This window comes from Pan paniscus, chromosome 10, assembly GCF_029289425.2.
Source record: "Pan paniscus chromosome 10, NHGRI_mPanPan1-v2.0_pri, whole genome shotgun sequence".
In the NCBI taxonomy this organism is placed as follows: Eukaryota; Metazoa; Chordata; class Mammalia; order Primates; family Hominidae; genus Pan; species Pan paniscus.
Genome location: NC_073259.2, coordinates 63,842,155 through 63,986,333, shown reverse-complemented (window position 1 = coordinate 63,986,333; position 144,179 = coordinate 63,842,155). Strand labels below are relative to the sequence as shown.

Genomic DNA, 144,179 nt, shown 5'->3' with positions numbered 1-144,179 from the left:
TTCATTTGAGGCAGGAGAGCCCCTGAATGCCAGCTGGAGGTCTCAGAGAACCACTGAAGGCTTGGCCAACAAGGATGGCTAGAATGACCAGAACCAATTAGAAATTAGAGATATTATTTCCTGGGGCACGTTGATCAAATTTTGGTAAAACCCTAGAAGCGGGAAGGAGGCTAATAATGATGGAGAAACAATTTCCTACCATTCTAGTGGGTTAAGGACATAGATGTTTGCTTATTCATTTAACAGATATTCATTAGAATTATTTGATCAGTCAGGCGCTGTTCTAATGGCTTAGGACATACTCATGGATGAAAGAAAGATTCCTTCCTCATGGAGATAATATTATTCTATGAAGTTATTTTTCTCTGAGCAGTTTGATTCTTCACTTCCTCTTTCTTCATTTCCTCTTTCTGATTGGGCTCCTTTTCCACGCCCAATTTTCGGAGCAGAGAGAGAGTGACTCCTAGGTAGCTGTTGAAGAACATGCAGATTAGGAAGGGACTGTGGGAGAGAAACATTTGTTGAGAATATGACCAAGGGAAAGACATCCCTTGTAGGAGGGTGGTGATTGAGGTGTAGAGTAGAATTCAAACAGCTTTTCCCCTTTCAATATGTAATTGTGTCTCCCTTCACTCCTGCTGCAGTGAAATTTTCTCCTCGCAGAATCCTTTCCCCAACATCCACCCCTTCTGCTCCGAGCTTGGTGATAGCCGCCGCAGTCCCCTACCAGCATGTTCTTTCCCAGGCCATGTTGTCAGGACTGTAATTCAGCCATGAGTGGCAAGCAACGAATCCGCCTGGCTGTTTGCTAATGTGATGAGAAAAGCAGGCTTCCCTCTTAGAAAGAGGATCTTGGAGACACTATTGTGATTGCATCTGAAAAGCTTAGATCAAATGGATAATGTCTTCAGTGAAGATCATTTTGGAATTTTCCAATTTATCAAGTTACATTAGTAATTTTCTGGTCTCTCTGACAGAGTACAAGTGAATCAATCAACTCATCATTGTCCCTCCATCAAGGCCAAGTGAATTTATATCTCCATTGGAGAAGAAACAAAACAATAAGCAATCATTCTATGTTTTGTAGAGCAATTCTATTTTGATTAAAACTATTTTTGTCTTTTTTTCTCAGTGTCTTCAATACGGACTTTATGTTTTTCTGTTATAAGCACTGACTGGTTAGTTACCAAAATGAGAAACAAGTCTGGAAACATCTCACTCATTAATGTTCTGTAACATCATAAGGGGAACAAATACCTTGTATTTACATAATGTTTGCAGAAAAGTCAAATATTGCTTCCTTCATCCTCACAACCATAACAAAATGTGCTTCTGAGTGGTGGTCCAAAGACCACGGGACTAGGAGTCACAGACATGAGTAGCTATCTCAGCTTAACCTTGACTACCTGTTCCTCCTTAGATAAGTCATTTAACACACTAGCCTTGGTGTCCTCATTTTAGAAGTAAATGGGCTGGGCTTGGCGCGGTGGCTCACGCCTGTAATCCCAGCATTTTGGGAGGCTGAAGCGGGCAAATCACGAGGTCTGGAGATCGAGACCATCCTGGCTAACACGGTGAAACCCTGTCTCTACTAACAATACAAAAAATTAGCCAGGCATGGTGGCCGGCACCTGTAGTCCCAGCTACTTGGGAGGCTGAGGCAGGAGAATCACTTGAACCTGGGAGGCAGAGATTGCAGCAAGCTGAGATCTCGCCACTGCACTCCAGCCTGAGCGACAGAGCAAGACTCCATTTCAGAAAAAAAAGAAAAGAAAAGAAAAAAAAAAGTAAATGGGCTGGATTAGATGAATTCTAAAATCTCATTCACCTCTACAATTCTGAAATGCCTGTTTGTTATCACAGTAGTCAAAAGTCCCATTTATTGTTTCTTAGCTTTAACTTCATTATTTAAGCCACCACACCAGGGAGGAGGTTAAAAATGTATTCATCGGCCAGGCACAGTGGCCCATGCCTGCAATCCCAGCACTTTGGGAGGCCAAGATGGGCGGATCACTTGAGGTCAGGAGTTTGAGACCAGCCTGGCCAACATGGTGAAACCCTATCTCTACTAAAATACAAAAAATAATTAGCCGGGCATGGTGATGGGCGCCTGTAATCTCAGCTACTTGAGAGGCTGAGGCAGGAGAATTGCTCGAACCTGGGAGGTGGACATTGCAGTGAGCAGAGATCATGCCTCTGCACTCCAGCCTGGGTGACAAAGTGAGACTCCCTCTCAAAGAAAAAAAAAAAGGCTGGGCGCAGTGGCTCATGCCTGTAATCCCAGCACTTTGGGAGGCCGAGGCAGGCAGATCACTTGAGGTTGGGAGTTCGAGACCGCCTGACCAACATGGTGAAACCCCATCTCTACTAAAAAATACAAAAAATTAGCTGGGCATGGTGGCACACACCTGTAGTCCCAGCTACTTGGGAGGCTGAAGCAGGAGAATTGCTTGAACCCAGGAGGCGGAGGTTGCAGTGAGCCGACATCACGCCACTGCACTCCAGCCTGGTGACGGAACAAGACTCTACTACAAAATAAATAAATAAATACATCTATTTTCTCCTCTACTGAGGTTTGCTTAAGCAGTAGAAGCCAGTTTAAGTCCATGCTTACATGGCTGTTATCAGAGGGAAACTGTATTATGACAAGTTTTGAAAAATTAAGATTGAAGATTTAGAAAGTGATAGTTGACCAATGAAACATATATCATATTTGCAGAAAGATCCAGTGAAAATCCAAGCAGCTTTGCTCAGATCCAAACAGTTTCAATTACCATTGATCTCATTCAAAGCTGCCCGTGGGTGGGAGACCGACCTGGAAGGGTGTCACTAACAGAGATAGCAAATGAAAACAACTCCTCTCTATTCTCATAGCTATTTTTTTCTAAAACCAAAGGAAATCTTAGACACCCATGCCCCTCTTCCCATTATATGTCTCACGTAACTCTTCTCCAAGCACAGTTTAAGGAGGTTCAGGGGAGTGGCAATCAGGGACACGATGGTGTCAGATGGTGACCAAATATCTAGCACATAGCACCAACTGAGACACCTTTCCAATGGACTTGTAACATTATGTCACACTATATATTTGAGAAAGCTTCCAGTAAGTAGGTGAACGTAGCCCTGGTTTATATGCCTCTTGTCTCAGCCTAATTATTTATATGACCCCTTTTATTCTCGAAAATGTCCTGTTTTGGGAATAAATTTTACAGGCATTCTATCTAACATTTCTACTCTGGAAAACAAGTTAATTTTAAAAATGGGTATTTTTGAAACAGGGTCTTGCAATGTCCAGGTTGGAGGGCTGTGGCATGATCACGGCTCACTGCAGCCTTGACCTCCCAGGCTCAAGTGCTCCTCCCACTTCGGCCTACTGAGTAGCTGAGAGCACAGGCATGTGCCATCATGCCTGGCTAATTTTTTTTTAATTTATTTTTTGTAGAGACAGGGCCTCACTACGTTACCCAGGCTGTTCTCAAACTCCTGACCTTAAATAATCTTCCCTCCTTGGCCTCCCAAAGTGCTGGGATTACAGGCACTGTGAGTGAGCCACTGTGCCTGGCCTAAAAAAAAATTTCGAGTTAAAGATTTTTAATGCTTTGTGTAAGATTCTTTTTTACGAATTTTACTTTATTTTAGATTCAAGGAGTACATGTGCATGTTTGTTACATGGGCATATTGTGTAATCGTGGGGATTGGGCTTCTAGTGTGCCTGTTACCCAAATAGTGAGCACTGTACCTGATAGGTAATTTTTCAACCATTGCCCGCTCCCATCCTTCCCGCTTTTGGCATCCCCAGTGTCCATTATTTCCCTCTTTATGTCCATGTGTACTCCTTATTTAGCTCCCATTTATAAGTGGAAACATGCAGTAATTTTATGTTTCTGAGTTAGTTTACTTAGGATAATGTTCCCCAGCTCCATCCATGTTGCTGCAAAGGACATGATTTCATTATTTCTTATGGCTGCATATTATTCCATGGTGCATATACACCACGTTTTAAAAATCCAGTCAAGCATTGATGGACACTTAGGTTGGTTCCATGACTTGGCTATTGTGAATAGTGCTGTAATGAACATACGAGTGCTGAGTCTTTCTTATGGAATGATTTCTTTTCCTTTGGGTAGATACTCAGTAAGGGGATTGCTAGGTCAAATGGTAGTTCTTTTTTTAGTTCTTTGAGAAATCTCCATGCTGTTTTTATAGAGATTGAACTAATTTACATTCCCTCTAACAGCGTATAAGCATTCCCTTTTCTTTTCTTTTTTTGAGATGGAGTTTCACTCTTGTTGCCCAGGCTGGAGTGCAATGGCACGATCTCAGCTCACTGCCACCTCTGCCTTCTGGGTTCAAGTGGTTCTCCTGCCTCAGCCTCCCAAGTAGCTGGGATTACAGGCATGCGCCATCACGCCTGGCTAATTTTGTATTTTTAGTAGAGACAGGGTTTCACTGCGTTGGTCAGGCTGGTCTCAAACTCCTGACCTCAAGTGATCCACTTGCCTTAACCTCCCAAAGTGTTGGGATTACAGGTGTGAGCCACCATGCCCAGCCAAGCGTTTCCTTTTCTTCACATGCACGCTAACATCTGTTGTTGTTTTTTTAAAATCTGTTGTTTTTGTTGTTGTTGTTGTTGTTTTAATAACAGCCGTTTTGACTAGTGTAAGATGATATCTCACTGTGGTTTTAATTTGGCTGCCTGCATTTGTCTGATGATTAGTGATGTTGAACATTTTTTTCATGTGTTTGTTGGCTGCCTGTATTTCTTCTTTTGAGAAATGTCTGTGTCCTTTGCCCAGTTTTTAATGTTTATTTTTTATTTTTAGTTTAGTTTTTTTTCTTGTTGAATTGTTCCTTGTAGATAGATTCTGGATATTAGTCAGCAGCATAATTTGTAAATATTTTCTCCCATTCTACACATTGTCTATTTACTCTGTTGATTATTTCTTTTGCTGTGTGAAGCCTTTTAGTTTAACGAAGTCCCATTTGTCTATTTTTGTTTTTGTTGCATTTGCTGTTGGGGTTTTCATCATAAATTTTTTGCCTAGGCCAATGTCCAGAAGATTTTTTCCTAGGTAAATGAATAAGCAAATCACACATACACACAAATCCCAATGGCCAATATAATACAGAAAATATTCAGGCTCATAAGTATTCAAAGAATTGTGGTTTAAAGGCACATTTTCCTCATGTAAAATGTTTTGGTGTTTGAAGTGACACCAAAGTTTGGTAACGACAACTAATAACAGCAACAAACACTAGTGAATTCTATGTGTGCTGAGCATTGCATTAAATGCTTTACATGCATTATTTTACTGAATTCTTACAAAAATTCAGAAAGCAATTATTTTTATCTAGCTCGCAGATGAAGAGACTTACTAACAGTTGAATCCAGATATTTCTGACAGCAAAGGACATCATCTTGGCCACTCTGCACAAGATCTTTATGTAGTTTTTCATTCAAGAGGTATTTATTATGTTTTGGACCTATATTAGGCTCTGTGAATTTCACTGATAAGAAGACATATGACTCTTGTCCTTGTAGAGCTTATAGCTTAGCAAGAGCTTACAGATGGTACTGGTATTGCTGCTCAGGTTTGCTGTGAGATGAGCACATCAGGCTGTCTTAGTCTGAGACTATTCATGCTAGTTAGATTGGATTGACATTTATTCCTAACTCCTTCTATGTGCTTTTCTGTGCTGCAGGTCCTAGAAAGCTGAAAGCTCCATTTCCTAGATCCCCTTGCAGGTAGGGTTCTAAACATGAATGGGTTCCTTGAATTAGATATAGTCTTGAGAAACTGGTGAGGCGGAGGTCATCCTTCTGACATTGTTTCTCCTGGGAAGCCAGTCATGGGAATGTATCAGGAAGTGAAAGAGGTAACTCAGTGTTCTTGCATCTAGTGTCCAGCTTCATGGGTTTTGAGAGGCAGTTATGGAAGTAGGAGAAGCAGCTACCACTTCCTATCCCAGCTTTATGATCTCCTAGTCACTGGGACACGGTAGGTCCAGTGGCAGCCCCTTGACTCCTGCTCCTTTGGTCCTTCCCATAATCATGATTCCTTCTTGATTGCTCCTTAAATACCTGGGGTTGTTTCTTCCTGTGCTGAATCTTGACTGATCTACCAATTCTCATTTGATTCATTTCACTCTCCTGGTTCTGATTCCATGTTCCCCAAATAGCCATCTGATTATGATTTGAAAGGCAATATCGTGTAACAGATAAGTATATAAGCTTTGGAATCAGATTTGGGATCAAATCCTCTACAATGATCATGGGCAAGTCAACTATGAATAGTGATTCTAATGCACTTTACAGGGTTGTCATGGAGATTAAATGCCACCTTATGTAATAAGTACCTGGTATACAATGAAATTGATAAATCACAGTTGTGTTATTCCTATTGTTATTACTAATGTGTGTCTGAATTTAACACGCTCTTTGGAGTTAAAGCAGAGGGCAGATCCCTATGACTTAATCAAAGACATCACCGCTACTATGTATTCATAAGATAATTTATTGTAATTAAAAATCATCTAAATTTTAGAACACCTTTTTCACAACACATATAATGACATTTACATGTATGACAAACACATGAACTAAGGGTATAACCCATGGTTTTATCTTCCATTCCAGAAAGCATGTGCCTTAGTCCCTTTCTGTTGGTTATAACAGAACACTTGAAACTCAGTAATTTATAAAGAAAAGAAGTTTATTTCTTACACTTGCAGAGACTGAGATGTGTAAGGGCAAGAGGCCACATATAGTGAAGGTCTTCTTGTTGGTGGGGACTCTCTACAGAGTCCCGAGGCAGCACAGGGCATTGCGTGGCCAGGGGACTGAGTATGCTAACGTGCTAGCTCAGATCTTTCTTCCTCTGCTTATAAAGCCACCAGTTCCCTTCCCAGGATAACCCATTAATCTATGACTAATCCATTCATGAAGGCTGAGCCCTCATGATCCAATCACCTGTTAAAGGCCACACCTCTCAATACTGCAACATTGGGGTTTAAATTGCAACATGAGTTTTGGAGGTGATGTTCAGGCCATAGCAGCATGTTAGAATCCACATGAGTAAGAATGAAATTGTTATTGCAATACATTCAGGTATGTATATGTATTTATGTATTTTTTGTTATTTATGCTGTTATTTGTTAAAGCAAATGATTCACACATTTTATATATGACCATTTTACAGGTGCCTCGACCAATGAGAACATTTTCTCAACCTTCCTGATTGCTGCTGTCTGTTATTTATGTTATTGCAACTGTTGTTCACTGATTGGATTCCCTTTACAGATGCTGCAGACTGGAAAGCTCAGATGATGAGCTAACCTTATTTTATTCTCTTCTCGCTGTGATCAAAGTCCTGAAAAGCCTGTTATTGAATGTCTAAAAACAGTTGTTTCATGTATCTTATTTTTTCAGTTGTTTATAGTGGAAAGACAAGTCTAGTAAACCAGTTACTCCATCCTGGTGGAAGTAAATGTGTCTCCATAAGTATTTTTGGTTGAATGAATGATAAAATGCCAAAGAACCCTTAGAACTTTATCCCTGTTTTCTGCCAAACTTCATTTGTGGTCTTTTAGAGATTAAAGATACTTTTCCTTTAGGGCTAAAATTTCAATTATAGCTCCTGTCCCTTTGATCTTTTCTCTGCAGTGCCTAAATCCCAAATCGCCACCAGGGTGGTATTCAGCTGCTTAGTGTAGAAAAAAAGCTACTGTTACATGGATTTTTTTAGGACATAAATATGTATAGTTTACTAAATTACAATAAAACCAGAGAATTTTATCTGGCTTAGAGTCTGTCCTGAGCTTCCTAAAATGTCTAGTGTCTTATTCTCATACAGTCCTCTTCCTTCATTCCACTAATCCTGGACACCAAAGAAACAAATGTCTTCCCATCTGTTTTCTCTAATTCTCAGCCTGGAGCACTGGTCCAGTGACCTCCAAACCTTTTTTCATCATGTACCCTTATCAATAAAGAAAGTTTGAAAAGCCAATATTTCAATGTGCACATGTATTAAACATATCCTACTGAAAGAATATGTATTATGTACATAATAAAACATCCGCAAAGTGAACCGAAAATATAAAATTAAAAATTCTAATTTTTCCATCTTGTATCCCAGTGGATAAATTTGCACCCTCTAAGGGATGCTCACACCCCATTTTAAGATGAATGCCTTGCAATGCAGAACAAAGTGCAAATGAGCCAACCCCCTGCAGTGCTAAATCTCCCTTGACTCCCCTCTTGGTAATATTTTAAAACTAGACTTTAATGGTTTTTTTAGTTTCTTAATGTCCACACATAATCCTTCTTACTTCAGATCCCAGCTAAATTAATCCTTGATTTTTCTTGTTCTCTTTGGATTTCCATCATATTTCTTTCCTTTTGCTCTCCCTTATTTTTGGTCTTGTTTTCTCCCGGGCAATCTATTTCCCATGATAGTTTAACATGTAAGAACAGATGCATTCATGCTGACTTTACAAGATAGTGTTCTTGGCAATATTGAAATGATACACAAAAAAACAAGGAGGGAGTGATTTCTTTCAGAGTCCACTTGGATTCTGCCCAAGATGGAAAGGACCTGGAAGCTATTCAAATTAAGTTGCTAATTGGGTGGAAAACTGGAAAGTAAATTGGGACTTTCCACATGCAAAAATACGTAAAAGAGATGTGAATAGAAATAAAACCTGTACTACTTTTTGTTATAAAAATGACTCTTTAATACATAGTAAGAGCTGTGATTTTAGCCATTTGACCATCATATCCTGGGATTAATATCAAAAGCCTATGAGACAAATATGAGGCATTTAAAGACAGGTCCAGTTTTCTTTCAGAAGACAACCACTGTTACCAGCTTCTTTTGCATCTTTTGAAATATATCATACATAAGACTAATAATAACATCCCACATAGACACTTCTGCATCTTTCTCTTTTCCATTTAACATATCTTGGCAAAGTTTCCAACCAGTACAGGAAGAACACCTGCATTCTTTTTAATAATCTCATAAAAAGCTGTAACTTTATTTATTTAACCAATACTATTGATAATCAATAGCACTAGTCTTTAGCTGTTACAAACAATGCTGTTTGAATACTCCTGCGTACGCCAGTGTGCATAGGTACTAATGCACCTGTAGTATTAATTCCTAAAAATTCCACTGCTGATCAAAGCATACGTGATTTTTTACTTTTAATAGGTAATAGCAATTATTGCCAGCAATAAATGAGACTGAACAATGTGTCCTTTACAATGCCAGGCATAATGCTTTATTGGTAGAGAGAGCTCACATATTCATATATTGACCCAATTAACTGTTGTAACAGTCAAATATAGGAAGAAAGGTGAAAGATATGGTTAGTATGTAATCTTTAACACAAAACATGACGATTATTCTCAATAATAAATTCAAAAGCAACTCATGTTAGATAAATGAGTTTTTGGGTTTATCACTTCCTTGTCCTAAGTTGGGCACAGAGAGATAACCCAGAGGTAAGCCCTGCTTCTAAACTCCACCCTAAGCCTATAAACTCCGCATCATACATCTGCAGTGGCTCTGACTTCAAAAAACGTTTGCTTTAAGAAACAAGGGTGGGTGGGCATGGTGGCTCATATCTGTAATCTCAACCCTTTGGGAGGCCAAGGCGGGAGGATCATTTGAGGTCCAGAGTTCAAGACCAGCCTGGCCAATATGGTGAAACCCCGTCTCTACTAAAAATACAAAAAATTAGCTGGGTGTGGTGGTACGGCCTGTGATCCCAGCTACTCAGGACGCTGAGGCAGGAGAATTGCCTGAACCTAGGAGGCTGAGGTTGCAGTGAGCCAAGATCACACCACTGCACTCCAGCCTGGGTGACAGAGTGAGGCTCCATCTGAAAAAAAAAAAAAAAAAAAAAAAAAAAAAAAGCCTAAAGAAAGAAGGGTAATTTTTTTGTTTTTTACTTTTTTTCATTTTGGGAGGTCGAGGCGGGCTGATCACTTGAGCCAAGGAGTTTGAGACCAGCCTAGAGAACATGGCAAGACTCCATTTCTATTAGGGGGGCGTGCTGGCATTGGTGGCTTATGCCTGTGTTCTCAGCTACTCTTGAGTCTGGGGCGGGAGGACTGCTTGAGCCCAGGAGGTTGAGGCTGCAGTGAACTATGGTTGTGTCACTGCACTCAAGCCTGGGTGATAGAGCAAGACCCTGTTAGAAAAAGGAAGGAAGGAATGAAGAAGGAAGGAAGGAAGGAGAGAGGAAGGGACGGAAGGAGGGAGGGAGGGAGGGGAAAGGGAAAGAGAAAGGAAAGAAACAGGAAGGAAAGGAAAGAAAGGAAGAAAGAAAGAGAGGGAGATAAAGGAATCAAGAGTAGTAATGTTATATTTTATAAACCAAAAAGCAAGAATAAATTATTTTCACAGAACTGTTTGTTCGGATGAGGAACAAAACTTGCTTTTTCAGCCTTGGAAGCCTGAGGCACGAGAATCGCTTGAACCCAGCAGGTAAAGTTTGCAGAAAACCAAACCAAACCAAACAAAACAAAACACCATCAACAACAAAAAAAACTTGCTTTGTTCTTCCAGGTGTGCTTCTTTGGATAAAAAGATACTATTGTTAATGCCTCAATTGAAGGTAGTCTACTGAGTAGAGGATATTGTTCAGCATTATCTCTGGTGGAAAGCATTTAGGGTATAAATGAAATCCTATTGGCAGGAAAAGATGATATCAAGAAGCCTAGAGTTTGAATTGAAAACATATAAAGGCTAAGGAATGGACAGTGGATGCAACTGTTGGTCAAGACCACTGGGGCCTGGAATTGGGATTTGCATAAATATACCCAAAAGCCAGCACACCAGTGGGGGAACCATTTGGGGAAAGGCACAGATCATTATTAATATCATCTCTCTTTATGGTTATATCAGTTCTGTTAGAACTTTGAAGTCTCTGCAGCGGGTCAACTCTTTGCCCTGTAACATGACACAGGGCCTTGCTTTGCTTTGAGAGCTAAACACGCTGCCTCGATGGTATTCATCCACATATCAAATGCAACTTAAAGCAAGAACAGAGGACAGCAATGCCCTGTCCTGAGATAATGAGCCAGTTCTGTGTTCCTGCTCTGTGGATACCCTTTTCGTTTAAAGATTCTGTGATGCTAATCCCAATCCAAACAGGTCTACACTCAGTTCTACTCTTGTTTTTCATAGTTGGTATAAGCCTTGAATCCAGCCTGGATCTTGTACTGCCTGATAATGCTTCCCCTCAGTTGAGGTCGTTGCATGCTGACCTCTTAGCCAAGATCTTGTTGCTAGGGGCTTTAATTCTTCACTTTGACTTTCTTACCCAGGGTTTGAATTTTGTGGAGATTCTCAGGTGACTGTTAGCTCAACACTTGCATTTTGATCTCTGCGCTGCTGGTGAAAGTCCTGCTAACCACATGTCTCCTTTCTCTGAGAGCTGGTCCATGCCAACCCTTGAAGCCCTTGTCCTGCTCTGCAGCTTGACTGGCCTGAGAGGGTTCGGATGAGAGTCCCTCTGAATCGGGGGAGCCGTATAGTGCGGGTAAGAAATGGGCTTCGGAGTAAAATAGAGGTGATCTTGAATCTCAGCTCCATTTTTCTCTGGCTGTGACTTTCAGCAAGTTATTTAGCCATTTTGAGTTTCAGCTTCATCATCTAAAATATGATGACAATAATGTCTACTTTATGAGGCTGTCAACAAGAAACATATCATGTGTAACATTTTTGGCAAAGGCGGACACACCTTCTGTCCTTTATTATTTATTGTAGCTCTGTCCTGAAACCACTTTTAACCTGAGCTGCTTTTCTTCTCTAATCAGTGAGGACTGTAGTGGTCTTGATGACTTGTATGTCCTCAAAGAGATGAAGGGGAATCATTCCTTTTTCTTCTCTTCCCATATGAGAGGTGTGTGGACTCTTCCTCTTCATGATGCTGAGTAAAAAGGTGGACACGTTTTTAAGCTCCTGGTTAGGGAATGGCCCAGTCAATCCTCTCAGTAGACAAGAGGGAAGGACTCCTATGGGATGTTCTGGTCTCAGCTCTCCTCCTAACGACGACCTTTAACTTAGGGCCCTGCTGGCTGTGAAAATGCAGACTTTCGGCAGACAGCCCAGCAAAAAGCTCACACACCCATATTTCTTATCATTCGCTTTGGATTTTATAGCAGTGTAAGAGGAAGCAGATTAGAAACTGCTCTTTCATAACGAATATACCTACATTTAAAAGGCAATAAATGTTAGTTAAAGACCAAGAAAACTAGATACAAGGAAATGAGGATATTTTGTGGAAACGGCCATAAGGAAAAGTAGTGAGTGCATTTGCAAGCAGTGTCAAGCAATCACAAAAGGAATTTTCTTGTTCTGCACCCAAGAGAGATTCAAAACTGTTTGTTATTATTCTTTTGCAAAAAGCTTTTAGGTCTGAAGACCATTATTAAGTTTGCCTTCTGCCACTTCTTCTTACTAAGCCTAATAATTCTAGCTTTTTTTTTTTTTTGAGATGGAGTTTTGTTCTTGTCACTCAGGCTGCAGTGCAGTGCCACAATCTTGGCTCACTGTAACCTCTGCCTCCTGGGCTCAAGTGATTCTCCTGCCTCAGCCTCCTGAATAGCTGGGACTACAGGCATGCGCCACCATGCCTAGCTAAGTTTCGTATTTTTATTTTTTTATTTTTTTTAATTTTTGAGACTGAGTAGTCTCGCTCTGTCACCCAGGCTGGAGTGCAGTGGCACGATCTTGGCTCACTGCAAGCTCCGCCTCCCAGGTTCACACCATTCTCCTGCCTCAGCCTCCCGAGTAGCTGTGACTGCAGGCACCTGCCACCACGCCCGGCTAATTTTTTATATTTTTCATAGAGACGGAGTTTCACCGTGTTAGCCAGGATGGCCTCGATCTTCTGACCTCATGATCCGCCCGCCTTGGCCTCCCAAAGTGCTGGGATTACAGGCGTGAGCCACCGCACCCAGCCTAAGTTTTGTATTTTTAGTAGAGATGGGGTTTCATCATGTTGGCCAGGCTGGTCTTGAACTCCTGACCTCAGGTAATCTGCCTGCCTTGGCCTCCCAAAGTGCTGAGATTACAGGCATGAGCCACTGCACCTGGCCGATCCTAGTTTTTAAAAAGTTTTTAGATGGGCCGGGCATGGTGGCTCACACCTGTAATCCCAGCACTTTGGGAGGCCGAGGTGGGTAGATCACGAGGTCAGGAGATTGAGACCATCTTGGCTAACACGGGGAAACCCCGTCTCTACTAAAATACAAAAAAACTAGCTGGGCGTGGTGGTGGACACCTGTAGTCCCAGCTACTTGGGAGGCTGAGGCAGGGGAATCGCTTGAACCCAGGAGGTGGAGGTTGCAGTGAGCCAAGATCACGCCACTGCACTCCTGCCTGGTGACAGAGCGAGACTCTGTCTAAAAAAAATAAATAAATAAAAGTTTTTAGATGGGTTTTCCCAACTGTTTGATTCTATTTTGAGTTCTCTTCAAAAATACCCACATTTTTAAGGAGAATAACCTAGAAGTAATCACAGTTTTCTTGTGGGGTTTAAACCATTGCTGAAGATAGTCACAATTCTCTTGTCTGATGCTTTATCACCTGGAAGACTAGAAACCAGTGTTTCTGAAATACTGAAAACAATATTCAACCTAATCTTTGATCTAGGAATACCCCTATCCAAAAGAAAGCAGTTTAGCAGCTTTGAGAGATGTTGTTGGGCTATCACTAGCACTCGTGTACGTGCCCATGGGAATTTAGAGTTTAGGGAAAGGGAACTGTGAATCAGTGGCAAAACTAAAAGACTGGTCATAAACAATGATAGTTAATTCCCTTTCTTTTATAAATCTAAGGAGGGAATGAAGAGAAGAAACAGAGGAACATGTACAGTAACAAAATCACAGGATAATTTAGAGCTGGAAGAAATGTGCTGATCTTCTGGCCAAAATGTTTCATTTAATAGGTGATGACCTGAGACCATGATGCTAGAAACTGGCAGGTATAATGTATTTATGACATAGGTATAATTTTAGTACCAATTTACAGATGATGAAGTCGAGGCAACTCAGATGTTACATGGGAGGGCTGGGATCTGAACCTAGATTTGGTTGGCTTCAAAGTCTAAGTTTTTAGCTTTTGCACTGTCTCATATACGTGTATCTATGAGGTCTTTTCTTGCATTGATTTAGCTGTGTTTGTTTATAATGAGTGACTGCATTTACCCCATTGCTTTGCCCATATTCCCTAAAGGATTTAGGTGGTTTTAGTGCAAGAGACATACACATATGTTTAAGAGACTTGGTTTAATGCTTGTGCTCTTCCCCTGTGTAGAATTTTACAATGTGCCATGGCACCCTGGCACAGGAGAAAGGTCCTGGGAGTCAGAGAAAGGCAGAGAAAGGCCAACCTGAGAGTCCTTATCGGAAAAAAAAAAAATGTGGGTAAGACATGGGGAACAAGGGCCAAAGGATACTTCTAGTAAATTAAGACATTAAAAATAACACTACCCCTGCTTTATGATGGGCAAAAGTACTAGTCACACTTTAAAGTGTGGAAACAATGAGAAATCATATTGGTAAAGGAGGTTAAGTTGAATGGAGCAGCCGACTCAAGGGATGCTACCAGGAAAGAGTAAAGGACTCATTGTTTTCCCAAGGCCTGGCTTGAGGTATTAAACATTCCATACATCTTTAAGTGATAACTAGGCAGGAAGAGAAGGAGGAAAGTAGAAGGCCGTGCACAGTATAGATTGCAGAGGAAATATTTATTTCAAAATACAAGGATTGTGTCTTCATTGATTCGCCTATTCAATGATTAACATTTATGGAGTGCCTATTCTGTGCCCAGCCTTGCTTGAGAAGCTGAGTGTCCACAGATGACCAAGACACCAATACTAACTTCAATCCACTTATTGCTCAGCAGGGGAAACAGACAGTGAACGGTTAAGTAGCTGGACCTTAGAACTTTAAAACAATTTGAACAACCAACTCTGCTTGGGGTATCCGAGACATCACAAAAATTTCTTTTGATTTACATCTTGAGGGATGAAAGGAAGTTTGCCAGGTGAAGAAATGGGGGAAAATATATTTCAGGTGAACAGCTCTGCATGAGCAAAGACATAGAATTATGAAAGGACTTGCATAAAAGTTCTGGAGAAATGTGACAAGTTCATGTGGCTCTAGTTAGCGGACTGAGGGTGGTGGCTAATTTTTGTATTTTTTGTAGAGACGGTGTTTCACCATGTTGGCCAGGCTAGTCTTGAACTCCTGGCCTCCAGGTGATCCACCTGCCTCGGCCTCCTAAAGTGCTAGGATTACAGGTGTTAGCCACCATGCCTGGCCCCTTACTGCCATTTTTAGAGAGGGAAAATTTCGCCAGATAAATTCCCGAGTCAATGGAGTTTCTAGAAATTCTGGGTGGGTAGGTTTCCAGAGTTCACGTCTGAATGAACATTGTTATTCATAAAGATTGAAGGAAGGAGACAAAACGATAGTGAGGGTTTACATTTCGAAACCCAGCAGCCTTCAGATAATTTCTGTACTCTTTTCCACTCTCAGCCAAAATAGAGGCTTTCCACCTCTCTCAAAATTCCCCGTTTGTTGCATAAATTAAGAGTCCCCCTCAGAGCTCATCTTGTTAAGCAGAACTGACCAAAGGGTGGTATCTTCTATTTAACACAGCTGGGAAGGTCCCACCTGATTTTCAAACAAGACTGAAAGATAAATGCTGGTATCACACTCCAGTTGTCCTTTCCCTTTGACTTTTTAATTCCTTGCCTCTAAATATCAGCCCTTAACCAGCAGCCTGGTCATAACAAACTGAGGTTGTATCATTTGCATTGGTAATATTTCTTTAAAAACTTAACTTTAGGCTTGTATATTTTATTTTGTTTTAATTCCATTTAGGAAAGAATGCCTCAAATCCTCATATACAAATAAAACTGAAAATTCCATCATGGAGTTTTGTATTCTAAAATGTTAAAACATATTTGTTACTGTAAGAGACCGCTGATGAAAAACATCTCAGCAAGAGGTTCTTGACAGTATGCACTTTTGAGAACATGCTGTGTAGAATGACATCTGTTTTCAGTGATATCTAGCTGGCATTTAGTCAGCCCTAAGTATTCTAATATTTTGCAAGTTTATGTCATCACATGTGTATCCTACTGGGGGTCAAGGGCTGAACCTTTATATTTTCACCAGTCTGTGTATATGGGCTTTCTCCAGGAAGAGGACATGCCCTTGGGCTGCGGCTTTGTTTTGTTTTGTTTTGTTTTTTTTTGAGATGGAGTCTCGCTCTCTCGCCCAGGCTGGAGCGCAGTGGTGCAATCTCAGCTTGATCCAACCTCCGCCTCCCAGGTTCAAGCAATTCTCCTGCCTCAGACTCCCAAGTAGCTGGGATTACAGGCGCCTGCCATCACACCTGGCTAATTTTGTATTTTTCGTAGAGATGGGGTTTCTCTATGTTGGTCAGGCTGGTCTCGAACTCCCCACCTCAGGTGATCCGTCCACCTTGGCCTCCCAAAGTGCTGGGATTGCAGGCATGAGCCACCACGCCCACCTTGGGCTGTGGCTCTTTTCAGCCAAAAGGTAGTCCCCGAGAGAGACTCAGCTGAGAGCTGGTGCTGCCAGCACTCCCAGGAGCTGGGCTGTGTGTTTCAGACCTCTGTTCTAGAGGATCTTTAGTGGCACACCATGGCCTCTACTAGAGACAGGAGGAGGGCAAGTGCAGGGGCTGGGCCTCAAGCTCTGCCCCTCCACTTTTGAATCATGGCGGCCCATCTTTAATTTTTAAATGAGTTTTAGGGCAGGAGGAGGAAGTGGGGAAATGCAGTCAGAGCTTACAAAGTAGCAGATGTATGGGATGAATAAGTCTAGAGAGCTACTGTCCCACATGAAGTCTATAGGGAACTAAACTGTGCTGTATTTGGGATTCCTGCTAAACGAGTAGACTCTAGCTGCTCTTGCCACAAAACAAAAAATTGGGAAACTATGTGAGATGATGGATATGTTAATTTGCTTCACTGTAGTAACCATTTTACTATTTGTATGTATCCCATAACATCAGGTTGTATAACTTAAATATACGTAATTTATTTAGAAGATAAAATTAGTTTCATACTTTTAAAACATAACATATATCACACTAGAGAACTTGTAATTTATGTGTAAGCAGTAGACCATTTTCAATACCTTGGAAGCCCCCACAAATCTCCCCAGTAGAGGTAACTGCTGACCTAGGTTTGGTGTTAATTTTTACTGGCAACTCTTTAGAGCTTTTTTATAAAAAATTTTCAATCCTGCTCCTTCTGTACCTTTATAGCTTTCCAAACCTACAAAAGTATGTATTATTAATTTTTGTAGTTTTGTTTTTGAACTTTAAATGGAATCACACTCACTTTATATTTTTGTCTTTTTTTGCTTAACATACTCCAATTTAGATTTATTTTCATTGATGCTTGTAGCCACAGCTCCTTCTTTTTCTTTACTGTATATTATTCTGTTGTATGATGATTTATTATGTTAATGCCATTGATTTGCTCTACATAGTCTTCTGATGCTGGGTAAACTTTTGGTGTAAGTTGTCTAAGAAAATTTGTATTTTAAAAGAGATTTTATTTACTCAAAGCCTCAATCTCCAATTGTTGAATTTCAGGTACTATGACAAACCAGATATAAACATCTCATTCAAGCAGGAATGTTTTTTAGGGGGATAGAATGTCTTCATTATATCACTTCCTTAGACTCCTTTTGTTACAGTAGGTAGCTAGTCGGGCATGAGCAGGGCAGGAGAGGGCTCCCCCGCCCCCCACACACCACGTACACATCAGGAATGTCAGGTGACCATCAGATGATGGTCAAGCGGTTGTTAACTGTCTCTCTAATAACTGGTCACAGCTGGCACTAGGGAACAGCAGTCTCCCAATAGATAGGAAACACCTGAAACTGGTGAGCAGCAGCTTCCCCATCTCAGGAGTTGGGTGTGTGGGGAGAAGTAACACAAAACCCCAGAAGCAAGCTAACTTATAAAATCCCAAGTCAAAATGTCAAACGGGACACTTGTCCTTCAAGTCGCCCAGGTGGCCCTCTTCCAAGTATACTTTCCTGTCTTTCGTTCCTGTTCCAAAGCTTTTCAATAAACTTTCACGCCTGCTGTAAAACTTGCCTTGGTCTCTCCTTCTGCCTTATGTCCGTCGGTCGAATTCTTTCTTCTGTGGAGGCAAGAATTGAGGTTGCTGCAGACCCAGATGCATACTTTCTGCTGCTAACACATTTATCCCCAAAGAATGGTTGTTTTTTGTCAGGACACAGTAACAATAAAAAATTCAAACACATTATAGTTGCTTGATAAACTCTATAGTTGAAAGACTGTATAAGGGAATGTTTTCTTAAAACTGCAAAGTCAAAAGGATAAGCCAGAATCAATAAAGAATTGTGGAATACAGAAATAAATTTTGCGTATGGTCACCACACAAATAACCTTGACCATCATTTTTGAATTTTAATGCTGTGATTATCAAAGGTGGGGTCTGAGCCCAAAACACAACTTTTCAAAATAATGAATCATGGGCAGTGAGTCAAGAAATGTTGAACTTCAGCCCACAACTCTAAGAATGAGGAGTTTTGGCTAACTGCTTGGGTTTTTGTATTGTACTAATGTTGTGAATAGTATTTCAAAAAAGATTAATTTGCTAAGCATAGCATTGCTAGAAATGACCTTTCTCTTACTGTTTTCCTGATACAGAAGAAATTCCTGCAAGAAATCTCAGCTTTCCGTAATAAGTTCCAGTAGCTAAAGACAGAACAAATCAACAGCTTTAAGTATCTGCTTGCCAAAATTTAACTAAAACTCTTGAAAGCAAAAACCCCAGTAGGGGCTTGTTCACAAATGATTTTAAAACATCTCAAACTGCTAAGTATTCCTGATCTAGGAAACATGTCTTTGAAGTAGGATGTAAATTCTAGACCTGGAAATGCCCTTCATTTCCCATGAGCTCAAAGCTATTACGCTCTCAGGGGCAATGATTTTTCCCTAGGAGGCAAAAAGGAAGTTTTTCTTTTCTTCTTAAAGGAGGATTGTTCTCTAAATTTTAATTTTCTTTAGGTTTTTTTGAATCAGGGCCAAAAGTCAGCAATGTCCATATAATGTTTTTAAAAAGATAATGGCTGATGAGATACGTAATAAAATAAAGCATAAAAAAGATTAATTACAACGTGTGTGTGTGTTTGCAGGATTCAATGAACTCTAATGAGGCAGGAAAGAGATTAGTTGCAACCTCAGTTTGGGGGGTGTGTGTGTGTGTGTGTGTGTAAGAAAGGTATGCACCCCATCTAAGATAATACAGTGGTGTAAGAGGTTGGGTAAGGGGACTAGGTAGCAAGAAAAAGCACATGCTTCAAAAGTCCTATCACTCTATGAAGAAAAATTTGTGGGAAAGGGGAGAGAGAGGTCTTCTGTGGCTTAGGGAGAATCAAATGGAACCAGCACCCAGACCCCTTGTCCAGGGCTAGAAGCTCTGACTGTACCTAGATCTGCGGCAGCTTTTTCATCCTTGATTTCACACCAACTGGACTCAGCTACCCTGAGACTATAAATCTGCTTTCCTTAGTTATAAGTAACGATATAATCCCACAAAGACTCAGAAACTATAACAGAAATTAGGACAGAAATAAAAATTGTAAATAATTGTAATACTTCTATGTACACTTAGTGTTCAGTTTTAAAATCATCATTATAATCTGCCTCTGTATGTTATTTAACACATCTAATCCATTTAAGATAATCTGACATTCTGTAGTTGGGATTTTAATTTGAAATGTTTAATATTTGTCTTGTGATTTTCATGAGAAAAGTATTTGGCTTATAAATAGTATTTGAATGTTTAAAGGCGTCAGATGTATTATATCTCTACGCTCAGGTTTCTCAGGTTGGTAAGCACCATTTAAGTGTTTAGGTGAGTTTGGTTTGTCAAATGTCTGGGTCTACCCTGTTAGGTGTGAAGGCCTTAAGATACACTGAAATTATGTTATTATAGTTTAACATGCTTAACTATTTACCAGTCTATTTATTACTAAATTTAATTAATTAAGGTGTTAATTATTTGGGGGTAAATTACTCTGTTAAACATATCCATTATTAAAATATTAATCTAAGATCAAGTAAAAGCCTTATAGAAAAAACTACTAGATTTATATGTGAAAATGACCAGCTATTTAAGTTAAGCTTAATGTTTAAAAAATAAAAATCTTTATGACATACCAAAGATCTCTTTATTTATTTTATTATTATTATTTTTTGAGACGGAGTCTTACTCTGTCCCCCAGGCTGCAGTGCAGTGGCACGATCTCGGCTCACTGCAACCTCCACCTCCCGGGTTCAAGTGATTCTCCTGCCTCAGCCTCCTGAGTAGCTGGGACTGCAGGCGCGCACCACCACGCCCAGCTAATTTTTTGTATTTTTAGTAGAGATGGGGTTTCACTGTATTAGCCAGGATGGTCTTGATCTCCTGACCTCATGATCTGCCCGCCTTGGCCTCCCAAAGTGCTGGGATTACGGGCGTAAGCCACCGCGCCCGGCCAAAGATCTCTTTATTTATTTATTTAGAGACAGAGTCTCACTCTGTCACTCAGGCTGGAGTGCAGTGGCGTGATCTCAGCTCACTGCAACCTCCGCCTCCTTGGTTCAAGCGATTCTCCTGCCTCAGCCTCCCTAGTAGCTGGGATTATAGCGCCCGCCACCACGCCCGGCTAATTTTTGTATTTTTAGTAGAGACGGGGTTTCGCCATGTTGGCCAGGCTGGTCTTGAACTCCTGGCCTCAAGTGATCCACCCGCCTTGGTCTCCCAAAGTGTTGGAATTACAGGTGTGAGCCACCGTGCCTGGCCCAAAGATCTCTGTTTTAATGTTATAAACATTAAAAAAACTCCATTAACAAACAAGATTAGGCTTTTCTGGTAAATTAATTATTCCAATTCCTAGAAAATAAAAATGGTTAGAATATGTACCAGGGTTTAGTGCAGAAAACACAATTCACTCTAGATATCTGCAGAAAGTATTTAATTTTTTTTTTATTTCCATAGGTTATTGGGGAACAGGTGGTGTTTGGTTACATGAGTAAGTTCTTTAGTGGTGATTTGAGAGTTTGGTGCACCCAACACCCAGAAAATATTTAGTACAGGAATTTGGGTGCTTATATAACTGTGGAAAGGGTTGGAGGAGCAGAAGTTGGGGCAGGCTGCTGCACTTAACTGCCACCACATCTGCCACTATCAAGGATGCCAGCACTCAGGAAGCTGGTGACTAGAGGCTGATGACTTACACTGGGACTTGCTCCCCAACCATAACACCTCCTGGAAAATGGCCTCCACCTTCTTACCCAACTGATCCTACTGGCAGAACCTAAGCTGCATCCAAAACCCAACTGTGAGGGGCTGAGAAATCTAGCCCCAACGATACAGTAGGAAATTCAGAAGTCAAACAGGGTGCTGAGTTCCCAAAGGCAAGATTCATGAAGCAAAAATCCCACAAATCCACATAGGACTGTTTATTGTGACTTGTCAATGTTTCCTAAACATAATATGCACATGCAAAACTGGATGCCTTTTGTCAAACATTGCCTCTGTCAGATACATTGTATTAGGCAACTATGGTTTTCCTGCAAGTCTTTAAAAAATGTGACCTAAGTTTGGCAGAAAACGATTTCCTCTTGACATCTGTCAGCAAATACACTGAAGAAAGCAGACTTTGTTTGCTACACGGTATTTCCCCCCACCCCTCATCTTTATTAAGGTGTAAGTGACAAATAAAAAACATATGTATTCAAGATGTATAATGTGATGTTTTCATATATGTATATACTGGGAAATGACAACCACAATCAAGCTAATTAACATATCTATTACCTTAGCTTTTTTTGGAGAGATTATTTAAGATCTACTTTCTTAGACAATTTCGAGTATACAGTACAGCATTAACTAGTTACCCTGCTGTACATTAGGTCTCCAGACCGTATTCACCTTAAAACTGCCAAGTTTGTTGGCCAACATTTCCCCATTTCCTTACCCCTGGCCTGCAATAACCATTCTTACAGTGATTCTATGACTTTTCTTTTCTTTTTTTTTTGAGACAGGGTCTTGTTCTATCACCCAGGCTGGTGCAGTGGCACGAACATGGCTCACTGCAGCCTTGACCTTCTGGGCTCAAGCAATTATCCTGCCTCAGCCCCCTGAGTAGCTGGGACTACAGGTGTGCACCACTACGTCCGTCTAGGTTTTTGATTTTTTGTAGAGAGGGGAGTCTCACTTTATTATCCAGGCTGGTCTCGAACTCCTGAGCTCAAGTGACCCTCCTGCCTTGGTCTCCCAAAAGTGCTGGGATTACAGGCATGAGCCACCAAGCCTGGCTGAGTATGACTTTTTAATTTTTATTTTTTGAAATGGAGTCTCACTCTGTTGCCTAGGCTGGAGTGCAGTGGTGTGATCGTGGCTCACTGCAGCCTTGACCTCCTGGGCTCACGCAATCCTCCCACCTCAGCCTCCTGAGTAGCTGGGACTAAGGGCATACATGCCACAATGTCCGACTAATTTTTTGTAGAGACGGGATCTTCCCGTGTTGCTCAGGCTAGTCTTGGACTTCTGCGATTGCAGGGAGTGCTGGGATTACAGGCATGAGCCAACATGCTCAGCCTATGACTTTTTAGATTCCACATGTAACTTAGATCATTCAGTATTTGTCTTTTTGTGACTGGCTTATTTTACTTAGCTCAATGTCCTCAAGGTTCAGCCATGTTGTAGTGTGTGATAGGACTTTATTCATCTTTAAGGCTGAATAGTATTATCTATTATCTATCTATCAATCATCTATCTATCTATCTATCTATCTATCTATCTATCTATCTATCTATCTAGTGTGTGTGTATACACACACATACATACCACATTTTCTTTATCCATTTATCTATGACAGACACTTAGTTTGCTTCCATATCTTGGCTATTGGTTAGTTATATAGTTTTACAAATTGTTTTAGGTACTACCTTTTTTTTTTTTTCCTTACAGGTATGGTTCCCAAGGGAAATTTGGCACCATTAGGTCAGTTCTGTTCCTTCCAGTTCTCTCTTGGACTTGTATTGTCTATATAGCAGAATTGCTTTCAGAGCATGGCTGAAGACTGCTTTGTAAAGAGCATTATCAATAGGATAAAGGGATCTAAAGTCCAAAATTTACTCACTGAATTCAATTATCTGTGTATTCTCACTAGCAGTTTAATCTTCTAGTTGGTGTTCTAACCTAGGACAGAGGCATTATATCTCCTGGGTTTGTAAATTTTAATTTTTTTTTTTTTGAGATGGCATCTCGCTCTGTTGCCTAGGCTGGAGTGCAGTGGCGTGATCTCAGCTCACTGCAAACTCTGCCCCATGAGTTCCAGCTATTCTCGTGTCTCAGCCACCCCACTAGCTGGGATTACAGGTGTGTGCCACCACGCCTAGCTAATTTTTGTACTTTTAGTAGAGACGGGGTTTCACCATGTTGGCCAGGCTGGTCTCGAATTCCTGACCTCAAGTGATCCACCTGTCTTGGCCTCCCAAAGTGCTGGGATTACAGGCATGAGCCACCATGCCTGGACTATTTTTTTAAAATTTGATTTTGCTCTAGATGTGGTGTCAAGAAGTAATAGTTACAACTAAGTTTGAGTGTGATTTATAAAAAACAAAATAGTAGCTTAAACCCAATGAAAGTTTATTTCTCTCTCATGTGTGCAGATGTCTGAAGGTAAGGGATCCAGAGCTGCTGTGACCCAGCTCCTCTCAGGTCACTGTACTGCCATACAAGAGTGGCCTCCATCCTTGTGGTTCAGGAAGGCAGCATCAGCTTCCAGCCAGGATGAACAAAGGGGGAAAAAGGAGGGCAAGGGCACACACGTGCCCACCATCTCTGAAGGAAGCCTTTGAGGAGCTGCTGGGTTGTCCTTCACTCACATCCCCCCGGCCAGCTCTCAGTCCCATGCCCTCATTCGGTAGTGAGGAGGGGGAATGCAGTCTTTCCTTTTTCTTTCTTTCTTTTTTTTTTTTTGGGCAGCAGCAAGATTTATTGTGAAGAGCGAAAGAACAAAGCTTCCACAGTGTGGAAGGGGACCCAAGCGAGTTGCCCGGGGAATGCAGTCTTTATTCTGAGTACCATGTGCTCTGTTAGACTTTCTATTGTGTTGGAAAAGGGAGAAAAAGGATATGGTGGAGGCAATGAGAGTCTTTGCCACATCTGACTTTCATATGAACAGAAAACATGTGTTGGCTCCAAGTTATCTTCCAAAAAAAATTTTTTTTTTTTCCAGAAAAGTAAATCAATTATTACTATTGGGCTGACCTAATCCATTATTTACCCTGGGTAGTACAGATGCTGTTTTAAAACTAGGAAAACATATTATTTCCACCTGGGTTAGCGAGACCACATTGTCTTCTGCTGCAACCCTAGCAGCAAGAAGGGGAGTCCTCTCACTTTGTGTCCCTGGAAGGCTCCCCTGATTTGAGTTCTCCAGAAGGATGGGGTTTGGTGTGGAAATGGGGAGGTCAAGGAACTGTGCCGTTGTGAATAACAGATCAGCAAGAGAAGTGATTGAAACCTGGAGCCGTGAGGAGAGGCTGCTGGGAATGAGGAGATTCTGCAGGTACATTTCCCCCACCCCCTCATCATTTCCTGTTTTGCCACTGTGGAATTTGCTTTCTGCTCGAAGATGATCCCTAGGACCCGGTGGAAAGCATGGGAATAAAACGGGTGGTGGTAGTGGTAGGGTCAGGGGTGGGGGGAAGAGGCAGGAGGCAGATGTTGAAGCCTGGGGGTCCCTGGGTGGCAGCCAGATCTACAAGAGGAAGTAATGGTTACCTTTTCTTGAGTGCCCAGGTGGCAGACATTTTGACAACATCATCTCATTTTATTCCCTTAACAATCCTACGAAGAACTGAGGTAAAATGGACACCCAGAAAATTAAAGTTACCTGCAGAGTCACACAGCCAGAGACAAAGTCAGAATTCAAATTCACGTTCTCTCCACTGGGCTACACTGCCAGGGCTGATGTCTCAGTGGGGAAACTAGACTATCCAACAACCTCAGGCGCAGGCCAACTTTCTTTCAGAATGATTCTGTCAATGAAAGTACAACTTTGGGTCCATAATTACAACTTAAAGGTGAGAAATGGTGGATGTCAAGCAAAGGAGAGAATGAAAAAGAGGCACCATAGCTTCTGAAATGACTTTTCCACTCCCTGTTGTAAAACTGAGCATCACTTTTATTACTCTCCCTGAAATCACTGGGCTAACTGCAGTTCCTAGCTTGCCCATCATTCTTTACCCACAGATTTTCATGGACTGGGTCCTAAATGCAACACAACAATCATAGTAGAAAAACTTACAGTAGACACACCTGCAGGGTTTGAAAAACCAAGGTTCTCTTATAGGCCAGGTGAAATCAATTTGCTAAAAAAAAAGTTGAATTATTCCTTCACTGAGTATCTCTCTGAACTACATCCAGTTATCAATGTTGGCTGACTAGTCTACAGCCATTTTTCCCCCCTTGCTCAGTAAAACCCTCCATGAGCCTCAGGGAAGGTAGGTCCAGCCTTCGGTGAAATGTAATTGGCTTAAAGGCATAGTAGTTGCACTTTTCTCACCAGAAACTGGCTTAGGAATGATGTGCAATGCAATTCTGGGCAATAAGAAATAAAAGATGTTTGATGGAGATTTCTAGAAAAATTTACTTATAAAAAAGGGCTCAAGAAAGATTTATTTTTCTGGCCTTTGGACATGGCTCTGTGAAGGTGGAATGTTTGGAGCTTGATGAACTGTACTGAGAGCCAGATAAACACCCCTTGCCCTCTTGCGTATGGCACAGGTGGATGTTGGTCAGAGTTTACAGCAGCGGCATAGCTTCAAGAGTTGTCTAAGAAAAAAAGGGCTTATAGCTTCAAAGAACAGGTCTCTGACATGCAGCATAAGCCGTCCCTCCTTGGAGATTTTACAATTACAGTGCACTCATGGCATTCTGAGAAGTCATGCCATGGTCAAGAATCTTTTGATCTTTGTATAACTATGCTTTTTTCATAAAGAACATACTTATTTTTTCATGTAACACTTAACTACCCACAAAGGACTCACTTTCTGAAGAACGGACATTCAGAGTCACTTGCCTGGGCCATATTTGTTTTCCTCATTTCTACCTGGCCTTCTATTGGGGCTTTTAACTGAACCAGCCATATCCACAAAGAGAAATTCACAAGAGATGAACTTAAAATGAAAAGCAAAGACCTCCAAACCAGGAAATTGCAAGTAATTATTTAGCATTTGTATTAGTTTGTTTTCACACCGCTATCAAGAAATACCTGAGACTGGGAAATTTTTAAAGGAAAGAGGTTTGATTGACTCACAGTTCCACATGGCTGGGGGAGCCTCAGGAAACTTACAATCATGGTGGAAGGGGAAGAGGCATGTCTTACATGGTGGCAGGCGAGAGAGAGCAAGTAAGAGCAGGGAAAACTGCCTTATAAAACCATCAGATCTCATGAGAACTCACTATCAGCAGAACAGGATGAGGGAAACCACCCTTATGATCCAATATGATCCAATCACCTCCCACCTGGTCCCTCCCTCAACATGTGGGGATTATAATTTGAGATGAGATTTGGGTGGGGACACACAGCCAAACCGTATCAGCATTTATTGAGTAGATACTATTAGGCACTGTTTCAAATGCTTTGTATTTATTAACACAGTTAACCCTCAAAACAACCCAATGAGGTAAATCCTACTGTCACTCACACATTACAGATAAGGAAAGCTGAGGCTCAGTGAGAATAAGAGATGTGCCTCAGCTAATAAGTGGAGAAACCAAAATTTGAGCGCAGGCTGGCTGTTCTAGAATGAGCCCTCTTAACCATGATGTCATACTGAACTCTTTACTCTCTAAAGATAGCAAAGCCAAAGAGACCTCCACTGTTCACCAGCACGGAGACATGGATTGTTCATTCTTGGTTCACAGGGGACTCCCAGAGAGGAGCCAAACCATCTAGGTTCACAAAGCCCCTCTGTACTTTCCAGCTATGACTTAACCTCTGTCTGCTTCGAGGTTTTCTTTCTCATGCTTTTTAAAATGTTAAAAAGTAGGCCGGGTGTGGTTGGCACACACCTGTAATCCCAGCACTTTGGGAGCCTGAGTGGGGTGGATCACGAGATCAGGAGATCAAGATGAGGTGAAACCTTGTCTCTACTAAAAATAGAAAAAATTCCCCAGGCGTGGTAGCATGCGCCTGTAGTCCCAGCTACTTGGGAGGCCGAGGCAGGAGAATTGCTTGAACCTGGGGGGCGGAGCTTGCAGTGAGCCGAGATGGCACCACTACACTCAAGCCTGGGCCACAGAGCGAGACTCTGTCCCAAAAAAAAAAAAGAAAAAAAAGAAAAAGAAAAAGAAAAGGATGATTTCATGAGGCTGTGAGAAGTACTCAATATATGTCCACTATTACCCTATCAAAGCTAGTCTCATAACAGCCTCCCCCTATTGATCCTGGTTTCATCCTCTGTGTTATGCCAGAACAAGCCTATCATCTTCTCTACAGTGGGCTTTCAAATATGTACAGAGAGGTGACACAACACCCTTCTCAGGCTAAGGACTGCTGGATCCTTTCACTGAGTCTCCCAGACTAGGGCCTTCAGGGCACTTTCCCTTCTGCTCATATTTTCAACAATTCTTATGCAAATGCTTGGGATTTTTGAGCTCTTTCCTGAACATCATATCACAAAGAGTTTTTCTTATAGTCCTTCAAAGGTTAACATTTACTTCATAAGTGATGAAACTGTCAGTATCACTATAAACTAAAACATGAAACTTAAAGCAGAATTTTATTTTGAAAAGTTTGCTCCCTTATCTATTTTCCCTCCCACAAGAAATACTTTAATCCAACAGTGAGTCTTGAAAAGAGCCAGTTATATGGTCATGTTGAGCATTAATTGAGTGTATGACTGTATGTTTTTCTTTTCTGTCACATTAATAAGAACTGAATCTTTTTCATGCAAGATGATACTTTGAGGAGGATTTGACCAAATGCCTTCTAAACTCCCTCTTAATCCTGAGATTCTGTGATTTGAGGCTTCTTCTGCAATTTTGTTCAATGTACACACATACTGAAGTCCTCCTTATTCCAAAGCAGTAAGTTCATTAGACATTTTATTTAGGGGAAATCTCATTTTATAACTAGTATATAGGCACACATACACATACACACACACATATATATATGTAGGTGTCTATATATAAACGTATGTGTGTGTATATATATATATATCTCCCATCTCCTGTTTTCTTCTAAGAAATTGCTTCTTCAGAAGGTGATTAAATTGGTTTTACAGTGGTTTATCTAGTCCTGCTGCTTATTCTCCCACTTGACATGTTAATCCCCTCTCTATTTTATCAGATAACCCTTTGGTTATTGCCATCAGATCTACACAAACGTTTCCAGTGATGGAAATCTAGGGCAGCAACCCCCTTCATTCCAGAAGACCATTAAGAATTCTTGACAGAGAGCAGCCCTTTGGAACAAATAAACAAAAAGGCCCAGCTTTGCCCATTAGTTTCTCTGAAGGCATGGGCCCTGTCTGGGACACATAGGAAAACAAACACATTTATGTATAGACCTGTGATCAAAACTGTTCATTCACAGAAGAACCTCTCTGAGAGGTGTTCACAAATTGTAAAGTAGTGAGGTGTTTGCAAACAGAGTGGACAAAGCAGCACATGGAAATCAAACGTAGTCTGTCTTTTCACAGTCACAGAATCACCCAATAATATACTAAAATCTAACCACAGCTAACACGTCTGCATGTGTCTTCATTTTTATGGTCACCATCTAGTCCCACCATTCTTACAGGAAATGTCTCTTGGTAAAAATTTAGGATTTTAATTAGGGGGAAAATATAACTAATTACAAAGTATCAAACCCTTAGTAATTGAAGTTTACAAGGTTAAATCCTCAAATTTTATGTCAATCATACCATATATTCCAAGATACACAAATAAACCAGATATACACAGACACCAATGCAAGCAACACTACTTTGGTCTCATTTTGTATTTAATATTATCGAAGGCTTTATTAATGCCTTAAAAAACACAAAAAGTTCTGAACACACATTTATTATCTGGAGGAATAAATGCACTCCAAATGCTTATCATCAGAACTCTGGAAAAAGACATATCAATTCTCTCCAGTATTTTAAAAATTGGTATCTAAATAATTTCATTTTGAACTAGGTTAGTAACCTAAGTTGTCTTCATTCAGCTTTTAAAATTGAAAAAAAATTGTTTCAAATATAATAAAGACTTAAGTACACATTCAAAATTTATTTTCTGTTACAGTTTTCTTGCCAAAAGGAGTTGAAGAGTTTTTTTGCTTATCTTACTTAGGACAAATGTTGTCAGATTAAAAAAAAAAAATAACAGAATAGTAGTTGTAAAGACTAAGTCTATATGAATGGTTTTAATCATAGCACAGTTAAAACAACATGTAATGTAGATTCATTTCGCTGGATGATGTCACCATTTAAAATATCAGTATTTCTCATATCATTTCTGGATGGTCTTGACACATTCTTACATCTTCTTCAACATGACTTCTTCACTTTTCTTCTCTAGAGTTTTCTTGAGTTAAAATAATGGCTTGAAGAAGATCATATGAGATCTAGTGGCTCTGTGATATTTCTTAAATGGTGGGCAAGGCTGGGCTGGCTGATAATGTAACTCATTAACATGAGCCGTATTTTCAGTGCCCCAGGCTGGCCAGGCAGTCTGATAGAAGGCCTTAGTTCCTCTTGCAGATAAAGATAGAGTCCATTCTTTCACTAGTCCAGGGCAGTGGCCAAAAAAGTCCAGGAAAGGCATTACATAGAATGCCATCGTTTAGAAGAGATTTGGATTTAACGGTGTTGTTATAGGTAAAGTATCTCCTGAGAAAAATCTCATTGACTCAGTGTTTGGGGGAACGTTAAATTTTATCATCACAGTTGCCTTTCTCTGTGGAAAAGATTTTATTTATTTATTTATTTTTTATTTTACTTTAAGTTCTGGGAGGAAAAGACTTCTTTAATTTGCTATGATCACTTCCTCTCAATTTCTTTTTCTTACAGTCATGCATACTCTGTAATCTAAATTTCCTAAGTTTATTTAAAAATCAGAGAAAAAAAACCCAAGGGGATTAAAAACAAGCACAAAGTAAAGAAAGAAACCAATAATTTTGCCATTATACTTTCTCCTGGATAACTGCAGATATTTCTTGTCATTTCCATTCTGTTTCAACACTGCAGAACAATACACTGGAGGCCCAATGGCGAAGCAATGTGCACATGAGTGACAAAACATGGGAACCGGAAAAGGAATATAAATGTAAATCAAACTTTTAAAATCCCAGTAATGCAACAGCTTCTTTCCTTATTTATTGGATTAATGTCCCTTCCACATGAATTCACATTTTGATTCCAGGAAGCCATGTACCATAAGCCCTAATAACAAAGACCACTATTTGTCGAGCCTGTGGCCGGTATCTACTGGTGGCAAACTTGCAAAGGTCTTCTGGAAGACTCATAAAATTATGTTCTATTTGTTTTCTGGATTCAGGGGACCACGGAAATAGAAAAGGATAGAAACAAGGCATGCTTTTGAGGTTTCTTGGGCTGGGTAGTAGAAAAATAGGTGTTTTCCTTTGGGGATTTTTGCAGCCGAGAATACTTTGTCATTTTCCTCAGTCTTTAAGGGAGTGGTAGGCTTTGGCAGTCCGGCTGTTGACAAAATCTGTCTTCTTAAACTGAGCCTTTGGAATAAGCAAACAGAAACGTGAAAGGTAACAAAAGTGGCACACAAGAAAATGCAGTTTTTTAGTGATTTCTTCCCAGGGTCAAGTCAAGTGGGCCAATATTACCTGGCTCTGTTAACTATGACACATTCCTTGTTCATGTTCTTACCTTCTTGTAGGCATGATGCAGTTCCGTGTGTGCCCACAGAGAATACAGAAGGACGGAAGCAGCTTTACTTGCTTTGTTGGAGGCATAGCTGAAAAGAAAAGGACATTCTGAGATCAGGGAGAATGAGTGAGGCTTCTGGATGCTGCCTGTGGGTGTTCTGTAAGACCTCTTCGCTCCTCAACTGCTACTCCCCAGCAGCCATCCATGAAGTCAGGCCACTCGGTGACCAGACAATTAGGCAGCAAGCTCTGCAAGGCGGGGACCATATCTGTTTTTGTTTTCTTTTTAAACCACTAGCACAGTGCTAATAAATAAATAGTTTACAGGCCAGGTGGGGTGGCTCACGCCTGTAATCCCAGCACTTTTGGGAGGCTGAGGTGGGTGATCACGAGGTCAGACCATCCTGGCCAACATGGTGAAACCCTGTCTGTACTAAAAATACAAAATCTAGCTGGGCGTGGCGGTGTGTGCCTGTAATCCCAGCTACTCGGGAGGCTGAGGCAGGAGAATCACTTGAACCCGGGAGGCGGAGGTTGCAGTGAGCCGAGATCACGCCACTGCACTCCAGCCTGGTGACAAAGCTAGACTCCATCTCAAAATAATAATAATAATAATAAACAAACAAGTAATTTATACAGAAAAATCCCTGATATTTATAAGGAATGTATCTTTAGATATGTTATAAATCCTTGAATTATTTATAGAATATAATCTATATTTGTATACTTATAATGTATGTTTATAGAATAAAAATGCATGAAACCATGACTGAAAAATACATACGATTTTGTGACATCATGAATGTAGGAGTAAAGTAATTTTTCAAGTCAATAAAAGAAATTCTTGTGGCAGCCCTTGTTAAAGCAGTTTCAAAATCTCTTTACGTTTCCATATAGAGCAAATGGAAAACTTGTTCTTGCTATAAATCAAAGTCACCACTGCATTTGAACTGTACTTAGTATTTCATATTCTGCTTTTTTTTTTTTTTTTTTTTTGAGGCTGGAGTGCAGTGGCGCGATCTCGGCTCACTGCAACCTCCGTCTCCCAGGTTCAAGCGATTCTCCTGCCTCAGCCTCTGAAGTAGCTGGGACTACAGGCGCACGCCACCATGCCAGGCTAATTTTTTGTATTTTTAGTAGAGATGGGGTTTCACTGTGTTAGCCAGGGTGGTCTCGATCTCCTGACTTCATGATCCGCCTGCCTCGGCCTCTCATAGTGCTGGGATTACAGATGTGAGCCACTGTGCCCAGCCCATGTTCTGCTTTTAACTTTATCCTAAATGTCCCACCTCTGGCTTAGATCAGTGCCGCCTTAGATCTCTTTCTCTTCTATCACCTGATTAGCACATGGCTGATTTTTTTTCTTAAACAAAGATTCTTTTTCCCCCCAAATCATAGGCATTTGTAAACATAAAACCAAAACCAGAGAGTGCAAAGATGTACGGAGAAGAGCATGGTGTGTTCCTTCAAGAGTGAAAAGTCTTTCTCCTCCATACTAGCCTGGCAGGGAGGAGCAGTCAAATCAGCACTTGTTAGTAACCCCTGGACTTTTCAGAATCACTTGGTAATAACTGAAGGGCAAATAAATCCATCAAAGTGATGGGTCTCTAATATTCAAAACTGTAAAAAGTTATTAAATTGCAAGGCTGTTATATTCATAATATTTGTTTATAAGTTGGTTGTTTGATACTTGGTACTCTTTTATTCAAAGATGTAATGTTATAAATGATAATTAGTTCCCAGGCTAGTCCACAAACGGTAGGTCAGATATATAACACTCTAGTAAGGAAAGAGCAGCAGACACCACTGGCAAGAAGCTCCTTGTTAACTTTTGTTTTTGAGACAGGGCATGTGAGGACTCACAAGTGGACACTCGGAAATAAACAAGTAACAGAGTAGCTCACCCCTTATCTTGCTAAGCTACCAGAAGTTTCCAAAAGTAATTGCATATTGCCATGTGCAACAATTGTTATGTCTGAATACTCGAATAATGAGCATCATACTATCTTACGGTGATTTGCTTGGAAGTTTGGATGACTATTTGGAAGAAAAGTCATTTCTGTTTTGCAGCAGTAATTCACTCTTTCCACAAAGACTGAGCAACTCTAATACTATCTGCCAGCCTCTGGGGATGGGTGAATATTCTTGGGGAACTGACACTCCAGCCAGTGCTCAGGGCTTGTTTTAATCTGACTCTAAATGCAGTCTTCCTTCCTTGTGTGCACTGCAGAGTGGGGCTGCAGAGCAGAAGGGGCCTAAATTGGGTGGGGCTGTAGTAGAGGTAACATGTACATCCCTGTACAGCCAAGCACACATTTCTTCAGTACAGGTGAAGTCATCTGCTTTGTAACTCATTAAAACTAGGCTATCATAGCCATTTCTTTTCTTGTTTGGTTATTTACAAAAGTAACATATCTATTTGTAATAAGTCAAACAATTCAGAATTGTATAAAGAGAAAAAGATAATCTTCATGCCCCTTTCCAATCTCATCACTCTAAATTAACTAATAGTAAATAATTTGGTTATACAAGGTTTTTCATTCTCCTCCTTTTTTTTTTTAATAGGGAAAAGTTGAAAACAGGAACACGGATGTGGAATGACGTGCATTGGACCTTCTATTATCAAAAGGGAGTAAGATGCAGAAGAGATAAGACAGAGAAAAAACTGTGAAAGCAAGACTTTCTCATCAGGCTACCCCCTGACTGCTTCTCCTGTGTCATCACTGCTGCTGCTGCTTTTTTTTTTTTCTTTTTTGAGACAGAATCTCACTCTGTCAACCAGGCTGGAGTGCAGTGGCACGATCACGGCTCACTGCAACCTCTGCCTCCTGGGCTCAAGTGATTCTCAAACCTCAGTCTTCCAAGTAGCTAGAATTACAGACACGCAACACCACACCCAGCTAATTTTTGTATTTTTACTAGAGACAGGGTTTTGCCATGTCGGCCAGGCTGGTCTCGAACTTCTGACCTCAAGTGATCCATCTGCTTGGGCCTCCCAAAGTGCTGGGATTACAGGCATGAGCCACTGTGCCCAGCCCATCACTGCTTCTTCTAAGCCACCTGGTGTGACGTCCCCTCCTAAGATGGAAGTGAGGAAAAGGGCACTTGCCTATTCAGAGGACTCCTGCTTTGCCTACATTCTGCTGTTATTAAATCACAGCTGTGGCTTTGGGAAACTAATTCATTAGGCCAATACAATGCTGGAATGCACAACCAAGAGAAGTTCTGGAGTCTGACCCTCTCTTGATACTTTAGAAGAGAAGGGACAAGCATGTGGTGTGGTGGATTCAGTTCTTTCCTTGGCTGATCACTGAGAGCTGACCAGATGATCTGGCCTGGCTTTACATCCTGTTTGCCGCCATGTTGCACATGATGGTCATGACCGCACATTCACAACCGGATTATTTACACACAGGCTGGTGAGGGGAAAGGGAGGCAGCTGATGGGCAGAAGCTGAAGGACTTACGCATCGCCTGCACTAATGGCCATAATTTTCTGGATGCCCCCGGTGTTTAGAAGGTCACGTGCATTCTGGTAACTGTTTTGGATTATGTTGTTCAATGTGTAACAGGCAGAGGCTGTAGTTTCAATGAGAAGGTCAGTACTCGGGACTGTGTCAGGAATGATGGAAACCAAATCAGGGAGAGTTTCTTTGGCTACAAAATGAAAAAAAAAAAAAAAACACTTAATTAAAAAGATTGTTTCTTAATCCCAAGATCCCAATATATTTTGGGTGAAGAACATTCTTTTTTTTTTTTTTGAGACGGAATCTTGCTCTGTTGCCCAGGCTGGAGTGCAGTGGCGCCATCTTGGCTCACTGCAAGCTCTGCCTCCTGGGTTCACGCCATTCTCCTGCCTCAGCCTCCCGAGTAGTTGGGACTACAGGCACCCGCCACCACGCCTGGCTAATTTTTTAATTTTTTAATTTTTTTTTATTTTCAGTAGAGACGGAGTTTCACCGTGTTAGCCAGGATGGTCTCGATCTCCTGACCTCGTGATCTGCCAGCCTCGGCCTCCCAAAGTGCTGGGATTACAGGCGTGAGACACTGCGCCCGGCCAAGAACTTTCTTAAAAAGAAACACAGCTGGTTAACAACACATGGAAAGATGTAATTTCCCTAATAACAAATTTTTAAAAATATTTGAAAAGAGGATACTCTGTGCTCAGTATATTGAAAATCTTTTCAGAGTGTAATTTGGCAGAAATGTCAAGAACTTAAAACATTTTCATCTTCTTCAATTCGGTAATTCCATGTCTAGGAATACATCTTAAAAATATCACTTTGAAAATGAAAAAAGCTTTCTACAGAGATCTTTATGACAGTACTACATGTAACTGAAAAACTAAAAAGCCTGAATATCCTTATAATAGGACTATGATTAACTAAAACACACCTGCAGACTATTCATCACAAAACCTATCTATGAAGCATGTATAATAAAAAGAAAATAATTATGTTAATAGTGTATGTGAAAAATCAGTATATTTATATAAATAATACATAATATTATTGGCCAGGTTCGGTGGCTCACACCTGTAATCCCAGCACTTTGGGAGGCTGAGGTGGGTGGATCACTTAAGGTCAGGAGTTCAAGACCAGCCTGGCCAACATGGTGAAACCCTGTCTCTATTAAAAATACAAAAATTAGCTGGGCGTAGTGGCACATGCCTGTGCCTGTAGTCCCTGCTACTCAGGAGGCTGAGGCACAAGAATTGCTTGAGCTTGGGAGGCAGAAGTTGCAGTGGGCAGAGATCACGCCACTATTCTCCAGCCTGGGCAACAGAGAGAGACCCTGTCTCAAAAAAAAAAAAAACAAAAAAAAAAGAATACATACTATTACCAAAAAACCCACGTAAGAAACCTGAGGAAAAATGTTAATAGGAGCTGTTTTTCTACAACAATATTAATAGTGAACTAAAATCTTTTTTTTTTTTGAAACAGAGTCTTGCTCTGTCACCCAGGCTGGAGTGCAGTGGCGCGATCTCGGCTCTCTGCAAGCTCCGCCTCCCGGGTTCATGCCATTCTCCTGCCTCAGCCTCCTGAGTAGCTGGGATTACAGGTGCCCCCCACCACGCTGGGCTAATTTTTTTGTATTTTTAGTAGAGACGGGGTTTCACCTTGTTAGCCAGGATGGTCTTGATCTCCTGACCTTGTGATCCGCCCGCCTGGGCCTCCCAAAGTGCTGGGATTAGAAGCGTGAGCTACCGTGCCTGGCCAAGCTAAAATCATTTTTAAGGCCAGGCAAGGTAGCTCATGTCTGTAATCCCAGCACTTTAGAAGGCCGAGACAGGAGGATCACTTGAGCCCAGGAGTTTGAGACCAGTCTGGAAAATATAATGAGACCCCGTCTCTATTTTAAAAAGTAAAATTAAATAGTAAATAAATAATAAACAAATAATCTTTGCTTCCCAAGGTTTTTCCAATACATAAGTAATACTACTCTTGGTTTTTTTTTTTTTTTTGGAGATGGAGTTTCGCTCTTGTTGCCCAGGCTGGAGTGCAATGGCGTGATCTCATCTCACTGCAACCTCCGCCTCCCAGGTTCAAGCAATTCTCCTGCCTCGGCCTCCCGAGTAGCTAGGATTACAGGTACGCACCACCATGCCCGGCTAATTTTTTGTATTTTTTTTTTTTTCAGTAGAGATGGGGTTTCTCCATGTTGAGGCTGGTCTCGAACTCCTGACCTCAGGTGATCTGCCCGCCTCAGCCTCCCAAAGTGCTGGGATTACAGGCGTGAGCCACTGCGCCTGGCCTACTGTTTTAAAAAGAGAAATAAACTATTTTAAATGTACTTTTCTACTATGTATATAACTTCTTGGTTATAAGTTTCGAGTTTGGCTTTTTTTTTTGTACTAACAAGAAAGGTATTAAAAAAATAGACATGCCACTTTCACAATTAGGCTATAGAAAATAAAAAAGATACATAGACCAATGGAATAGAATAGAAAACCCAGAAATAAAGCAAAATACTTACAGCCAACTGATCTTTGACAAAGCAAACAAAAACATTAAGTGGGGAAAGGCCACCCTATTCAACATATTCAACAAATGATGCTGGGATAATTGGCAAGCCACATGTAAAAGAATAAAGCTGGATCCTCATCTCTCACTTTATACAAAAATCAACTCAAGATGGATCAAAGATTAAATCTGAGACCTGAAACCATAAAAATTCTAGAAGATAACACTGGAAAAACTCTTCTAGACATTGGCTTAGGCAAAGAGTTCATGACCAAGAACCCAAAAGCAAATGCAACAAAACCAAAAATAAGTAAATGGGATCCAATTAAACTAAAAAGCTTCTGCACAGCAAAATAAATAATCAGCAGAGTAAACAGACACCCCACAGAGTGGGAGAAAATATTCACAAACTGCATTCGACAAAGGACTAATATCCAGAATCTACAAGGAACTCAAAAAAGCAAGAAAAAAGCCAAATAATTCCATCAAAAAGTGGGTTAAGGACATGAATAGACAATTCTCAAAAGAAGATATACAAATGGCATATGAAAAATTTTTTGATATGCCTCATACATATGAAAAAATGCTCAACATCACTAATTATCATGGAAATGCAAATTAAAAGCACAATGAGATACCACCTTACTCCTGCAAGAATGACCATAATTTAAAAATCAAAATTTAATAGATGTTGGCATGGATATGGTGAAAAGGGAACACTTCTACACTGCTGGTGGGAATGTAAACTAGTACAACCACTATGGAAAACAGTATAGAGATTCCTTAAAGAACTAAAAGTAGAACTACCATTTGATCCAGCAATACCACTACTGGGTATCTACCCAAAGGAAAAGAAGTCATTATATGAAAAAGACACTTGTACATGCATGTTTATAGCAGCACAATTCACAATTGCAAAATATGGAGCCAACCTAAATGCCCATCAACCAACGAGTGGATACAGGAAATGTGGTATATACACACCATGGAATACTACTCAGCCATTAAAAAGAAAGACATAATGGCCTTTGCGGCAAATTGGATGGAATTAGAGACCACTATTCTAAGTGAAATAACTCAGGAATGGAAAACCAAATATTGGATGTTCTCACTTATAAGTGAGAGCTAAGCTATGAGGATGCAAAGGAATAAGAGTTATATAATGGATTTTGGGGACTTGGGGGAAAGGTAGGAAGGGGTGAGGGATAAAAGACTACACATTGGGTACAGTGTACACTGCTCAGGTGACATGTGCACCAACATTTCAGAAATAATCACTAAATAACTTTTGCATGTAACTGAACACCACCTGTACCCAAAAATCTATTGAAAATTTTTAAAAGGTGTTAATATTTGATAAATCCACTGGAACTTGTCCTATGGTACATATTTTGGTCAATGTGAACTTGTGCTTAAACTTTTTGTAATAGTTATTTTCATGTATGTTTTCCTCTTTTTCCTCTAACCACTTTAGACTCTTCTTAAAAGATAGAGAGCATGCATCTTTTGCTTTTGCTGATCCCCACAGCTTCCGAATACGTGTTGTGTTTATCAGGAATTAACAAATACTGCCTAATTTTATTGTGTGCCTTCATCTGCGTTCATGTGGCATCTTGAAGCACATTTCTCTCTCTATGATACTGATAGTAATGAATTGTGTGACTGTCTCAACTTCAGATGAGGCTGTGGGTTCCTTGAAGCCAATTATCTTACTTATTTCTGTGTTTACAGCGTTGATCATTATTCCTGAAATGGACAAGTACTCAATAAAAGGCACTGAATGATATGTCATCATAATACCTGGACCTGATTGACAGGTAAGACATACCTTTTGCTCACAGGCCTGAACACTTTCCTTTTGACTGTGGTTCAAGCACACAGCATACTGTGGAGAGCTCAGCGTTCATCTAAAGCCAGAGTGCTGTAGTTTCAGTCCTGGTTCTGCTACTTTACAGCTCTATAGCCTGAGCAAGCTACTTAATGTCTCTATTTGTTTTTCCCTAAGTTGCAATGTCGGATAATAATGTCTATGTCACAGGGTTGTTCTGAGGGAACGAGTCAATGCATGTTAATTGTATTGCAGTACTGCGCATGTGGTAAGCTCTCAGTGGATGCTATTATCAGAAGTCTCCCTCCTTTTAGTAAGTTAAACTACAGAATGAAAGGCCTTGACTGGCAAAATAGCACTGTGAGATACAAACCCATGTTTTCTGTGTGAAATCTGTTATTCTGTTACCATGCTCCATTGCCTGTCTTTAAGTTTTTGAGAAAATGTAAGTTTCAAGTTTATTTCTCTAGATGTAAGTAAAACATAACAACTTTATTGCAGGTGAGAACAGGGAAAGTTACCTGGCTTAGAAAGCTCTCATGAGAAACACAAAGCATGTGTTCAAGCTGACTTTCACTTATTTCTTGCTATTAAAATTCTGAATTAAGAGAAGTCCTTTTACTTATATATTTGACATGAAGCCAATCTGGAATTTTAAAATAGCATTTATCTTGCTGAAGCCTCTTTTCTCTGTTATCCTTAAAGTAAAGTTTATCAACAGAATCCTCTAATATAAACCATGTGGCTACAGCTATACCTTCCCGACATTTAGGGGACTGCAGAACCTGAGGCCAACAGCATTTCTGCCCTGAAGGTACATGCTTAATGTGTATAGTGCTGTTATTTACCTTGGTGGTGTTTTAAAGATGGAGTCAATTTTTCATTTGGGAAAAGAACAAAAAAGGGAAAGGATAATACACCGCTATTGAAGTTCAGCACAAAAGACCATGGGGAGAGGATTTTAATAATTCTGAGAGTGCCTATGGCGAGGTCTCTTTCAGATTCACTGAGAATGTTCCAGGCTATCTCTACTTAGAATGAGCATGAAGCCATTGCATAAAACCTCCTGTCAAATGTGCTGCTGGCTGGCTTTGAAAAGGACATTACTAAAACAGCCTTTAATATCTCTGGGGCTATATATGTGCATATTTAAAAATCTAATCCATTAAAACAGGCAAAATATTGTTTATAATTTTTGTGAAACGTGAAAAACTGAATTTGAGTTGTTAGAAACGACCGATTACAGAGCATTATGAAGCATGTTTAATTTTAGCATTATCTTTCTATCATCTCATTTTGTAATTTTCTACTAGATACAACAAACATTTATCACATACTTCTTGGTATAAGCAAACAAATAAAAAATTATGTTATTTGATAATGTAATACCATTATCATCTCTGTCAATAATACAGTCAAAGGCAAAATATGTCTCATCACAGTTACTCAAAAAAAATCCATGCCAAATTTGCTATATTCAGTGACTCCTTGTCTTTTTATTGTGATTATCTGTTTATCCATTTTTTTAATAGTCCAACACACTGCCAAACTACTAAAGTAAACCACCACTATATGTGTTTTTCACATGTTCTAGAATTGTGGTGCTTAAGAGAGCCACAGAGAGAACATTCTGAAAGACAACTATATGGATTAGAAAGACTTCATTGGATGGTGTGACTGAGGGTGCCACCCAGTGAAAAATATCAACAATATTACTTATCTTGTTAATTATTAGTATGCTCTAAAATTTCTCTTTTGTAGTAATTTTTTTTTAAATGTTGGATATTTAAAAAAAATCTCTGGTGAGATCCACTGAGAAAGCCTGTTTGTGATATCTGGTGGCACAAAAGGCAGGCCGGTTTATCACCTACTCCTTACTCCCATTTCCAGTGCATCTTTGTGAACGGGAGGTGATACAGACAACATTTCATTGCATTGTATCTTCAGCATGTACATATTACACATAGATACTTATACCGACTCACCAATTTCATTCTGCAGAGAAAGATTCCGGGACAGATTCCTCAGCAGCGAGATGGCTGTCTTTTTCACACTTGGGTCACCAACATGCAGCATCTTTCGGGTGTGCTGCAGGCCACTTTCCTTCTGGACAACTGTCTGAGCCACTGATGTCGGCATCTGTTTTGAGAGACATATCCTATAAGTGCTATTGTATTTGATTTCACGATAACATTAAGTTTTCTGTAGATTACCAGAGGTTGATGAAGATGTTTTATTTTTATCTTATTTATTTATTTTGAGACAAAGTCTCTCTCTGTCATTCAGGCTGGAGTGCAGTGGTGTGATCTCAGCTCACCACAACCTCCACCTCCCAGGTTCAAGTGATTCTCCTGCCTCAGCCTCCAGACTAGCTGGGATTACAGGTGTGTGCCACCACGCCCAGCTAATTTTTTGGAATTTTAGTAGAGATGGTGTTTCACCATGTTGGCCAGGCTGGTCTCGAACTCCTGACTCAGGTGATCCACCTGCCTCAGCCTCCTAAAGTGTTGGGATTACAGGTGTGAACCACCATGCCCAGCCGAAGATGTTTTAAAAATTAGAACTGTGATGGAACTAGTCTAAAGGTATTTTCTTTAAACTCTTATTAAGTTTTCAAGTCAATTACTAGATAAAAACCTGTTTATTCAGTACTTTTAAATGCAATCTTGGGGCCGGGTGTGGTGGCTCACACCTGTAATCCCAGCACTTTGGGAGGCCAAAGCTGGCTGATCACCTGAGGCCAGGAGTTCAAGACCAGCCTGGCCAACATGGTGAAACCCTGTCTTTACTAAAAAATACAAAAATATTAGCCAGGCGTGGTGGCATGTGCCTGTAGTCCCAGCTACTCAAGAGGCTGGGGCAGGAGAATCGCTTGAACCTGGGAGACAGAGGTTGCAGAGAGCCAAGATCATGCCACTGTGCTCAGCCTGGGTGACAGAGTGACAGTGTCTAAACAAACAAACAAACAAACAAACAAACAAACAAATGCAATGCAATGTTGGATTTAATTAGGTTATTAACATTTTTTCCATCTGTGTTTATAAATAAAATGGATTTCCCTCTTCCTTTTCTTGTACTACCCTTTTCACTTTTAGAATCAAGGTTATACTAACATCATTAAGTTAGTTGGGTAGTATTTAATCTTTTTCTATCTCCTTTAGCTATTTGTGTAATACAAGTAATCTCTTCTTTTGGTAGAATTTAGCCATACACATTGAATATCCCTTCACTGAAATGCTTGAGACCAGAAGTGTTTTGGTTTTTTTCAGATTTTGGAATATTTGCAAATATATAATGAAATATCTTGGGGATGAGAACCAAGTCTAAATATGAAATTCATTTATCTTTCATATGCACCTTATGCTCATAGCCTAGAGGTCATTTTATCCAATATTTGTAATAATTCTGTGCATGAAATAGTTTATATACGAGGAGCCACTGGAAAGCAAAGGTGTCACTAACTCAGCCACCCATGTGGACAATCTGTGGTTGTCTGGCATCACCATTATTCCTGACTCTGAATTCATGTACTACTGATAAGCAATCATTTTCTTACACTTACACATGTACTTAACAGTTAAAAATATGATATGCCATTAATACAGTTAAAAAAATAATGTGTTCAGGTAACTAAGAAGCACAGTAGCATCACCAGAATACCTGTCTCAGCTGTTAGACAGCAACAGACAACGGCAGGCTTTCCGTCTCTACCATGCTGTGTTTTGATGGAAAGGTTACTGTCCACTGTATTTTTTGTTTTCAGGTGAGAAGAAACATGAAAAGCAATTGAGGGACCAGGAACTGGGTCCTTTAGGGATGAGGAGGCATTCTGTTGGATGGTTTTGCAAAATGTTGCCTCTAGAGTCATCTGCCTCATTAACAATGGCTTTTTTTCCTTCAACTTTTAAGCTCAGGGGTACATGTGTAGGATGTGTAGGTTTGTTAGACAAGTTAATGTGTACCATGGTGGTTTGCTGCACAGATCATCCCATCACCTAGGTATTAAGCCCAGCGCCCATTAGCTATTCTTCCGGTGATGCTCTCCCTCATCCCCCAACAGGCCCCAGTGTGTGTAGTTCCCCACCAAGTATCCATGTGTTCCCATTGTTCAGCTCCCACTTATAAGTGAGGCCACGTGGTACTTGGCTTTCTGTTCCTACATTAGTTTGCCAAGGATAACAGCTTCCAGCTCCATCCATGTCCCTGCAAAGGACATGATCTCGTTCCTTTTTATGGCTGCACAGTATTCCATGGTGTGTATGTATGACATTTTCTTTATTCAATCTATCACTGGTGGGCATTTGGGTTGATTCCATGTCTTTGCTATTGTGAATAGTGCTGCAATGAACATACACATGCATGTATCTTTATAAGAGAACGATTTATATTCCTTTGGGTATATACCCAATAATGGGATTGCTGGGTCAAATGGTATTTCTGCCTCTAGATCTTTGAGAAAGCACCACACTGTTCTCCACAGTGGTTGAACTAATTTGCACTCCCACCAATGGTGGAAAAGCATTCTTTTTTCTCTGCAACCTTGCCAGCATCTGTTGTTTTTTTGACTTTTTAATAATCACCATTCTGACTGGCATGAGATGGTATCTCACTGTGGTTTTGATTTGCATTTTTCTAATGATCAGTGATGTTGAGCTTTTTTTCACGTTTGTTAACCACATGTACGTCTTCTTTTGAGAAGAGTCTGTTCATGTCCTTTGTCCACTTTTTAATGGGGTTGTTTTTTTTTTTGTCTTGTAAATTTGTTTAGGTTCCTTATAGACTCTGGATATTAGACCTTTGTCAGGAAGATAGATTGTAAACATTTTCTCCCATTTTGTAGGTTGTCTGTTCACTCTGATGATAGTTTCTTTTGCTGTGCAGAAGCTCTTTAGTTTGATTGCATCCCATTTGTCAATTTTTGCTTTCATTGCTATTGCTTTTGGTGTTTTTGTCATGAAATCTTTGCCAGTGCCTATGTCCTGAATGGTATTGCCTAGATTTTCTTCTAGGGTTTTTATAGTTTTGGGTTTTACATTTAAGTCTTTAATCCATCTTGAGTTAATTTTTGTATAAGGTACAAAGAAGGGGTCCAGTTTCAATTTTCTGCATATGACTAGCCAGTTCTCCCAGCACCGTTTATTAAATAGGGAATCCTTTCCCCATTGCTTGCTTTTGTCAGGTTTGTTGAAGATCAGATTGTTGTAGGTGTGCAGTCTTAATTTCTGAGTTCTCTATTCAATTCCATTGGTCTATGTGTCTGCTTTTTGTACCAGTGCCATGCTGTTTTGGTTATGGTAGCCCTGTAATACAGTTTGAAGTCAGGTAGCATGATGCCTCTAGCTTTGATCTTTTTGCTTAGGACTGTCTTGGCTATTCGGCTCTTTTTCAATTCCATATGAATTTTAAAATAGTTTTTTCCAATTCTGTGAAGAATGTCAATGGTAGTCTAATGGGGATAGCATTGAATCTATAAATTACTTTGGGCAGTAGTTTATTGAGAGCTTTTACCATGAAGCGATGTCGAATTTTATCAAAGGCCTTTTCTGCATCTATTGAGATCATGTGGTTTTTGTCTGTAGTTCTGTTTATGTGATGAATCACGTTTATTGATTTGCGAATGTTGAACCAACCTTGCATCCTGGGGATGAAACCCACTTGATGGTGGTGGATAAGCTTTTTGATATGCTGCTAGATTCAGTCTGCCAGTATTTTACTAAGGATTTTTGTATCTATGTTCACCATGGATATTGGTCTGAAGTTTTCTTTTTTTGTTGTATCTCTGCCAGGTTTTGGTATCAGGATGATGCTGGTCTCATACAATCAGTTAGGGAGGAGTCCCTCTTTTTCAATTTTTTGGAACAGTTTCAGTAGAAATGGTACCCGCTCTTTGTACCTCTGGCAGAATTCAGCTGTAAATCTGTCTGGTCCTGGGTTTTTTGTGGTTGGTAGGCTATTTGCTACTACCTCAATTTTAGAACTCATTATTGGTCTACTAAGGGATTCGATTTCTTCTTGGTTCAGTCTTGGGAAGGTGTATGCGTCCAGGAGTTTATCCATGTTTTTCTAGATTTTCTAGTTTATGTGCATAGAGGTATTCATAGTATTCTCTGATGGTTGTATGTATTTCTGTGGGGTCAGTGGTGATATCCCACTTATCATTTCTGATTGTGTTATTTGATTCTTCTCTCTTTTCTATTAGTCTAGCTAGTAGATCATCTTATTAATTTTTTTCAAAAAAACAGCTCCTGAATTTGTTGATTTTTTGAAGGGTGCGTGTGTGTGTGTGTGTGTGTGTGTGTGTCTGTATCTCCTTCAGTTCCACTCCGATCTTGGCTATTTCTTGCCTTGGGGTTTGTTTGCTCTGGTTTTCTAGTTCTTTTAGTTGTGATGTTAGGTTGATACCTTGAGATCTTTCTAGCTTATTGATCTGGGCATTTAGTGTTACAAATTTCCCTCTTAACACTGCTTTAGCTGTGTCCCAGAGATTCTGGTACACTGTCTCTTTGTTCTCATTAATTTCAAACAACTTCTTGACTTCTGCCTTAATTTCGTTATTTATCCACAAGTAATTCAGGAGCAGGCTGTTCAATTTCTATGTACTTGTGTGGTTTTGAGTGAATTTCTTAATCTTGAGTTCTAATTTGGTTGCACCGTTGTCTGAGAGATGGTTTCTTATGATTTCGGTTCTTTTGCATTTGCTAAGGAGTGTTTTACTTCTGATTATGTGAACAAGTTTTGAGTAAGTGCTGTAGGGTGAGAAGAAGAATGAATATTCTGTTGTTTTTTGGTGGAGAGTTCTGTAGATATCTATCAGGTCTGCTTGATCCAGAGCTGAGTTAACTCTTCTTGTTGAATTGAACCCTTTACCATTATATAATGCCCTTCTTTGTCTTTTTTTGATCTTTGTTGGTGTAAAGTCTGTTTTGTCAGAACTAGGATTGCAACCCTTGCTTTTTTCTGTTTTCCATTTGCTTGGTAAATTTTCCTCCATCTCTTTATTTTGAGCCTAAGTGTGTCTTTGCATGTGAGATGGGTCTCTTGAAGACAGCACCCCAATGGGGGTTGGCTCTTTATCCAGTTTGCCATTTTGTGTCTTTCAATTGGTGCATTTAGCCCGTTTACATTTAAGGCTAGTATTGTTATGTGTGAATTTGATTCTGTCATCATGATGCTAACTGGTTATTTTGCAGACTTGTTTATGTGGTTGCTTCATACTGTCACTGGTCTGTGTACTTCAGTGTGTTTTCATAGTGGCTGGTAATGGTTTTTCCTTTCCACGTTTAGTGCTTCCTTCAGGAGCTTTTGCATGGTAGGCCTGGTATTGACGAATTCCCTCAACATTTGCTTGTCTGAAAAGGATCTTATTTCTCTTTTGTTTATGAAGGTTAGTTTGGCTGAAAATGAAATTCTGGGTTGGAAATTCTTTTCTTTAAGAATTTTAAATATTGGCCCCCAGTCTCTTCTGGCTTGTAGGGTTTCTGCTGAGAAGTCTGCTGTTAGTCTGATGGGCTTACCTTTGTAGGTGACCTGGCCTTTCTCTCTGGCTGCCCTTAACACTTTTTCTTTCATTTTGACCTAGAATCTGATAAGTATGTGTCTTGGATAATCTTCTCATGGAGTATCCTACTGGGGTTCTCTCCATTTCCTGAATTTGAATGTTGGCCTGTCTTGATAGGTTGGGGAAATTCTACTGGATGATATACTGAAGTATGTTTTCCAACTTGGTTCTGTTCTCCCTGTCTCTTTCAGGTACCCCAGTCAGTTGTAGGTTCCATCTCTTTACATAATCCCACATTTCTTGGAGGTTTTGTTCATTCCTTTTCATTCTTTTTTCTCTATTCTTGTCTGCCTGTCTTATTTCAGAAAGATAGTCTGCAAGCTCTGAGATCCTTTCCTCCACTTGGTCTCTTCTGCTGTTGATACTTGTGATTGCACTGTGAAGTTCTCATGTTATATTTTTCAGCTCCATCAAGTCAGTTATGTTCCTCTCTAAACTGGCTATTCTGGTTATCAGCTCCTGTATTGTTTTATCATGATTCTTAGCTTCTTTGCATTGGGTTACGACATGCTCCTTTATCTCAGCGAAGTTTGTTATTTCCCACCTTCTGAAGCCTACTTCTGTCAATTCAGCCATCTCAGCCTCATCGCAGTTCCGAGGCCTTGCTGGAGAGGTGTTGCATTCACCTGGAGAAGAGGCACTCTGTCTTTTTGAGTTTCAGCGTTTTTGCACTGATTCTTTCTCATCTTTGTGGGCTTATCTACCTTCGACCTTTGAGGCTGCTGACTTCTGAAAAGGTTTTCTGTGGGGTCTTTTTTGTTGATGTTGTTGTTGTTTTTTTCTTTTCATGGTCAGGCTACTGAATGTTAGCAACCACAGGGCTGCTGTGGTTTGTTGGGGGTCTGCTCCAGACCTTAGTTGCCTCTGCTTTTCCTGTACTTGGAGGTATCAACAGTGAAGGCTGTGAAGCAGCAAAGATGGCAGCCTGCTCCTTCCTCTGGACACTCCATCCCAGGGTGGGTACTGACCTGCTGCTGGCCCAAGTGCTCCTTTCAGAGGTTTCTGGAGACCCTTATTGAAAGGTCTCACCCAGTCAGGAGGAACAGAATTAGGGACCCGCTTAAAGAAGCAGTCTGGCTGTAGAGCAGGTGTGCTCTGTTGGGGAGGACCCTTCCTCATCTGGACTGCCCAGACTCTCTAGAGTGGGCAAGCTGGAACAGCTCAGTTGACTGAACCACAGAGAAGGCAGCCTCCCCTCCTTCTGGGAGCTGCATCCCAGGGAGAGATCAGAGCTCTCTGTCCATATAAGCCCGGCTGGAGTGATTGAAGGCCCCCCACAGGGAGGCCCTGCCCAGTGAGGAGGAATGGATCAGGGTCCCACTTTAAAGCAGTTTGGGCACAATCTGGCACAGCAGCTGTGCTGTGTTGGGGGTATCCCTTCCTCATCTGGACCACCCAGACTCTCTGGAGCTGGCAGGCTGGAATGTGCAGTTGACCAAACCACAGAAATGGTAGCCACCCCTCCCACAGGGAACTCCATCCTGTTTCAGGCAGACTCATTGTGTTGCCATTGGCTGGCTGGAATTCCAAGACAGTGGGACTTAACTTGTGAGGTGCTGTGGAAGTGGGGCCTGCAGAACAATGCTGCTTGGCTCCCTGGATTCAGCCCCCTTCCTAGGGGAATGTACAAAGGGATCTGTCACCTTGCTGGAAATTCCGGGGCCGGAGTATGTAAAACTCTTGTCTCGGTGTGTACCTGTGCTGAGACTCCGCACAGCTCTGTTTATTGGACCCAAGGCCCTGGTAGCGTGGGCTCATGAGGGGATCTCCTGATCCACAAGTTGCAAAGATCTGTGGGAGAAGCATGGTCCTGGGTGGGTCGCACAATCAGTCTCCACTTCCCTTTGCTGGGGTGGGGGTTCCTTTGGCTCCGTGAGGCTCCTGGGTGGGCCACTGACCCACTCTGCTTTTCTTTATTCTCTCTGGATCAGGGTGATTGTTTAGTCAGTCCCAATGCGAGAACCTGGATATTTCAGTTGAAGGTGCTGAATTCACTTGATGCTTTCATTCCTCTCTGTGCTGTGGACTGCAGCTGCTTCTAATGGGCCCTCTTGGCCCCCATCTCAACAATAGCTCTTATTTTAGCAGTCTCTCTTTGATTTTATAAATAGACATGAGTTGTTCTGTTATGAATGCCTGCTGCTCTAGTTCTTCAATAAGCCCATCACACAATTTTACCCTGTCATCTACAGGCACTTTTTCTGCAGTGTTAACAATATCACTATTACCACAATTACCTTATTCAGAATCATTTTGGCCATTTCACCATTGGTCAATGAATGAACAAGCAGAGCCTTGTTATCAATGTTAGAAACTTCTTTAGTATTCACTTCTTCCAGCTAACTGACAGATTGTGAAGGTCTATTTTTTTGCAAAGGTAAGGAGTTCAGCCATCATTTTTTTTCTCACTTGACATATATAATCCTTCAAAGTCACCATCTGGTGACTTCATTACCAGTCAACATAGTTGTAGGCCAGAGTTGTGCCAGTCATGCACACCTGTTTCAAGCAATGGCAACAGCATATAGAGCATCCTCATGCTAAACTCCTTTTGAACACTTTCTCACACCCACACCTCTGCACACTGCTGGTAGCTAGCATGCTATTTAAGAAAAGTGTTTTTTTAATCTACTCTTTATTGATCTAAGGATACTCTGGTCACATGGCTAAATTGATGAAGTCACATTTAGGGGAAAGTACATAGAATAAACATTTTTTAAATGAGAATTTCAGCTGGGAGATGAGCAGAACAGTTGTCATGTAATAACAAAATCTTTGCAGTCATCATCCATTTGAGTCTCCCTGCAGCAAGCATGAGCCACTTGGTACCAAATGTTTGTGAAACCAATCAAAAAAGATGTCCCTGGTGCTCCAGGTCTTTTTGTTAGCATAATAACAGACTGGTAAGAAATTCACTCCTTGAAAACAGTGAGGACACAAGTTTTTATCTATCACCCCACTTATGTATGCCTGATGCATTAGCACATCCCAGCATATTCTGTTCTTGGCAGCCTTAATTCTAGTAGGTGCTGTCTCATCAGCTGTAGTCAGTGTCTTTCTGAGGCAATGATGCCAAAACAGTGATGTTTCATCAGCATTATAGACTTGTTTTGGCTTCAGATTTTCATTAGCCATGACTCTGGCAAACTCAATGAATTTCTTCACTGCTTTGTGATCAGCAGATGCTTTATGATCACAAATCTTTAAAAATGTAATGCTGTATCTTTTCTTAAATTTCTGCAACCAGACTATTGATTATTCACAGTTCCTTTTAATTTTCAGTTCATCATTGACCTTTGTTTCATGGTCAGCATACCACTATGTGCCATGTGTTCACTGTGACGTGGACAGATCCGCACTTTCAATACATGATCAAAATCTTCATGTTTGGCTTTATGCAGTTTTCTAATCTTCACTAACTTCTGTGAATCAGTTTCAGCACAGAACTTCAGCGGTGTATCCTTCTGTTTCTTCAGGTCATATATGGATGTTTCATATACTCCTGTCCAGTTTCTCCAACAGCTTGGCTTTCTGTGCTAGAGGTAAACATAAATGCTTCCTCTTTTTATCAGTTACCCTGAGGGGTATCTGCAGGCCATTTTGTCATTTTCAACAATATCTTTACACCACACAGCAAAGAGAGTAAGCAACCAAACACAGTTGAGTCATGCATGCAGGTCTTGGCTACATGTGGGGCATTGTGGGAAACCTGCCATCAGCATGCCTGGCCTGCACATATGCCATTTTACTATCCTTTGTGTGTGTGCTTGCTTGCGTGGGGGAAACTAGGTGTATGTGGAAAAGATGTATGGCAGCTGAAGGGAGCTGGGAGGGTTTTTTTTTTTTTTTTCTGCTTGAGGATGCTGAGTAAACTGTGTGTTGTGTGCCTGCGTTTTGACTGTGACTCGTCACATAAGGTCAAGTATAACATTTTCAACGCATGGTGTCATGCTGGTGCTAAAAAGGTTTTGGATTTTGGAGCATTTCAGATTTTGAAAATTTGGATTAGGGATGCTCAACCTACATTGCTGTATATCTGCCACTCACTTCCACGGTGACATGGAATCTGTGTTCACCCAGAAAGCTAACTGAGCTGAGAAAAAATCTTAAAGGGAGATGTCTTTCATTATTTCAGTTTATTTACTGGTTGATGATTAGTCATCTTTTCTGTTTCTTCTTGTTCAAGTTTTGGCAATTTACACACACTAATTAATTTACTCATTTCTTTTTTTCTTTTTTGAGACAGAGTCTCGCTCTGTCACCCAGGCTGGAGTGCAGTGGCATGATCTTGGTTCACTGCAACCTCTGCCTCCTGGGTTCAAGCAATTCTCCTGCCTCAGTCTCCTGAGTAGCTGGGACTACAGGCGCCCACCACCATGCCTGGCTAATTTTTTGTATTTTTAGTAGAGACGGGGTTTCACCATGTTAGCCAGGCTGGTCTTGAACTCCTGACCTCAAGTGATCCACCTGCCTCGGCCTCCCAAAGTGCTGGGATTACAGGCGTGAGCCACCATGCCTGGCCATTATTAACTTTTAAATGGGAAAACTCATCACTATTTCCATACAAATGACTTGCCAATTGACCTTCTGTAACCCACTTATAAGTTTGGATGTATATTCAGTCAAATCCATGTTAACTTGATCGCAGTCCTTGCATTTGTTATTCCTGGTTGTAGCTGTAAACTATCGTGGGCACAGTCAGTCTGAAGGAGAGAATTTTATTTTTGAAAATATAAAATATCTTGACTTCCAGGAGCTTACTAGAGAAATAAAAAATTGTAGCCTGCAGTTTTCAAAACCAATTCATCACAAGATTGAAGGTTATAAATCTAAATAATGGTCAGTATTAGCCCAATAGTGACCAAACAAACAAACATAAAACAAAAATGTAAACAAAACCAAAGCAAAAAACTAAACAAAACAAAACCCCCAAACAACCAAACAAATGGACTAAGCCATAAGGACCTCTTGTGAACTCTCATATGGATGTCTGGATTTTAGGAACAGGATTATCAGATCAGTGGGAGAAAATGTATAAACATTGGGAAGTAGAATCATTTCAAGTTCATTTTGGGCCTTCAGATATGACTTTAATGCTAATCAACTTACTTTAAACTGAGCCTGCTTAATATATAATGAAACAAATAACTGTCATGTCTTATTGTTTTTATAATTTAGTCAGTATCTTTTTTTCAATATTAAAAATAGTAGGAAGAAGCTGGGCCTGGTGGCTCATGCCTGTAATTCCAGCACTTTGGGAGGCTGAGGCAGGAGGATTGCTTGAGGCCAGGAGTTTGAGACCAGCTGGGCAACATAGTGAGACCCTGTCTCTACAAATGATAAAAAAATTTAGCTGGGTGTTGTGGTATGTGCCTGTGGTTCTAGCTTTTTGGGAGGCTGAGGTGGGAGAGAATCACTTGAACCCTGGTGGTCAAGGCTGCAGTGAGCCATGATTATACCACTGCACTCCAGCCTGGGTGACAAAGCAAGACCTCATCTTGGGGAAAAAAAAAATAAGGAGGAAGAAAACATGTAATTGTTAGATACAATTGCAATACTCTGTTTATTAGTTATTAAAACATAACTTTTATTAGACTCTCAAAGTGTCCATGACTCAAAGGAATTTAATTACTATTTTATAATGTTTGTTCTATTGTAAACAAATTAAAATTTGTCTTTCATTAATTTGCAGAACATTCTGTTAGACTATTTGCTCTCCTCTAAGAAGAATCCTTCCCCTGTAGCCATCCAAGGAGGAGACTACTGGACACCACTCCCGTATCCTGGGCCAGGAGGGACGTTTGGCACTCTCTGTCTTCCCAGTTGTGCTTCTACACTATTCAGTTTTCCCTCAAATGCATAAGTCCTGCTCTTCTGAGTCACCACCGTCCAGCTCTATCACCCCCCACAGCATTTTCTTTGCTATCACAAGGCCTATTATTCTTTCCTCAACATTTGCTGGAGGCTTTGGAGCCCAGTTCACAGCCTTCTCCACCTCCTATTCATATACCTCATCAAAATGATTACCTCACAGTTCCTAGACTTCCCCACAGTTCCTGACTTTCATCTCTTCCATACATCAGCCACTCACTTCCATGGTCACACAGAGCCTGTGTTCACTCAGAGACATGTTGCCTCTGAAAACATAAACTCAGCAATGTCAGGCTCTGAACATAGTTTCCCGTTCTCCCTGCTCTCCCTCCCTCCCTCCTACCATGTTTCTCTTCAGCCTCATCAAGAACTTTAGTTCCTTTACCTAACCTTCATTCCTTACACCTCAAGTTATCAATTCTCTCCTGTCTTAAATTTCTTATTTAGACTATGGTGCATGAACCATCACATTAAATATTATCTTTCCAGGCTGGGCACTATGGCTGAAGCCTGTAATCCCAGCACTTTGGGAGGCAGAGGAAGGCAGATCACCTGAGGTCAGGAGTTCGAGACCAGCCTGGCCAACATGGTGAAACTCCGTCTCTACTAAAAATACAAAAAATTAGCTGAGCATGGTGGTGGGCGCCTGTAATCTCAGCTACTTGGGAGGCTGAGGTAGGAGAATCACTTGAACCCAGGAGGCGGAGGTTGCAGTGAGCTGAGATCGTGCCACTGGACTCCACCCTAGGCGACAGAGTGAGACTCTGTCTTAAAAAAAAAAAAAATTCCAATAATCTCAACAATCTTGTCAGTCTGGTTTATTTTTCTCTCACCCATCAAAACTGCAATATACGGTTCATTTAACTTTTTTCTTTTCTGATTTTATACTTGTCTACCAAATATTGCTAGGGCGAACAATGCATTTGCAGAAGAACCAATCTGCAAATTATGGCCTCCAATCTCTACAAGGAACTCAATGTTGCTAGTAAACTTGTTGTCTCTTAAACACCAGTGGGGGTTTCAAAGCCTTACACCAGAATCACCCTTGTAAAATTTAATCTGATTACGTTCCACACCTCAGATTTAAACCCTTTCATGACTCTCCATCGCCTTCCGAATGATGTTCAAACATCTTAGTATGGCTCATACAGTCCTCTGTAGCCTGACATTTTCTTTCATTTCCTTCCTTACCACTACTCCCTAATTCTCTATTTTACAACTCTCCTAAACTGCCTATCTCTCCTACTAGACCATTCATTAGCCTCTTGAAAGAACGTATCTTATCCATCTTTTCTCCACCTCAGTGCCTTGTATGGTACCTTGCACATGATAGGTCCTATACAAATGTTTACTGACCTGAATTGTATAAATAATATGCTATCAAGTTTCCCTGAAGATTTATCATCTCAGAAGGTACTTGAAAACAAGATGGGGAATCAAATAAAGTCACAGAATATTTCTTAAAATTTTTGTTTTCTTTTAAAACATGAGAATTTCTTGAGAATTAAAATCTCGCTTTATAGATACATCATACTATACTATTTAATGATATATGCTGAGATATAATAAAGAGCATTAACGTTTTCATGTTAATTTGTAAGAACAATCATTGAAAACATGTGACTCTAGATGAGGTCTGATTCCTTAAATGCTGTTTGCTCAGCTTGGCGACAGCATGGCAAAATTTCACTAATTCCGATTTGCTGAGGGAAATGAGAATGCCTGAAGTAGGATGACCTTTAGAATTTGCTCCATAAGGAAAATAAGCAATGAGTGCTACCAAATAGAGAGTCTGTATTCTAGCTTTTGTAAGTATGTGAGAATGACTGTTAATTCGCTGGTCAACTGTTTGCAAATAACACATCTAATTCATATTGCCTTGATCATTAATGAGGTTGAAAAATGTTTTCAAATGTTTATTGGCCTTTAAAAAAAATTTCAACTTTTAGATTCAGAGGGTAGATGTGCAGGTTTGTGACATGGGTATACTGTGTGATGCTAAGGTTTGTGATATGAATAATCCCGTCACCCAGGTAGTAAGCATAGTACACAAGAGTTAGTTTTTCATCCCTTTCCCCCTCCTTCTCTCCCTCTTCTTGTAGTCCCCAGTGTCTATTGTTGCCATCTTTATGTCCATGAGTAACCATAGTTTAACTCCCACGTATAAGTGGGAGAATATGTGGTATTTGTTTTTCTGTACCTGCATTAATTCACTTAGGATAATGGCTTCCAGATGCATCCATGTTGCTGCAAAGGACATGATTTTACTCTTTTTTATGGCTGCATATCATTGCAGGGTGCATATGTACCACATTTTCTTTATCCAATCCACTACGGATGGGCACCCTGGTGGATTCCATGACTTTGCTACTGTGAATAGCATGGTGATGAACATATGAGTGCACGTGTCTTCTTGGTAGAATAATTTATTTTCCTTTGGATATCTACTCAGTAATGGGATTGCTGGGTGGAATGGTAGCTCTGTTTTAAGTTCTCTGAGAAACCTCCCAACTGCCTTCCACAGTGGCTGAACTAATTTATATTCCCACCAATAGTATGTAAGTGTTCCCTTCTCTCCAAAGCCTCACCAGCATCTGTTGTTTTTTGACTTTTTAATAATAGCCATTCTAAGTGGTATGAGATGGCATCTCACTGTAGTTTTGATTTGATAATTAATGATGATTAGTGATGATGAGCGTTTTTTCATGTTTGTTGGCCACTGGTAATGTCTTTTTTTTGAGAAATGTCTGTTCATGTCTTTGGCTCCCTTTTTAAATGGGGTTATTTAGTTTTTGCTTGCTGAATTTTTTAAGTTCCTTACAGATTCTGGATTTAAACCTTTACCAGATACATACTTTGTGAACATTTTCTCCCATTCTGTAGGTTGTCTGTTTACTCTGTTGATAGTTTATTTTGCTGTGCAGAAGCTCTTTAGCTTAATTAGGTCCCAGAATAGACAACCCAGCAATGAAGCTCCACACCTACAGCCATCTGGTCTTTGACAAAGTTGACAAAAATAAGCAATGGGGAAAGGACTCCCTATTCAATAAATGGTGCTGGGATAACTGGCTAGTCATATGCAGAAGAACAAAACTGAACCTCTACCTTTCACTATATATAAAAATTAATTCAAGATGGATTTAAGATTTAAACGTTAAGACCTCAAAATGTAAGACTCCTAGAAGAAAACCTGCGAAACACCATTCTGGACATTGGCCATGGGAAAGAATTTATAACTGTTGGCTATTTCAATGTTATCTTTTGTCTATTAAGTCTCTTGTCCATTTATTTTTCTATTGGGCTGTCCATGTCTTGTTTATGTATTGTTACCTCAACTCTTCTATATTTTCTGGATACCCACGTTTGTTACTTATACATGTTGCAAAAATCTTTTCCCATTCTGTGGTTTGCCTTTTTAATGTCTTAACATGTCTTTTGATAGCATAAGTTATTAATTTAGTCAATTTATCAAATATTTACTTTAAGGCTAGTCCTTTTTGTGTCCATTTTAATGAAGTCTTTCCCTGTTCCAGGTCATGAAGATATTCTTCCATGTAATTGTTTAGCATCTTTATTGTTTTACCTTTCATATTTAGGTTTCATTCCTGTTGGTATTTATTTTTGGGTAAGGTATGCGGTAGTGGGGAAGATCCCAACCCCCGGGTCACAGTACCAGTCCGTGGACTGTTAGGAACCCGCCGCACAGCAGAAAGTGAGCAGTGAGCGAGTATTATTAGTGCTTGAGCTCCACTTCCTGTCAGATCCGCAGTGACATTAGATTCTCATGGGGGCGCGAACCCTATTGTGAACCGCACATGAGGGATCTAGGCTGTGTGCTCCTTATAAGAATCTAATTGATCTAAGGTGGAACAGTTTCATACTGAAACTATCTCTCCCCAGCCTAGTCTGTGAAAAAACTGTCTTCCATGAAACCAGTCCCTGGTGCCAAAAAGGTTGGGGGCCGCTGAGGGAATATGTTTCATTTTTTTCTGATCGATATTAAATAAAGGGCTTTTAAGACTGTTTATTTCAGGCTGGGTGCAGTGGCTCACGCCTGTCCCCAGCACTTTGGGAGACTGAAGTGGGCAGATCACTTGAAGTCAGGAGTTCGAGACCAGCCTGGCTGACATGGTGAAACCCGTCTCTACTATAAATACAGAAATTAGTTGGGAGTGGTGGCACATGCCTGTAATCCCAACTACTCGAGAGGCTGAGGCACGAGAATTACTTGAACCCAGGAGACAGAGGTTGCAGTGAGCCGAGACTGCGCCACTGCACTCCAGCCTGGGCAACAGAATGAGACTCTGTCTCAAAAACAAAAAAACCCCAAAAAAACCCAAAACTTTATTTCAATGACTTTTAACTTTTACTATACAATGTTTAATCTTTTAATTTATATTATATTTAAAAGCTTGCTAAATAAGTAAATTTTATTATTCCATCCTTTTGCTACTAGAGTGACCATTATAACTGAACTAATAAAGCTTAAACTAACATACTTTTACTAACTAGAAATTCTGTCATAATTCTGTATGTAAATTATATAATCTGTCTTTTAGGAACCTATTTATTTCAGCTTGGGTTCTTTGCCACGTAAGGTATACGGTCATTAATTGCTCAGTGCTATCTCAGTTACGATCACATGGCCAATGGACTTGATATTTTCTGGTACTATGTGTATGACCTAATTTTCATGTTTTCCTATTCAATGATTCCTTGTTTGAAATTAAAAAGCCAGAGATCTTTATCACAGCATCTAAGCATACAAAAGTAGGAAAAGTATTATTAAAAAAACACATATGTCAAAATTTTAAAAAGCATCCCGTAACTTAAAAGAATAAAGGGAGGCTGAGTGCGGTGGCTCACACCTATAATCCCAGCACTCTGGGAGGCTGAGGCTGGTGGATCACCTGAGGTCCGGAGTTTGAGACCAGCCTGGCCAACATGGTGAAACCTCATCTCTACTAAAAATACAAAGATTAGCTGGGCGTGGTGGCGGGCACCTGTAATCCCAGCTACTTGGGAGGCTGAGGCAGGAGAATTGCTTGAACCTGGGAGGCAGAAGTTGCAGTGAGCCAAGATTGTGCCACTGGACTCCAGCCTGGGCAACAGAGTGAGATTCCGCCTCAAAATAAATAAAATAAAATAAAATAAAATAAAATAAAATAAAATAAAATAAAGGGGCTTCATATTTGTCCCATGCTGCTAATGATTTTCTCTTATAAATCTCCAATCAAGTCCAATTCTAACAACCTTGGGTATGAATCAGTATCAGTTTAGTGTAAGCTTCCCTTTAGGGATGGCCTATTAGGCCCCTTAGGTATGACTTGGGCCCTTTATGGACCTGGTACCTTAAATTTTTCCTAGTACTTTAAATTTCTGTTTTTCATCCCAGTAAGACTATTACCCAACACAGGGATTTGTCTTATTTACTGCTGTGTAACCTACACCATAACTGCTAGTGTCTGTTATGTAATATGCTCAAAAGAATGTTTGTTCAGCAAATGAATGTAGGAACTACGTAATACACTAATATTGAGAGATTAAGTGGCATAAATATCCCTGTATCCTCAGAAAAATGAAAGCACCCCTGGTCTGGATTCTGTGGGAGGCTCTTGGAATGGAAGAGGCTAAAATCCAAGCTTAAAGGGTTAGCTTATATTGAACTAGACTCAGACCACAGCAAGCTTACACACACACACACGCACACACACACACACCCCCCCCCCCATTTAATTTTCTTTTATATTAGCTGGGAATTAATAAGAGGGCTTCTATAGTTTAGCAAAGTAAGAGAAATGGTTTTGGGAAACCTAGCATAGGAAAATGGGGAATAACGTGATTCATTAGTGTCCCTGTGTCATTAAGGGCTCCCTGGTAGTTCCCAGTTTCTTTCTCAATGTACATTTTGCAGAAAGCCAAACAGATGAAAGTTTGGTTGCATTCTTAACCACAATGCTAAGGTAAGAGAAATATTGGTTTTAGCATTTCACAATTTTATTCAGAGAACAAGCTTCTGTGTAAACACACATATTAAAGAATAAATATGGTTTCTCAAGTAAAACATAAATATTTTTTGCTACTTACAATAGTACTTTTCTCTATAGAGATAACTGGAGACTAGACAGACAATGAGCTATTTGGGGGGAGTTTATTCTAATCGTTTCATGACCAAGGCAAAGAATACAAGCTTAGTTTAAATCATTAAATACTTACAGAATACCTTAATATATAGGAAGGGTATAAAATACATGGGGAAGGGAATAACCTTTTACTATTTTAATTATTTTAACTTTGCTGCTATAAAGTAAGCGCATCTGGAAAGAGGATCAGCTCTTTATTTTGTAGTTGAATTTCTGGGACACAAAAGCACAGATGGCCTTTCCAACTCCACACTGCAGTAGACATCTGCTGTTGTTTTTGCCTTCCCAGCATTTATTCCTCCTTCCTTTGGTAGTAACAGTCTCATTTTCCATTAGGGAGCACTCCTTTACCATTTCAGCCCATGTGGTACAAGTGGCAGTGGCCCTCATCCAATCAAACCCATGCCCTGGAAGTGCACATCTGGGCATATGATCCAGACTTGGCCAATTAGAACATCATAGCCTTATAGACACAGGTATTGGTTCGGAAATGGGCAACAGGCCCAAGCCAGCCCGTGAGACATATTCTCCAACTTCTTAACAACACTATTGGGAAAATGGTAGTTTGTTTCTTGTGGGGGACACATTGGGCTGATAAAACGTGAGCCTGAAATAATTCATGGCTGTCTTTGTTACCCTATGGAGAGAGCCTTTGAGAACAAACCCAGCAGAGGAAAATCAAGCCCGGAGATGAAGAAAGTCAACTGTAATCACTGGTGCACCTAAGTCCAGTCATGACAGAAAGAAGGCCCACCCCGGAGTTTTCAGTGCCATAAGCCAAAAATTTCCTCTTTTTTGCTTAAACCAGCTTGAGGCAGGATTCTGAGATCTGTAACTGAAAGAGTACTGACTTGACTTGTCAGTCAAGCAGCCTGACTTGACTTTGCATAAGCTGAGACCGAAGCCCTCTGTAATTTCTGAGAATTGTCTTTACTAAAATAAGAAACCTTTTTCTCTTCCCTCACTGTTTCATCTCTGAATTGAATGTAGGTATGTCTACAATATCATTATTTTAAAAAGTAGGAAATCAGGCCCAATACTCACTGGTCCACTTCCGGCCGTGAGGTTCTGCAGAGCTCCTAAGGATGCTTCTTGTGTGTAGTTGCGGACACTTTTGGCGATCAAGGACAGATACATCCTTATCACAATGGAGTGCCACAGCCACTCCACGCCCTTGGGGTTGCTCTTTTCCTCCGGCATCGGCACGTCCTGGTATTGCTGACCACACACAAAAGGAATCCAGAATTAATGCATGTCAGGTGATGGCTATAATTTCACACTCAAACCAGGAGACCAGAAATACTGTCTAGAAAGGCTCATAATTTGCATAAGAAGCCCTTGAAATGGAAATTTTAAAAGCAAATATATATAATTTCTAATCACTTAACTTTTAGCCCATAATGATTATTTCTTCCTAATAACACTCCACACCCCTAACTTGATATTTCTCCCAGTGAGAGAAAATTCAGAGAATTAAGCATAGGTCATTCTAGAATGGTTTTCAGGCTGCTGTTGAGCTAAAAGCTAAATTAGTCACAACCACCCTGTAGATAAGAAAAACAGGCCTGTTCCCTCAGAGTCTTGTGAAAGTGTCCAGGATAGCACCAGGGTTCTAAATTTACCAGCTGGTCTCCACAAATACCACGATACTCAGAGAAGGAGGGGAGGTTACATTCTTTTAGTTTTCATATCAGTATGGAAATAAATATGTATTCCTTCCTATGAGGTTTGCTTTTAGTATGTCCAAAGTTTGTTTTTAGAATACCCAAGGCCAAATATCAGGGCCGACTTCAATAAAAACAATTTATATACAATTAGCTATGCTGCATTAAGCTTATTTCCTAATCTATAAGGCATAAAGCAGTATGGTTCATGGGTAGCAATGAAAATCTGGAGCCAGACTGCCTGGGATTGTATTCAATCTCTTCCACTTATTTGCTGAATTATTCCAGGAAAATTAATCTTACTGTGTCTCTGTTTCCTCACTGGCAAATGAGGGTATTAATAACACACACTTCAAAACGTTGATGTAAGAATTAAAATAACTTAAAATAGTGCCGATATATACCAAGTACTTAGACATACACATATACACAAACACACACTCTCTCTCATTCTCTCCCTTTCTCATTCTTTCAAAAACTTCCCAATATACCTCTTTTACTTTCCTGCTTCGACTGCCAAAACATCCAATACTTTTGTTGTTGTCAGTCTGGATATTCCGGTTTTGAATATAGATATTCTGGGAATATTTCTCCGGGAGCTCTGCCTCCAGCTGGTAGGAGAGGTTATGAAGAATGCACACACAATTCTCCGTGGCCTGAGAAAACAGGACAAGAATATTGATCGTATACATATAGATATCCTTGCAGGTGTGATATCACAGGACACAGGCTTTAGCTCTTACAAGGTTTACCAGATGCAACTGGGTGTGCTTAAACTGCGGGTTGCCTGGGGGAAATGCAATGAGTATGGCTAGAAAAGCTAAGGTTTTCATGAACAGTCAGGAGTACAATGCTAAGAAGTAGAGGCTGAATTTCTTAAACAATGCAGAGTCTTTTTAGTTTACTTTCTAAAGAGTGTGTCCAGAACAACTGTATAGCTTAGATACGTAACTTACTAGCCATGTTGAGCTGGAGAAGAGGAGGAGATACTGTTTATAGGGACCAACTAGGAGGCTATTGCAATAATCGGCATGAAAGATGCACAATGTAGGAAAACATTAGAAGCATTAGAGGGAAGTGTAAGAACTGAAAGCCTTTTCAGAGGTAGACAGCACACAATTACTCAGATTTCCATCTTCTTTTGGTGGATGGTGATGATTATTAAGAAGGATTATAGGCCAGGTGCTGTGGCTCACGCCTGTAATCCCAGCACTTTGGGAGGCTGAGGTGATGGATCACCTGAGGTCAGGAGTTCAAGACCAGGCTGGCCAACATGGCAAAACCCTGTCTCTACTAAAAATACAAAAAAAATTAGCTGGGCATGGTGGCGCACACCTGTAATCCCAGTTACTTGGGAAGCTGAGGCGGAGAATTGCTTGAACCCAGGAGGCAGTGGTTGCAGTGAGCTGAGATCGCACCACTGCACTCCAGCCTGGGCTGGGTGATGAAGCTAGACTCTGCCTCCAAAAAAAAAAAAAAGAAGGATTATAAAAAGAAGGAACAAGTTTGGGAATGAAAAAAGAGATACATTAAAATTCATTGCTGAACATGTAGCATTTGGGCTCCTTTCAAATATCCACATAGTGCGGTTAGACAGACAGACATTGGAGCCTGGAAAATAGAAAAATTAGGCAATAGGTTTTAATATTTCTTTTTTTTTGAGACAGAGTCTTGCTCTGTCGCCCACGCTGGAGTGCAGTGGCGCAATCTCTGCTCACTGCAAGCTCTGGGGTTCATGCCATTCTCCTGCCTCAGCCTCCTGAGTAGCTGGAACTACAGGTGCCTGCCACCACGCCCGGCTATATTTTTTGTATTTTTAGTAGAGACGGGGTTTCACCATGTTATCCAGGATGGTCTCAATCTCCTGACCTCGTGATCTGCCTGCCTCAGCCTCCCAAAGTGCTGGGATTACAGGCGTGAGCCACCACGCCTGGCCTAGGTTTTAATATTTCTAAGGATGAATGGAAGATCTTAGGCTCAGTAAATGAATCAGTGAATAAACCTAAAACCAAGCGGCTATCTTAAGAATATTCTGAAGCATCTTAGTAAGATAAAACAGGATATTTATCTCTTGAATTACCTTGTCATCTGGCTGGTAATCTGCAATGGTTCCTCTGACATAATGGACCAGTGAGTCAATGAGTCCGTCACATCTTCTCATTGCTTTTCTCCCATCAGGGCCAGCAGAACTCATGTTTCTATCAGAAAAAACAAAAAACAAAAAAGTAAGTCTAGGCTGTGTATCCAACAGGTCTTTGTTTTGAAGTTTTACTTGATGCTTCTTCCAGGTGTTTGGAAACTGGAAAATTTGTAAAAGTGTGGCAGATTTGCCCAGTCAACAAATCACTGACTGCTTAATAGATCAACTATGAACACACTTTCTAAATATTTCCAAACAACACGTAATCGTGTCATAAGTCTTCTACTTCACTCCAAGTACCATGATCAAAACATTATTTACTTAATCTTCACTCCATTTTGAGTGTGGATATGAGGCAAATGTTTTTGCAACTAGAACAAGAGCAAACGGCACATTAGACATTATAATATACTGGATGCCAAGTCCCAATTTGCCCCATGTTTTAACTTTAAGTAACTTAAAGTTGCTCTGGGCCTCAGTTTCCTCACTTGTAAAGACAGTGTGTTGGACTACATTCTTTGTGGTTTTCTAAATTTCAGTATAAACTGTTATTGACAAATATTAAATCAGATGCTCTAAAATGCGATTATTTTATCATTAAAATGGCAGAGAGATGTTACAGAAAACATGAGAGTTTGCAGTGTGTAAGGCTTCAGTCAAAAGTATGACCTATAAATATCTTTACACTTAGTCTATTTCTAATATTGCTAAGTCATGACACCTTTCTATAAACAGTAACTAAACCTATAATTGGAAGTTGTTTACTGATAGAGAAATGAAACTTATCAAATACAGGAAAGTAATGCATTTGGGGATTACAGCACAGAATCAGATCATGTGTATAGTCTGGTATTATTGTTACTACCTTCCTTTAGATTAAGTTTTTCTTACTAGCATTAACTACTTAAAAAAATATTTTTTTTCCAAAAATGTCAATACCTCAGTCAACAAGAATGACAAAAAATAGGGCCTTCAGGTTTTAAGAACTTGAGAATCACCTCTATTCCCAACTTTAATTGCTAAGAACTGTCCCTATAAAATGTATCAGATCAGTTTCTTTTTTTTTTTTTTGAGACGGAGTCTCACTCTGTCACCAGGGCTGGAGTGCAGTGGCGCGATCTCGGCTCACTGTAACCTCCACCTCCCGGGTTCAAGCGATTCTCCTGCCTCAGCCTCCTGAGTAGCTGGGACTACAGGCGTGCGTCACTACGCCCAGCTAATTTTTGTATTTTTAGTAGAGACAGGGTTTCACCATGTTGGTTGGCCAGGATGGTCTCTATCTCTTGACCTTGTGAACCGCCCGCCTTGGCCTCCCAAAGTGCTGGGATTACAGGCGTGAACTACCACGCCTGGCCCAGATCAGTTTCTTTTACTGGTAGGTAGAATATCCAAAATATGTTCAGGACTTTTTCTTTATAATGTGTTAGTGTCGTTCTGAACATCAAAAAGAACTGCAACTTTGAGACATTTTTGAGCCTTACTTTCTTCATCTTTAAAATAATATAGGCCAGAAGCTGTGGCTCATGCCTGTAATCCCAGCATTCTGGGAGGCTAAGGCAGGAGGACTGCTTGAGCCCAGGAGTTTAAGACCAGCCTGGGCAACATGGCTAAACCCTGTCTCTATGAAAAAATACAAAAAATTAGCTAGGCATGGTGGCATGTGCCTGTAGTCCCAGCTATCTGGGAGACTGAGGAAGAAGATTGCTTGAGCCTGGAGGTTGAGGCTGCAGTGAGCATTACTACACTCCAGCCTGGGTGACACAGCAAGACCCTGTCTAAAAAATTAACGAAATAAAGTAATATAATATAAGTGATTTCCAAAAGGCCTTCTGCCTCAAAATACTGCCTTCAGTGCATATTTGTCAAAGAAACAAAGGTGCCAAAGCATTACATCAAGAACTAAAGGTGGCTGGGTGTGGTGGCTTACACCTGTAATTCCAGCACTTTGGGAGGCCGAGGCGGGCGGATCATGAGGTCAGGAGATCAAGACCATCTGGCTAACATGGTGAAAACCCGTCTCTACTAAAAGTACCAAACAAAATTAGCCAGGCGTGGTGGTGGGCGCCTGTATTCCCAGCCACTCGGGAAGCTGAGGCAGGAGAATGGTGTGAACTCGGAAGGTGGAGCTTGCAGTGAGCCGAGATCGTGCCACTGCACTCACTCCAGCCCGGGTGACAAAGCTAGACACTGTCTCAGAAAAAAAAAAAAAAAAAAAAAAAAAAAGAACTAAAGGGAATGAGAGGAAGATGCACAATATTATACCTTGCTTTCACGGAGATCACATCTATAGGTTGAACTCTGGAAACTGACAAAACCCGACTGTTTTAACCCTCAAAAATGGCAATTTCATGATTCAACGTGACAGTTGAGGAGATAACATACCTAAAACTAAGAATATACTAACAATTTAATGGTTGCTGAATTGATACAATGAATTTTTTAACAAAATCTCTTCTGTGACTGATTCTCATTTGACCCTTCTACTTCCTTATTAATTTTTACTGTACCTGAAAAACTCGGACAGTTTGTTCATTTAAAAAAAAAATGAACGGGTTCATAAGCTGGAAATAAAACAATTTTTTACTTAGCTTTTTTCAAAGAATGATCATTTCAACCAAGATCCTCTATCTACTTTGTGAGCCCTTTAAGAATCATGGGGATTCAGAAGCTTGACAGAAACTGAAAAAGCATCTTTTCCAGTCTCCTTATTTTATACATGAAAAACTAGAAGCCAAAAGTTTCCGTTACTTTTCCTGGTGACAGCAAATTAGTGGTAAAGTCAGGAAAAGAGGCCTGTTCTTTATTCTGCACCCAGGGTGGCCCAGAACAGAGCAAATCCCATCTAGCATTCATTCAGTCTGCAAATACCATATGTCCCCAACTACATGATGTTATCATATGTTTAAAAGCTTCCCTTTGGCCTTTTCAACCTCTGGCCAGGATAAACGGCAGTAGTTTAAAATTGCTTTGACAAATCAAAAGGTCTTTCTTCCTGGCTAAGCCCACTACATACCTTGCAGATGGATGACTTAGCTTTGTTTAACTCCAGGGTGTTTATTTCGGGTTAGAATGGTAAGTCAAGTTGGCAGTACTGCCAGTTCACAAGTACTAACTGTTGTCTTGCTGTTTGGTATTATCCAGACTCTACTTGCTTGAAATGGGACTTATCAGGGGTTTCTGGCAGTTGATACTTTTGCTGACAGAAAGTGCATGGAACCCCATTGCTTTAGTATTTGCTCCTGCATATCAAAAATAGTTCCCACCTTACTCAACTACACAGAAATATGAATGATAAGGGCAGATTATTTTATACCACTGCATCCATGAATAGAAGTCATTAGACAGAAAGTAATTTGTTATTGCACCACTCCGAAAATAACCAATAACTATAGAAAATGATACATCCATCTTAAAATTTTTTTTTTAACAGCTAGTACTTAAGCTTGTGGGAATCAGAAAATTAACATGGCTACCTTTAGGCAGAATTGATCTTTTTTACAACGTATCTCTTGAATCATAAGAACTATGTATTGATTGGTTTCCCATACATTACCCAATGGTGGCTCAATAGAAAAATATCTCAAAACTGTAAGTGAAATATACTGAAACAATTACCTTATTGAAAATTAAAAGAGAATGAGCATACAAACATGGTAGTTACTCAATAAATAGTGCTTATTAAAGTTACCAATAGAATATATTAAAAACATGTAATTTAGTGCCTGTCGTTTGCATTTGATTAAACGATGGGTTTATTTCCTCTGGTATAATCAAGCCTAAGTCTGAGTAAATATCTGTAGACCTTTAAGAAAACTAAAACTGTATACTGTTATATACTGAAATTTAAAAACAGGTCCTTGGGGGTTGAAGGCAAGGGGCCAGGGCCTTAGGAGAAGTAGAGTGAGGAAGGAGACAAACTACTCTTCACATAAAGGCAGGAATTATTTGGAGTTCTTCACCTCCACTGGTCCCAAATGGGAAGACACCAGTTTGACTTGTGGCCAGTGCTTGATATCGGGAAGAATCTCTCTAGCAGTGTGACTTGTAATGGGGGAAGAAATAGAATCTGAACCTCTGTGTGTCTCTGAAATGGTCACGGAGCTTCACATATTTAGGAGGATTCAGGTGTTTTATCAGAAAGCAAATCTGTGACTTTTCACTCCCTCTAGGACCTCTTATCTCACACATTCCTGAGTGTCACAATGAAAAAGAGAAAAGAAAACACAACACCCTGGACCTTGATAGAATTAAAAGAAAGAATGGTATGTTAATGGTTGAGATTAATGAGTGTGACTAAATCTTAGATTCATATGGTAAACCAAAGAATGGACAGTGACAAATGGAAAAAAACAGCTGCAATTTAGTGTTTGCACTAGACATTATGGTAGGCAACTTATAAATAGCATGATCTGTAATTTTCACAAAATTCCTGAAATTAGGGTACCCTAGAATTTCATTCTGGGAAATTCTGACCTGTGATTCTCATTTAAAATCAGAATTAACTGCTCTAACAGGATTGTTACAGGCTCTTCCATATAAGGTAGGATATAAAGTAGTTTGTCTGTGGCTATGTGCAGGGGTGCTGTCAAATATGCTTAATTGACCAGTGCTGAAAGGAAGTTTGTTACAACACAGAACATCCAAGCTTAGTGTACAGTGTGTGGTCAGCTGGCCTGGGGAAACAATGAGCTGAAGGAGATGGTTAAAATAAAAGGCTACAGTTAGTTTCCAGGACATGAGAATGGCCGGGAACAATAACGTCTGAGTGCATCTTTTCAAGACACTTCGCCACCATACAAAATAAATAACTTTAGGAGGCAGAAATTTTTTTTGTTTTGTTTTGTTTTTTTGAGATAGTCTCACTCTATCGTCCAGGCTGTAGTGCAGTGGCATGATCATGCCTCACTGCAGCCTCAACCTTCCAGGCTCAAGCAGTGCACCTATCTCAGCCATCTGAGTAGGTGCGACTATAGGCATGCACTGCCGAGCCCAGCTAATTTATTTTTTGTACAGACAGAGTCTATGTTGCCCAGGTTGGTCTTGAACTCTTCGCCTCATGTGATCCTCCAGCCTGGCCCCCAAAGTGCTGGGATTACAGGTGTAAGCCCCTGTGCCTGGCCCAGAAATTTCTTTATTTTTTATTTATTTTTTCTTTTTTTTTTTTTTTGAGATAGAGTCTCACTCTGTTGCCCAGGCTGGAGTGTGGTGGCACAATCACAGCTCACTGCAGCCTTAACCTCCTAGGCTCAAGGGATCTTCCCACCTCAGCCTCCTGAGTAGCTGGGACTACAGGCGCATGTCACCACGCTCAGTGGATTTATTTTTTGTAGAGACAGGGTCTCATAGCATTGCCCAGGCTGGTTTCAAACTCCTGGTTTCTAGCAATCCTTCTGCAAAGTGCTGGGATTACAGATGTGAGCCACCGTGACCAGCCAAAATTTTGTTTTTTAAATGGGACTATTGCTACTTGATAATGGGTATGGTTTTTTAACTAACACACAGTTTATGTGCATGTATTGTATACAAGGCCTGGTGGCTGTGGGACCAGTCTTTTATTTTATTTTATTTTTTTTGAGATGGAGTCTCACTGTGTTGCCCAGGCTGGAGTGCAGTGGCGAAATCTTGGCTCACTGCAACCTCCGCTGCCCAAGTTCAACGGGTTCTCCTTCCTCAGCCTCCTGAGTAGCTGGGATCACAAGTGTGTGCCACTGCGCCCAGCTAATTTTTGTATTTTTAGTAGAGACAGGGTTTCACCATGTTGGCCAGGCTACTCTCGAACTCCTGACCTCAGGTGATCCGCCTGCCTCAGCCTCCCAAAGTGCTGGGATTACAGGCGTAAACCACTGTACCTGGCCTGGGACCAGTCCTGAAGTTCTAATCAGCACTCTGAGATAATGATCACCTCAATGGTTTTAAAAAATTATGCACGCATCACCAACAAGTATAGACTTCCTAATACTGTGTAATGTAAATTGTATGGTAAGACCCTAAGTGGTACCAGTCAGATAAACACTTGGTAGGCAAAGTTAGAGTCTATTCCAAGACTAAGTAGGTACTTGATGAGACATCGGCTGACATGGAAGCATCCTTCTTCCTCTTGTTATTTGAGATTTAGGCTTGGGCTTTTGTTTAACTCCCACCTGATACATATCAAACAGTTGGGCCTTGTCTGTGATTAACTAAGAGAAGCAGTACAGTCAGCTTGTGGTTGCACACAACAAAAGGGGAGCCTCATTTGAACTGGCAGAGGAAGAAAAACTCGATGCCAAAAGAAGGCTTGTCTGTTATTCTGAAGTCAACATTATTTCCCGAAGGTATCAGCAAACATCAGCCAAAGTCAGCTGTTCATTCTGCAAATAGAGAACATTGGGAGGTAGAACAAGGCCCTACAACCTACACATCTTGGTCCTACGGGGACAAGAAAAATTAATGGAACAAAGCTATGTTGTCATCTGTTCCACACCAAGAAACTAGAAGGTGGTAGAGGAGAAAATCTATCCTTAAAAATCCTTTAGCTCTGGCCAGGCATGGTGGCTCACGCCTGTAATCCCAGCACTTTGGGAGACCGAGGTGGGCAGATCACCTGAGGTCAGGAGTTCAAGACCAGCCTGGCCAACATGGTGAAACCCTGTCTCTATTAAAAATAAAAAAATTAGCTGGGTGTAGTAGCGCATGCCTGTAATCCCAGCTACTTGGGAGGCTGAGGCAGGAGAATCACTTGAACCTGGGAGGCAGAGGTTGCAGTGAGCCGAGATAGTGCCACTGCACTCCAGCCTGGGCAACAGAGTGAGACTGCATCTAAAAAAAAAAAAAAAAAAAAAAAAAATCCTTTAGCTCTAGCTCTGCTTTCCTGCATTTTCAGGTTTTCCAAAAGCATTCTGAATAGTTACTTCAGCCAGTAATCATCTGGCTGGTAGGCTACATTAATTTCCTCTCAATTAGCTAGAATATGTTAGGTAGGACAGAATCCCAAATTCCATTTAAAATTAATTATAAACAGCAAACTGTAATTTTAAAAATATACCTAAGAGCTATTGCAACTTGAATAAGCATTCTTGACACGTAAAGGAGATGTTTGGAATGTCAGACCAGGAATAAGAAAGATGTTTAAGACCTAGAGTAGAATAATATGATGCTCAATCCATACCTCCAAGATAGGCACAGATTTTAACCACATAATAGTGACAAAATCATCAGTTGCTTTATCCTGATGTATCAGCCCACTCACTTTTTATAATAATGAATAAAAAAAATTTTAGCAGTCATTTTGATTATGATGATAGTCTTAAATTTTTTGGAATAAGACCTTGTGTCACAAAATACAGTTCATAAAACACCAATTTGAGCTATACACAGATATTTTTCTTTAAACATAAAGATGGTATTAAAAGTATCTGAGAAAGACATTCTTGTGAATTCTTTTTTCTGCCCAAGACTCAACTCATAAGCTAACCGATTAAGAAAGCCCAGCAAAAAGAGTCCACTTGATATGAGTAAAAATTAATCTTTTGTTTCCTTTCCTGATTTTTATTCCTCTGTATTGTTCCTATTCATGTATTTTCAGGCAGTCAATATTTATGCACTGATTGATAAGAATAAAGAGTCTCTTTAGCAAAGAGAAGTGTTACATAATTTCTGTAAAGTACAACTTTTAATCTGGACCAATCTGGTAAAGATATGAATAGGACAGTGGAAAATGATAGTCTGAAGAATAGGGACCTTTGTAAGGTGGTCAACTGGTTGTAGATGTGCTGCTTCAGCGTCTCAGTGAGACATGTACTCTTAAAAATACTGGGTTCAGGAAGACCATGGGTGACCAGGCAAGCATAGCCATATTTGTTTTGATTTTATTTGTTTGCTTTAACAACTTAAGAACTGTTGAGAGATTTCAAAATAATGGCCTAAAACCCTGAAGCTTAGTTCATAAAACAATCATTTTTAAAAATCAGGATCTTATTTACCCATTTAAATACCACTTCCACCTTTTAAATTTACTTAAAGAAAAAGCTGGCCAGGCGGGGTGGCTCCTGTAATCCCAGCACCTTGGGAGGCCAAGGCAGGTGGATCACGAGATCAGAAGATGGAGACTATCCTGGCCAACATGGTGAAACCCCGTCTCTACTAAAAATACAAAAAATTAGCTGGGCGTGGTGGTGCGCACCTGTAGTCCCAGCTACTCAGGAGGCTGAGGCAGGAGAATTGCTTGAACCCAGGAGGCGGAGGTTGCAGTGAGCCAAGATTGTGCCACTGCACTCCAGCCTGGTGACAGAATGAGAGTCTGTCTCAAAAAAAAAAAAAAAAAAAAAAAAAGAAAAAAAAGAAAAATTTACAAAGTAACTTAATTAATTAAACCATGTACTTGTCTGTATATCTAAAGTAACCAACAGAAAATATGGTTATGACTGGTTATGATAGTATAACATTAGAAATATTGCCAATTCCATTATTTATTAACTTCATATTGCTTATATTTACACATGAAACATAAAGAGTTTAAATAATTAGCCAAATAACTGAGGCTGAAGTTGATGATTCAGTTGTCTTTCTATTTTTGGGAAAGCCAATCTCTGGGCTGAACTATCTAGATACTTTCATCAAGTTTCCATTTTGTTTGTACTATCTCATCTAGCATTACTCTTCTAGTTTTATGGTAAATTCTTCTCCACAAGTAAATGCATTTAGATTCTGATTTTCAATAGTAAGTTCTGGCCTCTTTTGGGGTCTACATCTTACAAAAAAGAAAAATAGCTATTTGATAGTCAAGAAAATTAGACCCTGATTTAATTATCTTCTTAATTATCTGGGACTACGCACAAGGCTAGATCAAATAAGTCATGAGTATTCAGAATAAGATATGGATGAGCAAAGGTAACTAGAATGAAAATGCATACAAGCCAGGCGCGCTGGCTCACACCTGTAGTCCCAGCACTTTGGGAGGCCAGGCAGGCGGATCATGAGGTCAGGAGTTTGAGACCAGCCTGGCCAATATGGTGAAACCCCATCTCTACTAAAAATATGAAAACCAGCTGGGCGAGGTGCCGTGCACCTGTAGTCCCAGCTACTCGGGAGGCTGAGACAGGAGAATTGCTTGAACCTGGGAGGCAGAGGTTGCAGTGACCTGAGATCATGCCACTGCACTCCAGCCTGGGTGACAGAGCAAGACTCTGTCTCAAAAAATAAATAAATAAATAATACAAAAAGAAAGAAAAGAAAATGCATAATCATGAAAATGTAGATGCAGTAAATTTCTAAAGTTTGGTACCAAGATATGCATTAAAAATTATATTTGGTATGTGGTTTTTTTGGTGTGTATGTGCTGGAGAAGACAGTTGTAACTGAATGCATTAAAAATGTACATGGAGACATTCATTTTCCAGAGAGTAGCTCATATTGATATTCCAAAACAACTTGCCCCTAACTCTGTGACTAATTAGAAACAAGACTGATAGTTATAGCCTTTCTTTCTAAAGGTACGGTTTGCTTCCTCTGACAACTCCCCACTCCAGCTAGATTTCCAGTGTAAGAGACAATGAAAATTTCTTTTAAGAATTTAAATAATTTTAAGTAATAAAATTTAATATATAAAAGGATATTATACATTCAAAACACATTTACTATACGATGACAGGTGGGAAAAAGTGAAGTTTATGCCATTTGTAGGAGAAATGCATTACAAATTGCTTTTCTTCTTTAACCAGCATACACAGGCATAAAATGCATTGAGAAAAAAGAATATGTTTTAAAATATGTAATGACAAATTCCGGGGAGGCCTTCACAAAGCAGACTGCACCTTTATCTTAAGGTGGCAATTTTATAAGCCTATCTCATAAGTGGACGGTCAAGAAACTATAGTAACTCAGGAAAGTGACTTTTTAGGGCTTTATGAATTCACATTTTTAATATGACTACAGTATTTAAGAATGTTGGTGATGACCTAATGATAGAATGATGAACTAAAGACTGAGAGGGACATTTAAACACCTACTCATCCTTTAACAGCTCTTTAAGTTTGACTTTCTCCAGAAAAAATTCCTAACTCCCAAGGCAAAGTTAGTGAAGCAACTTTCATCCCTCTCTTAAATCTCTTACCAAATGCATTGTCATGATCTCTTCAGGTGCCAGTTTCCTCCACAAAACCCAGAGTTCCTCCAGGGCAAAAATAGGTCCCATTCCCTTTTGAAATCTCAGAAATTTAAATAGTGGTTTGGATAGAGCAGGCCTTCAACAAGTACTCAAGGAATAACAATAGGGTTGGATAAGAGGGAGAATAAAGGCAGACCAGTGGCAGAATACCAAGAAGGCTGGACTAGCTAGCTGTCATTCTCAAATTTCTGATAGCTGGTTCTACAATTGCGGAAGAGTCTTGGGGACTTAATTTCTTCACCTGAAGAATGAGGCCACTAACAGAAGCTCCCTAGATGTGTTTGTTTTTGACCTAAATGTTTTCCAAAACTTGACTCTCACTGCTCTTGGGGCAAGTGTTTTTTCCCTTCTCTAGTCTGATGAAGCCCCTACCATTCCTCATGGTCTTACACCTGCCCACTTAAGTGCCTACCTGAACTCTGAGGCATTTTAATTTATTACCTCTAAATTGCTTCCAGTTCTTGTCCTTTAAGAGAAGAAAGAAGACTAGGGGGGGAGGAGGGAAGAAAGAAGAAAAGAAAGAGGAGGAAAGAAGCTATAAGAATAATATGCAGAAATGATGATAAAACTTTGGCAGCAATTTCAGACTTCTCCCGAATAATAATCATTGGTTTTATTGATGCTACATCCAGGGGTTTTCCAATCAGTGATGTAGAAAACAGAGTTAATAGTCAGGTCACACCAATTCCCTAGGAACTGATACTATGAGCCACCGTATAAATTCACACTAAATTAAAAAAAAAAAAGGGACTCACAATAGGTGTGTGTGTGTGTGTGTGTGTGTGTGTGTGTGTGTCTAGGAGGGTATGGAATCAAAGAAGACAGCCATTTCTTTTTTTTTTCTTTTTTTTTGAAGTAGAGTCTTGCTCTGTTGCCCGGACTGGAGTGCAGTGGCGTGACTTTGGCTCACTGCAAGCTCTGCCTCCTGGGTTCAAGCGATTCTCCTACCTCAGCCTCCCGAGTGGCCAGGATTACAGGTGCCCGCCACTACACCCAGCTAATTTTTTGTATTTTTAGTAGAGATGAGGTTTCACCACGTTGGGCAGGCTGCTCTTGAACTCCTGACTTCGTGATCCGCCTGCCTTGGCCTCCCAAAGTGCTGGGATTACAGGCATGAGCCACCGTGCCCGGCCTACTTTTGGGTAATTTAAAATTCTAAGCCTATTATATAAATATTTTGGAATTTGAAATATTTGGAAGAGCAATCTGATAACTGCAATACATATTTTAACTAAGTTATACTTCTTACTCCAAGTAAATAAAGGATGCTGTGAAAAAAAAAAAGAGATATTTTAGCAGCTTTTCTCCACTGAAGAAGAAAAAGAGGAAAAAAAGAAAAAGAGGAAAAAAAGCAAGAAAAAAAAGCAAGAAGAAAACATGCTGAAGTTTCCTTATACTGTCCAAGAAAACAAAGGAATTGTTTCTTCTTTGAAAAGGAATGTTTTAGAGAAATATGCCTGCACCTTAGTTATCTAGATTGTGATGTTAAAGTAGTCAACTAATGGAAATTCAATGCTAGCAGCGTGCTGATAAATGTTTAACAACCAGCTTTCTGGGGCTGGGAGAGGGGGACATGTCTGACTTATAGTGTTTACCAATTTCTTTCTTTCTTTGTTTTTAGAGATGGGTCCATTTAGCCCAGGCTGGACCTCTGGGCTCAAGCAATCCTCCTGCCTCAGCCTCCCAAGTTGTTGAGACTACTGGCACACACCACCATGCCTGGCTTGTGTTTGCCAGTTTCTTAGTAAAATACTCCCATCATGGCTAGTTTCAAGCTACCAACATGATGTCACTGAACATGGAATTATGCTGAAATGCCAAGAATCACTCTCACTTGCTGGCTCCAACACACTGGAGTGTACAATTTATTTTCCTCTCCTATCTTGGATTTTCCCACTCATTAAGCTAGTGTAGTATTACTTAAGAAAAAATTGGAAACTTACATGGGCACATGGTTATCCCTATTGCAAAATTTGCATCACCTTTAAGTGAGTGACTTCAATTGTGAAAAGTATGTAATTCCAAAGGGACCTGAAGACAGCACCGATGCCTGTGGTAAATGCTGTTGTGGGCACATGCTCATCCTAAAGACAAATGATCCGATACATCCTCAAGGTGGTGGACCTGACAGTGCTAGTCTTTTTTGAAGGATAAGTTATGCATGTTCTCTTAGATGAGTGATCTCACCATAGAAGCTTCAGATGGGCAGAACTGAAGTCACTAACACAAGTTCATTAGTTAAGCAAACATTTTATATGCAGAGCAGATTTACTCAGCACCATTGCCACATGCAGACCAGAAATGATCTCAATGTCAAGTCTAGTAAACGGAGAAAGTTCACTGTTGTATGCACAAGTTTTTCTCCAAAATGGACGGAAATAATTTACTATAGTAATCTAAATCAAACACAATGCCTGAAATACTACTCAATTTAGTTCACTGTCGGCTCTGAATACACTCTCGGCTCTGAAAATAACACCAATGAATTTGTGGCAATTAAGATATTCGGTAACGTTCATGATTTTTAAAAATATAGTTAAGATTAACTCTTACTAGAACCAGTCAACATCTGTCTTAAAATTTTTAAGAGTGAGCTGTAGACATAAATGAGCAACTACTCAGCAGATACCTCTATGTCCTGGAAATCAATGCTACGTGACTGCAGGTTCCATGGAGTTCTTTTCTTACATACTGACTCATATCCTGAATATTCTCCTAGTGGCCTTTCTATTCATTGTGACAACATTTACCCTGAAGTCGTCTACAATGCCATCTCCTACCTTGGAAAGGTGTCCCATTTCATATGCTTCATCTTTGTATCTTCTTTGATTATATGAAATGCAGGGCAGAGTTCTACATGCACAGAACTTCAAAAAGAACAACACCGAAATGCTGATACAGTGCCCATAATGACAACTGAATATGTCTGTAAATTGGCAATATCTGACCCTGTGATGTCTTGAGACTATGAGGGGCAGGGGCTTTATCCACAAAATCACAATCTGTGGACATGTGACAAATACTAATGTATCTAGCATACTGACTAAGACCTTTGGCTTTGAAGACAAGCTTCCGGCATTTGAGTTTCAACTCTGTCTACTACTAGCCATATGACTTTAGGAAAATTACTCAACCTCTCTGAGGCTGTTTCCTCATCTATAAAATGAGGAAAACCTATCTTGTAGGGGGTGCTACTGAGAGTAAACTGAGAAAAGCCTCATAAAGCATTTAGAGCAGTTTCTAGAACATAACAACAATAAATGTTAGCTATTATTGTTATAAATGAGATATACAGATGAAATCGGAATGGACAGTTTAGTAAGCATATACATTATGGCACTCACTTCCCAGATTTTGGCTATATTCTGCTTTTGGAAGGTGAAATTCAAACGAGTGGTCTGGACTGTTTTGCAAACACTGTTTAAAACGGTGCTATTCTGACTGGAGTGTATTCAGCTACTATCTGTTCTGAAAAATGTGTGCCAACCAGGGCATTGCTACAACCAACCAATGTATAGCTTCTACTCATCAATCATAAGGGGAGACTACAGGAAGAGATTTGTAACTAACATCATTGCCTTTAGATTTTTACCTTCACAATACACCTTTCCTGTTAATACTATTATTCTTCTTCTTCCCACAAAAATTATCATATCTCTGTCCTCCATACTAGCTAATTTTGCTTACAGAAGAAAAAAATTAACTCCTGTTTCTCAAATAACTGAAAATAGAATTACCATTCAATCCAGCAATCCTATTACTGGGTGTATATACAAAGGAAAATAAACTGTTCTATCAAAAAGGCACATGCGCGCGCATGTTCATCACAGCACTGTTCACAATAACAAAGACATGGCTAGGTTCCCATCAATAGGGGACTGGATAAGGAAAATGTGGTACACATACACCATGGAATACTACACAGCCAAGAAAAAGAATGAAATCATGTCCTTGGCAGCAACATGGATGCAGCTGGAGGCCATTATTCTAAGCAAATTAATGCAGCAACAGAAAACCAAATATCACATGTTCTCACTTAAAAATGGGAGCTAAACACTGGGTACAAATAGACACAAAGATGGGAACAATAAACACTGGGGATTTCAAAAGCAGGGAGGGACAGAGCAGGAAAAAGGGTTGAAAATCCATCTATTGGGTACTAAGTTCACTATTTGAGTGATGGGCACATTAGAAGGCCAAACCTCGGAATCACGCAATGTACCTGTGTGACAAACCTGTACATGTACTTCCTGAATTGAAAATTAAAAAAAAAAAAAATTAACTCCTTGATGTGATCCTCAAGATCGCCACTATCTGGCTTTAGCCTATGTTTCCAATTTCTGTTTGATTACTTTCTATCACAAACTCCATACTCTTATCAGACTTGATTATTCACCAAATTCACCATCAATTTTCATTTGTTCACTCATTCATTTATTCATTTTATTCAAATACCTTGCTTACTTACTATATGCTGAAAACTTTGCGAAGTGTTAGGCATTAAAAATGTTTTTTAAATGCATAGGCTTAGCTTTTATGGCACAATCTATTAATAGTAGCAAAGGTATGTAAACAACTATCATATAACAGCAATGTGACAAAATCAGTAACAGTGGTGACTTGCCTATGAATTCCCGTTTGAACCCTCAGGAACAAGGACTAGCTTTTGCTGGGGAAGCTGGAAAATGTTTCATAGAACATTTATGAACATTATGAACTTTATTTTTGGTTTTAAATCGTTAGGAGATTAAGTATTCAACAGGCAGATAATAGAAAATGTTTACCAGGCAAATAAAATTAAATAAAGTATTGATATGAAAGTACTATGACATCTAAGGAAAAGCAAGCACTTTGGTGGGTGTGAAGTATATTTGTGGGAAAAAAGGTGGTAATGAAGGTTGTGGATAGACTGAAAAAGGCTGTGGATGCTGTGATGGACCAAGATGTCTTCCATTTTTGTTTGGTTCACTCAGTAAGTTCTTCCACCCCTTTTCTTATGGTAACAGATTTTGCTGTCCTTGCTATAAAAGGAGGTATCTGATCCAGGCTTGGACAATCCAGGCCAACAGTTGCTCAAATGATGTGCCCCTTTCTGAATCAAGGCCAGGAAAAAACTTTCCCTGTGATTGGCACAATCATTTTAAGAAAGATGTGCACTTTTTTTTTTTTTTGTGGCTAAGCAAGGGCTGCCTACGATTAAGTTATCTGCTCAGTAGAGAAGGCTTCTTTGCATTTGCAGGAAATGAGCCCACTATGAAAAAAGAAGAGCAAGCAGAGATGACATACAAACAGAAAAAGAGTGAGTCCTAGGAATGCTGAATTCTGTCCCAAAAAGGGAATACGGTCATGGTTCCTGGTATACTTCCTTCACTTCCTCAAGTGACCTGCAATATCTCAGCCACATGGGCCAATGAATTCCGACTTGTTTCAGTGAGTTTAAGTTCAGTTCCCACCATTTTCAATGGAAAGAGTCCTAATACATCTGCCATACTAAGAACTCTGTTTTATGTGGTAAGGCAATGGGAGCTGGAGAGAAACTTTAAGACGTGAAATATGTTTAAGCAGGTGAGCGATGGATCAAAGTGCACTAGAAAAGCAGATTCAATGGGCAGTACAGAAGATGGATTTGAGGAAGGCCACTTAGGCACTTCTTATGCCTTTCAAGAATGTGGTCCTTTATCTTTAGAGAATTTCTGACTACCAAAATAGTCCAGCAAGGCCCAGCTCACTTGACACCTCTTTTCTAGTGCCCTTCTGATCTCACCGGATGCCATGAATGGTCCTTTGTTCTGCATTCCCGCAGCACTTCACTTGCACCTTTGACATCCTAGTTCGCAAACTTCAGTGACTGTCAGAATCACCTAGAGGCTTGTTAAAACTAGATTGCCGGGCCCAACCTTGAGTGTTTCTGATTCAGAAGGTCTGGGGTGGGACCTGAGAATTCTAACAACTTCCAGGTGGTGCTGGACCTGTGGCCAGCTTTGAGAACTGCTGCTCTAACACATTTCATTGTAGCTGTCTTCTAGTTCACTTGCTTATCTGTGTCCCCTGCTCCACTAAACATTTCTTACAGATATTCTTGTTTTATATTTTTTGAGACAGGGTCTTGCTCTGTCACTCAGGCTAGAGTGCAGTGGTGCAATCATGGCTCACTGGAACCTCAACCTCCTGTGCTCAAGAGATTCTCTGTCCCAGCCTCCCGAATAGGTGGGACTACATGTGCACACCACCATGTCCAGCTAATTTTTTCATTTTTTTGTGGAGACAGGGTCTTGCTATGTTGCCTAGGCTGGTCTCGAACTCCTGACCTCAACTGATCCTTCTGCCTCAGCCTCCCAAAGTGCTGGTATTACAAGTGTGAGCCACCGCACCCAGCCAAGGGTTTTCTTATTCATCTTTGTATAGCCTTCAGTAGCTAACATAATGCTTTACACAAAATTGGTATTTGATATGTATTACTGTGTGATTAACTATGGAGATAAAATAAACATCTTATCATAATAAATTCTTTTAGTTACCATCCAAATAAAGTCTCTCAAAAAATAAACTGTGTAGGCCGGGCACGGTGGCTCACGCCTATAATCCCAGCACTTCGGGAGGCCAAGGCAGGTAGATCACTGTACTCCAGCCTGGGCAACAGAGCGAGACTCTGTTTTAAAAAAGATAAATAAATAAATAAAATAAACAAACCATCAAACAAACTGTGTAACTAGAAAAGAACCAAAGGCAGAATATATCCTGACTTCCTTGGGGCTACCTAATTTTTTATTGCATCTTCTATCAGGGCAGGGTACAGGTAGCGTTACCTTAGGCATCCAGTGACGTTGTAGAATATGTCAAAATCGAGCAAACCATTTGCTTTTGGGTAGTCTCCTTCAGGCCACCCAGAAAAGGGGATGATGATATTCTCCGTCAGCGTAAGCAATGCTTCTGTTATCATGAGATTCTTGAGTTTGTCATTAGATGACAAATTCCACAGCAAACCTAGAAAAGCACAGAGTTACCATGAAAACAGTGCAGGGTGGGACCAAAATGACCGCTGAAAAGTTCAGTCAAGGCCATCAACTCCAGGGCTATGACTAGTCATAAAAAAATTTGGGGGGTGGGGGGGCCAGCCCCTTTCTCAACTGGAAGAACCCAATTAGAACTCATTAGATGGTGATGGAGGCTGACCCACATGAGCAATAAATACATGGCTTAGGCTACAAACTGTGCAGGTTTAAACTAATCAGATATACAAATAAAGGCCAGACATACTTAAGCATTTATTGCTGTTTCTCCTAAAGGGCCCTACCACAAAGCTGACCTGACCGGGATAATAAAGTCTGGGCTCACCAATAGGCAGGCTTAAAATGGTCCTATTGTAACTAAAACTTCAACATTTTTAAAGAGTCATATTTTTTTCTCCCTTAGATATACATGGGAAAATATCTTCCCTGCCTCCTTCCCCACTAACTGTAACTTTCACCTGACATTGTGCCTCCCAGTAAGAGCAGGGAAGGTCTGCAGAAAGCCTTTCTCCATGCCTGTCAACAGGAAGCTGATCAACATCACCAGTTAATGTTATTGACTGCTACCCAATGACAGAATCATGTCCTCCAGCAATTTATTCTGGCTACCTCATGTATCCTTATTTTATAGTTTGGCAGTGAAGGAGAGACAACAGCATCTTCCCTATTGGCCAACTTGCATGGCCTAAGTACTGCTCAAAGATTAGTACCCTATTTACTCATTAAATTTTCTCTTTCCTCTTGAATCCCCCATATTAAAGAGAAACACCATATAGGCCAATCCAGAAGAAACTGAGATAATAGCATGTTGTACTTTATAAGGTATATACTGTGACATACAGACTGAGGCTGAGTACTGAGAGAAAACAGAAAGTGGCATATACATTTAGGATTTTTTTTGTTTTTGAAATTTGGAGCTCGAATCCTTCTGATTCAGTGGAAGGAAGACTGTACACTGATTGCTTGCTATTCCAGGGACTCCCAGCAGGTGTAAAGTTGCCTCGTCATCTTTCTTTCTTTTTTTTTGAGACTGCGTCTCACTCTATTGCCCATGCTGGAGTGCAGTGGTGGCTTGATCTCGGTTCATTGCAATCTCCACCTCTCAGGTTCAAGCGATGCTCCTGCCTCAGCCTCCCAAGTAGCTGGAATTACAGGTGCCCGCCACCATGCCTGACTAATTTTTGTATTTTCGGTAGAGACGGGTTTCACCATGTTGGCCAGGCTGGTCTCAAACTCCTGACCTCAAATGATCTGCTGCCTCGATCTCCCAAAGTGCTTGGATTACAGGCATGAGCCATTGCCTGGCCCGCCTCATCATCTTTCATACCGTAATGGGTTACACTAACTCACTAATGCCCAGGAAAAGGAGAAGAGGGGCAGAAAGAGAAGGGATGACTCTTCCCTTTCTACCCTATCCTTCTCACTGCCCAGGCAACAATTCCTACTTCTTTTTTTTCCCCCGAGATGGAGTACTGCTTTGTTGCCAAGGCTGAAGTGCGGTGGCGCAATCTCGGCTACCTGCAACCTCTGCCTCCCAGGTTCAAGCAATTCTCCTGCCTCAGCTTCCCGAGTAGCTGGGATTACAGGCACACACCACCATGCCTGGCTAATTTTTGTATTCTCAGTAGAGACGTGGTTTCACCATGTTGGCCAGGCTGGTCTCGAACCCTTGACCTGGTGATCCGCCCACCTCGGCCTCCCAAAGTGCTGAGATTACAGGCGTGAGCCACTGTGCCTGGCCCAGCAATTCCTACTTTTTTTTTTTTGAGACAGAGTCTCACTCGGTCACCTAGGCTGGAGTGTAGTGGTGCAATCTTGGCTCACTGCAACCTCTGCCTCCCGGGTTCAAGTGATTCTCCTGCCTCAGTCTCCTGAGTAGCTGGGATTACAGGCGCAGACCATGACACCCGGCTAATTTTTTTGTATTTTGAGTAGAGACAGGGGTCTCACCATGTTGGTCAGGCTGGTCTCAAACTCCTGACCTCGTGATCCGCCCGCCTTGGCCTCCCAAAGTGCTGGGATTACAGGCGTGAGCCACCGCGCCCGGCCAGCCATTCCTACTTCTTAAATTGACTGTATGGTCTGTACAAAGAAAAGAGGAAGCATAGGTACTCAGGGCAGGCTCCTTTATGAACACAGCAAATGTGGCAGACTTGGCTGAACTATGTGGCAAACATCACCTCCCCTGAAATAAGAGCCTGTATAGTTAAAGCTTGGTAATTACTCAGCATACTTATATTTGGTCCAACCAATTAGAACACATTAGGCTTCATGCAGTCTTTTGGGCTTAAACAGTTTGCTTCTGCTGTGCACAGGTAGCTACTTTTTGAAACTGTAACCAGATTTCCACTGGAGCCTACACAGAGCTTCCATTAGATACAGTGACACTGTGTCTGGTGTCTTGTGAGGACTAGATTTCTGGCTTATGAGGAGGTATTTTCCTGATCAAACTAGCATTTGGGGTTAAGGAGCAGTGTCCCTCAGCCACAGGTTTTGCAATACAATGACTTCATTCCTCCTGCTTCTCCTTAAGAGGCCCTGGAAGAGGGACAGATAAAACTCAGAAGGTGGTTGAAAACAATTTAAAGACAAGTCTGAGGTTGAGTTTTGGTTACTAAGCTACAAAAGCAAGTTAGAAAGAAGAGAGAAATGAAGAAAAAAAAAAAAGCTTCTTTAGTCCTAAATAAGCAAACAAATTAATAGTCTCTGCCTGCCAGAAGCTTAAGAATGTGAAGCATAATGACATTTCCTCCTTTTAAAAAGGACCACACAGGGCACTCAAAGAAAAAGTACACCTTACAATAAAAACCAGAGAGGATTAATTGGAACAAAGGGAGTGGAATTTTCCTTCGACAGTCAATATCCTTTAGAGCTTGCCATGCTCCATTATTTCTACAAAAGTATATGATTTTGGAAGTTTCAGCATAATTTTAGAATTTCTAATATAGGATTTTGCATAGAAATGTCATGCCTGTCAAATTTCTGGGTGGCATGAAAGCTGTGAAAGAACTAAGATGTTCAATAGAGATTCAGAATTACATATGCTCATACACACACACCCTCACACAAAATCAGTGAGTAACCAACTACAAACTGGGAAAATATGTACAATATGAGATAAAAGGTTAATACTCTAAATATATAGAATTTTTATAAATCACTAAAAAGCGAAACACCAGTAGAAAAATTGGGAAGGTACATAACACAAAACCAACTGATATTAGGAGCTAATGTACACAGGAATCCATGTTCTCTAGTAACTAAAGAAATACAAACTTAAACAACTAGATATCATTTTCCATGACTAGAGGATGCAAAACCAGAACCAATGAGTGGAAATTCTAAAGAAGGAGATTTTGGCTCACTGAAAGTATAAACTTCTAAGAGAGCTTTGAAGAAAACAGAAGGAACTACTTGTAAGACCCAGCTCTATCACTGGAGGGAATAAAAATTAGCTTATCTCTTATCAGAAAGTAGATGAGGGCTTTTACCCTGAAATTAAAGTGTTAGACTAGATGAGCAGTTTCCAAATGAGCCCAGTGACAAAACAGACTCACAGTCTTGGGCCATGCCCCAAATTTGCTGAGCCAGAGTCTCAGGATGGAGTTCAGGAACTTATATTTTAAAAAAAGATTCCAGTTTTGGGCATGAGGAAACCAATAGACTAGATGAGTCTGAATAGATGTCCCTTCAATGATCAGATTCTGGATTACCTAATATAATATTTACGGTTTGGGTTTTCATGTGTCCCATCTTTAACTTCTGGTCAATTTTTTCATAGTGTCTTAATGTCTGCTAGTATAGTTCTTTGTTGCAGATGGTCTGTCTGCCTGTAATTTTCTACCATGAGGCTCTCATTCTAGCCAAAAAGAAAGGGATCTGGACTCTGTTAAGGGATACAATTAGAATAATTACCAATTATAAGAGACAATAACTCCATTAGCCAGAAATTTACTGCCAACCGTGATGTTTGTAAAAAATAGCTAACCAGTAAAGAGAGCTTAGATATTACAACTCATGTTAAATAATAATGACCTCGGCTGGGCGCGGTGGCTCATGCCTGTAATCCCAGCACTCTGGGAGGCCAAGGCGGGCGGATCACGAGGTCAGGAGATTGAGACCATCCTGGCTAACATGGTAAAACCCGTCTCTACTAAAAAGACAAAAAAAATTAGCCGGGCGTGGTGGCGGGCGCCTGTAGTCCCATCTACTTGGGAGGCTGAGGCAGGAGAATGGCGTGAACCCGGGAGGCGGAGCTTGCAGTGAGCCGAGATCATGCCACTGTACTCCAGCCTTGGCAACAGAGCGAGACTCCGTCTCAAAAAAATAAATAAAAATAATAATAAAAAAAATAATGACCTCTAGGACAGAAAATACAGTAATTTAACAAATCTGCCTTAACACATAGACAGCAAAACTTACAAATTTTATGATTAAATAAATCCCTATCTTCAGTGAAAAAGAATGAGGAGGAAAAGATGAGGACTATGACTGCTCGGACAAGGACAAGAAAGAAAACTGGTTCTTTTTAACCGTGTTTTTCAAAGTGGTCAAAGAGTGGGAGGAATTTTTTTTTTATTTACAATTTCCCTTGCATAGATATACCCCTCCTTTCATCTAAATTTTGCAAATCTTAACTGGAATATCAGATTATTGAAACGGCCACGTATTCCAAGTTATATATAAACCCAGGGTACCTTGTTACACATTACGAATGCGGAATAAAATAATATACAATTACTTAAAGAAAGTGCATAATAAATATTTTATAGCAAAACATTCTGAGTATTTTATTAAATACAGCAATCCAATTAAGTACTTCTATAAAATATGCAGGGATTAATATGCAGTTTGAACACATTTCACTGACAATCACCCCGACTCTTTCATATGTAATGAAAGAGGGATAAGAACCCCTGCTACACTCTTATCATGACTTGTCTGTTTTAATCCAAGGCATATCCCTGCTCACTCCAGCCAATGCTCACTACTCAGTGACCTTGAAGATGAACTTCTGAGACTAAGATGTACCGTTCTCATTTCAATTACGGGAACACTACCATGCTCACTTAGTAAGGGAGAAAGAACAATCGCACCGGGGTGGGGGGAGTGGGGGTGTCTTTGATCCTGAAGTTCTTTCATTAGAAGAGAAGATCCTAGGCTACTACTGCAGAAGTAGAGCGAGAGATGAAGACAGCTTGAACCAAGGCAGAGACAAGAAGACAGAGGGGCTGGCGCAGTGGCTCACGCCTGTAATCCCAACACTTTGGGAGGCTGAGGCTGGCAGATCACCTGAGGTCGGGAGTTCGAGACCAGCCTGACCAACATGGAGAAACCCCCATCTCTACTAAAAACACAAAATTAGCCAGGCATGGTGGCGCATGCCTGTAATCCCAGCTACTCGGGAGGCTGAGGCAGGAGAATCGCTTGAATCTGGGAGGCAGAGGTTGCAGTGAGCCAAGATCGCGTCATTGCACTCCAGCCTGGGTAACAAGAATGAAACTCCTTCTCAAAAAAAAAAAAAAAAAAAAAAGAAGAGAGAGGAAGGGTGTCAGAGGAGTGAGGAAGAGCTCTCTGATCAGAGGAGTCTCAAAGACAAGCCCCTTCTCAAAGACTATACAAATGAGTCATCACGTGCCTCAAAAGTAGGTGGGGTGACAGCAAAACACTCAGACACAACTAGGTTCAAACCTGGGCTTTGTTCTTTACCATTTAGGCAACCTTGGGCAATTTACTTAACCCCTCTGAGTCTCACACTGATCATACGTAAGTCACCAATTATGCTTCCACCTCTTACGGAGTTGTCAGGGGAAACAGGGATAAAAAAACAGAAAGCCCTAGCTTAGTGATCAACACATAATAGGGGTTCAGAAAAAAAAAAAAGGTCGTAGAAATAGACCAGTAAGATTCACATATATACTTACTTTCTTTGTGTTTCTAAACAAAGATATAAACATGTCTATATTAGGTTAACAATTTATTTCTGAGGCCCAGAAAGCCCTTATTTAGCTCTTCTATTAGTAGAGCCAAAGGGAGTAATTTAGAAGGATTTGTATCAGATGTTCAAACGTCTGTTTGGTTCAATTAGCATGTAATGAACACCCTCCAGTAGGGATGTTTGGCTTATACTAGAAATCCTGGGTGCTGCACAATCAACTTCCATTTATCAACTCTATAGATGATCTAATGATGCCTGAATGGTTTCATATGGCATCAACATCACAGAATGTTCTCTGATGTTAGTCTCCTATTGCCTATGCAGGAGAAGAGGAAGCGTGATTCAATGGCTTGTTCCCTTGACACACACACACACGCAAGCACACACACACTTCCCAAGCTTTCTAACTACCAGGCACCCTAACTCCAAATCACGCTATTTTCCATGTCTCCTCTAAATGACCGGCAGCTAGTTTCTTTCTGCCTCTTTGCCTTGCTAGTGATGCTCACTTTGCCAGGAATAACTTTCATCCTCTTTCAAAACACCAATCCAAAGCCTATTCCTTTTTTAAGGTCCACAATGAAACATAACCCCTTCAGGAAGTATTTCCTGACTATAAAACTAGTAGATGGAGAAACAAAATCCAACGCGGGTGCAGTGGCATGTCCCTGTAGTCCCAGCTACTGAGGAGGCTGAGGCAGGAGGATCTCATGAGCCCAGAAGACCAGCCCAGGCAGCACAGCGAGATCCCCATCCTTTAAAAAAAACAAAAACAAAAAAACCCCAAATCCACACCGTCCCTAGGCTGTGATTCTCAGTACCTGACCCCTGAAAGCTGCTCTGTAAATGTTGGTTAAATGAATGGAATCACTTTTAATTTCTACAGGCATTTTAATACAAATCATGGATATGAAAATAAATCCCTCATGGGACCTGACAGAATGCTGGCAAGAGGGTAGCATGGTACTGGTCGGGCGCGGTGGCTCACGCTTGTAATCCTAGCACTTTGAGACGCGGAGGCAGGCGGATCGCCTGAGGTCAGGAGCTCAAGACCAGCCTGACCAACGTGGGGAAACCCCGTCTCTACTAAAAATACAAAAAATTAGCTGGGCGTGGTGGTGGGCACCTGTAATCCCAGCTACTTGGGAGACTGAGGCAGGGAGAATTGCTTGAACCCTGGAACCAGAGGTTGCAGTGAGCTGAGATCATGCCACTGCACTCCAGCCTGGGCAACAGAGCAAGACTCTGTCTGAAAAAGAAAAAGAGAATAGAGAGAGTAGCATGGTACCTCACATAGTTTTATAACATTAAAATATATCAGAATTTAAAATGTGATATTTAGCAACATGTATACAGCTGGAGGTCATTATCCTAAGCAAATTAATGCAAAAACAAAAAATCAAATACCACATATTCTCACTTACAAATGGGAGCTAAACATTGGGTATACATGGACATAAAGATGAATAAAAGAGGGAGGAAAGGACGGGGGCAAGGGTTGAAAAACTATCTGTAGGGTACTATGCTGAGTACCTGGGTGACAGGACCATTCGTATCCCAAACCTCAGCATCACACAATATATCCATGTGACACACTTGAACATGTAACCCCCAATCTAAAATGAATGTTGAATTTTTTAAAATGTGATATTTTAAGATATAAAGCGAGTAGAGATAACATAATGACAAAATCTTTATAGAAAAATTAAACCTATTATATAACAAAATGAAGCAGGTAGAAGAGCAAAATATATTCAATTTACTTTAAAACAATATTTGTGGAGTATTTCCTTTAAAAGTATTTACCAGAACACTGTCAACTATTACACAGTTAAAAAAAAAAAAACACCTCTTCTATGATGTATATTCTTTGAGCATTGGTTTCCTCATCTGTAAAATTGAGATATAGCACCTGATAATACCTAGAAACCCAAGGTTTTTGTGATAATTAAATTAGAAAATGTACGTATATCGCTGAGACATTGAAGGTATTTAACAAAAATTTACTGATGATTGCACTCAGTTATGCCTCCTGCAATCTTTGTTAATTTTTTTGAGATAAGGTCTCACTCTGTTGCCCAGGCTGGAGTACAGTGGTGCAATCATGGCTCACTGCACCAGCCTCAGCCTCCTAGGCTCAAGCAATCCTCCCACCTCAGCCTCCTGAATAGCTGAGACTACAGGCACACACCACTAACACACCTGGCTAATTCTTTATTTTTCGTAGAGACAGGGTCCCACTATGTTGGCCAGGCTGGTCTCGAACTCCTGGGCTCAAGCAATCCTCCTGCCTGGGCCTCCCAAAGTGCTGGGATTACAGGCATGAGCTACTGCACCCAGCCCCTCCTGTACTCTTTGTACTGTGTGCAGGGAACACAAGCAGAGAGCTGATGGTGATGGCAGGGAGAGTGCTTATTCTGGAACATCAACAAATCATCTTCTCTTTTATCATACGACTGTTCATTTAAATGAAACTAGCCCCTTCTCTTCATGCTTAGAGGACATATTACTAACACTGCTGTTTTAATTCTATCTGATTAGTCCATCTCTCCAATTCATTGCATAAAAAGGAGACATTTGCTCAAATCAGTATTTGAACAAAAATGTGAAGTAGAGAATTAAAAAAACAAACATATCCAGTTACTCTTTTCTTCTTTAAGGTTTCAGTGAGCTAAGGAGGTGGTACTGAGAGGAGTCCAGATAATGGAAAGATTGGAAAAAACAGTTTCTAATATTTGATTAAATTGATCCTCCACATTGGAAAACTATGTGACACTCCATTTCATTTTCTATAGATCCAGCAAGCTGGTTGTTGAGTAAATAATACAAACAACTGGGTGTGGTTCTTGTCAGTTTTCTTTAGAAAGAAAGAAACCAAAATTTAGTTTGGGACACCTAGGATAACAGTGAAATCCTACATGTTCTTAAACTACAAAGTGGGCTGTTAGTGAATTTAAGCAGAATTTTCATTGCAGTGAGTCTTGTCAAATTGTTTTAAAGACATTTAGTCAAAGATGCATAGAGTTTCTAATTAAGAATATTTAAGCAAAAGCCGCAGAACATTTTCCCCTTTAGAAAAAAGGAATTCAGGCTGGGCGCAGTGGCTCATGGCTCATGCCTGTAATCCCAGCACTTTGGGAGGCTGAGGCGGGCGGATCACGAGGTCAGGAGTTCGAGACCAGCCTGGCCAACATGGTGAAACTAAACTTTAGTAGAAACATGGTCTCTACTAAAAATACAAAAATTAGCCGGGTGTGGTAGCACATACCTGTAATCCCAGCTACTAGGGAGGCTGAGGCAGAATTGCTTGAATCCCGGAGGCGGAGGTTGCAGTGAGCTGAGATTGAGCCACTGCACCTCAGCCTGGGTGATACAGCAAGATTCTGTCTCAAAAAAAAAAAAAAGGAATTCGAATATGGCTCAAATCTGGAGTCTAAGCCAGCAGGTAACAATGTTCCTTTAAAGCCTTCTCTAGCATAACAATGAGCCCATCAATCATTTGCTCCAGGAAACTTAAGAAAAAGAGATGATGTAAGGCATCTGGCTGGGGTGCAAATGTGTTAGGTTCTTCAATGTTCAGTAAGCACTACCTGTTATTTGTTTTTTAGTCTCCAAGTCTCTGGTTTGCTTCAGCACCTGGAGCAGCCGAGGTACCCCATTTAGTTCAGCCACCTCCAATTTGTTGTCATTGTCTTCAAATACTAAGTTTCTCAAGGCCCCACACACAGCTCGCTGAACATCTTCATTCTGAACTTTTAGGAGCTGCAGAAGCTTGGGGATGCCACGAAGCTGGTTAACCTGGGGAAGAAGCAGATGCATATTTCTAATATTAATTTTGATGTGGCATCAAGGCATTCAATGTAATACAAACAGATGAAGTTTACTGATGCTGATTATAACCTTTCTTCATCAACAACTATGTGTAGCACAACTGAGGCTCTTGTAGAATATACCCCGGCTATAAGGCAGTAACTGTCATCAAGGAACTTGTAGTACATTCGGGAAGTTAAGACTGAAACCTATGAAATAATTGAAGGGGAAGATTAAGTGATAAAGGGTGCATAGGTACTAGTTAAACAAAGTTAAGTGATAAAAGCTTGGAGCATAATAAAAATGAAAAGAATTGGGAATCTAGGCAGTAAGGAGAGTTTTTTTTATTAAATAATCCAAAATTATGTACGTTTTTTCCTAAGACAAAACTTTATAGTCCATATAAAATGAATAGTATCACTTTCATTAACAGAAATAAAAATGCATTTACCATGTCAGCCTCAGTAGTAATGCAAACTAACCCTAAATTCTTTTTTGTTTGAGATGCAGTCTGGCTCTGTCACCCAGGCTGGAATGCAGTGGCGGGATGTCGGCTCACTGCAAGCTCCGCCTCCTAGGTTCACACCATTCTCCCGCCTCAGCCTCCGGAGTAGCTGGGACTACAGGCGCCCGCCACCACGCCCGGCTAATTTTTTGTATTTTTAGTAGAGATGGGGTTTCACCATGTTAGCTGGGATGGTCTCGATCTCCTGACCTTGTGATCCGCCCGCCTCGGCCTCCCAAAGTGCTGGGATTACAGGCGTGAGCCACTGCGCCCAGCCACTAACCCTAAATTCTTATAACCAATTGCATGGAGTATTTTAAAAGACTTATAAAACTTATGCAAGCACTTTAAGCAGATAAAATAATTTTACACTTATAAATGTGTTATTTAAAAAATATTCCTTCTATCCAAATACGTAAGAAAGCACACGCTATTAGAGAAAGGGCACAACCAGGAATGGGAAACAAATTGATGTAAGAAGGGGCCAAATAATCCTAATCTAAGCAGGGAGATTTTCTGTTTTAGTCGGAAAATATGATCTAAAGAAATTAGACACAGTGTTGGTGAAATAAAACATTAGGTTGTAGACTGAAGGCTTTCCTTCTCTTAGGCTTCCATTCACATCTGATTTTGAAACTTTTAAGTTGCCAAGAGCTGTTGGTAAAGATCTCATTTTCACTATCTTCATGAAGAAATTTTGAGGAAATAAGTTTTCATGAATGGGCATGAACTTGCCTTTTAGACGAAGTTTGTCACTTAGGAAGGACACCCTAACTACCAGCAGTTTATGCTCAGCGGAGAGCTGCACGCCTGGCCCGGGGCAGATTTGCATATTTTCTATGTACCAAGCTCTAGCCTCCCTTTCATAGACAGGTAAATGGTATTTAGGACACAGCCCTCCAATATTACATATTCCTTTGACAGGACTGGAGAAAAGACTACAAAGGCGGAAATAAATATCAGAATTGTAAAACAATCTAAATAATAGCCACAACAATAACAACCACAGTCATCATAATAAAGCAAAAATCACAACTCCTCTCCCTCCTACTTCTAACATTAAGAAGCATCAGTATAATGTTAGGAGTTTTATATACATTATCTAATTAATAGATTGCAAGAACCTTACGAAGAAAGTACTCTTGATTCCTTTAAGGCTTCACTGGACGTAATAAAGAGTAAATACTTCCACTTGCTGGCTCCCTTCTGAGGAGACATTTGCAGGACAAGAGACAGATGGGAGTGGCCACAGCAATTTTGTTGGACTGTGTCTAAAGCCATTTAAATGCATGATAAAGATTTCTTAGCTGGCCGGGCACGGTGGCTTATGCCTGTAATCCCAGCACTTTGGGAGGTCGAGGTGGGCGGATCATGAGGTCAGGAGTTCGAGACCAGCCTGGCCAACATAGTGAAACCCCATTTCTACTAAAAATACAAAAAAATTAGCCAGGCATGGTGGTGGGTGCCTGTAATCCCAGCTACTTGGGAGGCTGAGGCAGGAGATTTGCTTGAACCCAGGAGGTGGAGCTTGCAGTGAGCAGAAATGGCACCACTGCACTCTAGCTCAGGCAACAGTGTGAGACTCCATCTCAAAAAAAAGATTTCTTAGCTGTCAAGTAAATCTGGTCCAACAGATTATTTCATCACTTCATCTATTCCTATTACAGGCTAAGTATCCCTTATCTGAAAATCTGAAATCTGAAATACTTCAAAATCTGAAACTTTTTGAATGCTAACATAATGCTCCAAGGGAGTAATTCAGATCTCGGATTTTTGGATTAGGAATGCTCAACCAATGTAATGCAAATATTCCAAAATCTGAAAAACCCTAAATTCAAAATACTCCTGGTCTCAAGCATTTTGGATAAGTGATACTTAACCTGTATTACATTTCCTTAGACAAAAAAAAAAAAAAAAAACCAAAATACACAATTTATGTTAAAACAACCTGTAATTCACGTTTCCCTAATTCCCTAATTTTTATTTTATGGTAAGGTTTTAAGGTAAATTCATACTTTTTTTTTTTTTTTGAGACGGAGTCTCGCTCTGTCGCCCAGGTTGGAGTGCAGTGACACGATCTTGGCTCACTGCAATCTCCGCCCCCTGGGTTCAAGCAATTCTCCTGTCTCACTCAGCCTCCCTAATTGCAGGGATTACAGGCACGCCCTACCACGCCCAGCTAATTTTTGTATTCTTAGTGGAGATGTGGTTTTGCCATTTTGGCCAGGCTGGTCTCGAATTCCTGACCTCAAGTGATCCACCTATCTTGGCCTCCCAAAGTGCTAGGATTACAGGCGTGAGCCACCGCGCCCAGCCGGCTTCCTCCTTTTAATAAGTTAAACTAGAGAAAGAAAGGACTTGACTGGCAAAATAGCACTGTGGGATATATACCCGTGTCTTCTGGGTAAGATCTGTTATTCTGCTACTGTGGCACAGTGCCTGTTTTTAGGTTTTTGAGAAAATATAAGTTCATAATATAAATTCACACTTTATAAGCTTCATGAATGCCAGATATACCAAATCCTCCCAGTAGCAGTATACATATCAGATGCAAAAAAAATCCTATTTGTCCTGAGGTACTTTGGCAGCTTTAGAAATATTTTATTAACTGAATTCATAATTTATAAGTTGCTTTCTTCAAAATATGATGGGAAACGGCTTACTGGCCATATTGCATTTCAAGCTGCAATGATAGAATTAGTAAGAAGTGGCATACGGATGCCTTCCCAGCTCAGACCTGCTCCCTTACCCTGTCACCTTTATCACCTTGGCTTTCAGCACTTGCTCTAGCCCGGAAAGAGAGAACTACAGACACACCAGTGCTTAGATAAAGGCCGAAATCCGGCTACAGCTCTACTTACTGTATAACTTGACTCTCTAGTGTCTGGCACTTATCCCAAGCTTAAAAATAGATTTTAGTTACTTTCATCCATTTTATTAAGCAAATGGATATAAATCCTGCTAAATGCAAAAAGTTAATGACCTTCTCCTTGCATGTAACTAGAAGATGGTAGGTGATGAATCCTATCCACATTAGGACCAATGTCAAATATGCTGCTATTGTCCCTTAACGTTCAGGGAAGCAGCTGGAACCAGGGAGGTTTGATGAGTTTCCCAATTATACTGAATCCTCGGGGTATTTTTCCCTCCTTTGGGAAAAGGAAAAAAGAAATAGACTACCATGAATGTTTCAGAACTTCAAAAAAGTTCTCATTTGAGTTGGTTTCTAAATACATGAAAGGGCAGAGTCACATATGAGAATTTTAACTCTCTCCGTGGCTTTATTCTATCTTCCCTGTCAATTATAAAATAAGTAAATGACGAGGACTTCTGGTTGCAAATAAGCATAGGGAACACACAGCCTCTGCTGAGGCAAAGGCTCTCTCCAGACCTGGAGCCTTTGCTCTTGCTTCCTCCTCCTGTCTGGAAGGTTCAGTCCACTCTGCCTCTCTTCTGGCAAAGCCCTACTCATCCTGTGGGATCCAGCTCAAATGTCACCTCCTCTATGAAATGTCACTCCTTTCTCTGCTTTCCCTCCCATTAGAATTAATCACTCCCTGTAAACTGGCATAACCTTTCAGGAAGGCAAGTGGCAATATGTGTCAAAACTTTTAAAATATTCACTTCTAGTAACTTTATTGGGAAACAATGTGAAGTGAAGACAGACTAACATGCAAAAATAGTGACTACATCTTTTGTAATAGCAGAAAATAAGAAACCATTAACATCCAGCAATGGGGGAAGACTTGTTGATGGTTGTCACATACCCACATGTTGAGGTATCCACGGGAGAGGCAGAGCTGACACTTTACTAGCCATACAGTTCCCTCATTAGTCAAATGGGAATTACTGTGTAAGATGAGCAGTTACATGTCAGGCACACAGTAGTTACTCAACACAAGGTAGCAACTACCATCACCTTTAACAATGTTAACTGAAATTTATAAAATATTAATGTTATAAAAATTCATATGTCATTTAAAAAATAGAATAAGGCCGGGCATGATGGCTCACGCCTGTAATCCCAGCACTTTGGAAGGCCGAGGCAGGTCAGATCACTTGAGGTCAGGAGTTTGAGACCAGCCTGGCCAACATAGTGAAACCCCATCTCTACTAAAAATACAAAAAATTAGCTGGGTGTGGTGGCGCAAGCCTGTAATCCCAGCTACTGGGGAGGCTGAGGCAGAAGAATTGCTTGAACCCGGGAGGCAGAGGTTGCAGTGAGCCGAGATCGAGCCTCTGCACTCCAGCCTGGGTGACAGAGAGAGACTCCATCTCAAAAAAAAAAAAAAAAAAAAGGAAGAAAATATGAATTTCTACTCATAAACACAGGCAAAAAGGAAATGAGATTAGGGAATTTGGGAGAAGTGGTAAATGTATGAATCATAAATAGGATCTGCCATTTTCTATGTTTTCAAATAATGAGCCTGTATTTGTGTACACTTTTAAAAATCAAAATAAAATTTTTTTTTTGTGGGGACAAAGAAAGCTACATATGCAATTTGATTGAAGATATGTAAATATATGCATTAAAAATTAGAGAACAAAACCAAAATGATAATGGTGAGATTATGGGTGCATTTTCTTTTTTGTTTTTTAATTTCTCAAATTTCTTATCAAAAACTTGAATTTGTTTTATAGTAAGTTTTTGCAAGATACTTATGGCAGTGACTACTTCAGTGATGAGATATGAAACAGGCATGAAAATAAGACCACATTAAGAAGGGTCTTACAGACTAAATTAAGGGATTTGTCTTTTATCCTGCAGGCAATGGGGGCAGTTATTGGAAAGGTCTCCCTGGGGGCTGTGAAGCATGAGACTATTAGGAATGGATAAGAATGGAGACAGGGATGTTAATCTGGAGACAGCTGGATTAACAGAAGATGGTGCTGGGACCAAGACAGTATCTCTGAGTAGGGAGGGAAAGATGTGGGTAGATTCCAAATACTTTTAGAAGTAGCATTAACAGGACCTGAAGACTGAGTGACTATGAGAGGTAAGGAAAAAAGAAGGTTCACCCCATGTTCTCACTCATAGGTGGGAACTGAACAATGAGAACACTTGGACACAGGATGGGGAACATCACACACTGGGGCCTGTCATGGGGCAGGGGGAAAGGGGAGGGATAGCATTAGGAGATATACCTAATGTAAATGACGAGTTAATGGGTGCAGTACACTAACATGGCATATGTATACATATGTAACAAACCTGCACGTTGTGCACATGTACCCTAGAACTTAAAGTATAATTAAAAAAAAAAAAAAGAAGATTCAAAGATGTTCACGTTTTGGTGTGAAATTACCTGGGTGAACCACCCTCCTACCGTTCACTGACAGGGAACAATTTGCCTGGAGTTATTGCCTTGTGGCAGGCAGTGCACCATTATCTGACTGCATTCTCAGGACAACTCTTGGTAGAACTATTTCTACTTTATAGGTAAGAAAGCTGAAGCTCAGAGAAGTAAAATATCTTGCCCAAGGGCACCTATGTAATTAGGGTGCTGGGATTCAAACTCAGCTAGCAGTGACTCTTCAGAGTCCATGATTAAACCACCAATGTCCTGCCTCCCAGCCCAACAGGACAGAGGGAGGGTTGGAGAGTAGAGAAGAAAAGCAAAAGAAGATAATATGTTCAGGCCAGGCGCAACAGCTCATGTCTGTAATCCTAGCACTTTGGGAGGCCAAGGTGGGAAGACTGCTTAAGCCCAGGAGTTTGAGACCAGCCTGGGCAATGCAGGGAGATCCCATCTGCACAAAAAATGTTTAAAAATTAGCTGGGCATAGTGGCATGCACCTGTAGTCTCAGCTACTCGGGAGGCTGAGAGAGGAGGATTGCTTGAGCTCAGAAGTTTGAGGCTGCAGTAAGCCATGATAGTGCCACTGCACTCCAGCCTGGGCAACAGAGTGAGAACATGTCTCAAAAAAAAAAAAAAAGAGAGAGAGAGATCAACAGCGTGAAATACCAAGAATCCTAATCAAACAAAATGAGGACTGAAAAGCTGCTACTGGTTTTAAAACTATTATGATTTAAAATTTTGATCTCTATGTCCAAATTATAATTTTCTTTTATACATACATTTAAAAACTATAGCACCATGTTTAACCTAAGAAGGATTTTTCAAATGTTCTTGGGTTGTGATATTATACTTCTTAGATTTTCTATGAAGCATATACATTTTTAGGTTTGCATATAATTTTCATGTTTCATCATTCTCAAAACCAGTCTTTGTTCTATCTTTATCTCTGAGTGACAGTCAAGCCAGCAAACAACTTCAATCCTATGTATAAGCAAAATGATATTTTTAATCAAATTAGTAATTTAAGAGATAGTAGAAATCTAGCCCAACTTGGGAAACAGAATAAAAATTCCAGTAATTTGTACTACAAAATCGAAGCATACGTAATGATGCCCAGTTTTTAAAAACTGGGAATAGGCCCTGGTGTGGTGGCTCATGCCTATAACGCCAGCACTTTGAGAGGCTGAGGTGAGAAGACTGCTTGAGCCCAGGGGTTTGTGACCAGCCTGGGAACACAGGGAGACCCCATCTCTACAAAAAAAAAAAAAAAAAAATATATATATATATATATATATATATATATATATATGCCAGGTGAGTCCATGCCTGTGGTCCCAGCTACTTGGGAGGCTCCGGTGGGAGGAATGACCCCCAGAGGTCGAGGCTGCAGTGAGCCATGATCACACCACTGCACTCCAGCCTGGGCAACAGAACAACACCCTGTCTCAAACAAACAAACAAAACGCCCCAAAAAACCAGGAATAAAAAAAGATTTAAAGATTTATCTCTGACTAGCTATTAAAGGATCAATATTCAGCCCCATTCCCTTCACCCATATGTATAAAGAATGTTCATCACTAGCTAAATGTCTTCTAAAATCCTTATTCATTCTTCCTACGGAACAAATAGGCAAAGGGTCAGTGAGAAATGCTCCATAATTATACAACTTTTGAAACGGCAAAGTCTAGATGTAGGGATAGGTCTTTTAAAGCAATATCTAAAATACAGACATCGAGATGAAAAATATTTAGTTTGATCTCATAAGAATTTTAAAATCCTGCATGATGAAAGATACAAAAAACAAAGTTAAAAACAACAACAACAAAAATAAAGCAGGAGAAACTATTTGCCACATATGTAACAACAAATTAATATGTGTAATAGGTAAAGAACTGTAAGTCATTAAGAAAGAGATATATCTTAGTAGAAAAAATACACAATGGATTAAAAATGACAATTCACTGAAGAAATACAAAGTCAAAAACCACACCAAAAGGTGCTCAACTTCATGAATAATTAATGAAATGCAAGTGAAAAAAAAAATCAGCAGAAGCTCTGTTGTGTGATCCTTACTTGACTGACCTGCAAGGCTAACCAACAACATTCTCTTTTCCCTCTGTGAAACCTCCTTGATTCTCAGAGTACTATCAAAGCTGGTAGGTTACTCTATTTGAGCCTTTGCACTTCTATTTCTACCAGTTGAGTTACATGTTTACCAACAGTAATTTAGGTTTGCTTCCCAGGGTATTTATGTCAATTGTATTTGTTATAATTATGTAATTTACTTACCTATTCTATAAATGGATGAAATATAAGTATAGAAAGAGTACTTATTTCTCTGAAAATTAATTTGATGCTTTGGAAAGACTAGATAAAGGTGAAAAGCTTAAGAGAGCTCTGTAATTAGTGATGGATAGAATTAATGTAAGAGACTAGGATTTGAACTCAGATGAATTAGTTCCATTAAGTTCTCATTCCACTTTAAACTTAAACTAAAAATGGCAGATGATATATAATGGGCATAGTTTATGCATGCAAGATGATGATAAATTCTATAAAAGGGTTTATTTTATCATTTTAAAAAATATTTTTCTCAGTAACTTTTTTGTGTGTGTGTGTGTGACAGAGTCTCTCTCTGTTGCCCAGGCTGAAGTACACTGGCATGATCTTGGCTCACTGCAACCTCTGCCCCCTGGATTCAAGCTATCCTCCTGCCTCTGCCTTCTGAGTAGCTGGGACTACAGGTGCATGCCACCATGCCAGTTAATTCTTGTATTTTTAGTACAGATGGGGTTTCACCATGGTGACCAGGCTGGTCTTGAACTCCTGACCTCAGGTGATCTGCCTGCCTTGGCCTCCCAAAGTTCTGGGATTACAGGTATGAGCCACTATACCTGGCCCTCAATAACTGTTTGATTGGACAACTATTAGTCTTGATTTCAAATATAAGAAAATTTCTATGATAATGAAATGCCTATTTTTGCTTATCAGATTAACAAAAACAAACAAAAGAATAATACCTTGTGGTAGTAATGGTACATGGAAATGAACACTCTGATAAAATGTTGATGGGAGTGTAAATTTGTACAATTTTTGGGAGGACTTATTGGGGAGTTATTTATCAAAATTAAAAATGACTCGATAGTAACTAACAACTCAACTTACTGCCTGAAACAAAAATTGGACAAAACATACAATGGTTTCAATAACTGAAAATGAGTAAATGATGGATAGCGATCCCTTAGATATCACTGCCTTGGGAGAGTTCCCAGGCTATGGGGCAGTGAGAGAAAACTTAAGTGAAACTCAACAGAGTTGAGGGCACAGAGCTCAGAGTTTGAGAAGACCAAAGGGGCTAATTTTTGCAGAAAAGAGTACCACAGAGAAAAGAGCTGAACAGAAACAGAACTCCTGAGATGTGCAGAGGACCTGCCTGCTAGTATTCAGTAGAGTATTAATTAGTACATGTGGTATGAGGAAACTGTCTGAGGCCAGGGAAATAATCATCCAAAAGGATTTAAGGGAACAGCTCCTCATGTTCACACAGGCCTAGGAACAATGACTATTCTTATCAGCCAGCCAGAAAAATCTCAAAAATTCCTGCTACATTAGATAGAGTTCTCAGAAGTGTCTTGCCTTAAGAAGCAGGGATTAATTATGTCTAGAATAAATGCTGCTCTGGTTCCACTTAACAAATCTTAAAAGTAGAATTTGAGGGCAAGGAGAGGGAAAGCATTAGGACAAATACCTAATGCACGCGGGGCTTAAAACCTAGATGACGGGTTGATAGATGCAGCAAACCACCATGGCACATGTATACCTATATAACAAATGCACACTGCACATGTATCCCAAAGCTTCAAGTAAAATTTTTTTAAAAAGTAGAATTTGGTCTGGGCGCAGTGGTGCATGCCTGTAGTCCCAGCACTTTGGGAGGCCAAGGTGGGCAGATCACGAGGTCAGGAGTTTGAGACCAGCCTGGCCAGCATGGTGAAACCCCATCTCTACTACAAATACAAAAATTAGCCGGGCATGGTGGCATGCGCCTGTAATCCCAGCTACTTGGGAGGCTGAGGCAAGAGAATCACTTGAACCCGGGAGGTGGAGGTTGCAGTGAGCTGAGATTGTACCACTGCGCTCCAGCCTGGGTGACAGAGCAAGACTCTGTCTCAAAACAAACAAACAAAGAAAGCAGAATTTGAAAGGATCAGACTGTTTCCAAGTACCTTAACTGCACCCAGAACAAACCTCAAGAATATTTACAAAAATATCCAGCATCCAACAAGATAAAATTCACAATGCTTAGGAGCCAATAAAAACTGCCAGGCATGCAAAGAAGAAGAAAAATATGACCCATAATATGGAGAAAAACCAATCAATCAAAAGCTACCTAGAATAGACACAGATATTAGAATTAGCAGACAAGGACATTAAGGTAGCAATTTTATCTGTCTTCCATATGTTCAAAAATCTTGAGCAAAGATAGAACATGTTAAATAGAAATATACAAGACATAAAAACACTGAAATCTAAATTTTAGAGATGAAAACTACAATGTATGAAGAAAAAATACACTGAGTAAGATTAATGGCATATTAAACACATTAATGTATTAATGGCATATTAAACACATATTAAGAGATTAGCAAATGTAAGGCATAGGAATTGAACTTATCTAAAAACACAGAGAAAGAAGACTAAAAAAGAAAGATCTAAAGAAGCCTAATGTGTATGTAATTGTAGTTCCCAAAGGAGGAATAGAAAAACTGTGAAAATTTTCTAATTTTGATGAAAAGTAGAAATTCACAAATCTATGAAGCTCAGTGAACTCCCAAGCACAAAAAACTAAGAGAAACTACACTAAGGCACATGTGACCAAACTGATCAACACCAGTAAGAAAGAGAAAATCTTAAAAGCAGCCAGAGGTGGGAAGAAAAGACTCATGTATGGAGGAAGAAAGATAAGGATGACAGGAGATTTCTTATCTAAAACAATGCAAGTGATGCAAGTGAGAAGACAGTGGAGCAACTTTCTTTCTTTCTTTGAGACAGAGAGAGAGTCTCACTCTGTTGCCCAGGCTGGAGTGCAGTGGTGTGATCTCAGCTTACTGCAACCTTCGCCTCCTGGGTTCAAGCAATTCTCCTGCCTCAGCCTCCTAAGTAGCTGGGATTACCGGCACCCGCCACCATACCTGGCTAATTTTGTATTTTTAGTAGAGACAGGGTTTTACCATGTTGCCCAGGCCGGTCTTGAACTCCTGGCCTCAAGTGATCTGCCCGCCTCAGTCTTCCAAAGGGCTGGGATTACAGGCGTGAGCCACCACGCTGTGGCCAACTTTCAGTACTAATATTTAGAAACTGTTAACCTGGAATTCTAAAGCCAGTGAAAATACCTTTCAAAAGCAAAGATGAAATTCTTTTTCAGACATACAGAAGCTGAAATAATGCAGGTTTGCTGGTGATGAACTAAAATAAATATTAAAAAAAAAATTCTTCAGGTAGGCCAGGCATGGTGGCTCACACCTGCAATCCCGGCACTTTGGGAGGCCAAGGCAGGTGGATCACCTGAAGTCGGGAGTTTGAGACCAGCCTGACCAACATGGAGAAACCCCATCTCTACTAAAAATACAAATTAGCCGGGCATGGTGGCGCATGCCTGTAATCCCAGCTACTCGGGAGGCTGACGCAGGAGAATCGCTTGAACCCAGGAGGTGGAAGTTGCAGTGAGCCAAGATCGTGCCATTGCACTCCAGCCTGGGCAACAAGAGTGAAACTCTGTCTCAAAAAGAAAAGAAAAGAAAATTCTTCAGGTCATCTGGGCACGGTGGCTCACACCTCTAATCCCTGCACTTTGGGAGGTAGATCACTTCAGGAGGACCCAAGTGGATCACTTTGAGAGGCGGGTGGATCCCTTGAGGTCAGGAGTGAAAGACCAGCCTGGCCAACATGGCAAAACCCTACCTCTACTAAAAATACAAAAATTAGCCGGGCATAGTGGCGGGCACCTGTAATTCCAGCTATTCGGGAGGTTGAGTCAGGAGAATTGCATGAACACGAAAGGTGGAGGTTGCAGTGAGCTAAGATCGCGCCACTGCATTCCAGCCTGGGTGACAGAGTGAGACTCTGTCTCATAAATAAATAAATAAATAAATAAATATTCTTGCCTCGCCATCTTGGATCCTGTGGAGACCTGCTAGGAACAGGACTTCTAAATGGAAATACGACTGGAAAGCAGTCTGTAGTCCGAGGCCATTTTTGCTGGCTATAAGTGGGGTCTCCAGAACAAAAGGGAACAGATCTCTTCTTAAAATTAAAGGTGTTTATGCCCGAGATGAAACAGAATTCTATTTGGGCAAGAGATGTCCTTATGTATACAAAGCAAAGAACAACACGGTGACTCCTGGCAGCAAACCAAACAAAACCAGAGTAATCTGGGGAAAGGTAACTTGGGCCCATGAAAACAGTGGCATGGTTTGTGCCAAATTCCGAAGCAATCTTCCTGCTAGAGCTACTGGACACAGAGTCCGAGTGATGCTGTACCCCTCAAGGATTTAAACTAATGAAACAATAATAAATAAAAGTGGATTTGTAAAAAACAAAACAAAATAAAAATTTTCAGGTAAAGGTAAAGGATCACACTATCTACACAAACAAATAAAGAGCACTGGAGCAACTTGGATCAAATGGACAAATCCCTTGAAAGACTCCCTTGAAAGACACAAATTACCAAAGCTCACTAAAAAAGCCACTGAAGTCTAAACAGCCCCACAGCAGTTAAAGAAACTGAATTTGCAGCTAAGAACCTTCTCACACATAAAAATCTTCAGGCTGAGACGTCTTCACTGCTGAAGTCTACCAAACATTTAAGGAAGAAATAACACCATTTCTAACCAAACTCTTTCAAAAAACTGAAAAGAAGGGAATACTTCCCAGTTCATTCTATGAGACTAGTATTACCCACAACTCAAAATCAGACAGACACTAAAAGTACAGATCATGTCTTTTACACAGACGTAATATTTCTTAACAAGATTTTAGCAAATCTAGTCATAAAACCTACAAAGTGACAGTACATCATAACCAGGTGGGGTTTATGAATGGAATACCATTTTAAAATCAATCAAGGTAATTTACCATAATGGCAAAATTAAAATTAAAAACCATAAAAATATTTCAATAAATGCATAAAAAGCATCTGACTAAATCCAACATCCATTCGCGATTCAAAAACTCCATTAAAGCAGGAGTAGAAGGGAAGTTCTTCAACTTGATATGGTCATTTATAAAAAACCTACAGGTAGCATAATATTTAAGGGTGAAAGAAAGACTGAATACTTTTGCCCTGGGATCAGAAACAGGATAATATGCCCATGCTCACCACTTCTTTTCAAGATTGTAGGAGAGATTCTAGCAAGTACTATACACATACACACACACACACACACACACACACACGTAAATATATATATTATATATATATTATCTATTCTATATACTAGCAATGAACAACCAAAAATAGAAATTAAAAAGTACCATTTATAATAGCATCTGGAAATATGATAAACTTAGGGATAAATCTAAGAAAAGACATGAAAGACCTCTACAGTAAAAACTATAAAACTCTGCTGAGAAAAACTGAAGACCTAAATAGATGTTAAGATGTACCATGGTCATGGGTCACAAGACTCAATATTGTTAAGATGTCAATTCTCTCCATATTGATCTACAGATTCAGTGCAATCTCTAACAAAATCCCAGCAATTATTTTTTAAGAAATTGACAAGCTGATTCTAAACTTCAAATGGAACTGCTGAAGTTGTAGAATAGACAAAACTTTGAAAAAGAATAAAATGGATGGACTAACATTACCTACTTTTGAGACTTATAAAACGATAGTAATCAAGACTGTGGAATTTGAATAAGACAGACAAATAGTCTTCATCTTTGCTGAAGACTAATTACTCTGGGATTATTATCTAACATGTCTGTTTCTCTGAATCAGATGATGAGAAGTTGGCCCCTTTCTGGGTGAAGGCTTTTTGAAAGTAGGATGTGGTTGACTTGAGTCATATTTATTTGCACTAGGACGTAAGAATGTTTCACATCCCCAGTTTTCCATGGTATCCTCACAAAAATCAATTTTCTCAAAATTCATTTAGGAAATAATACTTGGGAATAGTAAACATTCAAAAATAATCTTACAGGCTGGGTGTGGTGGCTCACACCTGTAATCCCAGCACTTTGGGAGGCTGAGGTGAGCGGATCACTTGAGGTCAGGAGTTGGAGACCAGCCTAGCCAACATGGTGAAATCCTGTCTCTACCAAAAATACAAAAATTAGCCGGGGGTGGTGGCAGTTGCCTGTAATCCCAGCTCTTCAGGAGGCTGAGGCAGGAGAATCACTTGAAGCCAGAAGGCGGAGGTTGCAGTGAGCCAAGATCATGCCACTGCACTCCAGCATGAGTGACAGAGCAAGACTCCATCTCAGAAAAAAAAAAAAAAAATCGGCTGGGTGCAGTGGCTTATGCCTGTAATCCCAGCACTTTGGGAGGCCAAGGTGGGCAGATCACTTGAGGCAAGAAGTTCAAGACCAGCCTGGCCAACATGATGAAACCTCGACTCCACTAAAAAAAAATACAAAAATTAGCCATGTGTGGTGACACATGCCTATAATCCCAGCTACTTGGGAGGCTGAGGCAGGAGAATAGCTTGAACCCGGGAGGCAGAGGCTGCAGTGAGGCAAGATTGCGCCACTGCATTCCTGTCTGGAACAGAGTGACTCCGTCTCAAAAAAAAAAAAAAAAAAAAAAAAAGACAAATAGATCAATAGAACAGAATACACAGTCCAGAAATAGACTCACATATTTGATCAATTCCTTTTCAGCAAAGATACAAAGACAATTTAGCAGTGAAATAAAAGTCTTTGCAACAAATGACACATGAACAATTAAATTTACATATACCAAAAAAAGGAACTTCAGTCCACATCTTACAATATATAAAAAATTAACCACAAATGGACCATAGAACAACTAAAATATATAACATTTACAAAACTTCTAGGATAAAATATAGATTATCTTCTAACTTTTGAATAGGGAAACATTTCTTGGATACACATGAAAAGCAGAAACCATAAAGGGAAAAAACTGAATAAATTAAATCCCATTAAAATGAAAACCTATTAGGAGAATGAAAAAACAGAGCACAACTGGGAGAAAATATTTTCATATTATATATCTAGAAAAGGTCTTGTATACAGAAAATATTTAAAAACTTACAAAATTCAATAATAAGAAAACAAAACAAAACAAAATGGGCAAAAGAATTGAATACACATTTCACCAAAGAAGATATATAAGTGGCAAATAAACACATAAAGAGATGTTCTGGCTGGGTGTGGTGGCTCATGCCTGTAATCCCATCACTTTGGGAGGCCAAGGTAGCTGGCTCCTTTGAACTTGGGAGTTGGAGACCAGCTTGGGCAACATGGTGAAACCCCATCTCTACAAAAAATACAAAAATTAGCAAGGTGTGGTAGTGCACCAGTAGGCCCAGCTACTTGGGAGGCTGAGGTGGGAAGATCACTTGAGCCCGAGAGGTGGAGGTTGCAGTGAGCCAAGATTGTGCCACTGCACTCCAGCCTGGGCAACAGAGGCAGATCCTCTCTCTCAAAAAAAAAAAAAAGTTCAACCCCTTTGTCATTGGGGAAATGCAAATTAAAACCACAGTAAAACACCTGTACAAACTTACAGGCTAACATTAAGGCTTACTATATCAAATGTTAAGATGAGGAGGAACTGGAACTCTCACAAATTGTGAGTGGGAATGTGAAATGGCACAGCTACTTTGTAAAATGGTTTAGCAGTTTCTTAAAAAGTCAAACATACACCTACCATACCATCCAGGCATTTACTCCTAGGTATTTACTGAAGAGAAATAAAAGCACACATCTACATGAAGACTTGTATACAAATGTTCACGGTAGCTTTATTTGTAATAGCCAAAACTTCTGATTAACACGAAATGGGTGAATCTCAAAAGACTTACTCTGAGTAAAATAATTCAAACCAAAAAAATCTTATATTCTATATGATTCCACTTATATAAAATTCGAGAAAATTCAATCTATAGTGACAGAAACCAGATCATGGCTGGGCATGGTGACTCACGCCTGTAACCCCAGAACTTTGAGAGGCCGAGGAAGGAGGACTGCTTGAGCCAGGTGTTCCAGACCAGCCTGGGTAACATAGTGAGACCCCCATCTCTACAAAAAATACAAAAATTAGCTGGGCATGGTTGTGTGCGCCTATGGTCCCAGCTACCCAGGAGGCTGGGGTGGGAGGATTGCTTGAGCCCAGAAAGTTGAGGCTGCAGTGAGCTGTGATCACACCACTGCTCTCCAGCCTAAGCGACACAGTGAGACCCTGTCTCAAAACATAGAAAGAAAGCACTTTGTTCACTTGTTTATCTGCTGACCTTCCCTCCACTATTGTCCTGTGACCCTGCCAAATCCCCCTCTGCGAGAAACACCCAAGAATAATCAATAAAAAAGAAAAAAAAAAAGAGAAAAAAAAAGGAAAAAAAAAAAAATTGTAGAAATGGGGTCTCCCTATGTTACCCGGGCTGGTCTTGAACTCCTGGGCTCAAATGATCTTTCTGCCTCCGCCTCCCAAAGTATATGGATTACAGGTGTGAGCCACCATACCCGGCCTCAACTCTTTCACTTTTAGAGAGGCTCAGCCTAATGCTATGGGGTCAGGAAGACATGAACTTGAATTACCATTCTGGACCAATGGCTTTCCTTCCCTGAGCTAAATGCCTTTCATCTGTAAAATGGGGATGAAGCTGTTCTCACTCATGAGGTTGGAGGACGATTAAAGGAGCTCATGCCTGGTATAGAGCAAGTCATCAGCAAATGAGAGCTGCAGCTATGACCCTCCTCACATCTTTTCTTTGAAATAACAATAATTACAGAATTTACGTAAAAAAAAAAAAAAAACAAAGAAAGCAGATCACTGGTTGTTTTGGGAGGCTGTTCGTAGGTTGAGGGCTGGAGGGATTATATGGATTACACAGGGGCACAAGAAAACGCTGGAGGTAATGGATACATTTGTTATCTTGATTGTGATGATGGTTTTAGTGTCAAACCTGTCAAAACTATGTCAGATTGTACCTCAATAAGGTAGTTAAAAAATCAACCAACAAAACTGATACATTTAGACAACAGAAATCTATGCAGCATCTTAAAAGAATGAGTAAGATTAATACATATTGAAGATTTCCAAGATACGGTATGAAAAAATAAAGTATTATAAGTAGTAAGTTATCATTTATGATTTCATGTTTTAAAAAGGAAACTCAATCAACTGTTTCAACAATTGCTTCTACGTGTATAAAATATCTCTGGAAAGATAAAAAAATTGATATATGTGTTTGTGTGTGAGAGAGATTGAAAGAGACAGAACAGAGAGAATATATAGGCTGGAGTTTGGAGTAGAAGAGACTTACTTTTCACTGAACACCTTTTTGAGCTGTGATTCCTCCTCCCTCACAAATGTATCACTTTTTAAAACAAATATAAAATAACATATTGATTCCATCTCTGAGGATCTGTCCTACAGGAACAGAAGTTTCAAAACATATATGCACAAAGCAATTCATTGAACAATTGTTACAAATGTTAATGGAATCACTGAATGAAAAAAAGTTGCAAAACCCTTGCCTCTGGGGATGGTTCTAAATGGAGAGGTTGGGGAGACAGGAAAAGAAGAGGGAAATTTGTGTAGTGACTTACTTTCTACATTTCCGAATTGCAGGAAATATTTTTGGTAATGAGTGGCTGTTTTCTTTTAAAGTAAAAGACCTCAATGAGGTCTTTGTTTGTTTTTTCTTCTTCAGGATGAGTCTCGCTCTGTCGCCCAGGCTGGAGTGCAGTGGTGCAATCTTGGCTCACTGCAGCCTCTGCCTCCCGGGTTCAAGCAATTCTCCTGCCTCAGCCTCCCAAGTAGCTGGGGTTACAGGCATGTGCCACCACACATGGCTAATTTTTGTATTTTTTTTTAGTAGAGTTGGGGTTTCATCATGTTGGCCAGGCTGGTCTTGAACTCCTTGCCTCAAGTGATCTGCCCGCCTTGGCCTCCCAAAGTGCTGGGATTACAGGCGTGAGCCACTGCGCCCGGTCGATTTTTTCTTTTCTTTTTTTTCTGAGATGGAGTCTTGTTCTGTCACCCAGGCTGGAGTGCAGTGGCGCGAACTCAGTTCACCGCAACCTCCGCCTTCTGGCTTCAAGTGATTCTCCTGCCTCAGCCTCTCGAGTAGCTGGGATTACAGGTACCTGCCACTGCACCCGGCTAATTTTTGTATTTTTAGTAGAGACAGGGGTTCCACCATGTTGGCCAGGTTGGCCTCAAATTCTTGACCTTGTGATCCACCTGCCTCGGCCTCCCAAAGTGCTGGGAATATAGGCGTGAACCACCACGCCCGGTCCCAATTTTTAAAAATTTAAATAAATTATTGGTTTCAGTGTGCAAAGTCACCATAATAGAAGTGAAAGTGTGTTGCGCTTTGCAATGGACTGAAGATGACACTCACCCTCTTCCGAGCTTCAGATTTCTGGAAGCACTCGTGCTGTATGAAAGTAGCTGCAGCAGAAATCCTGGATGGCGGCATGTGGTCTGCCTCGAGCATACTCACTGCTCGCTCCAGAGTCATCTCCATGTCTGCATTCCTAGACAAACAGGCACAGATTCAGCCAGATTCCAAACCTCCCTCCTCCTGCCTACCAACCTGGTCCTCCAGAGACGACTCAGCGAATACTGGGAAGCACTAGAACATCTGAACCTTGGCTTTTCTTCAGCCAAAAGAAAAATCAGCACCCAAGATCACAAGGCAGAGGGACTACTGGATAGAAATTCTTCAGCTTTGATCAGATAGAAGACATTGGACGATGTCATTCGATTGAATTATACCATATACCAAAGAAAGAAGCTGAAATTTTAAAAATAAATATGAGGCTGAGGTGGGCGGATCACTTGAGGTCAGGAGTTCAAGAACAGCCTGGCCAACATGGTGAAACCCTATCTCTACTAAAAATAAAAAAAATTAGCTGGGTGTGGTGGTATACACCTGTAATCTCAGGTGTAATACTGTAATACTCAGGAGGCTGAGGCAGGAGAATCACTTGAACCCAGGAGGTGGAGGTTTCAGTGAGCAGAGATAGTGCCACTTCACTCCAGTCTAAGAGAAAAAACGAGACTCCATCTCAAAAAAAAAAAAAGAAAGAAAAAAGATAAATATGTATCCTATGATTCTTACATCTTTAAAAGCAACTTTAAAGGCACAATAAGACTTTTAAAAGAATCCAAAAGAAATCTGTTTACAGAAATTAAAAATTATTTCTAGGCTGGGCATGGTGGCTCACATCTGTAATCCCAGCACTTTGAGAGGGCAAGGCAGGAGGATTGCTTGAGTCCAGGAATTCAAGGCCAGCCCTGGCAAGATAGTGAGACCCTGTCTTTACAAAAAACAAACAAACAAACAAAATCAGCTGGGTGTGGTGGCATGTGCCTGTGGACCCAGCTACTTGGAAGGCTGAGGTGGGAGGATCGCTTGAGCTTGGGAGGTCAAGGCTGCAATGAGCCTTGGTCACGCCACTGCACTCCGCCCTGAGCAAAAGAGCGAGACTCTGTTTCAAAAACAAACAAACAAACAAACAAACAAACAAAATAATGACTAAAGACATGCTTTAAAGGTAATTTAGGAGTGTTCTTTGGCTTCAAAGAGGGTTATACCTGATTCATTCCAGGTAACATTCCAGACACATTCATTCCAGACACTGGAGACATCCTGAGAAGGAGTTTTCCAATATCTACTAGCAAGCATAGTGAGTAAATACTCTTTTCTATTAGGCTAACCCATGAATACACGCACATGTGTACAGGTGTTAGTGTGTACAGCCTTATGAAGGGTGTGCCTGTGTGTGGGTGGGTGTGATGCGGGTGGGTGTGGTGCAGGTGGGGTGATAAGGAGTAATGCGCCTCATGACCAAAAACTAATACCCCCTGCTTCTGAAACACATGTTCAAACACAGAAGGGTTACCTCATAAGTATAAAGGGTATTAAAAGTGAAGCAGAAAATCTCTGGCATCTATACTGAGAATTATATAATGATCTCATATTTTTAATGTGCCTCATGAGTCAATTATAATTAGTAAAAAAAAATGCAGGCTATTACCACTAAAACTAGAATTTGAGTCACTTTTATCTAATATTTTTATCTAATATTAGAGGATATTACACCTTTTAAAGGAGATGGGAATATTTTACATTCATGGACTGAGGCCTTTACAGAGAAGTCAAAACTCTGTAAGTCTAGTCTCAAGCTCAACGGCAAAGTCTTTGCCAGCCATCACGGGTGTTTTAACTGATGAAAGATCATTCATAAGAACAGCCTTCTGTTATGCAGCTTTTCTTTAAAAAAAAGATTGAGCCATTAATCCATTTCATAAGCCATACATGACTCAGGAAAGTTTGAATTTCCCATCTCTAACACCCACAAATAATTCCACTACTCTAATCCTTTATTTTCCTGAACATGATTCACATAGAAGCTCTGTGTTCACACTTAGGCAACCCAATGCAATTTCACTTTATCACTAAAAAAATTCCTAAACTAAGTGAAGACTTCCTCAGCAAGGTTTACTACAGCTGTCAGGGGGTCAACTTTCTGTTTGACTATCTATCAAATCCAACTCCGTAACACGGCATACATTCTGGCCCAAGTCTGACTCCATTTCCTGTCATCCTCAACCTCTTTTCCTCCCCCTCCTTGGATCTACTACACCCCTCCAATCACACCAGGCTTTTAATCCTTCTCTAAACACTGCCACCTTCTTCACAAGCCACCTTCTTTGACTTTTCCAGGAAGCTTATCATACTACCTAATTCTCACCCATTCTTCAAGACTCAATTCAAGTATATTCATTACTTCTTGTTCTTCTTTTTTTAGAGAGACAGTCCTATTCTGTTTCAGGTGTGAGAGTGCAGTGATGTGATCATAGCTCACCATAACCTCAACCTCCTGGGCTCAAGTGATTCTCCCACTTCAGCCTTCTGAATAGCTGGGACTACAGGTGCACGCCACCATACCCGGCTAATTTTTTTATTTTTTTATTTTTTTTGAGACGGAGTCTTGCTCTGTCACCCAGGCTGCAGTGCAGTGGCACGATCTCGGCTCACTGCAACCTCTGCCTCCCAGGTTCAAGCAATTCTCCTGCCTTAGCCTCCAGAGTAGCTGGGATTACAAGCACCCACCACCACGCCTGGCTAATTTTTCTATTTGTAGTAGAGATGGGGTTTCACCATGTTGGCCAGGCTGGTCTCGAACTCCTGACCTCGTGATCCACCCACCTCAGCCTCCCAAAGTGCTGGGATTACAGGCGTGGGCCACTGTGCCCAGCCACATTTTAAAATTTTTTGTAGAGATGAGGCCTCCCTATATTGCCCAGGCTGGTCTCCAACTCCTTGTCTTAAGCAATTCTCCTGTCTCAGCTCAGATATCTTCATTTCTGTGAAATCTTTTCTGTGCCCCATCCCCTAGAACAGCTAGAGCTATTCTTTCCTCCTCTATTCTCCTATAGCATTCCCCCGTTCCAGCTCCTTTTCTCTGTCTTCCTCCCTCCTTCTCTCTCTCCCCACTCACTTATAAAACATTTCTTGAAGGCTGCAGAAATGTGTCTTGGGAGATGGTGATGGGCCTGGGCTGGAGGATCAGGAAGAGAAGTTGTTCCCTAGCCCCACTGACCCCTGAACATATTCTCCAGAAGTAAGTCATTTCAACAATTTTTTAAATGATATCAGTATAAATTTAAAAATGTAAGAGAAAGCAGTGTAAAATACCACTGGTCAGAATATGAGACATTACAGGGGGAGAAAAAAACCCAGTAACTTGGCCGGGCGGTGGTGGCTCATACCTGTAATTCCAGCACTTTGGGAGGCTGAGGTGGGTGAAGCACCTGAGGTCAGGAGTTTAAGGCCAGCCTGGCCAACATGGTGAAACCCCATCTCTACTAAAAATACAAAAAATTAGCTGGGCGTGGTGGCGGGCACCTGTAATCCCAGCTACTTGGGAGGCTGAGGCAGGAGAATTGTTTGAACCTGGGAGATGGAGGTTGCAGCGAGCCGAGATCGTGCCATTGCACTCCAGCCTGGGCAACAAGAGTGAAACTCTGTCTCAAAAAAAACAAAACAAAACAACCCAGTAACTTGTGTGTGTGTGTAATCTCCCCGTAGCCAGCATTCCTGCCAACTAACAACACAGCCCTGCCCAGGCTGGTTCCCCTGATATTAGAATATGGCTACACCTCTGAAGGCAAAGCAAACATAAAATGATGAATGGATAGCTCCTACAAGTGTTGTCAGACGCTCAGTAAATGCAAATCCCCACAAATATTTTAAAGTAGGATGAAAGCAATGTTTTGGAAAGATGACTCTGGAATGGATATGTGTTTCTTGAAAGAGAGACAGCGTTGAGGGCACTATAAAAGGTTCAGCTGAGGCAAAAAAGCCTTGAACTGGGCTGTTAAAAATGGAAATGGAAAAAAAAGGTAGAGTTGAAAGAGATGAAAAATTAAAGAACTAAAGCAGGTAGTAATTAAGAGGACGTGGAGGGAAGTCAATATGATCTGTTTTCTGCTCTGCAGTGCTCTTGGTCACAAATTTGACTGTCAATCCTAGAGAAGATCCACCCTCTCTGCTTAGTCTCCCTCAACTAATCCCAGAGCACGATGCTCTTGTGGGTTTTGTTTGTTTTGCTTTGAGACAGGGTCTCACTCTGTTGCCCAGGCTGGAGTGCAGTGTCACGATCATGGCTGACTGCAGCCTGGACCTCCCAGGCTCAAGTGATTCTGTTGCCTCAGCCTCCTGAGTAGTTGGGACTACAGGCATGCACCACCATGCCCAGCTAATTCTTGTACTTTGTAGAAGTGGGGTTTTGCCATGTTGCCCAGGCTGGTCTCAAATTCCTGGGCTCCAGCAATCTGCCAGCCTCAGCCTCCCAAAGTGCTGGGATTACAGGTGTGAGCCACCATGCCCGGCCCTGCTCTTGTGTTCTTTAAATTTCTGTAGACACTAATATGTATCACACAACCTAGCACTTGATGATATATCCTATTTTTCACTGCTCCTCTCCTAGACCATCATACATCTCACTCAATTTTCATCTTTTATTTATTTAATTATTATTTTGGAGACTGAGTCTTGCTCCTTCGCCCAGGCTGGAATGCAATGGCACGATACCAGCTCATTGCAACCTCCGCCTCCTGGGTTCAAGCAATTCTCCTGCCTCAGCCTCCTGAGTAGCTGGGATAACAGGCATCCACCACCATGCCTGGCTAACTTTTCTATTTTTAGTAGAGATGGGTTTTCACCATGTTGGCCAGGCTGGTCTCGAACTCCTGACCTCAAGTGATCCGCCCACCTCGGCCTCGTAAAGTGCTGGGATTACAGGCGTGAGCCACCGCGTCCGGCCCATTTTCATCTTTTGTGATGCTTACTGGGAAGGACCTATGAAGATCCTACTACTCATTTGCAGAACCATCAGTCTCCAACCGGTCATAAATCATGGTTTTAGAAAAATTCATCTATAATTTTTTTTGTGGTGATTCTTAAAAACCTTTTTCATCAGTTTGATTTAGAACATCGGTTTCATCAGTTTGTCTCTCTCACACTCCAAGTCTCAGTTTTTAGCTGCATTAGTAACTGTTTAACCAGCCATTCTTCTTTTGGAAAGCCAGGTCCATTGTTTAATACCTTAAGTCATTATGCAGGTTTATGGTTTTGTCCAGTTAATATTCAACATATATGAAAGAATACTCTTTTACATGTGGGAGTTTCACTAGGCATAAAAACTTAAATCCCCCCACAAAAAAGGGCTGGACAAAGTTTGACAATGCAGGACCAAAGAGAACACAGTGTGTGGTCTCAGGGCAGGTGTCCCAGGGAGCAGCCTGCGGAACTGAAATGAGGCGTGGAGCCCAGCAGAGGAAAGGAGGAGGTCAGGCAGGCACAGGCACCACCTTGGGCATCTATCTTCCTCATTACATAAAATACATCTGGCTCCCTCTCCTTTTCACAGAGAGCCAAATTTTCCTTTCATAATCAGAGAAAAAAAGTTGATTTGTATGATTTCTACTCTCTAGAATTTGGGGAAATCTCAGGAAGAGATTTCTTACTCATTATTTTTAAATTTCTTGACCCCAAGTGTTCCTTCTACTCTTGGAAATATGATTAAATATTCTAATACAATTTACCCTGTCTATTAAAACAATAATCCAAAAATAGTATGACTAATACTTCTAGAATTTGAGCAACAAAAGAACCTAGATGGCAAAAAGTAAAGTTTATATTTCATTTCTCCTTCAATTCCTTCACTCTTTCACCATATACTTATTTTTCAAAAGAAGATCTCATTCTGTTGCCCAGGCTGGAGTACAGTGGCACAATCACAGCTCACTGTAGCCTCAACCTCCCTGGCTCAAGCAATCCTCCCACTTCAGCCTCCGGAGTAGCTGGGACCACAGGTGGGCACTATCATGCCAGGCTAAGTTGTTTATCTTTAATAGAAGTGGGGTCTCGGGGTCTCCCTATGGTGCCCAAGCTGGTCTCAAACTCCTGGGCTCAAGCGATCCTCCAGCCTGGGCCTCCCAAAGTGCTAGGATTACAGATGTGAGCCACTGTGCCTGGCCTCATCATATATTTATACAGTGCCTACTATAGGCCTACTTCCATTTTAGGGTGCTGAGAATATAAAGATGATTGAGCATTCACAAAAAGCTCAAAGTCCAGAGGGAGAACAGATAAGCAAATGAATAGCCACAATATATTTTTCTGATAGAGACACTCACACAAGGCTGCTATCTGGGGCACCTAAGCTAGACTGGGAAGGAAGTGGTCAGAAAAAAGGTGGTATCTGAGCTAAATCCAGAATTATAAGTAGTCAGACAAAAGTAGAGCTGCATATGTAAAGGTGTGGAGTGGGGGAAAAGAAGGAAAGAGAGAGAGAATGAATATGGATAAATATCTTGCATTAAGGAAAGTAAAGAGGTTCCAGGTGGTTTGGGTATTGGTAAGTGGGTATGTTTGGGGATGGTGGTGATGAATGGCAGAGAAGAGTAGAAGGAGAAGAGGCTGAAGTGATAAGCAGAGCTGAAAACACAATGGGGCTTGTAGGTCATGCCTAAAAGCATGAACACTTAGTGGAATTATGGAAGGGTTATAAACAATCACATGTGGAAAGATAATTCTGACAGTCCTAGAGAACGGTTCTGACTGAGCAAGACCAGAGGCAGAGAGCCCTGTGTAATGGAAATGGAAAGAAGGGTAAAAATTCAAGACCCATTATAGATGGAAAAATATGGCTTGGTGATAGGTGACTACAGAGGGAGAAGATAAGAATGACTTCCAGGTTTGAAAATAGTAGACTACAGCAGGAGGAGATGGGTGGAAGTTGAGGATAGGGAGATGATGAGTTTAGTTTAGGATATACTGAGTGTGAAATTTCCAGGAGGTTGTTACATTTTCATATAGGTCCAGAATTTGGCATCAAGGATGGAATTGCAGACAAAACTTTGAGAACCATAAGGATAAAAGTGAGGTACACAGAGCCTCTCTGGAAGAGCATCAAGACTTGGAATAGAAGGGTTACTGAAGATGCCTTCTTTGAGCAGGCAGAAAGGGAGCACGCAGAGAACACTAACAAAGAATGGCTGGAGAGGTGAGTGGAAAACCAGGGGAAGCTGGCGCCCTGAAAACCAAGGGATGAGAGAATTTCATGGTGTCTCAAACACCACCCACAGGTTGAGTAATATAAGCAGTGCTTATATTACTCAATATAGTGTCTGCTTAGGATGTAGCAGATAAGGCCATCATTGTTACATTTGTCAGGAGACTGTTTAGGTGGAATGGAGGGGACTGAAATCATATTGCAGTGGGTTGACGAGAGACTGGGAAGTGACAGGGTGGTTCAAGAAGCAAGGGACACAGAGACGGAGGGAGAGAATGCCAGTTGTTGGAGGATGTCAGATAATAATTTTGTTACTGTTAAAATCATTTTGCTAAAACTGTGGCTATCACAAATCCTAGGCTATGGTAGGCATTCCATAAATTTTGAATTACCTGTTTAAAAGCCTTTATCAGCTTTTTCCTCCATAAACAATGACCTGATACACTTTCTCTTTTTTTTTTGAGACAAGGTCTCACTGTGTTCCCCAGACTGGAGTGCAGTGGCACAAATCTTGGCTCACTGCAACCTCCATCTCCTGGGCTCAAGTAATCCTCCCGCCTCAGCCTCTCGAGTAGTTAGGACCACACGTGCACACCACCACACCCAGCTAATATTTGTAGTGCTTGTAGAGATGGGGTTTCATCATGTTGCCCAGGCTGGTCTTGAACTCCTAAACTCAAGTGATTCGCTCGCCTGGGCATCCCAAAGTGCTGGGATTACAGGCCTGGGCCACTGCTCCCGGCTTATTTTTCCTCTTTGTAAGTATGCTCATATTGCCTAAGGTCTGCTTACTATAAGAAATGTTAGAAATCTCATGGTGAATTTTACATCATAAAAAATATTTCCTGTGTTAAGATTAGATTAGCCCTCATCATTTTGAGAAGTAGTTTATTAATGATGCTACCTGGTCAGTGAGCATGCTGTACAATTTCACTTGAAGGGATGTTTAGAGGTAACAACTATCATTAGACAACTTTAGCAATCAAATGACAATAACATATCTAATGTTTTAGCCTAATGATGTTAGATCATTATGGCAGGAGTTACTGATCTAATCAGCCAGCCATTTCTCAATCTTTCTCTTAGTAACGTGCACAGTTTATAAAATTTGTGATCAGGCATTAAACTTGAATAAGGGTTAAGTTCCAAACACTAAATTAGTCAAGCTATAAAGTAAATAGGAATGGAAAGGAATGACTTAAAAATTCAGTTATTTTAATAATTTAATACTGCCAAAAGAATACCCCTTCAAATCACTGACACTAGAAATCTAAAAGGTACCAAGTACCAAAGGAAGAAAAAAGACATCTAGAAGTCAGCCATCTTTCCTTAGCTCTTTTTACAGTCATAGTTATCCAAATGGCATTAGTGCTAAGAATAAGCATTTTTTCCTTTTATTTCATGGGATGATGAAGAAAATACGCATGCAATTCTCCATTTCTTGGCCTACTTTGGAGTTTAGAGCAGATTTTCATATGGCTGAGGGGTAGGGTCCCTTCAGCCAGCATCTAATCTGGAACAGATGGACTAAATGTCACATTTCCATACAAAGCTGCCATGTGAGCAGGTAGCTTGGCCCCTGTCCCTGAGGTAAATAGGCTGATCTGTCAATTAGGCAGCTGCCTGAAAAGTCATTATTTTAATCACTTATCTCTGGAAGCCTTTCTCTCAAGCCCCAGAAGTGCCAGCTCATGCTGTCAGGGCTGTGGGAACAGAATGTGCTGGCAATGACTGAACTGCAGAGTCAGGAGGGGACTTACCCCAGCTGGGAGTCAGTGAAAGTGCTTCTCTCAGTGAGCAGATTCCCACTTCCCCCTGCCGCTGCCTGGCCGACAGTCAAGTGCGCTCTCCTCCCGCTGGAATCCACGGCGACACTGGGCCCAGCTTCCCTCAGCGTGCGGGTGCTGTGAAAGGAGCTCTGATGCCAGGAGGACCTGGAAGCCCTGTTCTGGGTGACGGGCTGCAGGGGCACCAGCGGCCTGACCTGCCCGACAGTGAGCCCTGCCGTCAGGTAGTTCTCCTTCTCCAAGAGGTTGCCCATGCTGCGGCTGGTCCCTGGCCTGGGGTACGTGAGCAGGGCCGGGTTGGCAGGGATGCTGTCAAAAACGGTGTCGCTAACAGAGCCATGCTGGTACTGTCTGTGGTATGTGTCAAAGTGGCGCTGCCTGCTTGTGGTGCCAGCACGGCTGACCCCCACGATCTCGGAACGAGCATATCTCGGTGGCACTAGGAGGGCGGCCCGCCTGCTTTCTTGGTGGCGCAGGGTGTGCCCAGCCTGGCTTCTCTGGCTGTACTGGTAATCGCTGTGCGTGTAGTGAGCCCTCTCCGGGCTGCTGTCAGGAGAAATCTCCAGTCTCCTCAGAGGATGCCTCAAGGACCTTTCTTCCACGGACTTCTGGGAGCTGTACTGTGCTGTTCCTCTTCCCCAGCGACCTTCATAAGTGGCAGTTGTGCCAGCCTGCACATGAGAGAAATAAAGTTTAAAGGGGGCATAAATCAAATTTCAACTTTGCTGAGGACTAATTACTCTGGGACTATTACCCAACATGTCCGTTTCTCTGAATCAGATGACGAGAAGTTTGCCCCTTTCTGGGTAAAGGCTTTTTGAAAATAAGACTTGGTTGACTTGAGTCATATTTATTTGCACTAGGATGTAAGAATGTTTCACATCCCTAGTTTTCCATGGTATCCTCATAAATATCAATTTTCTCAAAACTCATTTAGGAAATGATAATACTTGGGAAAAGTAAACACTCAAAAATAATCTTAGGAAGTTTGAAAATATTTTCATGGTAGTAATCTGATCACTAGGGTTACATTCTTTGATATCCTACCTTTAGCATGTCATAGGTTTTAGGAACAGGGGAACGGCCTCCAACAAAATCATTTTCAACCAAGTGTAGGTTGTAGACATACTCAGGAACACTGCTGGTTCGGTGAAGATTTCCTGCAATCAAGCAAATATTAAAATAACTCAGAATACAAGTAGGCTAATTAATATTTACAGACTGTATAACAATGATGTATTAAACTTTTAAATTTAAGTAATGAAGGCCAAGAACAAGTATTAAACGTACGTTAATGTTTTTAAATGCTAGTTTCACACCACCCTGGGATATGGCAAGGGATCAAAGGTTATCAAAACATTCTCTACAAAAGTTTTTCAGCTGGGCGTGGTGGTGCACGCCTCTTATCCCAGCACTCTGGGAGGCAGAGGCAGGTGGATCACCTGAGGTCAGGAGTTCAAGACCAGCCTGGCCAACATGGCGAAACCCATCTCTACTAAACATACAAAAATTAGCTGGGCATAGTGGCGGGCATCTGTAATCCCAGCTACTCAGGAGGCTGAGGCAGGAGAATCACTTGAACTTGGGAGACAGAGGTTGCAGTGAGCCAAGATCACACAATTGCACTCCAGCCTGGGCAACAAAAGTGAAACTCTGTCTCAAAAAGAAAGTTTTGGCTGGGCACAGTGGCTTACACCTGTAATCCCAGAACTTTGAGAGGCAGAGGTGGGTGGATCACCCGAGGTCAGGCATTCAAGAGCAGCCTGGCCAACATGGTGAAAGCCCCTCTCTACTAAAACTACAAAAAATTAGCTGTGGGTGGTGGCAGGCACCTGTAACCCCAACTACTCGGGAGGCTGTGGCAGGAGAATCGCTTGAACCCAGGAGGTGGAGGTTGCAGTGAAGCTGAGATTGCGCCATTGCACTACAGCCTGAGCAACAAGAGCGAAACTCTGTCTCAAAAAAAAAAAAAAAAAAAAAGTTTTCAAAATGAAAGTTGAATTTAAAAAAAGAAAAAGAAGGGAGAGGAAATTCACAAAAATCTAAAAATGTTTGGTTGTTATAGTGCTGAAAAATTTGGGACTCATTGTCTGGTTTAGCTGGTCGAGACTATAAAATTCAGTTTCCCGAGTCACAGAACTCTGTTCCCAAGGCAGGAATTCGGAAGCTTCTTGTAATAAGCAGGTGTAGGCAATAAATATAATGGTGACTCAGCACTACTAGATAAGACAGCTTGTATAAACAACAGGATAGGCCGGGCGTGGTGGCTCACACCTGTAATCCCAGCACTTTGGGAGGCCGAGGTGGGCGGATCATGAGGTCAGGAGTTTGAGACCAGCCTGGCCAACATGGTGAAACCGGTCTCTCCTAAAAATACAAAAATTAGTCGGGGGTGGTGGTGGGCGCCTGTAATCCCAGCTACTCGGGAGGCTGAGGCAGGAGAATCGCTTGAACCCGGGAGGCAGAGGTTGCAGTGAGCCGAGATAGCACCACTGCACTCCAGCCAGGGCGACAGAGCAAGACTCCTGTCTCAAAAAAACAAAAACAAAAACAAGAAAAACAACAGGGTAGATCAGCATGATCAAGGGAAACATGGATCAACTTCAGGCCAATGCTGGGGTTGAGATATTTGGCAACAGGAGAGTTAGGCAGGAAAGGAAATCAACCTCTATGCTCCATCCAAATGGCTGCTTTTGTGGAATCACCTGGCCCCTCTTTTGTTTGGTGGTCTAATAGCCAGCCCACTCTCATGAAAACACAGACAGGAGCCAGCCCTTTGTGCTCAGCTCTGTGAAGCCTACAGGGATTCAACTGATGCCTGTCTCATATATCTTCACATACTCCTGTCTGAGGAGGGGGGAGTGGTGGAAAGCAGTATGTTGTGTCCCTCTTTTGCCTCCTTTATCCTTCTCTCAGCTGTTTTTGTTTTGAGTTTTCTCTTACTGCCTTAAAAAAAGGCTAATCAAAGTAATCAACAATCTCCAAAAGCCAAGTAATATCTACTTTCTTACGTTTAACTGAAATTTTTTTCTGTCATGTAGCATTTTTTAGAAATCAGAGGGAAAATATACTCAATTAACTCTTCTAGGCTTCAGAGACTCATGAAAGATGTTGAGAATACAACAACACAGGGTGCTCCTTTCCAGTACAATGGGAACACATCAACATAACTTTTCCAATAAACTGTTATAAAGACAAAATTTCAAAATACTGACGATACATTCAAGGGGAGGGAGAATGGTAATTTGAAATTATTTTTGTCAGAGAGCTAAAAAGTCTAAATCCATCCTAAATTATGTTTGTACATGTGTCCTGATTTCCTATAGCCAAACAATCTGCCTGATAAACAATTTTCAGGCCTCAAGGAGTCTTGTGAGGAGGCAGTGGCAGGCTTGTAACTGTCACCCTAGAGACAAGAGCAGTTGAGATAAACCAGGCATCTCCTGTTTCCAGGGGCTTGATTTCTCCACAAGGGCTGGCAAAAGGTCAGGCAGCCACTTAATTTTTAATCTCTATGGCAAAGAATGGCTGGAACTTGGACCTTAAATAAGGAAAAAAAATTTTTTTTCTATGAATTTTATTAGAGATGGAGTCTCACTATGTTGCCCAGGCTGAACTCCAACCTCTGAGCTCAAGTGATCCTTCTGCCTCAGCCTCCCTTACTTGAAAGCAATCTTTTCCATGACCCCACAGCCAATTTAAGAGAGAAATCAAGGACACATTAAGATTTGGATCCTTAAGGACGCTGACATTTATTATTATAAATAAGTTGAAAGCAACTCATATTGTTATTATTATTTTTTCAGACGGAGTTTTGCTCTTGTTGCCCAGGCTGGAGTGCAATGGCATGATCTCGGCTCACTGCAACCTCTGCCTCCTGGGTTGAAGGAATTCTCCTGCCTCAGCCTCTGTGAGCCACCGTGTCCGGCCTCATATTATTATTTTACGTTGGCTGAGGCTCGCGCCTAGGCTAACCCTTTATCCTCTACTCTGCACTGCTTCTCTCCTCCCCAGGCCACTAGGGAGGTAGGCCTGCAAGGGCCCGGCTGCTGTGGGAAAGGAGGCTAGCAAGCCAGGTACAGGGAACATAAAAAGGTTCTAATCCTGAAGAGTCCGGGGGCCAGAGTACCCTCAGCACTGGGAATATGCAGAAAGGGGAAGGGTTCAGGGTAGAGGGAGTGGCTGGGGAGAGTGCTTACACTGTCCCCACCCCCAATAAAACAAGCCTTTGTACAAAGGCCACAGCCAGGCAGAACATTATTAGTTAGCTGATACATAAGAAATCCAATTTACTGTCTTTATAAAAATTAGTTTAGGGCTATCCATGTTCAAACCTTTAGACCACATGAAAACTGAATTAGGAAAGTCAGGGACAATCTAGAATGGCAAAGTACTAATGGTCATTTATGGACCGTAGCTGGAACCATTAATTCCTGTTACTCTATAATACAACGGCAGGTGATGAAAGCAGGCAATTTTAGGAATTCAAGAAAAATTCTGTAAATCAGCCCCTTTAGCCCATCATCACCTGGAATATACCCTTGCCCTAATTCCAGGAGTAGGTAGATATTCAGGAACAGGTAATGGCGTGCTTCTTCCATCTTTAGGCTGAGATCCCTGCAAAGGTTTTCTAAATGTGTAAGAATCTTTGGACAGGACCCAGTGAAACAGTATATCCTATCAAATAGCTAATTAATCAGTGAGATTTATAATCAGGTTCATTGAACTAAAATGTTTAACTGACATTAAACATTCAAGTTGTTGCTGTGAGTTTTAAGCCTTTTTAAAGCAACTTGTGTGAACTCCTTACATTTCAATGTGACTTTTCCTTTAAGGAGCTCAAATTATTTTATGTTCCTTTATAATATTCTGTGATGCGGAGCCAGCTACTATCATCTCTGTTTATAAATAGGGAAACTTAAATTACCTGCTTTAAATTGCAAAGAGATTTAATAGTCAGGGTTGATTATTAAATCAACCTGGGTTCCTTGTTTCCCCTGGTCTCTGCTGTCTGACTGCAAGGTGGCTACCATGACATTGTCATTTATCAAGGCCTTAGAGGGATTATTATTATAGTTTTGATCTGAGGACAAAAAAATTATTTTTCTTTCCTCTAAAACCTTCACTTACGCAACTCCAAATACTCTGTAAATATTAATTCTTTATTTGCCAACATAAGTTCTTAGAAGAAAGCTGCTTCTTCAGTTTTCAGATGAATGAACTGAGACTGTTTTAATGGTTCGCCAAATAACTACAAAGTAGTTGGAAACAGGGAAAAAAATAAGATTGAATTTTTAAATCACAGACACTCTCCCTGTGGAATACACATGAAAGATGTGACTCCAGATATTCAGCCTGCAAGTTGGCACAATCGATGGTTTTTCTGGATAAATAGCCAATCTCAAACAACAAATACTGCAGACTAATTTGCCTAGGCAGTCATGAGTTTGAGATCAGTATGCTGGATTAAAGGTGAATTAATAGTTGTGTTCTAAGATTTTAAAGAAATTTTGGACTGAGTAAAATTTTTTTAAAGTAAATACTAATAAGGATGGAAATGAATTTCTTTAAGATAAGTCATTTTCTGTTCAGAGAATAAGATGATATCGTGATGACTGTTGAACATATAAAATAACTCAGCCATGTCCTTTTCTGAAAATAGAAGAAAGCAAACAAAAACATACACACAGGTGCATCCAGCTTTAAACAAATCCAACATGAAAATCCAGATTTTCTTACACTGAAAATTGAGGTGTGATTCTATTTCAAAGGATTTGTTTATTTCGAAAAAGAAGTAGGCATCTTCCCTACATTGAAGAAATCTGTAGGCTTCATCTGGAACCCCTATTCTACCGCTTTGTGTGTGTCTGGACAAATCAGTTAGATGCCTGTTTCCCGTAATTCCAGCTACTAATAGGACTGCTGAGAGAGAGGTTTACCTGAGAAAGCATAGACTCAAACGCTTTCAAAATTGTGAAGTGATGGGTTTCAGGACACGTCATCCCAAAATATGGCACTTGGCATTTGAGGAAGCAGCAGGCGCAGGAAGTGTATCCTTACGCCTTCCTCTCACCCCTTCTCCCTTGAAGCAGACCATATAAAATCAAGCTGACCTTCCTTTGAATTAGGTCAAAGACTCATTCCAGAAGGATCCTCCCTATACCTGGAGGAAAGGAATGTCATAAAGGGAAGAATTTGAACAAAGAAGCCTTGCTAAATTCCCTCAGTTTATTACCATTAGATCAGGCCCATCTTTGTCTCATCAGACTTCTGCATGACTGTCTATAAAAATACAGTCTTCTGCCAGGCAAGGTGGCTTACGCCTGTAATCCTAGCACTTTGGGAGGTCCAAGTGGGTGGATCGCCTGAGGTCAGGAGTTCAAGACCAGCCTGGCCAGCATGGTGAAATCCCGTCTCTACTAAAATGACAAAATTAGCCGGGCGTGGTGGCAGGCACCTGTAATCCCAAGTACTTGGGAAGCTGAGGCAGGAGAATTACTTGAACCCAGGAGGCAGAAGTTGCAGTGAGTCAAGATCACGCCATTGCACTCCAGCCTGGGCAACAGAGTGAGACTCCATCTCAAGAAAAAAAATAAATAATACAGTCTTCCCTGTTTCTTTGGGTCTTCATTTCTGAAGACTCCCATGCCACATAAAACTTACATTAAACAAATTTGTTATGCTTTTCTCTTTTTAATCTGTCTTTTGTTATAGGGGTCTCAGGCATAAACCTGGTGACGGGTAAGAAAAGAAAACTTTTCTCCTCTACACAAGCAATATGCAAAAATGAGATAAGGTTTCTAAATAGAATTTGAGTCATAAAAATTTGATTTTCACATTTTTTCATGAATTAGTCTATTCTAATAACAGGGATAAACTAGTGTGCATGGTTTACACTGTGTTGTAGAGCAGTTTTTTTTTTTTTTTCTAAGTTTACCACTGGTCTTGAATTGGACTTTTTCTGGTGACTTCTGATTGACCCGCCACTGAGGAGCACGATGACATTACTGTGTTTTCCAGCCATTCATTTCACTTGCACAGTGCATAATGTGCTTTCGATGTTTCCTAAAGAAGGGGATGATTTACTAGGAAATATTTCAAATTAACATGGGCTCAGGCAACATTACCTATACTTTTTTCTAAAAATACCATGCACATTTTATGGAGCCCATTTTAAGGAAAATGAAGTAGGTAGTTGCAGAGCAACTTGAAACTCCACTCTTCTCAAATAACAAGCAATTCAGGTGAAACCAATTGCGGGGGCGGGTAATGGTGAAGGAGGTCTGTTTGGATGGTGGTAGGATTCTAAATTCCTCAGAAAATTGCAGAGGTGAAGCCGTCACAGGACAATGTAATTTTCTCCCTTTCCCAATCTGACTGTTCATTGGAATGATATGATTCCTAAGCAGCTGTTATGGAAAAAGAAGCTTTGTGTTTGGTCACCAATACAAACATTGCTCGAAATAATGAATTATTGTCAGGGTTAAAATAGTCAATAAGGCCAGGCATAGTGGCTCACGCCTGTAATCCCAGCACTTTGGGAGGCCAAGGTGGGCAGATCACTTGAGGTCAGGAGTTTGAGACCAGCCTGGCCAACACGGGGAAAGCCTGTCTCTAAAACATAAAATACAAACCCTGTCTCTAAAATACAAAAATTAGCTAGGTGTGCTGTTGGGCACCTGTAATTCCAGCTACTTGGGGGCCGGGCTTGAACCCAGGAGGCAGAGGTTGCGGTGAGGTGAGACTGTGCCACTGCACTCCAGCCTGGGCAACAGAGCAAGATTCCGTCCCCCCCCCAAAAAAAAAAAACTAAGTTGATTTTCATAATCACAGTTTTGTGAACAATTTTATTATGTAATTGGTTAGATTGAATATATTTATGAAATCAAATTGACAAGTCTCTATTGTGGTTCCATTACCTGTTTCTGGGCATATTTATAAAAAACCAACTACAGTTTCTTTTATAGTAAGCAGATGACAGAGAACTGCTAAACAAGCAAGACCTTTATATAGCCTGCTTCTATTAGAGAGAAGAGAGGTGCACTCACATTCAGAAAAGCGTCTTTTCTTTCAATCTTCTAGCACTGAGTGTGGTTTAAAAAAAGTGATTTGGTTCACGCTGAGCTCTAAAAGGAGGATTTCTGGAGATGAAGATACGTGTAGAGGTTCCCACAAAAACAGGTGTGGTTAAATGTAACCACAGAAATCAGCAGGTGTTCGCTATTAGTATTGATTTAAATGCCGCAGGTAATTGGGCTAACAACCGTGAGCAGTTGTCCTCACAGTGTGGATTCACGATGGTCTTTTAGAAGGAAAGAGCCTGAAAGTCTAAAAGCTTATCATCTTACTGTCATTTGGTCTTTCTACAGTAATCTCTGGCTTGCAACAGCTCTCGTTCTCCACAAATCTTAAAAGATTTAACTTCTCCCATTACAGTAAAGTTGAGGACATGTTATTCCAGGTAAGACATGGGATCCTGCCACTTATTCAGAGGAATTTGTATAGCAATTCATATTTGAATGGATCCTTAAAGTCATTTACTAGCAATAGTAGGAGCTTAAAAGAAAGCATAAAATATACTGAGACTCATCAAAGACCATACGTATGTCCGCACTCCTGAGTTGGTGAAGGAATTTTTTTTGTTTTTTGTCTGTCTGTGTTGGCATAAAACATACGATTCATTTCCTTGGACTTACATATTTTTTAAAACTATATTTTATCTTCTATTCTTACTTTCCAAGAAGAACAACCAGATATTGATGGAAATCACAACAGCCCAAGTAAGCATTTGCTTAGGCTGGAAAATAAGTAGAATTTGTTGGTTTAGAAAACTATAGTTGGCCAGGCAGGGTGGCTCACACTAGCAATCCTAGCACTTGGGGAGGCTGAGGTGGGTGGATCACTCGAGTCCAAGAGTTTGAGACCAGCCTGGGCAATATAGTGAGATCTCGTCTCTACAAAATTTTAAAAATTTAAAAATTAGCTGGGCATGGTGGCATGGGCCTGTAGTCCCAGCTACTTGGGAAATTGAGGTGGGTGGATTGCTTGAGCCCTGGAGACAGAAGTTGCAGTCAGCTGAGGTTGGGCCACTGCACTCCAGGCTGGGTGACAGAAAGCAAGACTCTGTCTCAAAAAGGAAAAAAAAAATGGGAACACTATGGTGAAAAATTGTTTCAAAGCAGATGAAAGTCTAATAAAGTTTTATACTATTGAAAATTTAACCAACAGTTGTACAGTGCTATATTTTGTGACCAGTTAGCTCACATAATCAACCATGAGAAACAACTTGGTGTATCAGCTATATGCTAGAAAGTACTGGCTATGAGTTCTTAAAACGTTGAATATGCCAGGGACAGAACAGCTCTCCTGCAAGAGTGGGCCACACATTCCACATGCCAGTGTGCGACTGACTAATCCATCGCTGTTATCACTCATACGATATACCAGCCACTAGAGTCCTTATTTTTCAGGAGCCCCCTAAGCAATTCAAGAGCTATCTTCTGATATACCAATTTATGACATTTGGGGGGCAATCCTCAAATCACTGCTCTAGGTAATGACAAAAACACATTTTAAATGTCCCCCTCCCACTTTTTTTATTGAGATGGAGTCTTGCTCTGTCGCCCAGGCTGAAGTGCAGCGGTGCGATCTTGGCTCACTGAAACCTCTTCCTCTCAGGATCAAGCGATTCTTGTGCCTCAGCCTCCCGAGTAGCTGGACTACAGGTGTGTGCCACCATGCTGACTAATTTTTGTATTTTTAGTAGAGATGGGGTTTTGCCATGTTGGCCAGGCTGGCCTCAAACTCCTGGCCTCAAGAGTTCTACCCGCCTCGGGCTCCCAAAGTGCCAGCGCTTTAGGCGTGAGCCATTAAATGGCCCTTTTGTATCACAGGTGTTCATGTCATATTTTGTTTGAGGTATTAGAACATGTAATTGTAGAATTTGTTATTATAAACTGGTAATTTAGCATCCTGGTGAAGTATTAAATAGAAATATCCTGGAAGTATCTAAATCTGTTCATTTCTCAGCCAGGCACGGTGGCTCATGCCTGTAATCCCAGCACTTTGGGAGGTCAAGGTGGGCAGATCACTTGAGTCCAGGAATTTGAGACCAGCCTGGGCAAAAAGGCAAAACCCCATCTGTACAAAAAAAATACAAAAATTAGCTGGGTGTGGTGGCGTACACCTGTAGTCCCAACTACTCAGGAGGCTGAGGTGAGAGAATGGCTTGAGCCCGGGGGGCAGAGGTTGCAGTGAGCCAAGATGCACTCCAGCCTGGGCAACAGAGACAGACGCTGTCTCATGAATGAATGAATGAATGAATGAATGAATACACTGTTCATTTCTGTAACTGTGTCTTTACTTTGGCATTCCTGCCAATTATTTGCTGAGATATCTCATGAGACTTTAAGACTTGTAAGACTTTATAACTTCCATGGCAAATATCACATTATACTCCCAATAATATTAAAAAAGGTGAATTTATAGAACTCACAAATTATTTTTTGCTTTAAAATACTTACTACAGGTTTTCTTTGTAATGACTTTCAAGTCATTATATTTCCCCTGCCTCTCACTTGCCAGGGTTAACCCCTCCCAACTGATTCATAACTGCTAACCCAACTTTTCTTTTTCTTTTTTTTTTTTTTGAGACAGATTTTCACTCTTGTTGCCCAGGCTGGAGTGCAATGGCGCGATCTTGGCTCACCGCAACCTCCACTTCCAGGGTTCAAGTGATTCTCCTGCCTCAGCCTCCCAAGTAGCTGGGATTACAGGCATGCGCCACCACGCCCAGCTTATTTTTTTTGTACTTTTAGTAGAGACAGGGTTTCTCCATGTTGATCAGGCTAGTCTCAAACTCCCGACCTCAGATGATCCACCCGCCTCAGCCTCCCAAAGTGCTGGGATTACAGGCGTGAGCCACTGCGCCCGGCCTTTTTTTTTTTTTTTTTTTGAGACAGGGTCACTCTGTTGCCCAGGCTGGCGTGCAGTGGTGCATTCAGAGCTCACTGCAGCCTTGAACTCCTGGCCTCAGGCGATTCTCCTGTCTCAGCCTCTCAAAGTGCTGGGATTACAGGAAAGAGCCACCATGCTAGGTCTGTTCCTACTTTAAATCCACCAAATCTGTCAAATGTATTTTCACAAAACTCCTGCACTTTTCATGTTTCTTCCCTGTGGAAATATCTGTGACTCACAATTATCAAATTCTTTAACTTGCATTCAAGATCAGAGGAGAGGGGTGAAGGAGGCTGCCTATAAGGGACACAACTGAACTAAGTTAACTGGGCAAGAGAAGGAAGGGAGGGAGACAAGGAGGGGTAGAAATACCAAGCAAGCCTGTGTGTGTTTGGTGGGGAGCAAGGGTAGTGGCCCCAGGGATGAAGTTTGAGAAGTTGCAGGCATTAGATCACGAAGAACTTGGAATGCTGTGTTCAATAATTTTACTCTTGCAGATAACAGTAAGAAACTGAAGGAATTTAAACTGGGAAATGATGCAATGAGATTTTAGAAAGTTCACTCTAGCAGCTGTGTGGAGAATGGATTGGAGCGGGGCCACATTAAAACAAAGAGGTTATTTTCTCTTCCAAAGAGATTTTGACAGAAAGAACTGTATCTTACACTACCACTTCTAGCACAGTCTTGTATCAGTACTTGACAAGTTAATTGTTGATTAGTCAGATTACCTGTACATTAGAAATATCCTAGTTACACAAATTCAGTTTGCGCTTAATCATTCAGGCAGGTATCTATTCTGTGGCTCACCAGAATGGAACTAAAATGTGAGTATGATAGTCACATACATGCTTTTGTCTTGGGGTAGATGGAAGGTGCTCAAATAGTTTCGACTGTTCTCTGTCATTCTGGGTACACGGAGAGGAAGGAAAGTTGCTTCCCCAAAAGGTAGGCAGACTTTTATTAGAAAAGCAGACTTTGGGCCAGGTGCAGAGGCTCATGCCTGTAATCCCAGCACTTTGGGAGGCCGAGGCGGGTGGATCGGTCAGGAGATCGAGACCATCCTGGCTAACATGGTGAAACTCCATCTCTACTAAAAATACAAAAATTAGCCGGGTGTGGTGGCACACACCTGTAATCCCACTTACTTGAGAGGCTGAGGCAGGAGAATCGCTTGAACTCGAGGAGACGGAGGTTGCAGTGAGCCGAGATTGTGCCACCGCACTCCAGCCTGGGCATAGAGCAAGACTCCGTCTCAAAAAAAAAAAAGAAAAAAAAAGAAAAGAAAAGCTGACTTTGTTCATTTTGGCAAGGTTGTTTCTATATTTGAATAATATTTGTTTACTATCATTCTTTTATCTGTATGGCTTGTGTATTTATCTGTAATATATTGGTGGCCTATAAGTTCATATTATCTGTCAAGAAAAGTTCCCATTTGTTTTCATTCTTCAATGAAAAAGAGTAATCAAGATCCAATAAGCTTGATGCTCACCCACACCCACCCCATAAATAGCTTACTGAGAGATTCAGAAAAAATAATCCATTAAGCTTCTAATGAAGGTTTTCATCCACAAATTCTGGAAATCAAGGAATTGCAGAACTTTGATTATGACTGCTTTGGTTAACGAATGTTATTAAGTCTAAAGCTGATTATTCCAAGAATATAAATATGTGAATTATTTTAATAGTAATGGCAGGTTGTGTTTTCAAATGCTTAAGTTTCTTTTTTCCAACTGTCCATTTTTATTTAAATCTACATATTGAGCTCTCAAGCTTTTGTCTTTAAACACTTTAAGAACATTACAACTGTTTTTATGTCCAATATCCAATTACCAGAAATGGCATTATAGAAAAGATACACAGGCCGGGTGCGGTGGCTCACGCCTGAGATCCCAGCACTTTGGGAGGCAGAGGTGGGCGGATCACCTGAGGTCAGGAGTTCGAGACCATCCTGGCCAACATGGTGAAACCCTGTCTCTTCTAAAACTACAAAAAATTAGCTGGGCTTGGTGGCGGGTGCCTGTAATCCCAGCTACTCGGGAGGCTGAGGCAGGAAAATCGCTTGAACTCGGGAGGCAGAGGTTGCAGTGAGCCGAGATCGTACCACCGCACTCCAGCCTGGGCAACAAGAGCGAAACAAAAAAAGAAAAGAAAAGACACACAACAGGTTTTTAATGTTTTTATTATGAGAGCACTTGATAGTTTGTTTAGTAGTCTTACTCTACTAGTCAGGGGAGCCAGGTGGCTCACTCTAATAGAAAAATAAAGTTTTCTCCTAATTTATTGTCTGTTCCCACTTGCATTGCTGCCTTTTACTGCTAATTTACTTCCTCAGGAGAAGTAGGGTATTTATCTTCATATATTTGTAGACATGCACAAGATACCTGAAGTCCAACATTTGTCTCAGAATTGTATAATTTAAACTTGTTGAATGTCATCTGAGATGGAAATAAATCAAATCATCTGATTTATAAACTCCAGAGGTTTTAGCATCATATTTATTATATTTCATTACTATCATAGTTTGCCAATAATATGCTTGTTTTCTCAGAGAAAAAAAATCAAAACTTTTAATAATTTGTATTGATCAGACTAGGAATTCAATTGTAGGGTAAAATCAATGTTAAAATGTGAAGATAAAATAATGTAACTATGTATAGGCTTATTTTAATAAATGAGAAAAAACTGTAAAGTTGCTATCTAAAACTTTGAGGAAATGTGAACTACAAATACCTAGAATATTTAATACAAAAGCTACCCTCTGTTCCCATGACTGTGGAACTCTTAGCACAGGGCATACAGATAACAACAGTCTTTTAAAAGCCTAAATGAACAGTCTTCCTTCCTTTAAGGTAATTTCCTGCGTCTTATCTGTCACATATAGAACAATGTACTTTCATAATCAAACCCTGCTACCCTGGGTCTACTTGTGGTTTCTTACAGTTCCACGGATTCTGAAGCATCCTTACTTTACCCTCACACAAAACTTCACCCCTAAGAGATGTGTTCTCAACATTTCCAGGGGTGTGAAGTTTTTTTTGTTGTTGTTGTTAACTACCATTTTGTTAACATTCTATTTCACTTACTATAATCAGAAGGATTTCTTTAATTATTTTTGGACTTACCGAACTCAATCTGCTTGGCCCTGGACAAAAAGTGGCTCACAGGCCATATTACACAGACACAGAGGTGCATTTAATCCAGTGTGCTACTGACACCTCACATTCAGAGCAGAGGGCCATGACCCTGCCACCCGCCATCTCACTCTTTTTTTTCCCTTTCCTGATCCCTCCTACTTTCTGAACGATTAGTCACCTTGCTCCCCAGAATTGCTTCATTCCTGGGATTCCTTTTTGTCAAAGGAAAAATTTATGCAGAATTTGAACAATGTCTAACTTTTTTAAACAGTAGCGCCTAGTAACTACCTTTCTTTTGCTACCCTGAGCCAATTTTCAATTCTCTCTCCAGAATTCACTTTTTTTTTTTTTTTGAGATGGAGTCTCACTCCTTCGCCCAGGCTGGAGGCAGTGGCATGATCTTGGCTCACTGCAACCTCTGACTCCCAGGTTCAAGCAATTCTCCTGCCTCAGCCTCCCTAGTAGCTGGGATTACAGGTATGCACCACCACACCTGGCTAATTTGTTTTTTATTTTTAGTAGACATGAGGTTTCACCATGTTGGCCAGGCTGATCTCAAACTCCTGACCTCAGGTAATCCACCCGTCTCGGCCTCCTAAAATGGTGAGATTACAGGCGTGAGTCACTGCGCCCAGCCCAGAATTCACTTTGATCACAGATATTGAAAAGCAGCTTCATCAAGGAAATCACCTAAGATAATAGTGTGCCTCAAGTTTTGTGGTGGATTTCCAAAGAGGTTGTAAATATAATTGCATTAGGAGATTGTTCACTGTCCTTTATAAGTAGTAAATACAATTTAAAACACAATTTTCTCTCCACTCAGATACCTGGGGCGGGGGCGGGGGGGTGGGGTGGGGGGGAGAACTGTGTAACAAGTAGTACTTTTAAGGCAAGTGTAATAAATAGGATATGGATGCTTTTAATTTTTCCCTTTGCCAATACTTGCAATTCTTAAATGTCTTCTATTTTAGAAAAATATTTTAACTATTAGCTACAATACAGACTTACTTCACAATGCTGCTATACACCTCTGAAGGCCCCTTCCCAAAGAGTTACAGCCAACTTTAAAATGTTCAGCACAGTTAAAAATAACACCAAAAGTCACTGAGTGATTTACAATGAAAACCACCCAGCTATACTAAGGCATTGGAAAGAAGTCAAAGGGTTAAAGACTCTTGCAAGATACTTATCAACAAATCAGCCACATTTATCTCATCTCTGCTTTCAGCAGGTTATCCGCTGTCTCAACCTTACAGGTTTGTCAACAACTCAGAATTCTCCAGGGCCCTGGAGCTAATAGCAGTTAACATCAGGGTCTTTTCTTCCTGGAATTTCTTGTGTTGATACAGGATTTTTTCCAGACCAGCACTGTTTCAACAATTGCTTGTCTGTTTCAACTTGAGAGACAGGATAGTAATATGGAAATAATAAAAATTATACTCAGAACCACCACGAGCCCCCAGACCTTTTCAAAGAAGTTTAATTAAACAATACATACGAACCACCCCTGGTAATTGTTTCATGGCATGCTAATGTTAAATTCCTTTGAAGCTGATTTCCTTTTTGAGTCTTAGAAAGCTGAGGCTTTAAAGTAAGTAGGTGTTGTTTGCTGCCTTATCTCTCTGCCTGATTTGTACTTCTGTGTAGGCTGCAGAGTGTATTTCAGCTTACTGGAAAGCTGCTGTTGCAATCAAAATATTTCAAACGCTTTGTTCCTTAGTTGGAACAGCCAGTCAAGTAGTTGCCCCAAGCATTATAGCAGAAGGACCAAGATAGTGCCCTTTGTTCTACCACATCAACTCTGTGACCTGTGAAATATTCATTCTGTTCCCTCCTAGAATGATCTTTCTCCAGTCACCTCCCTATGTCCAGTCCTACTGAATTTTTGAGATCTACCTCCAGGAAGCTTTTCAAAATTTCCTGCCACCAGGAGTAACTTACTTTTTTTTTTTTTTTTTTTTGAGACGGCGTTTCGCTCTTGTTGCTCAGGCTGGAGTGCAATGGCGAGATCTCCGCTCACTGCAACTTCTACCTCCCGGGTTCAAGCGATTTTCCTGCCTCAGCCTTCCGAGTAGCTGGGATTACCGGCATGTGCCACCACGCCCGGTTGATTTTGTATTTTTAGTAGAGATGGGATTTTACCATGTTGGTCAGGCTGGTCTCAAACTCCTGACCTCAGGTGATCCTCCCGCCTCGGCCTCCCAAAGTGCTGCAATTACAGGCATGAGTCACTGCGCCCAGTCAATTTACACTTCTAAACTCCATAATACATTAGCCATTCTTTTGGGTCACTTACTACTTTTTATTTGGTAATGTATTTTTCTAGCGGTTGGCTTCCTTCTTCAAACTTTTTGCTTTAAAGCAAGCAGAGTCTTTGTGTTTAATTCAGCACCTGCACAGCGCCCGGCATGAAGAACATACTCATTTGATGCTTGCTGAATTCACCACACAGGTGATGCATTACTTTGTAGAAAGAACAGATTATGTGTGGAGTTGGGATTAAATTTCCAACCATTGCTGACAGACACATACTTCATATGTGAGATGGATTCTCATATCTATCTCAACAATTGTTTCAAGGATATAATGAAGACTCTGGAATAGGCACATAGTAGATGCTCAGCAACATTCCCTTTTCTTCTGTTCGTGGCTCCATTCCCTCCATTTATGGAAGAGTTGTATCTGCTTGCTCTCTTCCTAGCTGGCCATTCTCAGAGGATAAGAAAGAATATCTAATATGCCTCCTGTGTCTCCTACGCAGGGGAAGCTGATTTGGTTTCAGTTTAGCACTGGACCTATGGGCACAGAGAATGAATGGGTGTAATGGCTCCACTTTTCAAAGACTGGCCTCACTCATCCTGCAGTCTTTAGTCAGACCCCTAAGTCTAAATAAATATAAGGTCTTTCCCTCCATGTATTGCAGCAGTTCTGTGTTTTCTAGAGCTCCCCAGCCTTTCAGAACTTCCTCAATTTTATTTAAAGAAAAATGGGAGGGGGCCACGGAGAGGCTTAGCATCTAACAAATCCCACTTTGTATTAATCATTTTAAAACTTAATGATAAAACTGATAAGTTTAAAATTCAGGTTGGGAGTTTAAATACCAGCTCTGCCACTTACCATCTATTAGAGCTTCAGTGTTACTTAACTGCTTAGTTTCCTCATCTGTAAAATGAGGATGAAAATACCTAACTCACAAGTTTTTAAATACATACATATATATATATATATATATATATATATATATATATATATATATATCTCAAATGAATGCAAACCACATTGCCCAATTCTTGGCACACAGTATGCACTCAGTTATATTAACTACGATCACTGAACATCTTCTCTTTACCTTTCAAGTATGTTAATATTGACTACCTCATCCTTTAGGATTCTTTTACACACACAGTACAGTCTCCCAGACTCTGCTGTTTGAAATCTGTGGTCTGGCCTGTTAGAATTTTTCTGTTTTCCTAATAGAAATTAGAATGGGTTAGCCTACATTCGCCAATGCCCAAGTTACTTCATACAGAAACAACTGAACGTTGCAGGAAACAGATATTCCAACTTAATTGCTCAATTTCTTTCCTCTTCTTTTTGCTATAAGCCAACATAGTGCTTTTATAATGCAAACTCACATACACAACAACAAGAAGTAAAACAAGTGTCACTGAGTTGATCCCATCACCTGACTTCAGCAGGGGAGAAAAGGATACATCATGATCTCTAATTTTCACAAGTGGCTTGCCATCTTCTTTCCCTTCCACCTCCCCCGTCTATCAATCATGAACATAGTGTGCATGTGTGTGCTTACACCCCTTTCACCTTCGGGTTTAATTTTTTGGAGGGATCAGACTTGCACCACGCCCGCACTGGTGGGGGTAGGAAGCGCAGCTAGGCGGGCACGGCTGTTGCCGGCAGGGCCAAAGTCCCCTACCTCCTCCTCGGCGTGTTTGTTCCCTGGACCAAAGCCTCCTAGCTACTTTTCTTCACTCCCTAGATCCACCACTCGCCTCCCACACAGGGTGGAGCGCCCCGAAGTACTTGCACAAGACAGCACAATCCCAATTTATAGGTTGTAGGAGCGCCAGTGCTGTCGGTTTTTTTCCCCAAGATATTTATAGGGGTCATTAATTATTTAACAAATCTAATAAAAGTGAAGGGCTCCTTCTCCCAGAAAAAGATCGTACACACCAAAAATTCTGCATAGCATCTCAAGGTGTTTATAGATTCCCTGAACCTTCAAATTAAGTCCGCACCAGTGAGGGGCGCGGACCGGCGGAGTAGAAAAAGAAAGGGGTGAAATCTTGAAGTGAGTTATTTAACATTGATAGATATGTACAATATTTAATATACATAGGTACCTATATGACAAAGCTGAGTAATAGGTTATGGAAAAGAGTGCTTTCCACAAGCAAGTCGGTCATACCGAAGACGGCGAGCAACAGGTGGGCAGAACACGGGGTCCCGCACTCCCAGCACGCGGGGTGAGGGCGGGATAGGAGGAGGTGACCGGGTGTGGGGCAGGGGGCGGCGCCGGGGAGCGGCGGGCTCCACTCACCGTTGCCCACGGAGCTGCGGCCCTTCCGGGCGAGGGTCTGCTGCACCTGCTCCTGGATCCGCAGGCTCTTGACTGTCTGGCCGCCGCGGCCGCTGCTCCCCGCCAGCTTCAGCTTGGCCTCGGAGGGCAGCGCCAGGCTGGAGCTGTCCAGTTGTCCCAGGATCTGCTGGCCCAGGACGGTCCGGATGTAGCCGTACTCAGCTGGGGCGCCGGGGGCTGCCATGGGGCCGGTGGGGGCGACCGAGCAGCTCGCCTGCCTCTGGACTCGCGGGCGAAGCCGCCGCGGAGCTGGGGGCGCTGGCGCGAGCCCCGCCCCGCTCGAGTCCGGCCCCGCCCCTGGCCCGCCCCCCGCGCCGGTGAGAGGCCCGGGCCGGGGGGGAGCTCGGCCTCGTGGGCCGGACGCCCGGCCTTCCCTGAGGAGGGGGCGCGGCTCCGGCCGGGCACGCGCAGTCGGGCCCGGGGGCGGGGGCGGGGGCGGGGGCGGGGGCGGGCCGGCCCCGCTGAGCGCGCGGACACCTGGAGACTTGTACCCGCCCGCGGGGAGGTGGGGAGAGGGGCGCGGTTCGCCTGGGGTCGCGCACGTTGTCGGAGTCCCAGCGGATACCGCCTGCCGGGGCCGCGCCCCGCTCTGCCCACGCCCCGCGCTGGACAGGATGGATTTCCGCTCGATGCAGGGAGGGGCTGCCCTGCAGGCAGGTGAGCCCTCGAGAGTCACTCCTGTTCTTGGACTGAGGCTTGCCTCCGGGATCCCCGAGCGAGTAGTATGTCTGGTTAGTCAGGCTTTGTCGCACTGTTGGAAACGTTTCCTGGTTTTCCTGGACCTGAGGGTGAGAAAGGGCTATTTGGTCAGGCGGAAAGGGCAATATGAGGGAAATGTGCCAAGAAGATAACGTGTGAAATAAAAGACTTTCTAAAGAGAGTGTTTTTTTCTTAGTACAACGTCAGGACTATGTACTTTTTGCACAGATGCAGTCCCAGAAACATATGTTCTTCCTCATTGAGAGCTTCTGTTTTCTCTTGGATACACAAATTGTACCCAGTACTCTTGCTAACCCATTCCTCTCTTACGAACACACCCACACAGAGAAACTCCAACAAGAGGCTCTAGAGAAGAAATGAATTTTAATAGACGATGCTTTTTAAATAGCCCTGCTAACGTTGATTAAGTCCTCTTTATTACAGGCTCTTTGTAGAGAGATCCACGGAGAGGGCCTCCAACTTTCAATCGAATCTTCCACAACTTGTATTTATCGTGCTATTAATTATGTTTCACCGCAGTTGACTACTGAGAACTTGAGAGCTAAGCTCAACAGAAAGGATCCTTGACCTTAAAGTTTACAACCAAAGCCACTTGTCCTGATTTGCCTCTTTGGACTTAAGAGGCAGAAAGAAAAACATGTATCCCTGGTATTAAGATAATATTCCCTTTGATTGCTTGGGTTTGTATGTTCACTTTCCCTCAAATCACTCAATTGCTGCAAAACCCCACTTACTCAAGTCTGAAGTGTTTGGAGAACGCAGCTTCCCTCGTCTTTGTTTTCCTACCCACACCCTTCTGCCTTTAGACACACACTGAATGCTTAGACACACAATGCACAGGTATATGGCCTCCCTTTTTACATGAGCGTCCAGGGAGTGAAGAGGAAACCAAAGGACTGAAAGCGTGGACAACAGAGTAGTGACAGTTCCGCCACCCTTTGTCAGCAGGCCACATGGCTAAGTGGGAGCCATATGGATGTGAGTCCTGGAAGCAATTGCTCCCACCCCAATAGAATGGACCACTATTTAGGCAAATTACACCTTGTGTAAAGCTTGCTTATGTAGCCAGGTGGAAACATCCAACCATGATGCTGAGATGTAATTGAAAAGAGAGGGGTGAACTGAAGGTAAGTGATGATAGAAACGTCCAGCAACATTCCTGTTTCTCTCTCTCTCTTTTCATGGCCTCTTCTGGCAGACCAGAATCTGCTGCTTTGAGAGACAATTTCAGTATCTGTCCATACAGGGTCAGTTGGGGCATTCCTTGTTGTTTTGTACCTGAAGAGCCATGACTTAAAATGTCAGCTCTGCCTCCAATTAGATTCCTCACCAGGAGACTAGAGAGGAATTTTTCTCATTTATTTTAATGAGCCAAACCTCAGATACTTTTTTCCTCTCAAATTAATTTTTTTAAAGTGTGTTGTTGGAATTGATTATCCTGTTGGGTAGGTACCAATAATTGGGCACATAGAAATCTTGTTGTTGGATTGTTAGGTGATTTGAGGGGAGGGAAGGTGATTAAAAGCACAGCTTGTGAGTGAGGAAAATCTAGGTTTTAACCTTAGCTTACCCCTTGTAAGTATATGGCCACAAGCAAGTTTCTTTAGATTTTTATACCTCTGTACATTCTCTTATCTATAAATGGGAGCAATAAAAGTATCTACTACATAGTTGTATTAGTCTGTTTGTACGCTGCTGTGAAGAACTACATGAGACTGGGTAATTTATAAAGAGGTTTAATTGACTCACAGTTCCTCAAGGCTGGGGAGGCCTCAGGAAACTTAGAATCACGGCAAGAAGGCACCTTCTCACAGGGTGGCAGGAGAGAGAATGAAAGCTGAGCAAAGGGGCAGAAGTCCCTTATAAAACCATCCACACCATGAGTCAATTACCTCCCACTGGGTCCCTCCCATGACACAAGGGGATTACAGGAACTACAATTCAAGATGAGATTTGGGTGCGGATACAGTCAAACCATATCAATAGTGTTGTTGTAAAAGTTAAACAATAAGTAGTACATTAGACATGTTCAGCATCCCCAGAGATCCACTTCCTTTTCTTTTCTTTTTTTTTTGCGATGGGGCCTCGCTCTGTTGCCCAGGTGGGAGTGCAGTGGTGTGATCTCGGCTCACTGCAGCCTCTGCCTCCTGGGTTCAAGTGATTCTCCTGCCTCAGCCTCCCAAGTAGCTGGGACTACAGGCATGCACCACCACACTGGGTAATTTTTGTATTTTAAGACTGGGTTTTGCCATGTTGGCCAGGCTGGTCTTGAACTCCTGACCTCAGGTGATCCACCCACCTCAGCCTCCCAAAGTGCTGGGATTACAGGCGTGAGCCACTGCACCCAGCCCAGACATCCACTTCCTTTTTTTTTTTTTTTTAATTTTTTATTTCCGTAAGTTTTTGGGGAATAGTTGGTATTTGGTTACATGAGTAAGTTCTTTAGTGGTGCCAGAGATCCTCTTTTCTTTTTTTCTTTTTTCTTTTATGTGTGTGTGTGTGTGTGTGTGAGAAAGGGTCTCAGGCCAGGTGTGGCGGATCGCGTCTGTAATCCCAGCACTTTGGGAGGCTGAGGCAGGAGGATCACCTGAGGTCAGGAGTTCGAGACTAGCCTGGCCAACGTGGTGAAACCCCATCTCTGCTAAAAATACAAAAATTAGCCGGGCGTGGTGGCAGACACCTGTAATCCCAGCTACTTGGAAGGCTGAGTCAGGAGAATCGCTTCAACCCAGGAGGCAGAGGTTGCAGTGAGCCAAGATGTCACCATTACACTCAGCCTAGACTACAAGAGTGAAACTCTGTCTCCAAAAAAAAAAAAAGGTCTTGCTGTCACCCAGGCCGGAGTGCAGTAGTGCAATCTCTGCTTACTCCAACTTGCATCTCCCAAGCAAACCTCCCACCTCAGCACCCTCACCCCCATCGCCAAGTAGCTGAGACCACAGGCGAGTGCCACCACCCCCTGCTAATTTTTTGGTATTTTTTTTTATAGAGACGGGGTTTTGCCATGTTGCCCAGGCTGAGATCCACTTTTAGACCACCTCACTTCTTTCAGGTCTCTGCTTTTTTGTCAACTTACTGGATGAGACCCTTTCACATACAGTCACTCTTTCCCTTCTCCACTTAATTCTTCTCCATAGCACTTACTTTAATCACACATCTTTATGTTTTACTTATTTAATTGTTGATTGTTTCCTTGCTGGAATATAAACTCTGTGAAAGCAGGGATTTTGTTTTGCTTACTGCTGTTCTCCAGGACCTAGAATAGGTAGGCAATAGGAATACATGGAATGAATGAATCATGCATAAAAGCTCTTAGTATCTTACATGACATATAATAAGTGCTTAACAACTGTTAGTAATAATGATTTAGGCTTTCAAACTGTTGGTAACTCTTATCTTTTAAAAAGTCACTTAGGACTGGGTGTAGTGGCTCACACCTGCAGTCCCAGCACTTTGGGAGGCCAAGGCAGGAGGATGCTTGAGCCCAGGAGTTTGAGACCAGCCTGGGCAACATAGGGAGACTCTGTCTCTACAAAAAAAAAAAAAAAAAAAATTAGCTGCTTGTGGTGGCAATGCACGCCTGAGGTCCCAGCTACTTGGGAGACTGAGGTGGGAGGATCACTTGAGCCTGAGAGGTTGAGGCTGCAGTGAGTCCTGATTGCTACTGTACTCTAGCCTGGGTGACAGAATGAGACCCTGTCTCAAAAAACCCACAAAACAACAACAAAAAGTCACATGGATACCATTATATGCTAGGTAGTCTGCTAATTAGCTATGCAATCATCCTTATAAATAAAAAACAAACTAAACCAAGATAAGGTTTAAAATTTTTGAATACTCACAGAATGCAATGATTCAGTAGAACAATACCTTTGAAAATCAGAAAAACAACTTAAAAGGATGTTTTTGCCAGGCACGGTGGCTCACGCTTATAATCTCAGCACTTTGGGAGGCCGAGGCGGACAGATCACGAAGTCAGGAGTTCGAAACCAGCCTGGCCAATATGGCAAAACCCTGTCTCTACTAAAAATACAAAAATTAGCCAGGCATGCTGGCAGACGCCTGTAATCCCAGCTACTCGGGAGGCTGAAGCAGGAGAATCGCTTGAACCCAGGAGGCGGAGGTTGCATTGAGCCAAGATCACACCACTGCACTTCAGCCTGGGTGACAGAGCAAGACTCCGTCTCAAAAAAAGAAAAAAGAAAAAAGGATCTTTTTAGAGGTGAGAACCTCACCCACAGGGTGAGGATGTATGCAGACTCTAGTGTTGTGCTCCTAAATGTAGCCTAGATGTGCTTATATTCCAACAGCGAGCAGGCCCTGTCATGTTCTTCTCATTTCTTGGGAAAGCTGCCTACCCAACTTCCTAAACTGTGAGCAAACCCTGAGATAACAGTGAAAGATAGCTTCTAGCTAACAAAGCGAAGCATGGAATAAAATGCTTCCTTTTATTGAATCCTTTTGCGGTGTTTGGCTGTTTTACGATTTGCCACCTTTTAGTATTTAGGTTCAGTTTTAAAAACTCTTCCATAAAAAGGCAAAACCACAGGAATGTTGAACTGGAATGTAAATAACAGATAACCAAATTATGAGGCTACAGTTCCTTTTGCTTTGAACCTACAGTAAAGATTCAGAAATTCTTGAGTTTAAACCTTGCATTTTTATTTGCTTTATACACTATATGGCCTCAAGCAATAATCATTTATTGTTTTAAAATCTACACTTAGGGCTTCCACAGAGTAATCTTTATTTTCTTTAACCATACATAAATTCCTATATGAGAAATTTTAATATGCAAAAAATTCAGGAAGTTACTAGAAGACTAAATATAGTATAAATGTTGGAGCAGAAAGAATATTTTAATGGAAAGAACATTAATGGCACCAAAGCTCTTTGGTTTATATTTTAAAAATAATAAACTAACATTCTCATGAATGCTAACTTACATGAAATATTTTCTGCTACTATCTCTAGGCTATTAATATATATTGCTTTTTAAAAACATATTTCCTAAATTACTGTAAGGGACCTGGCAGGTAGAAAATTTAAAACAAACCTCAGAATTTAGTCCCTCTTTTAGCAAACAGATATGTTGCCAAGGCAATTGGTAGCAGTTTTATCATTAACCACATGTAATGAAACTGGATCAGGGCTAGAAAAGGAAGCTATTCACATGTAAGATGCTGAAAACCACTCTCTGATGGGGACTTTCAACAGCAATGGGGGTTAAGGTGTTTATATGTCATTCAGATGTTCATTTTGTCTGCAATTTTGGATATATTGTAGGCGTGTAGGTTTGAAACCTATTCTTTTTGAAAGACCCCAAATGTGGTGTAGGAGGTGGAAATCAGGTGGGCAACCCTGAGGGCTGGCAATGAAAAATTTGTTCATAGTCACGGAGGCTTCAAAACAGTCCCTTTAATCGTGACTCATGGGCATGCAGAAGCACAGTACATTAGTTAAAATGAATACCTTCTGGATGGATGACCACAGCTGCCCCATTAATGGTTGTCAGATCTTTCACCTGATGTTCAGAGATGCTGAAGGGTGAGCACAGCATGGACAAGTCCTACCATAGGTTCTTGGCTTTAATAGGGACCATGGTCAGAACTCCTTTGTCTCTACCATAGAACCCAGCACCGAGATAGCTAGCAGGTGCTCAAATGAATAGTGAATTGAGTGTACTATCTCACCTATAGGTATTTCAATTAATTAGTTTGCCTGTGGGCCCAGCTGCAGCTGAGCAGAAGGAAACATCCTGAAGGACATGGCCTGGCCTGAAACAATATGCCGAAGTGACTTGAGGGCTGGCTATGGGAACACAATGTTTAGTGATTTCTAAGCTTATGAAAATATCAGAGAAACTCAGTAGGATTGATTTTCATAACTCTGTAGAGAGTATAGCACCTCATTGTCATGCATTGTTTAAATAATACTGCACTATGTATATTTTTTGAATTGTTTGGATATTATCTGTATATATTGATGGATATAGGTATATAAATTCTCAAATAATTTGCATTTGTAATATGTCTCTTTTTTTCCCATACACACTATTATTTCCTTGAAATTAAAAAACTGAAGTATTACATTTCATATAGAAAAGTAATACTAATAATCTGGATTGGATTCTAAAAGCCCCCCTGCCCCACACAGACACCCTTTTTTCTTTCACAAATTTGAAACATCATCATAACATGCTAGAGTGATAAAATATATTCTTGATGGCAGACAGAGCTGGATTAGATTTGTTGCTTTGCTATGTGACCTTAGGCAAGTCATTTATATTCACTGAGCTTCAAGCTTTTTGTTTATAATAGGGTATCATTAATAGTATTGGCGTCTTAGGATTGGCGTCTTAGGATTGGCAGAACATTCACTTAGTTACTAAATATAAGGTACTTAGATCTCCTAGTTTATAATTAGTGTATCAGTTATCTATGGTTGCAAAAGAAAAACATAAACACATAAAACAAAAAACCTTCCCAACATTTAAGAGCTTAAAACAAAAATGATCTCTTTTTCATGATTTTGTGGTTGATCCAGTTCTGCAGGCCTGGGCTTTTTTCACTTTTGTGGCTAAGGCCAGCAGGTGACTTGGCTGGGGCTGGATAGTCTAAGACAGCCATACTCACACATCTGGGATTGCAACTGGTGTGACTGGAACAACTACGAGGACTGAGCCTCTCCTTCCATGTGACCTTTCATCCTCCAGTAGGCTAGTTTGGGCTTCTCCACATGGTGGTCTTGAGTAGGAGTAGTATTCTAAGACAGCAAGAGCAGACACAATCTAGATCTCTTTAAGTCTAGATTCCCAGCAAAATGTCATTTTGACAGATTTCCTTCCTTCCTTCCTTCCTTCCTTCTGTCCTTCCTCCCTCCCTTGCTCTCTCTTTCCCTCCCTCCCTTCTTTTCTTTTCTTTTTCTTTTCTTCCCTCCCTCCCTCCTTTCCTTCCTTCCTTCTGTCCTTCCTCCCTTCCCTTGCTCTCTCTTTCCCTCCCTCCCTTCTTTACTTTTTCTTTTTCTTTTCTTTTCTTTTCTTCCCTCCCTCCCTTCCTTCCTTCCTCTCTCTCTCTCTCCCTCCCTTCCTTCCTTCCTTCCTCTCTCTCTCTCCCTCCCTCCCTCCCTTCCTTCCTTCCTTCCTTCCTTCCTCTCTCTCTCTCCCTTCCTTCCTTCCTTCCTCTCTCTCTCTCCCTTCCTTCCTTCCTTCCTTCCTTCCTTCCTTCCTTCCTTCCTTCCTTCCTTCCTTCCTTCCTTTCTTTCTATGGAGTCTTGCTCTGTCACCTAGGCTGGAATGCAATAGCATGATCTTGGCTCACTGCAACCTGTGCCCCCTGGGTTCAAGCGATTCTCCTGCCTCAGCCTCCCAAGTAGCTGGGATCACAGATGCCTGCCACCATGTCTGGTTAATTTTTGTATTTTTCGTAGAGACAGGGTTTCACCATGTTGGCCAGGCCCTTCTCAAACTCCTGACCTGAGGTGATCTGCCCGCCTTGGCCTGCCAAAGTGCTGGGATTAACAGGCATGAGCCACCACACCCAGCCTCATTTTGACCGCACTCTACTGAATGAAGCATGTCACATGACCAGCTCAGATTCAAAGGGCAGGGAAAGAGACATCACCTTTTAAGGGAGAAAAGATAAAGTTGTATTACAAGGGGTATGCATGCAGGGATGGGAGGAGATATTGTGGCAGTCTTTGCAAACCATCTTAACACCTTAATGCTCAATAAATGGTAACTATTATTATTATTTTTTATTTTAGAGTTGGCATATCTCTCACAGGTTGTCAGGATTATTATTACTTTTTGATGGCTGGAAGAAATAAGTCAAAGGAAGGCAATCTTTATTTACTCATGATGAGATACATTGTCTCTTACATAGCTCTCTGCCTGTGATATCAGTGGAGCTTAAGCTCTATTCACAGGAAACTTGGGTGTCTAGGAATCATGACATGTTTCACTAGACGTGAAGCAGTCCCTGCTGTTCCTCTGCTGGTTCAGAAGTGAGTGGAGTTCCAATTTGTTCCCTGTCTTAGTAAGGTCACTGATGCTTGAACAGTCACCATCTTGTATTTTATTCAAAGTATACTCATTAATAATAGAAAATACTAAATGCACAATTGAAGTTCGAAACTGATTAATAGTATGCTTTTATTGTGGTATCCCTACTTACAATGATAAGAGAAAAATACATGATACCTTTACAATAGTAAGAAGGAAAGTGTGCTATTCATTTGGAGAATAGCTGTTGTATTTCAGAATAACAGCAATTTATTTGTCCAATCCCATTATTTTACACTGCTTTCCCATTATTTTCTGTTCTGCAGTAGGATCCTAA

The 144,179-nt window shown here is 41.0% G+C and overlaps 1 protein-coding gene and 1 pseudogene across 2 annotated transcripts; one reads left to right on the top strand and one right to left on the bottom strand.

Moving 5' to 3' along the window:
* Positions 1-28,914: 28,914 nt before the first annotated feature.
* On the bottom strand, positions 28,915-135,410 carry PKP2 (plakophilin 2). Of its 2 annotated transcripts, XM_008966323.5 has the most exons (13): positions 135,082-135,408; positions 117,481-117,593; positions 116,407-117,104; positions 107,458-107,593; positions 88,840-89,047; positions 79,108-79,285; positions 62,098-62,215; positions 60,509-60,673; positions 59,398-59,571; positions 40,767-40,920; positions 34,458-34,647; positions 30,993-31,080; positions 28,915-30,841 (listed from the first exon to the last, which is right to left on the bottom strand). In XM_008966323.5, exons 1-13 carry the CDS (start codon positions 135,302-135,304, stop codon positions 30,773-30,775), a joined length of 2,514 nt encoding a protein of 837 aa, XP_008964571.2. In that variant the 5' UTR covers positions 135,305-135,408; the 3' UTR covers positions 28,915-30,772. The 2 variants fall into 2 exon arrangements, with proteins under 2 accessions (XP_008964571.2, XP_057155454.1); XM_057299471.2 differs by lacking the exon at positions 34,458-34,647 and having other exon boundaries at positions 135,082-135,410.
* On the top strand, positions 93,299-101,846 carry LOC106635377 (large ribosomal subunit protein eL33-like; annotated as a pseudogene).
* Positions 135,411-144,179: the final 8,769 nt, after the last annotated feature.

What these genes read in the sequence shown, in the direction of transcription:
- PKP2 (XM_008966323.5), bottom strand. Translation starts at nt 135,304, where the DNA reads ATGGCAGCCCCCGGCGCCCCAGCTGAGTACGGCTACATCCGGACCGTC. An exon ending in CCGCAGCTCCGTGGGCAACG is followed by an intron (nt 117,594 to 135,081) that starts GTGAGTGGAGCC and finishes GCTTGATTGCAG; the next exon opens with GAAATCTTCACCGAACCAGC. An exon ending in TTCTCTGCAGAATGAAATTG is followed by an intron (nt 34,648 to 40,766) that starts GTGAGTCGGTAT and finishes TTCATTTTGTAG; the next exon opens with CCAAAGAAACTCTCCCTGAT.